This window comes from Zea mays, chromosome 9 (assembly GCF_902167145.1).
Source record: "Zea mays cultivar B73 chromosome 9, Zm-B73-REFERENCE-NAM-5.0, whole genome shotgun sequence".
Classification (NCBI taxonomy): domain Eukaryota; kingdom Viridiplantae; phylum Streptophyta; class Magnoliopsida; order Poales; family Poaceae; genus Zea; species Zea mays.
In genome coordinates, this window is record NC_050104.1 from 158,789,195 (window position 1) to 158,929,900 (window position 140,706).

Sequence of the window (140,706 nt, forward strand, 5' to 3'; positions counted from 1 at the left end):
ATATTTCTTCTCTTTTCTCAAATTCTAAATTTCCTTTAGAACTTAAATTCCACTTTTGGGATTTTTAATATATTTCTTGTCACATTTTTTTTATGTTGTCACAAAATGCACACAACATGAAAACCCAGCATGATGCATGTTTTGGTAGCATATATCTTAACAGTTATTTGTTTTTAAATATGGTGTTCACATGTGATGGTACATAAAGGTCAAACTCACATAAGGAGAAATTGTTCCTCTACTGACATTATCCTAGCAATTTACAAAGTGGGTGTCACAATCCCCTTCTTACCCTCCCGCCTTGCTGAGCGTCCGCTTCGCCGTCCCGTGGCCGGACAGTCCAGCCACTTGGAGAGACTACACCACCGCCTGCGTGAGGAGCAGGAGCGTCGACGACAGGAGCAGCAGAGCTCTTCCTTCTCGCTCCAGCAGGAGATAGAGTCTGTGAGGAGCTGCTCCCCTGTGCTTCCTCTGGAGCCGCCCCCTGCACCACCACTAGGCGCCCCAGCTTCTGGAGTAGCTGCTGGAGGAGACCCAGACGACGGAGATGGCGACGACAGCTCGAGCCACGACACCGACTTCTCTGCTAACCTTGAGCCGGAAGGATGGGTTGCTCGACCCATCACTCGCGACGCTGCTCGCGGGTGTCACTTCCACGATGCGCTCGACACCCTGCTACGTCGGGTATTTAACCGGCATACTTGGTCCGTCGAGTATCGCTGTGTGGTCTACCAGCACAGTCGCGGGGTCTACCCGGACCGCTGGGAGGCAACCTGCTTGGTGCGCTGCCCGGAGAACAGTCTCCAGGGTGCGGAGGCCTGTTCAGAGCACTATTCTATCTCTGAGCGGGACTCAGCTGAGGCAGCCATGCAAGATGCTGCACGGCGTGCGCTTTCGCACTACTGCTCGATTTTCGGTGGGGCAGCTGACGGTCTTGACCTGAAGTATTACCCCCGCCGTCCATCTGGCAGCACAGGAGGCGTGATTGTCTCACCTGTCGGTGAGGGCAATCCTAGGTTGAGCAGCACAGTCAACCTAGCCGCCGTGCTAAACACGGAGCTGGACCATGCATTAGACGAGCTGAGTAGGGCTCGTGCTGAGATCGCCCTGCTGCGGGCTGAGCGCGCGGAACGTCGTCACCTGGACGGTAGTTCCCCCGCTCCCGTCGGGACTCAGCACCCGTACCGCTCACCTCAGCGTGGACACCAGTCTTATGGCAATCCCGCCTGTAAGACCAAGATAACTCTAGAACCATAGATCGTTAGAGTTGGATCTTGTAATTAATACGAAATATATACGTAGAAGCTACAGTCTTAGCGTTAGTCTCGGTCTTAGCTAGTCTTAGTTAGACATGGTAGTTTGCTATATCTTGTGCATTTATGTTTGTCATGATGAACTATGTTTGGTTTGGATCTTTGTAATGACTGTCACCAGAGTGTGGGTATCCCCTGCATTTTGGTTTGCCTATTATATTAATAGAGTTAGTTATATAGTTGGGAAACCTTTTATTCCACTCTCCTCTTTATCTGAGAAGCTGTGTGGTCTGTGTTGGAGATCAGTGAAGATGCTCATCTGTTCAGTGCTGTTGAGGAATTCTATTCTCTTTCCTTATGCTGCAAGATTTGCCAGATCAGTTCTGATGTGTGGTTGCATTCTGCAGATGTCAGAGAACAGGCGCAGAGGAGGAAGGCGTGCTCAGCAGGAGCGAGCCGCTCAACAGGATGAGGTGCCCCAGCAGCAGCACCTGCCGCCCCCGCCCCCGATGTCGATCGAGCAGATGTTTCTGATGCAGACTCAAGCAGTTCAAGCCATCGGTCAGACTTTGGCCGCCATTCAGCAGCAGCAGCAGCAACAGCAGCAGGCCCCACCTCAGCCTCAGATGCCTCAGATGCCTAGAGACAAGCGTGCTGAATTCATGAGAGGTCATCCACCAACGTTCGCTCATTCTTCTGACCCCATGGATGCTGAAGACTGGCTGCGCACTGTGGAGCGGGAGTTGCATACCGCTCAGTGCGATGACAGGGAGAAAGTCCTGTACGGTCCCCGTCTGTTGAGAGGGGCAGCCCAATCATGGTGGGAGTCTTACCTCGCCACCCATGCCCACCCTGACGCCATCACCTGGGAAGAGTTCAGAAGTAGCTTTCGTCAGTACCATGTCCCTGCAGGTCTGATGACAGTGAAGAAGGAGGAGTTCCTGGCCCTCAAGCAAGGGCCATTGTCTGTCAGTGAGTACCGGGACAAGTTTCTGCAATTGTCTCGCTATGCTCCTGAAGATGTCAACACCGACGCCAAGCGACAGTACCGTTTCCTGAGAGGCTTGGTTGACCCTCTGCAGTACCAACTGATGAATCACACCTTCCCGACATTCCAGCACCTGATTGACAGAGCAATCATGACAGAAAGAAAGCGTAAGGAGATGGAAGATCGTAAGCGCAAGATTAGTGGAACCCAGCCTGGAAGCAGCAATCGTCCTCGTTTCTCAGGCAATCAACCTCAGCAGTTCAGGCAGAACCAGCGTCCACCTCATCAGCATCAGCAGTTTCAAAGGCAGTATCCTCAGCACCAGTACCAGAACCGTCAGAGCAATCAGTCAGGAGGTCAGTTTCCGAGGCAGAATCAGCAGGCACCTCGTCTTCCTGCCCCAGCAAGCCAGCAGAACAGTCAGGCAGCACTAGCTCAGGTTGGAAACAGGGCGTGTTTCCACTGTGGAGAGCAAGGCCACTGGGTGATGCAATGTCCGAAGAAGGCAACCCAGCAGCAGTCAGGCCCCAATGCCCCAGCAAAGCAGAATGTGCCCCAGCCCGGAGTAGGCAATCGCTCTCAGCCGCGCTATAATCATGGGAGACTGAACCACTTGGAGGCTGAAGCAGTTCAGGAGACCCCCGGCATGATAGTAGGTATGTTCCCAGTCGACTCCCATATTGCAGAAGTGTTATTTGATACTGGAGCAACACATTCTTTCATTGCTGCATCATGGGTAGAAGCACATAGTCTTCCAATTACTACCATGTCAACCCCCATTCAAATTGACTCAGCCGGTGGTAGAATTCGTGCCGATAGCATTTGTTTGAATATAAGTGTGGAAATAAGGGGGATAGCGTTTCCCGCCAACCTTATAGTAATGGGTACTCAGGGAATAGATGTCATCCTAGGGATGAATTGGCTAGATAAGTATCAGGCAGTTATCAGTTGTGATAAAAGGACAATCAAGTTGGTGTCCCCACTAGGAGAGGAAGTGGTGACCGAGTTAGTCCCGCCTGAGCCAAAGAAAGGAAGTTGTTATCAGATAGCTGTTGATAGCAGTGAAGCAGACCCAATTGAGAGGATCAAGGTTGTGTCCGAGTTCCCAGATGTGTTTCCAAAGGACTTACCGGGTATGCCACCAGAGCGGAAAGTTGAGTTTGCTATAGAGCTTCTTCCTGGAACCGCCCCTATCTTCAAGAGAGCTTACAGAATATCTGGACCAGAGTTGGTTGAACTTAAGGAGCAGATTGATGAGTTGTCAGAGAAAGGTTACATTCGGCCAAGCACCTCGCCTTGGGCCGCCCCTGTCCTGTTTGTGGAGAAGAAAGATGGCACCAAGAGGATGTGTATCGATTATCGAGCTTTGAATGAGGTCGCGATCAAGAACAAGTATCCCTTGCCCAGAATAGAAGATCTGTTCGACCAGTTGAGAGGAGCCAGTGTGTTCTCCAAGATTGATCTGAGGTCAGGTTATCATCAGCTCAGGATCCGACCTTCGAACATTTCGAAGACGGCATTCATTACCAAGTATGGGTTGTATGAGTTCACAGTAATGTCTTTTGGTTTGACCAATGCGCCAGCGTTCTTCATGAACTTGATGAATAGTGTATTCATGGATTACCTTGATAAGTTTGTGGTGGTATTCATTGATGACATTCTGGTTTATTCTCAAAGCGAAGAAGAGCATGCAAATCATTTGAGGATGGTATTGCAGAGATTGCGAGAGCACCAGTTGTATGCAAAGTTGAGCAAGTGTGAGTTCTGGATCAATGAAGTCCTGTTCTTGGGTCACATAATCAACAAAGAAGGATTGGCTATGGATCCGAAGAAAGTGGCAGACATTCTGAACTAGAAAGCGCCAACAGATGCTAGAGGAATCAAGAGCTTCATTGGAATGGCCGGATATTATCGGCGATTCATTGAAGGGTTTTCGAAGATTGCGAAACCAATGACAGCATTGCTAGGCAACAAAGTTGAGTTCAAGTGGACCCAGAAGTGTCAAGAGGCCTTTGAAGCGCTGAAAGAGAAGTTGACTACAGCGCCTGTCCTAGTCTTGCCCGATGTGCACAAGCCCTTCTCGGTGTATTGTGATGCTTGTTACACAGGTTTGGGATGCGTGTTGATGCAAGAGGGAAGAGTTGTGGCTTACTCGTCCCGACAGCTGAAGGTTCATGAGAAGAATTACCCAATCCATGATCTAGAGTTGGCAGCAGTGGTTCATGCACTGAAGACATGGAGGCACTATTTGTATGGACAGAAATGCGATGTTTACACAGACCACAAGAGTCTGAAGTACATATTCACTTAGTCAGAGTTGAACATGAGACAACGAAGATGGTTAGAGTTGATCAAAGACTATGAGTTGGAGATTCATTACCATCCAGGCAAAGCAAACGTAGTGGCAGATGCTTTGAGCAGAAAGAGTCAAGTCAATCTAATGGTCGCTCGTCCGATGCCTTATGAGTTGGCCAAGGAGTTCGACAGGTTGAGTCTCGGATTTCTGAACAATTCGCGAGGAGTCACAGTTGAGTTGGAACCTACCTTAGAGCGCGAAATCAAAGAAGCGCAGAAGAATGATGAGAAAATCAGTGAGATCCGGCGACTGATTCTAGATGGCAAAGGCAAAGATTTTCGAGAAGATACAACAGGCGTGATATGGTTCAAAGACCGCTTGTGTGTTCCCAATGTCCAGTCCATTCGGGAGTTGATTCTTAAGGAAGCTCATGAGACAGCCTATTCGATTCACCCTGGCAGTGAGAAGATGTATCAGGATCTGAAGAAGAAATTCTGGTGGTACGGAATGAAGAGGGAAATCGCAGAGCATGTAGCTGTGTGCGATAGTTGTCGAAGAATTAAGGCAGAACACCAGAGACCTGCTGGATTGTTGCAACCGTTGCAGATCCCTCAGTGGAAATGGGATGAAATCGGTATGGATTTCATAGTCGGATTGCCTCGCACTCGAGCCGACTACGATTCCATTTGGGTAGTGGTGGACCGCTTGACCAAGTCAGCCCACTTCATACCTGTCAAGACCAACTACAGCAGTGCAGTGTTGGCAGAATTGTATATGTCTCGGATCGTTTGTCTTCATGGTGTGCCAAAGAAGATAGTGTCAGACAAAGGAACGCAGTTCACCTCTCATTTCTGGCAGCAGTTGCATGAAGCTTTGGGCACGCATCTGAATTTCAGTTCAGCTTATCATCCGCAGACAGATGACCAGACCGAAAGGACCAATCAAATTCTTGAAGACATGTTGAGAGCCTGTGCGTTGCAAGATCAGTCCGGATGGGATAAGAGATTGCCTTATGCAGAGTTTTCCTATAACAACAGTTACCAGGCCAGTTTGAAGATGTCACCATTTCAGGCGCTCTATGGAAGGAGTTGCAGAACTCCGTTGCAATGGGATCAGCCTGGAGAAAAGCAAGTGTTTGGGCCAGACATTTTGCTTGAAGCCGAAGAGAACATCAAGATGGTCCGAGAGAATCTGAAGATAGCGCAATCGAGGCAGCGAAGCTATGCAGACACAAGAAGAAGAGAGCTAAGTTTCGAAGTCGGAGACTTTGTCTATCTGAAAGTGTCACCGATCAGAGGAGTCAGAAGATTCGGAGTGAAAGGCAAGCTAGCACCCCGCTACATTGGTCCGTATCAGATTCTTGCAAGACGTGGAGAAGTGGCCTATCAGCTCAGCCTACCAGAGAATCTGTCCGCAGTGCATGATGTTTTTCATGTGTCTCAGTTGAAGAAGTGCTTGCGTGTGCCAGAAGAGCAGTTGCCAGTGGAAGGTCTTGAAGTCCAGGAGGACTTGACCTACGTTGAGAAGCCAGTGCAAATCCTTGAGGTTGCAGACAGAGTCACCCGAAGGAAGACCATTAGAATGTGCAAAGTCAAATGGAATCATCACTCAGAGGAAGAAGCAACCTGGGAGCGTGAAGATGATCTGATGGCTAAATACCCTGAGCTCTTTGCTAGCCAACCCTGAATCTCGAGGGCGAGATTCTTTTAAGGGGGATAGGTTTGTAACGCCCTGAATTTGGGGGTAGAATTTTTTCTTCTTTTCTCTCACCAAATTCGGGCGTTCCTCTCTTTTCTCTTTCCTCATTTGCTCCTTCTTCCCAATTTCAAACCAGTATAGCGGCAGGTGTCCGTGTCATGTATAAACCAAAACCTAAGTGTCATGGGTGTTGCATCATGCCGAAGCACATTTCTTTGTCTGATGTTGAGTGTTCGTCTCGTTCCGGATTTCGGTTCGTGATTTAATTCCGTTTAGTGGTCGCGCTCGTCGTGGGTTTTTGATCCGCGAAGTGGCCCGGCCCAGCCCAACCTAGTCCAGCCCAGCCCAACTGGCCCGGCCCGCCCCGGCCTGCGCGCCCCTGGCGCCCAAACCCCCCCCATGCGCCCCCCTCCTCTCTCTCTCTCTCATTTGGATCTCCCGCGCAACAACCTCTCCTCTCCCTCTTCCACCTCTCTCTCCCTGTGGTGCCCTAGGATTTGGAGACGGCGATCACCGGATTTTGGACCCCGAGGTGAGCTCCCCTCCCCTCCCCTTCTCCTCTCTCTCTCTCTCTCCCTCTCCCTCCTCTTCTTCCCCCCGCGCGCGCCCTCCCTCTCCCCCTGCCCGCGCGCGACCCCCGCTCGGCCCCTCGGCGCGGCGGCGCGGCCCCCCCGCCCGGCCTCCCTCCCCGGCGGCGTGCGGCCCCGCCCCGGCCCCCGGCGGCGCTCGGCCTCGCCCCCTGCCCGCCCCGGCCCCGGCGGCGTTCGGCCCCCGCTCAGCCCTCCCCGGCGCGGCGGCGCCCGTCCCCGGCCTCCCCTCGCGCGGCCCCGCCCGGTCTCCCTCCCCGTGGCGGCGCTCGGCCCCGCCCGGTCTCCCTCCCCGGCGGCGCTCGGCCTCCCCGCTCGGCCCCTCCCCCTCCCTCCCCGGCGGCGCTCGGCCCCGCCCCTTCCTCCCCGGCGGCGCTCGGCCCCCGCCCCGGCCTCCCCGGCGGCGCTCGGCCCCCGCCCGGCCTCCCCTCGCGGCGGCGCCCGCGCCCTCCCGCGGCGCGGCGAGCCCCGCTCGCCCGCGCGCCCCCGCCCCCGCCCCCGCCCCCGGCTCGGCCGCCCGTTCCCCGTCCCGGCCTCGCCCGTATCTTCGCTCGCCCGCGCTCGCGATGATTATTTGTTAATTAGCGTGTTGCGTCGCGCGCTTCGCCGCGCGACGGATTTGTTTAAATTCAGATTCTAACTTGTGTTGCGTCGTGCGCTTCGTCGCGCGGCGATCCATTTTTGTTTCAGGTTGTTTAAGGTGTAACGCCGCGTGTGTATTCACGCGACGTTCCACTTTGGACTCAGTTTAGTCGACGTATGCCGTCGTGCGCTTCGTCGCGCGACGCTTAACGTCTCCTCGTAACTAAGGCGAAGTGTCTCGTTGCGTGCTCGGTCGCGCGACGAGTCGTTAACTTCTTAATTTGTTTTAGAGAGCTTTGTCGCGCGTCTCGCCGCACGACCATCCTTTTATTTATCTCCACCTGCTTATAACAATTAGACATGAAACATGACTTTACTTTACGCTAAACATAGTGTCTACATTAAATTTCCTTCCATTAAGCGAGTGGCTAATTTATAATCATGTAACGTGATCGTTTCTCGACTGTCTTTTCCTCTTTCTCTCTTAACCGTACTCGCGAGCCGCGTGGAACGTCTGTTTACTTATTGCATTCTATTGTATGGTGTACTGTTCTTTTGTATTAAATGTGTGGATGTATGTATGTTTGCGCTCGCATAGAGAACGATCCGGTTGAAGAGCCCGAGGAACCCGCAGGAGAAGCCCCTGAGCAGCAGTCGTTTGGTGGAGGCAAGTGTCCCTTGACCTATCTATGTCCTATTCATTATTTAATTCACCTCCCGCTTTACACATTTATGCCTAAGGATTGACTAGCTTTTGTGATCCATGTCCTTGTTCACCTATTTGGGTTGGATTATTACTGTTTAGCTTTATGCTATTGCTTAACTCTAATCAATGAACATGATGAGATTATCTATGATACGCTGTTTTCCCTTCTCTTATTATGATGTTGTACTTGTGGTCATCAAGGGGGCTCGAGCGGTTTCTCGAGTGCCTCTCCGTAAGGACCTGTTCTATGGATGACCGCCCGGGAAAACAGTGCAACCATGAGGGTGGAATGGGGTGCCCTTAGCTGAATAATTAGAGGATCCGGGGTGTAGTTCGCTTAGCCGTCGTGCCGTCAATGGGGCTCGGTGTATGCGGCTCGCTCTGCCAAGTTTGGGTTCGCCCCTTGGGGAGGAGTGCGGTGCATTTAGGAAACCTAACGGGCGGCTACAGCCCCGGGGAATCTTTGTAAAGGCTACGTAGTGATGCCCTGCTAGGCCACCTAGGTAGTGGTCAATGGGGAGTAGCTCTCTCCGGGCAGAATGGGAATCACGGCTTGTGGGTAAAGTGCACAACCTCTGCAGAGTGTTTGAAAACTGATATATCAGCCGTGCTCACGGTTATGAGCGGCCAAGGGAGCTCCAGTGATTAGTGGTACTTGATCAGAGATACTTTGGTACAGGTGGTTATGAGATTGATGGTTTTGATTATGACTATGGTGCTGGTAAGTGGTACTCTTTCCGTTTGGAAAGGAGTACGTTTGGGTTAATAACTTGGGTTAATGCTAAAACTTGGCTTTCTACTAGTAAGTAATAATCTGACCAACTAAAAGCAACTGCTTGACTTATCCCCACATACAGCTAGTCCACTACAGCCAAACAGGATGCTTGCTGAGTATGTTGATGTGTACTCACCCTTGCTCTACACACCAAACCCCCCCATCCCCAGGTTGTCAGCATTGCAACCACTGCTCAGGCGAAGATGAAGCTGTGGAAGGAGACTTCCAGGAGTTTCAAGACTACGACGAGTTCTAGGTGTGGGTTAGCGGCAACCCCCAGTCGGCTGCCTGTGAAGGCCGCGTTTATCTACGTTTCTTTTCCGCACTTTGATTTATTGTAAGAACTATATGGACGTCTCAGACGTATGATGTAATCGACTATTTCCCTTATTAATACTATTTTGAGCACTGTGTGATGATGTCCATGTTATGTAACTGCTGTGTACGTGAATAACTGATCCTGGCACGTACATGGTTCACATTCGGTTTGCCTTCTAAAACCGGGTGTGACAGATAGTGACAGGGGCGACGACAAGAAGGGGAGAAGAAAGGAGAAGAAGAGGTACTACAAGAAGAAGGGCGGCGATGCCCATGTTTGTCGGGAGTGGGATTCCGACGAAAGCTCTAGCGACTCCTCCGACGACGAGGACGCCGCCAACATCGCCGTCACCAAGGGACTCCTCTTCCCCAACGTCGGCCACAAGTGCCTCATGGCAAAGGACGGCAAGAAGAAGGTTAAATCTAAATCCTCCACTAAATATGAATCCTCTAGTGATGATAATGCTAGTGATGAGGAAGATAACTTGCGCTCTCTTTTTGCCAATCTCAACATGCAACAAAAGGAAAAACTAAATGAATTAATTAGTGCCATCCATGAGAAGGATGATCTCTTGGACTCCCAAGAGGACTTCCTTATTAAAGAAAATAAGAAGCATGTTAAGGTTAAAAATGCTTATGCTCTAGAAATTGAGAAATGTCAAAAATTATCTAGTGAGCTAAGCACTTGCCATGAAACAATAGACAACCTTAGAAATGAAAATGCTAATTTGTTAGCTAAGGTTGATTCTCATGTTTCCAATGTTTCAATTCCCAACCCTAGAGATAATAATGATGATTTGCTTGCTAGGATTGAAGAATTGAACATTTCTCTTGCTAGTCTTAGATTAGAAAATGAAAATTTGATTGCTAAGGCTAAAGATTTTGATGTTTGCAAAGTTACAATTTCCAATCTTAGAGATAAAAATGATATTCTACATGCTAAGATTGTTGAACTTAATTCTTGCAAACCATCTACATCTACCATTGAGCATGTCACTATTTGTACTAGATGTAGAGATGTTGATATCAATGCTATTCATGATCATATGGCTTTAATTAAACAACAAAATGATCATAAAGCAATATTAGATGCTAAAATTGCCGAGCATAACTTAGAAAATGAAAATTTTAAATTTGCTAGAAGTATGCTCTATAATGGGAGACGCCCTGGCATCAAGGATGGCATTGGCTTCCAAAGAGGAGACAATGTCAAACTTAATGCCCCTCCTAAAAGATTGTCTAATTTTGTAAAGGGCAAGGCTCCCATGCCTCAGGATAACGAGGGTTACATTTTGTACCCTGCCGATTATCCCGAGAGCAAAATTAGGAGAATTCACTCTAGGAAGTCTCACTCTGGCCCAAATCATGCTTTTATGTATAAGAGTGAGACATCTAGCTCTAGGCAACCAACCCGTGCTAAGTTGCCTAAGAAGAAAACTCCTAGTGCATCAAATGATCATGACATTTCATTTAAGACTTTTGATGCATCTTATGTTTTGACTAACAAATCCGGCAAAATAGTTGCCAAGTATGTTGGGGGCAAGCACAAGGGATCAAAGACTTGTGTTTGGGTACCCAAAGTTCTTGTGTCTAATGCCAAAGGACCCAAAACCATTTGGGTACCTAAAGTCAAGAACTAAATTTGTTTTGTAGGTTTATGCATCCGGGGGCTCAAGTTGGATCATCGACAGTGGGTGCACAAACCACATGACAGGGGAGAAGAAAATGTTCTCCTCCTATGAGAAAAACCAAGATCCCCAACGAGCTATCACATTCGGGGATGGAAATCAAGGTTTGGTCAAAGGTCTTGGTAAAATTGCTATATCTCCTGACCATTCTATTTCCAATGTTTTTCTTGTAGATTCATTAGATTACAATTTGCTTTCTGTATCTCAATTATGCAAAATGGGCTACAACTGTCTGTTTACTGATATTGGTGTCACTGTCTTTAGAAGAAGTGATGATTCAATAGCATTTAAGGGAGTGTTAGAGGGTCAGCTATACTTGGTAGATTTTGATAGAGCTGAACTCGACACTTGCTTAATTGCTAAGACTAACATGGGCTGGCTCTGGCATCGCCGATTAGCACATGTTGGGATGAAGAATCTTCACAAGCTTCTGAAGGGAGAACACATTTTAGGACTAACAAATGTTCATTTTGAGAAAGACAGGATTTGTAGCGCATGTCAGGCAGGAAAGCAAGTTGGAGCCCATCATCCACACAAGAACATCATGACGACCGACAGGCCGCTTGAGCTACTCCACATGGATCTATTCGGCCCGATTGCTTACATAAGCATCGGCGAGAGTAAGTACTGTCTAGTTATTGTGGATGATTATTCTCGCTTCACTTGGGTATTCTTTTTACAGGAAAAATCTCAAACCCAAGAGACCTTAAAGGGATTCTTGAGACGGACTCAAAATGAGTTCGGCTTAAGGATCAAGAAAATTAGAAGCGACAACGGGACAGAGTTCAAGAATTCTCAAATTGAAGGCTTCCTTGAGGAGGAGGGCATCAAGCATGAGTTGTCTTCTCCCTACACGCCACAACAAAATGGTGTAGTGGAGAGGAAGAATCGAACTCTATTGGACATGGCAAGAACCATGCTTGATGAGTACAAGACTTCGGATCGGTTTTGGGCCGAGGCGGTTAACACCGCTTGCTACGCCATCAACCGGTTATATCTTCACCGAATCCTCAAGAAGACATCATATGAACTTCTAACCGGTAAAAAGCCCAACATTTCATATTTTAGAGTCTTTGGTAGCAAATGCTTTATTCTTGTCAAAAGAGGTAGAAAATCTAAATTTGCTCCTAAGACTGTAGAAGGCTTTTTACTAGGATATGACTCAAACACAAGGGCATATAGAGTCTTTAACAAGTCCACTGGACAAGTTGAAGTCTCTTGTGACGTTGTGTTTGATGAGACTAACGACTCTCAAGTAGAGCAAGTTGATCTTGATGAGATAGGTGAAGAACAGGCTCCGTGCATCGCTCTAAGGAACATGTCCATTGGGTATGTGTGTCCTAAGGAATCCAAAGAGCCTCCAAAAGCACAAGATCAACCGTCCTCCTCCATGCAAGCATCTCCACCAACTCAAAATGAGGAAGAGGCCCAAATTGATGAAGAAGAAGATCAATCAAATGAGCCACCTCAAGATGACGGCATAGATCAAGGGGGAGATGCAAATGATCAAGACAAGGAGGATGAAGAACAAAGGCCGCCACACCCAAGAGTCCACCAAGCAATTCAACGAGATCACCCCGTCGACACCATCCTCGGCGACATTCATAAGGGGGTAACTACTAGATCTCGTGTTGCACATTTTTGTGAGCATTACTCGTTTGTTTCCTCTATTGAGCCACACAAGGTAGAGGAAGCACTTCAAGATTCGGATTGGGTGGTGGCGATGCAAGAGGAGCTCAACAACTTCACTAGGAATGAGGTATGGCATTTAGTTCCACGTCCTAACCAAAATGTTGTAGGAACCAAATGGGTCTTCCGCAACAAGCAAGATGAGCATGGTGTGGTGACAAGGAACAAAGCCCGACTTGTGGCCAAGGGATACTCCCAAGTCGAAGGTTTGGATTTCGGTGAAACCTATGCACCCGTAGCTAGGCTTGAGTCAATTCGTATATTATTAGCCTATGCTACTTACCATGGCTTTAAGCTTTATCAAATGGACGTGAAAAGTGCCTTCCTCAATGGACCAATCAAGGAAGAGGTCTATGTTGAGCAACCTCCCGACTTTGAAGACAGTGAGTATCCTAACCATGTCTATAAGCTCTCTAAGGCGCTTTATGGGCTCAAGCAAGCCCCAAGAGCATGGTATGAATGCCTTAGAGATTTCCTTATTGCTAATGGCTTCAAAGTCGGAAAGGCCGATCCTACGCTCTTGACTAAAACTCTTGAAAAAGATTTGTTTGTATGCCAAATTTATGTTGATGATATTATATTTGGGTCTACTAACGAATCTACATGTGAAGAGTTTAGTAGGATCATGACACAAAAGTTCGAGATGTCTATGATGGGGGAGTTAAAGTATTTCTTAGGATTTCAAGTGAAGCAACTCCAAGAAGGCACCTTCCTAAGCCAAACGAAGTACACTCAAGATATTCTAAGCAAGTTTGGAATGAAGGATGCCAAACCCATCAAGACACCCATGGGAACTAATGGGCATCTCGACCTCGACACGGGAGGTAAGTCCGTGGATCAAAAGGTATACCGGTCGATGATAGGTTCTTTACTCTATTTATGTGCATCTCGACCGGATATTATGCTTTCCGTATGCATGTGTGCAAGATTTCAATCCGACCCTAAGGAATCCCACCTTACGGCCGTAAAACGAATCTTGAGATATTTGGCTTATACTCCTAAGTTTGGGCTTTGGTACCCTCGGGGATCCACATTTGATTTGATTGGTTATTCGGATGTCGATTGGGCGGGGTGCAAAATCAATAGGAAGAGCACATCGGGGACTTGCCAGTTCTTGGGAAGATCCTTGGTGTCTTGGGCTTCAAAGAAGCAAAATTCGGTCGCTCTTTCCACTGCCGAAGCCGAGTACATTGCCGCAGGTCATTGTTGCGCGCAATTGCTTTGGATGAGGCAAACCCTGCGGGACTACGGTTACAAATTAACCAAAGTCCCTTTGCTATGTGATAATGAGAGTGCAATCAAAATGGCTGACAATCCCGTCGAGCATAGCCGCACTAAACACATAGCCATCCGGTATCATTTTCTTAGGGATCACCAACAAAAGGGAGATATCGAGATTTCTTACATTAACACTAAAGATCAATTAGCCGATATCTTTACCAAGCCTCTTGATGAACAAACTTTTACCAAACTTAGGCATGAGCTCAATATTCTTGATTCACGCAACTTCTTTTGCTAGATTGCACACATAGCTCATTTATATACTTTTGATCATATCTCTTTTATATGCTATGACTAATGTGTTTTCAAGTCTATTTCAAACCAAGTCATAGGTATATTGAAAGGGAATTGGAGTCTTCGGCGAAGACAAAGGCTTCCACTCCGTAACTCATCCTTCGCCGTCGCTCCAAGCCACTCTCCATCTTTGGGGGAGAGAGCAAAAGGACTTCATCTTTGGTATAATCTTAACTCATTTGTTTATGACCAAAGGGGAAGAAATTACTTTGAGGGCTCTAATGATTCCGTTTTTGGCGATTCATGCCAAAGGAGGAGAGAGTAAGAGCCCAAAGCAAAAGGACCGCACCACCACCTTTTTCAAAAACTTCGTGTTTTCAAAGAATTTTATCAATTGTATCCTATTGTGTTCAAAAGAGGGAGAAAGTAGTATTTCAAAAATGATATATCAAAACCCTCTTGAACACTAAGAGGAGGATCTCATTTAGGGGGAGTTTTGTTTAGTCAAAAGAGAAGTATTTGAAACAGGGGGAGAAAATTTCAAATCTTGAAAATGCTTTGCAAAATCTCATTCATCTACCTTTGACTGTTTGCAAAAGAACTTTGAAAAGGATTTACAAAAGAATTTGCAAAAACAAAACATGTGGTGCAAGCGTGGTACAAAATGCTTAAAAACAAAGAAACAATCCATGCATATCTTGTAAGTATTTATATTGGCTCAATTCCAAGCAACCTTTGCACTTACATTATGCAAACTAGTTCAATTATGCACTTCTATATTTGCTTTGGTTTGTGTTGGCATCAATCACCAAAAAGGGGGAGATTGAAAGGGAATTAGGCTTACACCTAGTTCCTAAATAATTTTGGTGGTTGAATTGCCCAACACAAATAATTGGACTAACTAGTTTGCTCTAGTGTATAAGTTATACAGGTGCTAAAGGTTCACACTTAGCCAATAAAAAGACCAAGAGTTGGATTCAACAAAGGAACAAAAAGGGTCAACCGAAGGCACCTCTGGTCTAGCGCACCGGACCGTACGGTGTGCCACCGGACAGTGTCCGGTGCACCACCGGACATGTCCGGTGCACCAGAGGACTCCAACTCAAACTCGCCACCTTCGGGAATTTCCAGAGGCGACTCCGCTATAATTCACCGGACTGTCCGGTGTACACCGGACAGTGTCCGGTGCTCCAAGGGAGGTCGGCCTCAGGAACTCGCCAGCTTCGGGAAACTCCAACGGCTAGTCCGCTATAATTCACCGGACATGTCCGGTGTGCACCGGACTGTCCGGTGCAACTCCGGAGCAACGGCTATCTCCGCGCCAACGGCTACCTGCGGCGCATTAATTGCGCTGCGCGCGCGCAGAAGTCAGGCGCGCCCATACTGGCGCACCGGACAAGGAACAGTGCATGTCCGGTGTGCACCAGACATCCAGGCGGGCCCACAAGTCAGAAGCTTCAACGGTCAGAATCCAACGGCAGTGATGACGTGGCGGGGGCACCGGACATGTTCGGTGTGCACCGGACTGTCCGGTGCGCCATCGAGCAGACAGCCTCCCAACGGCCACTTTTGGTGGTTGGGGCTATAAATACCCCAACCACCCCACCATTCATTGCATCCAAGTTTTCCACTTCCCAACTACTACAAGAGCTCTAGCATTCAATTCTAGACACACCAAAGAGATCAAATCCTCTCCAAATTCCACACAACGCCATAGTGACTAGAGAGAGTGATTTGCTTGTGTTCTTTCGAGCTCTTGCGCTTGGATTGCTTTCTTCTTTCTTGATTCTTTCATTGCGATCAAACTCACTTGTAATTGAGGCAAGAGACACCAAACTTGTGGTGGTCCTTGTGGGAACTTTGTGTTCCAAGTGATTGAGAAGAGAAAGCTCACTCGATCCGAGGGATCGTTTGAGAGAGGGAAGGGTTGAAAGAGACCCGGCCTTTGTGGCCTCCTCAACGGGAAGTAGGTTTGCAAGAACCGAACCTCGGTAAAACAAATCCGCGTGTCACACTCTTCATTTTCTTGCGATTTGTTTTGCGCCCTCTCTCGCGGACTCGTTTCTTTGTTACTAACGCTAACCCGGCTTGTAGTCGTGTTTATATTTGTAAATTTCAGTTTCGCCCTATTCACCCCCCCTCTAGGCGACTATCAGTTTTGTTGAAGTCTCTAGCGACGTTGTATTTGATGAGACTAATGGCTCTCCAAAAGAGCAAGTTGTTGATCTTGATGACGTAGATGAAGAAGACGTTCCAACGGTCGCAATACGCACCATGGCGATTGGCGATGTGCGACCACAGGAACAAAAGGAGCAAGATCAACCCTCTTCCTCAACAATGGTGCATCCCCAAACTCAAGACGATGAACATGTTCATCAAGAAGAGGCGTGTGATCAAGGGGAGCACAAGATGATCATGCTTTGGAGGAAGAAGCACCTCAAGCCCCTCCAACTCAAGTTCGAGCGACGATTCAAAGGAATCATCCCGTCGACCAAATATTGGGTGATATAAGCAAGGGAGTAACTACTCGCTCTAGATTAGTTAATTTTTGTGAGCATTACTCTTTTGTCTCTTCTATTGAGCCTTTCAGGGTAGAAGAGGTCTTGCTAGATTCGGACTGGGTGTTGGCCATGCAGGAGGAGCTCAACAATTTCAAAAGAAATGAAGTTTGGACATTGGTGCCACGTCCCAAGCAAAACGTTGTGGGAACCAAGTGGGTGTTCCGCAACAAACAGGACGAGCACGGGGTGGTGACAAGGAACAAGGCACGACTTGTGGCAAAAGGTTATGCCCAAGTCACAGGTTTGGACTTTGAGGAGACTTTTGCTCTTGTGGCTAGGCTAGAGTCAATTCGCATATTGTTAACCTATGCCGCTCACCATTCTTTCAGGTTGTTCCAAATGGATGTGAAGAGCGCTTTCCTAAACAGACCAATCAAGGAGGAGGTGTACGTAGAGCAACCCCCTAGCTTTGAGGATGAACGGTACCCCGACCACGTGTGTAAGCTCTCTAAGGCGCTCTATGGACTTAAGCAAGCCCCAAGAGCATGGTATGAATGCCTTAGAGACTTTCTAATTGCTAATGCTTTCAAGGTTGGGAAAGCCGATCCAACTTTATTCACTAAAACGTGTGATGGCGATTTATTTGTGTGCCAAATTTATGTTGATGACATAATATTTGGTTCTACTAACCAAAAGTCTTGTGAAGAGTTTAGCAGGGTGATGACTCAAAAGTTTGAAATGTTGATGATGGGCGAGTTGAACTACTTCCTTGGGTTCCAAGTGAAGCAACTCAAGGACGACACTTTCATCTCCCAAATGAAGTACACGCAAGACTTGATCAAGCGGTTTGGGATGAAAGACGCCAAGCCCGCAAAGACTCCAATGGAAACTGATGGACACGTCGACCTCAACAAAGGAGGTAAGTCCGTTGATCAAAAAGCATACCAGTCTATGATAGGTTCCTTGCTTTACTTATGTGCTAGTAGACCGGATATTATGCTTAGTGTATGCATGTGTGCTAGATTTCAATCCGATTCAAGGGAGTGTCACTTAGTGGCCGTGAAGCGAATTCTTAGATATTTAGTCGCTACGCCTTGCTTCGGGATCTGGTATCCAAAGAGGTCTACCTTTGACTTAATTGGATATTCAGACTCCGATTATGCTGGATGTAAGGTTGATAGGAAGAGTATATCAGGGACGTGCCAATTCTTAGGAAGGTCCCTGGTGTCTTAGAGTTCTAAGAAACAAACTTCCGTTGCCCTATCCACCGCTGAGGCCGAGTATGTTGCCGCAGGACAGTGTTGCGCGCAACTACTTTGGATGAGGCAAACCCTCCGGGACTTTGGCTACAATCTGAGCACAGTCCCACTCCTATGTGATAATGAGAGTGCTATCCGCATGGCGGATAATCCTGTTGAACACAGCCGCACAAAGCACATAGACATCCTGCATCACTTTTTGAGAGACCACCAGCAAAAGGGAGATATCGAAGTGGTTTATGTTAGCACCGAGAACCAGCTAGCCGATATCTTTACCAAGCCTTTAGATGAGAAGACCTTTTGCAGGCTGCGTAGTGAGCTAAATGTCTTAGATTCGCGGAACTTGGATTGATCTGTAGCATACATGTGTCTTATGCCTTTGATCATGTTCTTTTATGCATATTATTGTTTATTTATTTATGGTGTTCAAGTTGTACAAGCACTCCCCGGACCTCAAAAGTCCATGTGTGAGTGATGCACATATTTAGGGGGAGATGTGCTACAACTTGACCCTTTGAGACTAACCGTGTGCTTGAGTTTACTTGATTTAGTCCCAAAGGTGGATTGAAAGGAAAATGTGAACTTGGACCATGAAAGACTTCCACTGCACTCCGATGAGAGGGTAACTTACTCCAAGTTCATCTCAATACCCTGATTGCCTTTTTGATCTTGATTGAAGATTTTTGGTGAGGCAATGGGGTTCAAGGGACAAGATTGATCCTGTTTTGGTGCTTGATGCCAAGGGGGGAGAAAATAAGGCCAAAGCAAGAAATGGATCAGCTACCACTTGAATTTTGAAAAAGTAGAGTTATAGATTTTGTTTTGTCAAAATACTCTAAGTGTCTTTTTTTTGTCAAAAGTTGGTCTCTTGCGAGGAGAATGTTTGATTATGAGAAATAGGGGGAGTTTTTGAATCTTTGATCAATTTCTATTGGAATACCTCTCTCTATGCCTCAACAAGTGAATTTGACTTAGAGATAGGAAATTGAGTTTGATTTACAAAAACAAACCAAGTGGTGGCAAAGAATGATCCAAATATGCCAAATTTGAATCAAAACAAATTCTTGTTCTCATTTGCATTGATGTTGCACTTCTATATGTTGCTTTTTGTTGTGTTGGCATAAATCACCAAAAAGGGAGAGATTGAAAGGGAAATGTGCCCTTGGGCCATTTCTAAGTATTCTGGTGATTAAGTGTCCAACACAAATGGTTATGTGTTAAACTATGCCAAATGGTGGACAAAGTGCAAATCAATACAAAGGTATGATTCTAGACTTAGTACATTAGTTTTAGTGTACTAACATATTTGTCTAAGTGCTAGAATCAGGAGAAAACAATTTAGAAAAGAGCTGGCAGTATGCAGCTAAAGACAACTTTGGTCTGGGTGCACCGGACAGTGTCCGGTGCGCTAGGACCAGTCTCGGTGAACAGTCCGCTCTCGGGATTCGATGGTGGTGTACGGCTATAAATCACCAGACTGTACGGTGGTGCACCGGACTGTCCGGTGAGCCATCCACGGCGAAGTCGTCGCTCTCGGGAAGCAATCAACGGCGTACGACTATAATTCACCGGACTGTCCGGTGGTGCACCGGACTGTCCGGTGAGCCAACGGTCGGCCGCGCAATCCGGGCGTGACGCGTGGCCGGGCCAACGGTCTGGAGGGGCACCGGACTGTCCGGTGTGCACCGGACAGTGTCCGGTGCGCCAACGGCTCCAAATCACCAACGGTCGGCTGCGCCAGAACATGAAAGAAATCTGCACCGGACAGTGTCCGGTGGTGCACCGGACTGTCCGGTGCACCAGTCGACAGAAGGCAAGATTTGCCTTCCTGGATTGCTCTCAACGACTCTTAGCTGCCTTGGGGCTATAAAAGGGACCCCTAGGCGCATGAAGGAGTACACCAAGCATACTTTGAGCATTCTTGATCATTCACACTTCGTCTTTACGCACTCGTTTGACATTCTTAGTGATTTGAGCTCAGTTCTAGTGAGAACTTTGTGATATTCATTTGAGCTCAAGTCTTGGCTGTGTGTGTGCGTATTCCTGTGAACTTGTGTGTGTTGCTCATCCCATCCTTACTTATGTGTTCATTTGTGATCATCTTTTGTAAGGGCGAGAGACTCCAAGTTGTGGAGATTCCTCGCAAACGGGGTATAGTGAAAGGAAGAGAAACACCATGGTATTCAAGTGGATCTTTGGATCACTTGAGAGGGGTTGATCGCAACCCTCGTCCGTGGGACGCCACAACGTGGAGTAGGCAAGTGTTGAACTTGACCGAACCACGGGATAAACCACCAGTGTCTCTCTGTGTTGATATCTTTGTGGTTATTATGTTTCGCAAGAACTCCTCTCTAGCCACTTGGCTTTATTGCTTTAACACTTTATCAAGTTTGTGGCTTTAAGTTTTAAGTTTTTACATGATCACCTATTCACCCCCTCTAGGTGCTCTCACATAGTCACCCATAAACTGGTGACATCAATACAAAGTAACTTATTGAGTCCTTTTTAGTACTTGTTAAATATATTTTATTGTGTCGTGTTCCAACCATTTATTCGGAATCTATCTTTAGCACAACTGACAGGATCATCGAGAAGCAACTGCAAAGGTTGAACTGTGAAATATTGGAGGCACTCACCTACACCATGGGCTAGGAGTCCGCAAAATCAAGGCTTCAACATAAATAATAGTTCTATAATACTATTAAAATTGGATATCTAGTAGTTATTATAACAATCAATGGTGTTTATATGGAGCTAGTTGTATTTTTTCTTGTACAAGATTTCTCAAAGGTGAGTTTTACATAGACAATTTTTAATAAGATAACCATTATATAACTTATATTTATTTTTGGTATTTCCATCTATGGTTATGTGCTATGATATGTGGATGTGACGTGTATATGTAATCTAATGTATGTGATTATATGAATTTAAAGCTTAAATTTCAAATATTGATATTTTTAATTGATAAAGTGGTATGTTAATTATAGTATTTGTATCAGTACTAGACTATTGGACCTAAGGGTATATACAACCCCATTTAATTTAGAAAATACAATAGATGAGCTTGTCTTCATATAACTCTACATATGTAATATTATTTCTTAACTGTATGTATAATTCAAAAACTCAAGATTGCATCATACAGTCTTTTAACTGTTTCTTGTACTTGGAAAACTGATCCAGAGCCAATAGGCATGCTCTAATGACGTGTTGCCCTGTCTTTGAATCGGTTTTCCAAGTAAAAGAGACACGAGACACCTAGGACATGTATACCATATATATTATGTTGTGGCTCTCTAAGTACTAAATACACCTAAGAAATTCGATTATACAAACCAATATATCTAAACTTTGTATCTTATTCACTTGAAATATTCAAGGCATAGCTTATTTACGCGTATCTTAGATTTAAAGAACCATGACAGAGATGTTTATTCACTAAGATATGTCCCTTGTTACCCCTTTAAATACTCCTTAAGAGATTGCATGATACAATCTTAAGACACTAGATCATAAATGTCATTAAGAGATAATAGATATAGAAAATTGTGTTGAGACATGCTATTTGTGAAGAGTCTGCCGAGCAAGTTTTTTGATTTTTTCCTTACTCGTTTAGAAAACCCTCAATTAATAGGTCGTTCGTGCTCTAAAGGGCGAGTGTGTGTCTCACCTGAATTGAAGTCAGGACATACTGGAAGGACTAAACTGTTGTATCCAGCCATGCCGTCTAGTCCTATTTGAGATCGTACCAGTGACGTGCCGTCCGTTTGGTCTTGTATAGAATTGAGCATCAAATCAAATCAAATATGTAGGGTCGGAGGGACACGCATACGACACGCACACAGATGCCCCGCATGGTCGCGTTTCGGCAATTCGGCAAAACGGCGCCACGCCGGACAAGCGCCGAAGTGCGATCGAGGCTGCGCGGCACTCCGCTGATCCGCTCCGCTCCGCTCCAACACCCCTACGCGGACACGCGTGTTGTCATCAAAAATGAAAAAACAAAACCACGCGCGCCACGTGGCCGTGGCTGGCGGCCCCTCGCCGCAGCCCGGCACGCCGCCCGCCCGCGCTAGCCGGCCATCAACCGCATCTGAAAGGAGGAGTCCACCTGACGCCGCCCGCCTCCTCGTCACCCCGTTTCGCTTCGCCTTCCTTCCCCTCTCTCCCTTTATTCCTATCGGCGCTCGGCCACCTTCCCGCACCAACCCACTCGCCCCCGCATTCCCGGGTGCCTCGCTTCGCTTTGCGCGCGATTCGATCCAGGCTTCTTTGGTTGGAGGCATGGCCTCGTCGCCCGCGAGCAGCTACGACTGCTCCTTCAAGGTCCTGCTTATCGGGGATTCGGCCGTCGGCAAGAGCAGCCTCCTCGTCAGCTTCGTCTCCGCCGCTCACATCGACGACGACATCGCGCCAACCATAGGTACGTGCGCATCCGCTTCTCCTATATCCCGGTGGATCTCGCCGCTGTGTGACTTCTATGCGAACTACCAAGTGTGGCGGCTTCCTTACACGACGGCAATAGATTTTTGCTTTTTGTCGTGAGCGGAGTACTGGAGTTTACTACTGGGCCACGTTGCTGTTAGTAATAATACAGTAACGTAATTGCGTTCGTTGTCAGGTGCTCTTGCAATTTTGGGGACGGGGCCACGGGGGTGATCCACCACACACTGAAACTTCCGTTTGTGGAAGTAGACTTGTGTGCCCAGGCTTTGCCCACTAGCAGAAACTAAGGCTAAGATAATTCTCTGGTTGTGTGTATGTGTTTCCAATGATATCATTGGAGGTGGAGGCAACTCTTCGTCCTGACACAACCTGAAGGTCAAGGAACAAGCGCCGATAGATGAATTGGAAGTGTGGTCCGGGTGTAATTTTATTAAGTTGGATGTACCGATCAGTTGAAACTAAAAGCTCGCTAACCAGGATTCGAACTTATGACCTCTAGGTCTGATATCATATTAAGTTGCATGTACTTACCAGTTCAACCAAAAACTTTAAGTTGATAGGAAGAGATGAACAATTCACTTATGCCCCGATTGGATCATTGGAATTGAATTCCATTGGAATTGAATTCCATTGTAATAATTGTAATTTAGTCATATATGAATTAAACTAATTCGGTTTTATGCAAAATATATTAGTATACTATTATTAGCAAGATGCCGGAGATATTTGTGTCCTACATTTTTACTATAGAGGAGTGAGTCGAAGATCGTCTTGTAAGTTACAGAGTAGAAACAAATTCTAGTAATACATAAAATCATTTTCCATTTTCCATCCTTCACCCCATGAATTTGAGATAAGCTTATATCAGAACTTTGAAAAGTTGGAATGTCAAATTCCAAGCTAAATAGATTACTTTATTATGTGAATTCCAATTCCTCTAAAACGAAGGGATCAAAACACCCCATTATTATATTCTAATAGGAATTAGCAACCATGCACACAGCCTGCTCCTTTATTGGAGGCTTGCAATCAGGAAATTCGGGAGAATTCTAGGGCCGAAGTTTAGGGAAGCTGGGGATTGCACCATCTTCTCACTCTACTGATTTGTGGTAGACAGGTGGTACCAAATTTCTCTGTGCACTCGTTATTGATCAAAGCCTGAAACGCGGCACTAAGCACTCAAGTTACCCATCGGCAGCAGATGAGAAAAATAAAACTCACTGTTTCTAAGTTCCCAAAAGCAAGCATTGTGGACAGCACGAGAATACATGTTTGATTCCTTTTTTTTAACTTCAGCAAAAACTTTGCAATGCTTTTGTAATTTATAATCTGTAAACCTCTTATAACTTCACTCTGCATAGAGGTTTGTCACTTAAGTTTTTTTTCTTCTCTCGGCATGATGTGATCGATGTTGATTGTAGCATTTTACCGTTGAGTAACTTTGCTGTAAGGTTGCCTGAAGGCCTTGTTCTGTGAGGCAGGCGCGCCCAAAACTCAATACTTGAACTGTTGTTGCCTTCTGAGTTCTGAAATATATAAGCGGGGAAAACCTTCTTTCTAAAAAAATCTAACAGCTCTTAACCTTCCCCAAAAAAGATTATAATCTTTTAATGCATATTTGATAGGTTGGCTTTCTTCTGTCCTAATTTTTTTATCCTGTAAAAACAAGTTGTGGCTACTCCTTAATCATCTAGTAAATAATGATGCTCTTTATAATGTATAGCTCAAACTACCATGTTATAAGAGTCTCTTCTTTTTTGATAAGGTCATCCTCATAGCAGTCCTTTATCCTTTTCTTCTCAAAGAGGCACTTGAATTCTGGCATTGTTATTGTATAAGTTGTTTATCAACCAAATACATACTTTTCTGAATTTAACTTTTTTACTCCTTTTTGTAGGGGTGGATTTTAAAATCAATTTTCTCAGTGTGGGTGGGAAGAAACTAAAACTGACAATATGGGACACTGGTAAGTTTTTTCCCCTGTTTCTGATAATGGCCCTAACACTGTTAGTTGCTGCCTTGGCAGCAGGGGCAACTGTTTCACTGTTCGAGTGCTCTATGAATTTTTTTTTTGCACTATTTTGCAGCCGGTCAAGAGAGGTTCAGGACAATTACCAGCTCTTACTACAGGGGTGCTCATGGGATTATTTTAGGTAACTTGATCTCTTTCAAGATACATATATGACAGTTCATTATGGATTAAGAAGCTTCAACCATTTATCATTTTGTTTACTTTAGAGTTTAAATTTTTTATGCTCATTTTATGGTATTGCCTGTTGAGCTCAGGTTGGGCCATAAAATGTTAGTCAGATACTCAGATTTAACTTTTTGAGTTGTGTTCAGGCTCCACTCCGGTGGAATTTTTATGGTCATCTGAGCTATTCTTTGATATACACGTAACTGATGAGGCTTCTAAATTTCAAGATGATCCCTCAAAGCATGTTGCAGTCCAGGATCTTGCTGTGCCACATCTTAGTGGCTTTGTACCATAAGTTTATTTGTTTTAAACACCTCAATTTACTTGATCCCTGTTGTCTAAACTTCTAAAGGTTACCCACTGTATGGGTGCATCCTTTCCAGTACAGTGATAGCTTAATAATGATACACACTCTGATTAGCTATAATTTGTAAACAAGACCATAAAAAACTTGTAAACATCCCATTTCTAATGTTGATTCATATAAAGTATTTCTTTAATGGAGTATTGTACACTTTCTTATGCTTTTGCCAGATTATTAAATTTATATCACTTCTTGGGTGGCGACTCATTTCGATAATGTATCACCTAAGCATTTGGTACTTTTTTTTTTTTTTGCAAGTGGTAGTCTGGGGTTTACAGTCGGTATCTGCATGTCATTTCCTAAGCTTCTCACTTGAATTAAGTAGATTAGCTTTGGCATAGCTACCTGGTCAAATTTACAGATCTTCTGTCTGCCCCTCACTTTCATTTCTCTAATTTTTGGTAAACTAAACTCATGTATTCCATTATTAAGGATAATGGAAATGGGTTTGAGCTTTGTCTCGGGGGGAAAATAACCTAACATTTCTGGTTGTATTTGGAACTGAATATGTGGTTAACTTTTGAGAATAATGCTGAAATGCCAGTTATGAATAGTATCAACAAAATTTCAAGGAAGCATTTTAGTGTGTATGATCCTATAATCATCATTCGTTTCTGTGATTCAGAAAATGTTGCAGGGTGACTTAAAAGAATATTAACTTGGTAATGTCTTGTTCTAATAGTTTATGACGTTACAAAGAGGGAGAGTTTCACAAATTTGGCTGATGTGTGGACCAAGGAAATAGAGTTACACTCAACAAATAAGGAATGCATCAAAATGCTTGTTGGAAATAAAGTGGACAAGGTATACTATTTCTTTCCCAAGTAAAATCCTTTCACTTGAACGTTGTTTCATTTATGTATTTAAATGCTTCTCTACCAAAGTGTTTCATTGTTCTGACTTTATGTTTGATCATTTTTATTACTATCTGATGCATGAATCACTTGAGTGTTGAGCCATTTGTTGACTGCTGTAACACATTGTTGGCATTTTTAGATTGGTTTTCAAGAATAAATAAACAAGATAAAAAACTGCATGTAGCTCTGTCGGATTGATGATTTTTTATCTTGTATAGGATGAGGACAGAATGGTGACAAAAGAAGAAGGTCTTGCATTTGCACAAGAACGTGGATGTCTCTTTGTCGAGAGTAGTGCTAAAACAAGAGAAAACGTGGAAAAATGTTTTGAAGAGCTTGCATTAAAGGTACTGCATAAACCAGAACAATACTTAATATCAAAAGCTTATCTCTTTACCCTTCATACCATTCAAATCTACCTTCCAATAGCTCCAGAAAATTAGATTTTGTGAAGTTACTAATCAATTATGTGCAATAGCATGCTAAAGCTAAAGCTTACCGTTTTTAATGTATCTAGATCATAAACATATGTTTTGGCAAGCATCTTTCTGGCTTATAAGATACTGACATGCTACCTATTTATCCTATTGTTAAGTCAGGGAAAAAAAGGAAATACTCCAATTAACTGTGCATTACTTATGTCAGCACTGGGCAGCACTGTTGCACCAACACGGACCATACTTAAGGAACCTGCCAGTTGATTTGGCTAGATGTCGTATAATTGTTTATTGTGGGTGCCAGTGCCAGTGTGAAAACCTTCCACATGATTGCTGGTGCTTTGCCTATGTCTTCAGCTACACAGAATGCCATTTGCATATTAAAAAAAGTGGGTTATGCTGTACAGACACATGGGTGCGTGAGCTATAGCTTTGAAGCAGGGAGATGCACCGCTTTCTGCCGAAAGCATTGTTTGAGAGAACCCACAGATTTGTTGCATTGGTCACCAGATTCTTTTGTGCCATACAACAGGAAAACAGCTCCAATACGTGAAAAGGATATGCTAGGAAACTCATTAAGCTCCTCAACATATCGTCTTCTCGTCAGAAACCATTAGTTTATTCAATTTTATTTACAATCTTATTAGCAGCTTAAATGTCAGATTAGAATTTGTTCAAAACGTATTTGCACATCATTTACTTGGTGGTGGAAATAGTCTCTTACTTTTTTGTTATACAACAAATTTTCTTCCCTACTTTAGGCAAAATGTAAATGCCTTCTGCTGGTGTACAGATTCTCCAGGTTCCCAGTCTATTGGAGGAAGGTTCTTCGGTTGTTAAGAGGAACACTCTGACTCTGAAACAAAAGCAGGAGAATGCAAACCGAAGTGGAGGATGCTGTCAGTAGGTCGGCCAGTTCTTGTTGCAAGCCACTCGAGGTATCATATATTTAGGTCCTTGTAAGTTGTATTGGGATGTAGATGAGTTGTATCTAAATGCACAGCGGCAGAGCCAATGCAAGTGATGGGAGAACTAACCACTTGAGGTTTTGGTGTGAATTGATCTGTACAGAAGAAAAACCTTCTCTTGTTTTTCCTGTTTCTTGATGTGGTAATTTGCGCAAGTGATGGGAGAACTAACCACTTGAGGTTTTGGTGTGAATTGATCTCTACAGAAGAAAAATCTTCTCTCTTTTTTTCTGTTTCTTGATGTGGTAATTTGGTTTGTTGCTTGTAACGGATCCTGTCAGCTGATCACTTCATTGATTGTATATGTGGAAGTGTGGTACATAGTTCATGGCTTATAAAGCCCCACTGTCATGTGAAGTATATGTCAATATGTACATAGTTCATGGCTTGTAGAGTCCCGCTGTCATGTGAAGTATATGTCAATCTGGCTGATCCATATTCAGAATGTACAGTTGGTCTGAGTTCGAGTTTTTAACATGTTCAGTCCGTGCGAGCTGTACCATTGTATGTGTCTACGTGGTGAACTCGTGATTGAAACTGAAGCATTGGTTAGAACAATATTTTTTTCGTGCCTTAGCATAGTCTATTGTAGATATTTTTTATTTAGAGCTAGTTTGACAACTATGTTTTAAGTAATTTTCATTTTTCAAGATAAATTAGTTTATTTTTTCTGGAAAAATTAAGTTGCCAAACTTGCCCTTAGGTTTGACATCACATTGCTCTGTCCCTCCACTTGAAAAGAGGATTTCTTTCTAGGATCACTTGGTTACATGATTCAGGATAGAGATCCTCGACTCAAGCTCAGCAATTTTATCTTTGCTATCGATCATTCAGATTTAGTTCTCGTACCATTTTTTTGAAAAGAACGGTAAGAGTCTCAGATTTAGTTCTCGCACCATTTTTTTTTAAAGAACGGTAAGAGCTCTTACCGCCGAAATTTTTATTAGAAGATATAAACTCAGTAAAATACAGCTACCAGAGCTCGAGACAACTGACCACTCCAAAGAAAAAACACACAGAATTGTCTGGATGCTAACAGTCACAGCTAACAAGATCATCACGTTTGCTCTGGCCAACTCCAGAGTACACTTATTTTGGGAGGGAGGACCGTCCACGATAGAATGCATCAATAGATTATCTGTAGGTTAAACTAGTTTAAATTTGACTAAGTTTATAGTAAATAATCGTCGTGTTATGACACCGAAATATAAACATTATTAAATGATGAAAAAAATTATGGATGAGTCCAGAAGGGCCTGACATCTGGCAGCCCTGACTGAGTCTCATGGGAAACGTGTCTCTACCCTTCCGTGTTGAGAACAACTCTCCATTGTCTTGAATGTTGCAGGTGTCTGGCTTCTCAACATCTTATCATGCGGCTGTTTGGTTCAGCTTCCCGGCGGCTTCTGGCCGCCAGAAGCAGAAGCTGGAGCCAAACGCGCCGCTTCTCGCGCCGCTTCTCCACCACGCGCTTCCGCTGGAAGCCGTCCGCGCACTTAACGCCTGAAGCGCCCGTCACTTGGCTTCGGTTTGAAGCCGCGCCCACTTCCCTAGGGTTGTAGCCCACGCGACGCTCCCCCGCAGCCGCCAAGCCATCGCGCCGCCGCCGCGAACCCATCGCGCCGCCGGCGTTCCGTCTCCTCCACGCATCGTGGTACGTACGGCGAACCTCCGCCGCGCCGGTGTGATTTATCCTACGACGCGTCTCATTTTCATCTTCCGTAGGGTCCGCGCTCCGAGGACGCAGCCTCATCCCCGTCGCGAAAGAAGCTCTCCCCCCGTCGTCGTCGTCGCAGGTACGACCTCTCTCCTCGGTCCGTGTACCATCTCATTCACCACCGCCGCAACCGTCGATCATTGACAGTAAACTGTTGCAAGGGTGTAGGGTTCCTAAACCGGCGCCGTGGGTCCGTCGTGAAGCTTCCTCTGCTCCACCCTTTGCGTCGTCATCTGCACAGGTACGGTGGTGCTCGACTCGATCCAAACCCTCGCCTCCCCCTTCCGGTAGTGTAGCTAGGGTTCGTCGTACCCTTTAATTGAGTACACGGCCGCCTAATCTGCAGTTAATTCATTGGACGTAATAGGGTATCGATGGTTGCAGTAGCTAATTGTATGTCCATTGTTGCCTGCAGTTTGCCCTTATCAACTCGCTGTCTTCGTCTTAGGTTCCAATTAGCAGTGCAACCAAGGTACTCTCATACACATTAGTACTTGTTCCGGGACTAGTTCTTTGTTTGTTTCGCCCAATACAGTTTACGAAAATCATGTTTATGTGATGTTCAGATCTCGGGGTGTTACCTGTTTGTCTCTCTGTTGCATCACAGAATCTCCACTCCAACGAAGGTGATGTTCACATTTAATTATTTTCCCCTTCTTGTCATTAGCATTGTGTATGTTAAGCAGTAATTGTTCATATGTTCACGTTTTTTGTTTACTCCATTCAAACTGTGTTTGTAGTGTCAAAAGTACAGAAGTTAGTAGTAAATGTTTGGTATAGCCTCCTTTGTTACCAGCCTAGGCACTGGAAAAGTAAGCCAAATTTGTGTACATAGTCCCCATGTCTGCTATACTAACGACCTAATAAATCCACATCAGATGGATTCAGCTGACTCCATAGCCGACAAGGCAATTGGAAGGATGCAAGAGATTTCGGACAAGATATTTTCCGTAGCGAGGGAAACAATCCGTCCTGGGCGCGGATTGACCTCATTTGATGCTACCAAACTACGTGTAGCTTTGGAGGAGATAGCTTGCATGCTGGAGCAAGACTCTCTGGTGTTGCAAGAGCATTTGGACATCGTGAACAACTTTAACATCCCGGTTGACAGCAGCTATGAACCTTCTACCTTGTCGTCACCACCCCCCTCTGACGACGACCTGACTCCACATTGGGACTTTGCTGAGCATTTTCAAAACTTCTGGGGAGTAGAATATGACTCCGATCAGATGCCTTCGTTTAGTGACAACGATGTTTAAGGTAGAAGGGAGTGAACCTTGGAGTTAGGTGTTTCAATAACATGGTTGAGTCCCTTAGCTTTTGTGCACTAAGTGCGTAGGGAAACAGGGAATCAGTTAGTTCTTTTGGTTAATGGGCTCGTGTACATGTGTTCCCTATCATTTTGTCTCCAGTACCAGTTTAATTATGGTTCTCGTTGTGTAATTATGCAAATTGGTATCTTAGTACTTATGGTATTATGTGAACATAATATGGCCAGTATATTCTTCATCTTTGTTGTTGTTTTTAATCCGAAAACACTACGGATGTTCAACACTATACACTTCTTATGCACTAGATGGACAAGTCCGGCAAAGTTATTGCAAAGTGGGATAGTAGAGCAACAAAAATTTACACAGAAATTTGTGTAGAAGAGGTAAATGCTCGGAACAGGCCACAACAATTCCTAAATGCCGAAGGGTATGCTAACCTCATAAGGAAGTTTAAGGAACGCACTGGGCGCACTTACACCAGGGATCAAATGAAGAATAGGTGGGATTCGTTGAAGAGAATGTTCACCCAGTGGAAAACTCTGAATGATAGGGCTACAGGTCTTGGTCGAGACCCTCATACTGGTTCAATCAGTGCCCCAGATGAGTGGTGGGCCAAGCAAAATGAAGTAAGTTCATCTTTGTTTTCGTAGAGTAACATTAGTATTGGCCATCTAAAAGTAGGACTACGAATTGGTGCAGGCAATGCCAGGCTGTATTATGTTCAAAACAGCCCCCCTAGAGAATGAGGACGAGCTAAAGGTTATGTTTGGACCAATTGTGTGCACAAATGAAAGAACCCTGGTGCCCGGCGTCGAGGATGCTAATTCTTCTTCTGATGATCATTTGGAATACACTTTAGGTGGGGGTGAAAACAGCACACCTGACCCCTGCACAAATGCTACTGGCAAGCGTAAGTTGCGACATGATTCCCCTAAACCAAAGAAGAAAAAAGATTCGAGGGAAGAGTACATGAAAAGACTTGTGGCGGCTTTTGAGTCCCGCTCAGTTACCACAAACAAGTCTATTACCTCTTCTGACAATGACCCGGTTCGCTTAGAGATTAAAAAGCAGCTGATGCAAGTGAAGGAAGATGGATCCCCTGAAGGGAGCGAAATACATTTGTTTGCCACGCATCTTCTGATTCATAAGAAGTATAGAGATGTTTTTGCAAACTTGGAGACAAAGGAAGGAAGAATCGCTTGGCTTCGCAATGCTTACGAGTTAGAAACTAAAAAGAGCAATTAGCTGGTGGACGTCGGACAACTGAGTCGTACATGTTTACTATTATCGTTGGTTGTGTTTGTCATCGGACACCTTCAGCCGTATATGTTGAGTATGTTAGTTGTGTATGCTTAATGAGTCCTGTCGTGTCAGTTTTCGTTAGTATCATTTTCGCTTTGAAACAGTTTTCCACAAATTCGAGTTGAACATGTATGACAATAATCAGAGTTGTAACTTTGTTACCTATGTGAATCTGTGAACAATTTCGTATGACTGTAAACTGTTCGGCTTCTTTAATATGTGTTTATAAACTGTGCTTACATATGTAATTGTGGCTCTTGGTTGTCTGCATGCAGATGTGTGACCGTTTTGAACACACATCTGATGATGACAAAAATGCGAACACATCTGATGATGAAATGGATGCACACACATCTAATGACGAAACAGATGCAGAATTGCTTGTTGCTCTTTATGCTGTTGATATTTGGGGCGGTCATTTCAGTCGGGCTCCTAGAAGAACAGTGGTCGAATCTGGTATTCAATGGGTACAAAGAACGTTGGAGATTAGTAACGACTGTTATGACATGTTTCGGATGCGAATAACTGTTTTTCGACGATTGCATGACACATTGGTACAAAATTATGGGCTGCTGCCAAGTAGGGGTGTCAGTACTATGGAAGCTCTTGGCATATTCTTGTGGGCATGCGGGGGACCACAATCGTTTAGGCAGATCAGAAATAAATTTGGTCACTCATTGGAAACAATTAGCCGCAAGTATAGTGATGTCCTTAATGCACTTTATAAGATGTCATCTGACACAATCAAGCCAAAAGACCCAAATTTTGTCGAGATTCATCATCGTTTGCGAGAGGCGAGGTTTTGGCCACACTTCAAGGATTGCATTGGCGCAATAGATGGTAGTCACTTCCCAGCGGCAGTGCCGGCTTCGGAACAAGCGAAATATATTGGCCGACACGGTTACACGTCGCAGAATGTAATGGCGGTATGTGACTTCGATATGAGGTTCACATTTGTGGTGACAGGATGGCCAGGTTCCGTACATGACACAAGAGTACTACATGATACTTTAATTACTTATGCGGACAGGTTCCCCCATCCACCGGAAGGTATAAAAATATTTTGTTCATTAGTATAGTACAGTAATATTTTATGGCATATGTCCGTAACTTTTGTATTTTGATTGTATGCAGCTAAATACTATCTTGTCGATTCGGGTTATCCAAATAGAAAGGGGTACCTTGCACCTTATAAGGGTCAGAAGTACCACGTTACGGAATGGCAAAATGCGAGGCAACCTATTGGGAGTAAAGAAGTTTTCAACTATGCGCACTCATCGCTGCGAAATGTTATTGAGCGATCATTTGGGGTGCTAAAAATGAAGTGGAGAATTCTATTAAGTCTCCCTTCATTTTCGCTTGAGAAACAATCGAAGATAATTATTGCATGTATGACACTGCATAACTTCATTAGAGATAGTGCTCTACACGATAGAGATTTTGATGACGTAGGACCTAATAGCCTAAGTCATGTTCTACCTTCAGGTGAGAGTAGTACTAGCACATCTGATGAGTTAGACATGAGTGAATTTCGAGATGCAATTGCAAATGCATTAGTGTCGTAGTTAACTTAGTGCAGTTGTAACGGTACTTATGATGTAATCAACTCCACTAATTAGTTTGTAATTAACTTTATCTGCGTTATGGGTTTCATTTTATCGTTTGTTTCTAAGAGAATCTGCAATTTGAGAATCTGTATCCAAACACGTAGATTCTGACGAACAGCTTTTCTGCACAGCTGCCGAACCAAACACCTAAATTCTAACCACCAGCTTTTCCCAACAGCCAGCTTTTCCCCACAGCCAGCTTTTCAGAAAAGCTGGCCAGAAAAAAGCCGAACCAAACACGCCCCATAGACACCTTGTTGGAAGGCATCAATGAGAAATATTGATGATATAGAGAATGATGTTCCTAACCTAACAAAAGCATTGCACGGAAGCACATAGGGCTTGTTTGGTTCAGCTTTTTTCTGACCAGCTTTTCTGAAAATCTGGCTGTGGGGAGAATCTGGCTGTGGGGAAAATCTGAGTATCATTACGATTACGTGTGGAGGAAGATAAAGTTGTTCATAGGGCTCAGGATCTAGAAAGTGACGGATTCCTACTATTACAACGACTCAACCGATTATGTGTTTACGTTGATTTTGGATGTTTTTTGCTCTAACGAATTTTATAGAAGCTGACTGAAAAGCTGAACGTTTGGCAGTTCGCAGCAGCTTTTGGTGGCCAGAAGCTGCCAGAAGCCGAAACAAACAGGGCCATAGAGACTCACCAGACTATTGCTGAACAACGTAGAGGTTGTACTCTGTGTTGGGCCGAGAGTATATGCCCTCGAAGTTGATCACGAACTGCCAGCAAAGCTCTTCTCAAGACTAGATAAAGGCCTCGAGAAATTACGTGAACAATGACCATACATAGCCAATCAAGGCTACATGAGAAGTCAGTAGGGTAGACATGTATGCTAAGTGCGGCGACATGAGGGACATTGTCATGCCATCGGAAGGGATCCCCCGGCGGCCGCGCGCTCGCGGCTTCCTCCTGTGAGTTGATTCTCAGCTTGGTCCCCCTCTTCTTCGTCGACTTCGCACCCGTGGTTCTCGCTCCTCCCCCCTCTCCTCGCTTGGTCTTCTTCGTGCTGGGGGATGGATTTGTCTCGTCTGGACTTTCGGCCGGGGGTGCTTTTTGAAGCTGATGTTTGGCGCCGGTTTTCCTCTCCTGTTTGCCCCGGATGCCCGCGCTCCCCATCGGCATTCTGGCTTGTTGTCTCGTTTGGAAGATGCATCTTCAGGCTTGATCCTGTCTCGGTTGGTCACATCCTTCAAGCTGCTTTTGGTGGTTCTGCCAGGGGATTCATGGTGGTCCCGCTTGCCGATCGGGTTTTCCGTTTCTCGGTTTCCTCCAGGGATGTTGGGTTCCACATCTACAACTCCAGATGCATCGCTCGTTCTGAATTCAAAGCTTTCTTCAACTTGTGGAACTCGGGGGGACCAAATTGGAACTTTGAGCTCAAGCTTTTCCTTCAGGAGGAGAATGCCAACTGGTGGTTTGTCTCGGGCAGGAAAAAAATCCCATTCGCTGATGTGGTTAGGCGCCCGCCTTTGACTGGTGCAAACGCTGTTCCAGTTCGTCGACTTCGTCGTTCTTCCTGTTCAGCTGGAAAATTGATTGCTCCGAGGACTTCTGTTTTCAGGCTGGCTCCAACAAGGCCCCCTAAAGGGTTCTCTACCCTAAATATAGAGGACCAAACAGTCCTCTACGCTCTCCAGCAACGTCCTCTAAACGGTTCTTTAAATTTAGAGAAAGCTGCTGGATTCTTTATATATAGAGTTTCTCTAAATGATCCTCTATTCATTTGATTACTTTAAATAACCGGTTTAGCAAAATTAAAATATGTACAATATATTTGAGAGTATGATAAATACGTATGTACAAAAATAAAATTTAAAAATATCTTTAATATGGGTATTTAAGTATAGAGGACGTGATTTAGAGGACGTTGTTGGAGAGAAATGAGATATAGAGGATGAAATCTTTTAGAGGAGACTGTAAAGGACAGATTTAGAGGGTGAATATAGAGGACGTTGCTGGAGACAGCCTCAATAGATTGGGTTTCCCCTTCGGAGCTCGGGGTCCGAGGTCTCCTGCCAACTCTTCGACCTCGGGGGCCTCGTCGCGTGATCTTCATCGTGAGTCTGCCCCTGCGGCGTGTTCTCCCAAGCCTAACGGGTGCAGGAATGGGCGCGGATGTCGGGGCTGTGATGATTGCTCCCTTTCAAATTCAAAGTCAATTTCAAATTCTTCTGTTGGGCGACATTGGCCTCGTAGGTTGCAGTGGCGGCCCATTCTGCGTAACGGGCCCCTCAGGCCTGTGCTTGGGCCTGGAAGGACGGACTTGTCGGGCTCGGCTACTTCAGCCTTGTTCTGCCTTTTTTGTAAAGCCAGGGGGCATTTGGAATTGTTCTGCAAACGTAAAAAATCAGAATTTGGTTTCCCTCTCTCCTCGTTCCCTTCCTTCGAAAGTATCTGCCCTTTGGAAGGGTCACTCCGTCCCTTGGACTTCGGGTCCTGGTTCCGCTCATCCTCCAGGCCTCTGACGGGTGGGACTCCACCTTCATTTGCCTCCTTCGGTGAATTCGCCAAAGCGGTTTCATTATTAAAAAAATCCGAACAGGCGCCAGAGACATCCTTGGAGCTCGCGTTGGGTGTCACTTCAACAAAACCCCAACCTGCTTCTCCACCCTTTGCTCTCCGGCGATCGTCTGAGAATCTGTCAATGGCGTACCGGCGTGTGGACCCGGGACCGTTCCTCCCTCCAGGATTCAGCGCCGCGGTGGTCCAACATCGTGGGATTATGGTCAGGTCAGTTTCACAGCGTTTGCCGCCTTTTCATGAGGACTGGGCGATTATAAATATCCATCCTTTACCGGAGCACGAGGTCTTGTTCCCTGCGGTTAGGGATGTGGTCAGGGAATACCTTGTGGAGCATCAGAGGGTTGGTGTCCGTGCCATTCAGCGCTCACATTTGGGACAAGTGTTGGTGCAATTCCGTAGTGTGCTGGAGCGGGATAACTTGGTTCTTCTTGGTCCCCAGCAGTATTTGGACGCTACATTCACCACGGTCCGCCACAATGATGCCTGGAACCACCGTGCCCTTCTCTTCAACCATGAATGTTGGCTTATGCTTCTGGGCTTTCCCTTGGATTATCGTTCTTCGGAGTATCTGCAGGCCGCCATTGGGGCATTTGGGAGGCTGATTCTGTGGGAGGAGGACCGAAGCAATATCTCTAGAACCCTACTCCGTGTTCGGGTCACTTCACTTGAGGAGGTTCCTCAATTTATTGTTTTTTCGGAGGCTGAGGGTTTTGCTGGGGATTCCTGGACGGTGCAATGTGAAATTATCCAGCAGCTTATGCTTGGCGGTCAGGCTCAGGATGAGGACCCCATCCCCCCGCCACCTGAGGATGGTCATTAGCTCCCACTGGCCTTCTTCGGGCTGGGCCAACCTTTGCCCCCGGCTGGGCTCGACCTTAACTTTCCTCCGGAGCCTGTGGGTGGAGTGTTGCCGGCTCAGCAGGACGACTTGGGGCAGGGAGAGTGGGATCAGTGGATTGTGAATGAACAGCCCGCTCAGCAAGACCCTCAACCCCCCTTGCCAGATGAGCAACTAATTCAGCAGGAAGAGCTGCAACACAGCAATCAGCATTCTGGCTTGTCGTCTGACAGCTCCACTGGTGCTGCTCAGCTTGCACCCCCCGCGAATGGTCATCATGCAGTAAATGGTCATGCTCTGATTGGGAACGGAATGGAAATCAATGCTGGCCCCTTCAATGGGCCGCAGGAGGTTGATGGACCACCACCTCAGGTGGATCAGGCCCAGGATTTGGAGGTTGTGCCCCCTCAGGTCCAGGTTGATGTGCCTAACAACATTCACCATCAGAATCTGGAGATGAATCTCATGCTACACCAGGACTGGCAGCCTGACCCCGTCTTTCAGTTGATTGAGGAGAGAAATAGAGCTGTCCAGTTCTCTAGGCTCTAGGCAAAATTCTTTGCTCCGGCTGGACCGACTGATCACTCGGTGGGTGTCCCTGAGAAGTGGGCACCTTTCTTCATTTCGAATCTTCTTCAGCCGGAATCCTTCAACTGGTTAAAGACTTTTCTTCTGTCAGGAATCCCCTTAAAGTTGCAGGAGCAAGGTGTGAATTCCATCCCCTTTGTGGTTCCTAAGGATTGCCCAGTTGACCCCTCCCTGGGGGATGTCACCTCTGGGGCCTCCAAGGATTCCACTGGTTCTGGTGGGCTGACTCCAATCATTGTGGAGACAGGACTCAGAAGAAGCAAAAGACTGAAGGAATCGCGTGACGGGTTCAGGCATGGGGCATGTCCAAAAAGGAAATGCCTCATGTGCCAGCATAACTTCGATGGCCCACCCCCGCTATCCTCCAAGGTGCTGCGGAATCTGGGAACCAGGCTTTGCAACCTGTCTGAGGAGGACCTGTCTGAGCAGAGGCTGAAGCAGAAAAAATCATCTGTGGGACCTGTTGGGCCGCGGAAGGTTGACAGGAAGGATCTGACAGATGAGAAAACTGATGATTCTTCTGATGAGGATCAACAAGATAATCACTAGGTGGATGCTGGCGGATCTGGGCTTGTGTGTGAGCCCCATTAACTTTTGGATGTACTTGATCCTTCTTTTGGTTCTTGCAGGACTTTTGGACTATGGGGTGGCACCGGGGTGTGCCTGTTTTAATACTCTGTTAATTTGTGGCCTGTGGACTAACTTGGATTTTATCCACTCGTGTGGACATGTCCCAAAAACTTCTGGTGTTATCAATGAGTAATCCGAATTCTGTTAACTTCATGGAGTGGTCTGTGCTGAGCCATAACGTTAGAGGAATTAACTCTACCGCCAAATGGAACGCTATTCGTTGTTCTATTAAAGAGGCGAGTTGTGAGGTTGTTTGTTTGCAGGAAACAAAGAGGGAATTCTTTGATTTGGCATTTCTTAAAAACTTTTGCCCTGCTGCTTTTGACTCTTTTGCTTTTGTCCCCTCGATGGGGAACTCGGGCGGATCTGCTATCATTTGGAAGAGCTCTAGGCTTACAGGAAATGTTATCTTTCAAAATAATTATGCCCAATCGGTGGAATTCACTTCAAACTTGTCGGCCTGCTCCTGGATTATCACCAATGTTTATGCTCCTTGCACCCCTCATGGGAAAATTGATTTTCTCAACTGGCTGCATAATATTTCTATGCCCCCTGACAAACTTTGGCTTCTAGTTGGTGATTTCAATTTAATCCGTCGGCCGGAGAACAGAAATAGAATTGGGGGGGATATTAACCTTATGCTCAAGTTCAATGAAGCGATAAGCAACTTAGATTTGATTGAAATCCCTCTTCACGGACTCACGTACACCTGGTCGAACAGACAGCAGGAACCACTGCTTCAGAGGCTTGATTGGTTTTTCATCTCGCAAGAATGGTCGACTGTCTTCCCAGACTCCTTTGCCAAGACATTGCCGCGGGACATCTCTGACCATGTTCCTTGCTTGGTTTCATTTAAGTCCAAAATTCCTAAACCTACGATATTTCGGTTTGAGAATTTCTGGCTTGAATTGGATGGTTTCATGAACCTTTTTCAAGCTACTTGGAATGGGATCCCTAGCATTCCCGACAAGGCCAAGAATCTGACTGCCAAGTTCAAAATTGTTAGGAAAGTTCTGAAAGAGTGGCAGAGATCGCTGCCGAAAATAGATATAACGGTGAAGAACATTAAGTTGCTAATTGAGCTTATTGACATCATGGAAGAGCACCGGGATCTTTCTGTTGAGGAATGGAACTTCAGGGAAATCCTGCAACAAAAGGTGGCTGAGTTGCTTAATATTCAAAAAATTTATTGGAAGCAGCGTGCGGCTATTCGGTGGGTTACTGAGGGAGACATTTGCTCTCGCTTCTTTCACGCCCATGCCACCATTAAACACAGGAAAAATTCAATCTCTGCTTTGACTGATGACAATGGGACCATATTCTTTGAACATGAACATAAGTCTAATCTTCTCTGGGAGGCTTTCAAATGCAGACTGGGGTCGTCCGACTTTTCTGATATTGGGTTTGACCTATCAGGAATTTTAACTTCCAATGAGCAATTACAGGGGCTAGATCAGCCATTTTCTAAGCTGGAAATTGATAGCATCATAAAGCTCCTACCTTCAGATAAATCCCCAGGGCCAGATGGTTTTAATACAAACTTCATCAAAAAGTGCTGGCATGTCATTGCCCCCGATTTCTATGATCTGTGTGACAAATTCTTTCATGACCAGGCTTGCCTCAGAAGTATCAACGGATCATTCATTGTCTTGATTCCTAAGATTGAGAGTCCTATGAAGGTGGGGGATTACAGGCCAATTTCTCTTCTAAACAATAGTATGAAAATCTTAACGAAGCTACTGGCAAATCGTCTGCAACCGTTCATGCCCCGGCTAGTTCACAAGAATCAGTATGGTTTCATCAAGGGGAGGTCCATTCAAGACTGCTTGGCATGGGCCTTGGAATATATTCACCTTTGTCACTCCTCAAAAAAAGAGATCATTGTACTCAAGCTTGATTTCGAGAAAGCCTTTGACATGATTGAGCATGAGTTGATTATCCAGGTTCTTATCCACAAAGGTTTCAGCCCTAAGTGGATCAACTGGATCTGGAGCATTCTTCACTCTGGCACTTCCTCAGTGTTACTTAATGGAGTTCCTGGTAAGCCTTTTCATTGCAGGAGAGGGGTGAGGCAGGGCGACCCTCTTTCACCCCTGTTGTTTGTCCTGGCAGCCGACCTTCTTCAAAGCATCATCAATAAAGCTAGGATGCAGAATCTTCTCAAGCTACCATTGCCTGACATTGGTGAACAGGATTTCCCGATTATTCAATATGCAGACGACACTCTTCTGATTTTGGAAGCATGCCCTAAGCAACTTTTTTTCCTAAAGGCAATCCTCAACTCTTTTGCCTCTTCTACTGGTCTGAAGGTTAACTACAACAAGTCAAATATGTTCCCTATTAACGTGTCTCCGGATAAAATGGTGATCCTATCCAGTACCTTCAATTGTAAGATTGGCGAGATGCCATTCACCTATCTTGGCTTGCCTTTGGGCCTGGTGAGACCTAGAAAGGAACACTACTTACCTCTTATTCAAAGGATTCAGAGGAGGCTGTCTTGCTCTTCAAATTTTTTGTCCCAGGCTGGGCGCCTGGAATTGGTTAATTCGGTCTTCTCAGCCTTACCAATGTTCTTCATGTGCACGCTCAAGATTCCTAAAACCATCATTAAGGAAATTGATATTTTCAGAAAGCACTGCCTGTGGAGAGGAAATGACATCAACTCCAAGAGGCCACCTTTGATTGCTTGGAATTCGGTCACTCAAAGGAAAGTGAATGGTGGCCTGGGTGTTCTTCGATTAGAAACGCAGAACGAGACTCTTCTAATTAAATTTTTGCATAAATTTTTCAACCACAGCGACTTACCTTGGGTCCATCTGATCTGGAACAATTACTACCTTACTCGAGGTCTCCCTGGTAATAGAAGCGTTGGATCTTTCTGGTGGAAGAGCATTGTAAAGCTTCTGCCAAACTTCAAAGGACTGGCTACCCCCGTCATTGGCAATGGCAGATCAATTTCATTCTGGGATGATCAGTGGAGTCAGGGCATCCCGAGGCATATTTTCCCAGAGCTCTTCTCCTTTGCCAAGAACTCAAAAATGACTATCAAAGAGGTCAAGGATCAAGAGCAGTTTCATGATCTTTTTCATTTACCTGTCTCTGATCAAGCGTTTGGTCAATTTCTGGTACTCAAGGGGTCTTGGGAGCAAATTATTCTTAATAATGTTCATGACCGCTGGAAGTATATTTGAGGATCGGACAAATTCTCGTCCCAAAAAGCTTACAGATCTTTCATGGGCCAGATGCAGACTCATCCTATCTACAAACTAGTTTGGAAAAGTAAGTGTCAGCCTAAGCATAGAGTCTTCTATTGGCTGTGGCTTAAGAACAGGCTAAACACCAGAAATATGTTGAGAAGGAGAAACATGGAGCTAGATTCCTATTCTTGCGAAAACTGCCTTTGGCAAAGAGAGGAGACCCTTTATCATCTTTTCCTCAGATGCAACTTCGCGAAAGCCTGCTGGAACTCAATTGGCATTGCCCCACCCAGAATTTCCAACCCTGAAGAGGCATCTGTGAACCTCAAACACCAGCTCAACGTTCCCTTCTCTATGGAGATCATTATTCTTATGACTTGGAGCATCTGGAAAAGCCGAAACGAGTGGCTGTTTTCAAACAGAGATCCCTCCGTGCTCCGCTGTACTCAGGAATTTAGTAGAGAATTGCGACTAATCATTCACAGAGCACGGGGAGAATTCGACACCTCAATCCCGAACTGGCTAAATTTGTGGCAAATATAGAAATAGCTCTTCCTTTTTCTTTCTTTTTCTCTTCTTTTTATTGATTGTAAAAGGACCAGGGCCTAATCTTTAATTTTCGCTTTCTAATAAAATGCGCAGTAGGGGTTTCCCCCCTCTTGATCCTTCAAAAAAATCAAGGCTACATGAAACTGGTTCGCCATTATCGCTTCGTTGTTGTCCGTTGCAAGGATAGTAGTGGCGTAGATATAGAGAAACATTATTTGTTAGGCTAGTTTGGAAACATCGTTTCTCTAAAGAATTTCTATTTTTTCAAAAAAAAGTTTTATTTTTTCTTAGAAAAATAGGAATCACTTGAAAATAGTGTTCTTAAACTAGCCTTTAGCGTGTTTACTTCTCGTCACACTTGGTTAAGTTGGCTTCGTCCCAGGGTTTTCGAGAGAGTCGCAGTCGTAGCAGGGACGGAGCCAAGGGGGGCGAGCACCGGACAGGGGCCTTGCCAGTGCTCTCCCTAGTCCTCCCGTATTGTCCATATATTTATACACATACAATATGAAAGTTGAAATTTTATTTGTTCAAATCAAATTTCCCTATCCAAGTAAAAATTTCTCATATTTTTTAAGCAGCAAATTCGTCGTTAATAATAAAATCGATAAATTTTAGCCCAAAGCTGTCACACGATGAATTGATGATTCACCTTGAGTATACAACCATCTAAAGCCAAATACATTACGATCACTTACTGATTTGATAAAAAGCCTTGTCAAATTGTGTAAAAATTCCATGTATCAAATAGTTTACATATTGTTAAGGTTAATGGTCACCCTTCCAGTCTCAACTGCAACTACTAAGAGAGCTTTTTAGCTACAAAACTTATCAAAACACATCTACAAAATAAAATGAGAAATGATTTTATGTGAAGTTATTTGATCATCTATATTAATATATAATTGATAGCTATGATCAATTTGAAGCTTTTAATTTGGCCGATCATTGTAGAAGCTAATTATTTTGATCTCTGCCGGAGTTAATTAATATATAATTATATGGTACAAGTATTTTTTAATTAATCTATTACCTATGCTATACATAAATTAGTATACATATGTGTATATATCTCGCGATATTTTTTCACCTTATAGTATTAGATGAATTGGCCTGTCACTCCTATGCCGTAATCCTGGCTCTGCCCCTGTGAGTCGTAGCAGCATCCTTCCACTTGTATGCCGTAATCCTGGCTCCGCCTCTGTGAGTCGTAGCAACATCCTTCCACTTGTCACTTTCTTTGCATCATAACATGTAAAATTAAATTTTTTGCAGCCTTTCTGAATTCAGAAACTACACTAGCAGCCGCAGCCGCAGCCGCAGAAAAAAGACAGAAGCGGAGTGTATTTATTACTGCTTCTCTCTCACGCGCAGGAGCGGCTGCAAACGGGCTCGGCCCAACTGAATGTTTACAGAGTTTACTCATCAACTCTGATGGGCTTGGGCCTGGAGTCCGGACTGCTTTTCTTTTTCCTTCAAAATGTTAAGGCCTTCCCTGGCTGAAGCTTCCTGAGCAAGTTTTCGTTGCTTCCGCATGTGACGGGAAACAGATCAAGTGGAAACGTGAACGCCGCCTGCGGGCCGTCACGCACCCGGAAGATACTCCTTGCTGCTAACGGTAACAACAACCAAAAAAAAATCTGCTTCAAAAAGAACAGCGGCAGATGATTTCATTCCCATTTCAAATCTTAGAACCTACTAGTATGGTTTTAATTCGAACCAAATAAATATAAAGACCGGGCGGTCTCATGTGAAACCGCTGTTTCGCGTTCGTGCTACTATCCAACTCCAACAACGGTCGAATCGAAACTCGCGCCAAGCCGTGACTTCAAAATTTGAAACTCCCTCCTCCTCCTCCTCCGGTCCACGCGCTCGCTTCCCTCTAATTTGAAATGCAAATCCACCCCACCCACCCAACAACGGAACGGAAGTACGGAACCGTGTGATCCCGCAACATTCTACTTGCCCTACCCGCCCCGGCCCATCTCGCCCGTGCATCTGCGCACCGACGGCCGGGTCCCTGCTCTTCCTTTCGATCCATTTAAATATATACGCTCCCCATCCCTTCCCATCGCCCCCACACCGTCTCCTCCACAACACGCTCCTCACCTCGCGGCGACTCTTGCCAGGGCACTCCTCCGCGAAAGCCGCATCCGCTCCAAGGTACTACGAGCGTCGCCTCCCCTCTTCTCCCCACCCCCAACTCCTTCGGTTTCTCGTATTCTCCGCGACTCCGCGAAACGTGCCTCTGTGAATCGTGGATTTGTACTGGTTCCTGTTCGATCCGGTAGGTGGTTTGCTGAAAATCTTGGAATCTTTCTGTAGGGGAGTTGATCGAGAAGCGTTGGTGGACATGGGTCAGATCCAGTACTCCGAGAAGTACTTCGACGACACCTACGAGTACAGGTAAGGACGAAACCCTCGCCGCCACGATCTGCACCTTTCCCCGTCTCTTCGGTCTGCTTTGGGTGGCAAAACCCTAAACCCCTTTTTGTCCGCGTAGGCACGTCGTCCTCCCGCCCGAGGTCGCCAAGCTCCTCCCCAAGAACCGCCTCCTGTCCGAGGTAAACGCCTGCAGTTCCACCTGCATTTATGTTGATTGCGTTCTTGCCCTGTTGGTTTGGTTATCTGATGCCTGGATGAATTTTTTGGTGTGGGGATTTTTCCCCTTCTCTTCTTTGCAGAACGAGTGGCGCGCGATCGGAGTGCAGCAGAGCCGCGGGTGGGTGCACTACGCGATCCACCGCCCGGAGCCGCACATCATGCTGTTCCGCCGCCCGATCAACTACCAGCAGCAGCAGGAGGCGGCTGCCGCGCAGATGCTGGCCAAGTGAGCCCCCGGTGGCCAGGGCGGCGACCAGGAACGTTTAAAACCCTAACCCCCTTTCCATCTCTAAAAGGGGCGTCGCTGTTCTGTTGATCAATTCCTCTATGCTGTTAGTTGGAAACTTCGGGTGTAGTTGGTGGATTTGCTGGTGTGTGCCTTGTGTTCGTGGAAATTCCTGTGAAGGAACTGCCATGTGTTAGGCTGTTACCATGCCCATTTTCTTAATACTATGTGTTGACTGTGATCAAGATGGCACTCATGCAGGGATGATATTTAATCTGTTTGACGTGATCTTTGTAATGGTGTGATCTGGTTAGTAGCACTGATATCATGTTTAATCTGTTATGTGTGATGGTCAGTATGGTCATGGTGATTTTGCATGATGAGAATTGTTACCTAGTGATCTAAGTTTATGTCAAGTGAACATGCTGTTAGTTGGAAACATGGGATCTAGTTGGTCGACTTTTTGGTGGGTGCCTTATGTTCGTGGAAATTCTGTGAAGGAACTGCCATGTGTTAGGCTTTGTTACATTGCCATTTTCTTAACACTATTCGTTACTGTGTGATCAAGATGTCACCTGTATCGATGATATTTAATCTGTGCATGTGATATTTGTAATGGTGTGATCTGGTTAGTTTCGCTGATATCATGTTTAATCTGTTCTATGAGATGACCAGTATGTTTATGGTGATTCTGCATGATGAATAGATTACGAGGTGAGAATTGTGACCTAGTGATCTTAGTTTATCTCAAGAGAATGCAATTCAAACATGTTAATCTAGAAACCAGCTAGTGAAATTAGCCTGTAATATTGGCTATATGATACATATGCATATATATCTTAGACTTTCTCCAGCTCACTCTATCACACTTACTATTTTAAATTCTCTATGCAAACACTACATTGTAAAACCGTACTTTGCACGACCGTTTATACGGCCTGCTGAAGATAACTTTATGATGTGTAGTTTTTGGTAGCACCTAGTATGATAAGGCCTAGTTTAGTCTCATTTGGTCCCTAAATAGATTAAAAGAGACTAAATCATATTAATTTCATCTTTTACCCTTCAATTATTCTAGTTACACTAATGATGGGAGAATGTTAAGGGCATTTTAGTCTTTTATAAGTCATTTAATGCGTTTGGAATACATAAGCTCCTGTAACCAAACAGTATTGAGACTAAACTTTAGTCTCTCAGCTAAATTTTAGTCGCTGGATTAAAGAAACCAAACATGTCCTAAATGGAGGGTTTTTTTGTTTCTTTTTTCTTGTTGCTTTTTACTTTTGTCTCAAGTGTATATATCGTTTGTTGAGAAAGTTTGACCAAATGTGTAGAAAATATAATGGTTATATAATGCATACTTAGCATAATTATATTGATAATGGAATGTGTTTTTATAATAAACAACATTTGAGATTTACTATTTTTGGTGTTTAGAGAAGTACATATCTCAGATACTTACAATACGTCTTTTAGGCTATCTCCAACAGCCTATCTATCACACTTCTTATTTCACTCCATATTTTAAACTCCACTATGTAAACATACATTACAAAACAATGTTTTTCACGTCTGTTTGCATGGTCTACTCGAGTTAGACTCAAGATCTTGTCAATATGTCTTTTGAGATCATACCGAAGGAAACCTACATTAAGCTCTTTTGGTGCTACCCTAGCACTCTTGGGGCACAACGTCTTGAAAAGACATGCCTAGTTTTGGCCAAATTTGAAAGGCCAAACCCTAGAGCCCTTCAAGGTTCTCTCGACATCTGGGTCCACCAGCAGGGGACCAAGCCCTAGTTTATCCAGGTTTGTTGGGTCCTACAAGAAAAGCCTTTAGAAGGACATTCCTTAGGACACTAGGCGATATGTCTTTGTTGCCACTTGCCACAAGTGTCGCTAGTCAAGACAACAATGTAGTACATTGTAGATAACATAACTCTATTGTTTATCATATGAAATACGATGGACGATATTGTGGTCAAAGCCTAAGACCTTCGTGCGATGTGTTTCTTATCGCTATATTTATGCCTGAACGTAGGACTGGACAAAATACTTGTGGCTCATCGACCTGCTCAACTCATGGCCACACAAAAGCAATACCTACATATATGATATATAGATAGAAATCGATCGTTCGAGTACCTAACTAGTTTTATTTAAAAAGTGACATTTCAAGTATGCCTTTTGCCCTTAGGTTATATCCAGAAGATCTTCTATCTCACCCTTTATTTTAAACTTCACTCTACAAACAATAGTTCCACGTCTCCTATTTTACTCTGTCTACGGGAGACAAGGCAGTCTCAGTTCTGATCACGAGGACTTCATTAGGGACTCAAACTCAACAAGACAACGCGATGTTGGTTGTCTCCTGCCAGAGTTGACAGCTGCCTAGAGTCTGCTATCCAGTTAGAGCTTTCTTATCAGGCGTGTATATATTAGGACTAGTTAGTTGTCTGTGCATTGCTATGATTTTTATATATCATATAATTAGACTTTATTCAAATAAGATATTTATTTAAACTTGGTTATATTTTTTTCGTTTTCAAATTATTGGTATATGTGTATATATTTACTGTACCTTTCGTTTACATAACACAAATAAGCATGAGTTACTGTGACAGGAGCCAAACGTTTTATGCTAAGCGAGTAGGGTTTAAATCCACACACCTTTTTTTAGGATGCTATCCATTTGGATGATCAGTTATTCATTGCTCCTTATTTCTCCCGTCATAGTACTAGGCTCTGGCGGTTTATTTAAGGGGTGTTTGGTTGCTCCTGCTAAAGTTTAGCCCGGGTCACATCAAGCGTTTGACTTTTAAATAGGAGTATGAAATATAGACCCAACCAACTGGACTAGATTTGTCTCGTCTTTTAATCTTCGGCTGACAAATTAGTTTTATAATCCGACTACATTTAATACCCGAAACGGAGGTTCAAACATTCGATGAGACATGGGCTAAATTTTAGCGGGGTGTAACAAACACCCCTTTAGTCGTAGTTCTCAATGAACTGATTGACGTTCTTCTGTGTCGTCAGGTGTTTGCTGCGGTACTTTGGTTGGTAGAATGAGCCAATCACCGAACGCAATTGTTCGTTCGAGCAGCAGCATCGTCTGCGTTTACGCTGATCTAACGTGCTGAGGTCATTGGTTTCACTATATATGACCGAGCAGATTCATCACGGAGTGGTGGATTCTAATACCAAGAAGTGACAAAAGGAAGTCCGGATGATGCACAGGGAGAGCCAAATTTATGCTGCCAAATTAAAAGAAAGAGAGAGAGTTTATATTGTCAAAAACTAATAAAAAAAAGATGCACCAGCCGGGAATCGAACCCGGGTCTGTACCGTGGCAGGGTACTATTCTACCACTAGACCACTGGTGCCGCTCATGCAATTTGTCTCTTGTAAACAGACATGAATGTTTGTATATGAAGTCTTATATATGAGACCACTTAGCAGCTGGAGTACGTGTTTATATGTGTAAATGGGGCAAGTGAGCTTCCCTGCAACACTATATTGTGCTCCTCCAACCTCAATCGTTGTAGCTAGCTAGAGGCACGTGTCGAGAACTGAACACGTGAACCCAATCTGGTCAATGAACATGAATGGTTGTTGCCCAGGGTCCTCGCGGCGCCGCTCTTTGAGTGACGGGCAATGACGTTGCTGTTGGTCCGGAGATCCTGACAGCCTCTAGCCTAGCCCTCTACGAAAGGCCACACAGCGGACTGCAGGAAACGGGCCGACAAGCAGCAACGGGCTACCATCAGGTGAAGACGACCCTGATCACGGACGGCTGCCTTCTTGCATTGCATTCATCAGAACGGACGGCAAGGGGACAGCGGGTGTTCCAAATGACGTCAGCCATCGGCTACCAACCTCAGCAATGGCGAAAATCAAAGAAGAAACACGATGTTTGTGCGTAGCAGGAGGCAACACGTTTGGCAATTACTGTCTTTCCGCGCGCCTGATGCGCGTACACTTGTTTTTCTTTAACATTTTGGCCTAGGCCTTATTAACTCTTCCCCCCCTGCATAAATTTATAATAAAATGGAAGTTCTCTGCTTTCAAAAGAAGAAGAAAAAAAAGAATACAGACCATTAGGCAAGGAGGACCACTACTCCCTGTGATTCTGACACACAGCGCAAGGTAAAAACTGCTATGAGAGCAAAACTGAAGTAGACGAAAGAGAAAGAACGAACGAACGAACATGAGATGTAGAACAAGATTAGCAAATGAATCTACAGCTCGTCTCTAGACTTGCGGCGCTTCTTCTTCCGTGGCTTACGGAGAACTTGGTCCAAGGGTGGGTCTCCAGGCCTGCGGAAAACTTGATCGCCGATCCTCAACTCGTAGGCCTCAGCCTGACTCAGGACAAACTCCTTCAGCTGAAACCAGGGGAGGGGGGAGGAAAAGAGAGAAGAATTACAAACATTTCAGCAGACTGGAATGGCAGGCTACACAAGTGCCATCAGCTCTAGGCAAACACCTCGAATCCCAAGTTCTGAACCACATGTGGACTGGACCCTCATCTCATAGAACAATGACGAAGTGTGATATCTACCATTCAGGGTCTGGTCTGGGTTGCAAGGACTAACCTCTAGAATGTCTCGCCCTCTCTCCATGGTGAACATGAGCGTTACGAAATTAACCGCCGTGAATCTGGCGTCCACCGATCCCGTCCGCAGCACATTGCTCCACCTCCTCGCGATCCCCACCACATGCTCCTGAAATTTTTTTTTTTTAAAAAAAAACCGGAATTTTAAACGACACGGTGAAAACGAGGCGGCGATCGAGGTCGAGGGATCCTCACCCGTGAGCGGGTGGTGCCGGGGCGGAGCTTCACGAAGCCGAACGACGGGCCGGTTTGCCCGCGGAGGAGCTCGGCCTGGAGGGCGGCCGGATCCATCCGTGAAAGGTCAGGCGGCGGGCCGTCGCCACGGCCCGGGCCCCGCGACGAGGGAACGCGATATTGGCGCCACTCGTCGTCCTCCTCCTCGTCTATCACGTCGCGCAGGTCGTCCGGGATGGGCGCCCGCTTCGCCCCCAGGGCCACCCCCGCGGCCGCGCACAGGAGGACGGTGGCGAAGAGCGCCACTCGGCACGCCATTCTTGCCATGTGAGTGAGGAGACGGTTTGCTTGCCCTGGGCACCCCCAACGAACCAAGCGTGGCTAACCAAACCAGAAACCTTCCGGGCTAGTATGGAAACTCGAATCCACTTCGGGATTAAAGGGGATTAGAGAATAAATTAGTTCATTTCTATCTCAATCACCTCTAATCTCAAAGAGGATTTGAGGTTCACAAAGTAGCCACGTGGCTTCTGATCCCCGAGTTGCATGGAAGACATGTTGGTCTGCATTGCATGCGTTACTATTATTAGTTATGTATTACCAAGGCCAACCCTTAATGCGCCAGTACTTTTCAATTAAACAAGAGGACTAATCCTCACAATGCAAACAATGACGAAGCACTAATCTCCACACGGTTGAAGAGATTCTCCAGGTTCAGTTCATGCATCAGCAGAATGCATCCCCTCAGTATCTTAAATCGCGCATTAGCTATGCACTAGCTTAAAAAGGTCTACGCCAACATCATCTGAATTACTGTATTGAGGAACTTGCTTCTGCAGTTCTGCTAATGATTGCACAAATATTGAAACCTTCAGCCAATTCAAACGCACGAACCTACACTACACTCATGATTCGAAGACATAGTTATGCTGGAAATCCAATTGGTGAAATTGCAGTTTATTTACATGGCACTCAGACTGCACGCGGATGTTCATGGGGTGTTTAATTGCAGTTGCTGCAGTAAACATCGTGTGCAGATTACAGGTATAGTAGGTGCCAACTTGACTATGGGTCTGGTTTGCCCATTATCTCCTCATCACCCGAGTCGTCTTCATCTTCACTCAGCTCTTCGTCACTGGACTGCTCTTCTGGGGTGACACCAGCATCCCCTGGTTTGGCGTATTTTTCACAGTACTCTAAAGAAAGACGTGAAAGGAAAACTGAGCTTTCAAGTACTGAGGATGAGAGCGCAATTCAATATAGATAGCATAAAAAAAAAAGGAACCGATGAAGTGAGTGCAATTCAATAATCACCAAAATGGTTATTTTTCATCTGACCAACGACTGGGTGGAACAAAATATTCTAGTAGAGGAACCACTGGAAACAATCAAGCTCTTAATAGCTAAACACATCGCGCAAAGTGGCAGCCTGGCAGATTGATTATTTCTCTACTTAAATTCCTTTAGAAGATGAATTCATATTTTAAACATTTTTTCAGGACTCCAGGATATCAAGGCCTTCCATGACTGAAATCAAACAAACCCATTGCACAGTCCCCTTATCCTATCAAGAATAAAACAGCACATCCTGTGTCATCCCAATCTGATACAGGGACTTGGTCATCTAGAAAACTGAACAATTTTATGGACTTCCAGATCTGAAACTCACTCAAACAACATGGTAACTTAAAACCTCTAAGCAGTACCTAACAAAACCTTAGGCAACCAAACTTCTATAGTCAATAATATACATTAGAACCTAAGAGGTAAAATTACTTAGGTATGCTGAAATAATCGTTGCAACTCCAAGTGTCTCCATATATCCTTCTTTATTGATAGGAATATAGATTTAGGTGACAAAAAGCTAACAGCTTTAATTGGATCTTATATATTTGCATCATCTATTCCAGATTTCTCGCTAACCAAAAATGAGAGTGGAAAGATATAGAGAGCGTTTTTTTTCAAATGTCTCTCCAAACGATGATTTAGAGGCTGAGATTTAGAAAGACTCTTGGAGATGCTCATTCTTGGAAGATTTTTTTATTTCTTACCTAAAACCAGTATTAAAGTATTCTTTAAGATATTTTTATTACTTAAAAACGTTTTACCATCAAAATGAATGTAGTGGGACAAATTAAATTGATCAGTCCATGCATATCAAGGAGGTGAATTATCCCACATTCTACTAGTTCACAAAGGAGTGTGAACTGCAAAGTACATATTATCCCAACTTTCAATGCCATTGTTAAATGTTTCAATACTTCTCCAAGCAAGTTTAGAACAAGGCAGTAATAAACATATACTAGTGCACATAATATATTACCTTTCACTTTTTGTTCGTAAGCAGGGCGATCACGCATCATCAACGCAGCTGCATCTCCATTTAATGGATCAGAAGGATTAGGATATAACAGAAGTTGTGGAAGGAAGACCTCGAACACATTGACAAGATCTGCAAAATATCACACATAGGTTCAAAGTTAACCCTGTTATAACAGAGTACAAAACATGGAGCGCTAATTGTATACAGATAAGGCGCGGAGATCCTAATAATGAGATGTAAAGATCAATCTTACCAAACATTGGGCTCCATGTCTGGTTGATGACATCCAAACAGACTGAACCAGACCTGCAGTTTGCATTCAGCCAGAAGTGGTTAGAAGCTAGATTGTTGTCGTGGTTGAATTTGACAAGGTAACAGTTCATTGAGTTCAAAACTACTCACATTTCGTCGACATTTGGGTGATATATCTTATTGATGAAACCGATCGATGGGGATTTGTAAGGATATGCGTCTGGCAATTCTACTCTAATCTTCCATACACCTCCTTGATAAATGCCTATTGAATTCAGCAAAGTATCCTTCAGATAGTGCAGCCAGTCCTCCTAAATCACTAGTGCAGGACAAGGCTGAAGCTTTAACTGCAACATTCAGATATTAAAGACAGCATATGCAGCAAAAGCAGCTCAACAACAAGTTAAATCTGGGATCTGATCAAATCTATTCTTAAGCTACAGCAGTGGAAGCTAAATGCCACAATGACCATGAAAAAATTCTGAACTTTCTGAAGACTTGCACTTCGGTCTATATAGATCATAAACCAGGAGCTACAGAATCATCGGCCATAGAAACAAAACCTAAATCGTCCTTTTGCGTTAATAATCCGTACTTTCGTTAGGCCCACGAAATTCAACAAAGAACTCCTGCATCCCATCGTTCACCATCTCCACCTTGTAGTCGCTCATCATCCTGCAGGCATCAACAGCCAGTAGAAACGCAGATCAAGGAATCCCCATCGAAATCCCATAGAAAAATCACCGAAACACGCCACAAAATCCTCACAGCTTCATGAGGTCCATCTCCCGGCGCTTGCTTGGAGAAGACATCTTGGGGAAACAAACAATAATTCGCCGCTCCACGCTCCTCCCTTTCCGCCTCTTGGGATGCGCTGGAGATAGGAAGAGGAAAAGGAAGAGATTAAGCAGCCGGTGTTGCTACCTCCTCTCTCTATTATTGATTTTATTTTTATTGCGATGGGCACACGGTTGAAACTTTGAGAGGGTGGCATGAGTGAGTAAATCACGAAGGAAAGACGCGAGTCCGAGAAAGTATAACAAGGTGATATAGATAGTATAGATAAGACGTTGAGTCCGAGAAAGTATAATAAGGTGACATAGATAATATAGATAAGACACTGAGTCCGAAAAAGTATAATAAGGTGACATAGATAGTATAGATAGATTGTAACAAATTATACCTTAGATTTATAATGATGCGAAAGAAAAAATGGTAAGAGCAAAACAGATTGCTCACTATTAGTTAGCTAAAAGTAGGCTACTTACAGACTATAAGACATTTCATAAAAGTAAGAGATTAAGCAAGTATTAAATATATGAGTAAGTAAAGCACGAAAGAAAGGCAGAGTCTGAGAAAGTATAATAAGTTGACGTAGGCGACGTAAATAGACTGTAATAAAATATATGATAGATTTATAATGTTGCGAAAGAAAAAGAAATGGTAAGAAAAAAAAGCGGATCGCTCACTAGTCAGCTGAAAGTGGGCTACTTATAAATTGCAAGACATTTTATAAAAGTAAAAGATTAAACAGGTATTGAATATATAGCCTGTATTATGGAAGGGTTAGGGAATCTCCAGTGAAGCGTGTATTTAGATATGCAAATCATTGTTTTGTATTGTAAATTATACTGTTTACGGAGCGAAGTTTGAAATAAAAAGTGTAATTAAGGAGTGTGATAGGGAGACCGATGGAGATAGTATAATTATATGAGTAGGCTTTTAGTTGGCTATATATGACATGACAACGTCATAAAGCTTATTATGGACAACATTATTAAACTTACTCTTACAGACGAGCTTTCGTACTAGGGAAATACTAGGGCCGACTATGAAAGATAGGCCCAGGATTTCTCCGGACTAAGTAGACAAGGACAATATTTCTATAATAAGATAGAATCTAGATGGTAAAGAAGACAATATATATCTAATATGTATCTAGCGTGTACTCTTATCTGGTACGTTATCAGATAACTTTTCTATAATTATCCCCTTCTTTGGACTATAAAAGAATGGACGAGGAGTTCTAAGAGAACAATTCATTAGATCATAAGGAATAGCTACTAGCACACGTGACGTAGGGTATTATCTTAGTTTACTTTCAGTTCTCGATCTTGCATGCCCTCCTATTTAATCATTGTAGAATAATCATCCACGGTTGGTGCATTATTGCCGTTTTCGACTTCTGAGCTGGTCGTCTATACTGACGCTGATTGGACCGGCATGTGTCGCACCTCTAGCTATGTCATGTTCTTATGCGCCATTCTCGTCTCCTGGTCCTTGAGACGGCAATCCGTCGTCTTCTACTCCTATGCGAAGATCGACCTCCACCTCATCTGCAAGCGTGTCGCTGTCGACGATGTCTGTGTTCTCCGCGTCCCGACCGCTTTGCAGTTCGCCAACATCTTTATCAAGAGGCTCCCATCACAGTGTGCTATAAATTTCGGTACAATATTACTACAATGTGTATTGCAATGGGCCTTGACCCATGTAACTGGATATATATTAACATATCTTCTACCTAATAAGGATTAGGATTTCATTCTTCCAATATTGTCGAGCAAACATATGCGAGTACGGAGTACCTGATACCTAATGGTATTTACATTTTGTAGGTTTTCTTATGCAGGTAAATGCATCACGCGTGAAGAAATGTAGTTGTTTCCATGAAGTGATGCATCTTTATTATTTTTGTCGTCATCGTCTATGATGAGCAATGTTCGGCGTATGATTTGCAAAATTCTGTGCTCGTGCATTACTGTGGCAACTAATGTCGTCTTCTACTCCTATGCGAAGGTCGACCTCTACCTCGTCTGCAAGCGTGTCGCTGTCGGCGATGTCTATGCTCTCCGCGTCCCGACCACTTTGCAGTTCGCCAACATCTTTATCAAGTGGCTTCCATCACAGTGTGCTATAAATTTCGGTACAATATTACTACAATGTGTATTGTAATGGGTCTTGACCCATGTAACTGGATATATATTAACATATCTTCTACCTAATAAGGATTATAATTTCATTCTTCCAACATTATCGAGCAAACATATGAAGTACCAGATACCCCTGATGGTGTTTACATTTTGTAGGTTTTCTTATGTAGGTAAATGCATCACGCATGAAGAAATCTAGTTGTTTCCATGAAGTGATGCATCTTTATTATTTTTGTCGTCATCGCCTATGATGAGCAATGTTCGGCGTATGATTTGCAAAATTCTGTACTCGTGCATTACTGTGGCAACTAATGTCAGAGATATACGATATAGTATCACTCTGTAATGAGTCTATTCATGATAGAATGTGGTTCTTCAAAATTGTTGATATTTAATGCTTTGCTGCCATGTTTTCGAAAACTGAAGAAAGTAAGAAGTATAGTTGAATTCACGTTGGATCAAAATGGTGCGTTGCATAGGATCGGAGAGAACTGTAGGGGTTTAAATCTCTTGCTGGTCAAAACTGATTTAATCTCCTTAATTCTGCTCTGATTCCTATATAACCGAACAAGGTCTAATGTAATCAGTGGCGGAGATCCTATGGTCAGTAGGGCCTAGGTCCTACTCTTGAGCCGAATAGCCTATAAAGGTCTATATACCGACCAATATAGTTAGTTGTGATTGCTATCGAAAGAGCTATATTTTGGTGTCTAAAGGTTCTGTCGGTACCTTAAAACAGGGGTACCTCTTGTTACAAGGTGAAGGCGCTGCGCCGGTGGAGAAGTCTCTGGTTGTGCGGAGAACAGTTCTCCACGCGCCACATCAGCCGCCCTGGGGTCACCACGTGGTCAAGGAAAAGGACGTGCTCCAGGATACACGCAGTGGGTCCGGACCTACTGCAAGGAAAGCACCGGACCCCCGTACGTGACGGGCGGACCTCCAAGATGGGTCTCGGACCCTTCTGAGTGGGGTCCGGACTAATCACCGCCGGGTCCCGGGATTCTGGGACCCGGAATACCCGAGCCCTGCCCTAGAAGGGGTCCGGGGACGACATGTGTCCAGACCCAGTTTGGTGCGAACCTGTCCACGCAACGTTCCTATTCCCTGGTCAGGCAGAGACCTGGTACAGTCAAGCGACCTACTATGACGTGAGCGTGCGGGATGGACCTGACGTAAGGTCGCTGGGTCACGCTGCCCCTGCATTTATTGTGGAAAGGACGCGTCGTCTGACTACCCCACTGATAGGCGATGTACCCCTTCAGCATTTAATGTGCCCTGTCCACTCAACTGGTAGGCGGCGCCCAAGCCATCCTACAGGCGGCGTGTCTGGCTATTCCCGTTGGCCAACGGTACACCTACATCGTGGCATGTGCCGCACCCATCATGATTCGCGCGTTACCGAGTGCGCTGCAACAAGATATCAATACAGAACGCACTACGGATATCATGACGCACATAGATTACACGGTCTGGGCAAGCAGTAGTTCCATCCTTCCATTTGTCTCTGCGCCCACGTGTCGGGGCTCAGAACCCTTGTACATGCCCCCCTTGAACTATAAAAGGGAAGGCATGCAGCGAGACTGACTTAGACCCAAGGGATTCAAGACAACTCAAACTCTCAAGCAATACATCACACAGTGGAGTAGGTTATTACGCTCCGGCGGCCCGAACCACTCTAAATCCTTGTGTGTTCTTCTCATTTTCCAACTAACAAGCAAAACGCTTAAGCCCCTCCTCATCTTAGGATTTAAGGCGGGTGCACTCCGCCACCCGGCCGAAGATTTCCTCTCCGACAGGTTCATACATCGTTTTTAATGTTATATTCGGCCATATACTTAGAAATATCTTGGCTCCGCCACTTAATGTAATTCAGCTCCGGCGTCGTGTTTTTTTTAATCTCTTCTCAGTGTGCAAACAATTTGAATTAAACAGGCGCGTGCAGGATGTTACGGGCTTGCGGCTGTATTCCTCCCAACCGTCCGTAGCTTCATACCAAATGTGGTCGCCCTGCTCCAACAGACCCACGTATCCGTCTCCCCATCATGCCGATATAGTTTGCTCGCGCGCCATCACAACGAAAGTATCCATCGCGGCAACTGAGTCGCCAAGCGCTGGTGGACCCGCTGAGGCCTTGTTCGTTTCTACCGGATTTGTGGATTGGAACGATTGCTAACCGGATTGTTTCTCTAATTTATATAAACTTTGATTAGGTGAAATAATTCCGGGTGCAATCCGATAGAAACGAACAAGCCCTGAACCACTCGACCACGTGTGTTTCCAACTCCGGCCAGGATACCAAGCCCACCTACACGGCGATGACACAGACCTCCATGTAGAGATGGCAATGAGGACCTGATTCTCGATTTTTCATAAGAAATTCTTTCATTAGAGGATGTGAATGTAGAAGCTTCTTCCTCAGTGGATATGTAAACATGAAAAAATTATCCCCCAACGGGTAAACGGGAACGAGGAACGGGGAAAACATTCTTCATCCTCGCAGGGACCCATTAAACTTACACATAATGATTTCTTATATCTGACAATGTATATAAGTAACAATATTTTACATTAATAATATATGAAGTACGTCTAGTTATAATTTAAACGGACATGGATCTCCGATGAGGATTTATCCAGCTACAGCACCAGTTTCAAGTATAGATATGCAGTATCCAGCTACGGTCAGTTTGCTGAAGCTGAAGCATCACAACAGGTAGGATTCACTTCTATCATAAAACTCACTAGAGCCATCAGGATTTGAAGGCAAGAGGTCATTTTAACCCAAATACCGCTGCTCAAGAAAAAACTGTCTATATTTACCTGTGAAGTGTTCAACAAAGAGCCAAATGAATTCGGTACAATTGGTCAGGTGAAGAATATGCAAGGGCAGATGCCAACTAACATGCAGGAAATGTCAATATACAGCATCCAGATAGAACCATAGGACCCCCACAGTCCAGAAGTCTCAGCTCCTTCCGTTTGGCAGACATTTTTTTTGGAGGAAAGATCAAAATAAATGTTTCTTTCTTGGCAAAGGAGAACAGCAACAGAAGTTGCTTATGTACTGTTAAGGCTCAACTTTGGTTTCATTTTTGCAATCTAGTGCAAATCTAACAGTGCACTGAATTATTACAAATAATATCTATCCATGAAACCAGGACTCGTCATTAAAATCATATAGTAGCATGCTCCTAACCATTCCATGCCTAACACTACAATATTCATATTTGAGAGCTAGCACTTGTTTCCCTGTCGAGAAACACATTCACTGGCTTGGTAGCAACTCAGGTATTAAGAACCTAGGCAAATCCAAGTTGGAATGCACATCAGGTAAAATTCAAAACATAAGTGTTCACATTATAGTATCTTCTCTAACTTAAATTGACAATGTCATATAACATATAGGCCATTCTTCTTGGAAAGCACAGAAGAAACACTTAAAATAGAAGAATGCAAGCTTGTCATGGCAATGGACACAACACGTCATTTAATGATTGAACAGCTATGAACTTCATCAGGCACCCAGAAGCAACAGGTTCGGATTTATCTTCATCTGTACAACTACGCAATACAAAGTTGCAAACAACATCACAAATTATTTAAAAATAAGAGAATGCAACCCTTGAGAGCATAAAGATGATGGGATGAATGTAACGGAAACATTTTTATATACAAGCGGTTGAGTAATCAAAATAGACTAACCTTATGTTGTACACTAGTGCAATCATGTTAATCCAAGTAGATAAATATGGAATACTATGCTGAAACAAAATAAAAGAAATAAAAAGTAATAGCTTCCCATTACAGCTCTAAGTCTCAGATTCGATACAGTGGCAATCATAACTACCACAACTACCTTCCGCAAATGTACACTGATATTTTGAGAAACTCAAGTTTCTAAGCTAAAGATTTTAGCATTTTCCTCAACGAAGAAACAGACAATCCCACTATAAGTTGTCAGAACAGTTGCGCGATGGATCTCCTAGCAAATAAATAAATAAACATCTACAGTAGCAAGCACAAACTTCAATCCTATGAAATAGTCTATAACGATTCAACTTGACTAAACAAACATAATCGTTATATGCAAATGCATGTGCAGTCGATGATTCATACTTGATCCATTACCAAGTCTATTTCAGTGTAAAAACATGCTGGATTGAGAATCCAGATGGAAGAATTATGCACAGCACAAGGGCCTCATCTATGAGATTTTTCTGAGCATGATGATAGGAGATAGCAACCCACATGAAAGAAACCTGGCCATGCCATGTATAGGCTACGAGTACTAACGAAGAGCATGTAGCAGTGGTCGCACACTTTGCACCCTAATGACAGCCCAAATATGAACAGCAAAAAAATGTCAGATACAAGCAAATATAGGAAACAAATATTTGACATAAAGCAGAAGGGCAGGGGCAGACCCACGGGAGGGTCCAGGTGGGCAGTGGCACACCCTAAGCCAGGTCCACCAAGACCCCAACCGAACTCCAATCGCTTCAGCCTTCACTTCACGCCTGCCTGCGACGCCAACGAGGGGACGAGTGCCGGCCCGCGAGGCCAATCGCCGCCGCCCCATAGGGTCTGGCCTTTGGCACTCGCGCCACGCGCCGTCGCCCCTAGGCCCTAGCACCACGCCGTCCCTGCCTCGCAGCCCTGCGTATCGCCGCCGCCGCCGCCGCTCTGTGTTCGTGGCCCTAGCACCAGCACTGGAGCCCCGCCCACTGGCCAGCCGCCACGGCACCACGCGCCAGGCTTCCACGCCTCGCCATCGCCCAGCCACTAGCGCTCAGGTAATCAGCTCTCAGTCTCTCAATCTCACAGCAATCCCTAATCCTAAATTTCCAAGGTTTATATTCTGTTTTGTAAACTCTATCTTGCGCACAACACATTAGATATGAAAGGAAGATCTGTGTCAATATTTTACAAAGTTGGTGCTTTTAATGTGAACTGAATCAAGTCTGTAGTACTTTTCACTACGTCTCAATTTTAGTCAGGAAAACAAAAAAAGAAAGGAGAGATAAAATTCCTAAATCATTATTCTAGTAATAATATGGAGAATGATTGGTAAATCTATCTACCAGCTTTGAGTACAAATATGCAGTGATTAACCTGTGATGCGATGTGCAATATAGATAAATATTTTATTGTTGATTGTTGATTATTGTCTTGGATATTTTTCTACAAGTCGATGAAGAAAACATAATTGAAATTTTCATGAAGTTGTGGAAGCGCCATATAAGTAGTATTGTATTTTTATTTCTATTTTATAACATGTTCGAACTATTTGTATTCTAATATATGCAAACTTTGTACTTAATTGTTAAATGTTAGACTTTATATCTATTTACCGAAATGTTTAATGAATTTACTATAAAAACAATATATAGATTATACTGAATTATATACGGCACACCCTATATAGAAAATCTAGGTCCGCCACTGCAGAAGGGGCTCAATGGGACACCCATATGCAGCTTCTTGCCTATATGTATAGATTAGTAGACTGTAGTAAGTGGTCCTTGATGTCTGGTCATTCCTAGGCTAAATGCTAATCATGTAATCATATTTAACAGCAGTTGAGAATTCTTTAGCTTGTAAGTTTCCTCAACGACTGATAAACATGCATATGATTATGAACTATGAAGGGTAACATATTGATTTAGAAGAGCGTATTTTTTGAATAAGATTGAAGAATTGAGAACTCTCGGAACAAATGGTGCAAATATTATTATCAACAAAAATAATTACATTGTGATACTAATCTGCACAGGTGTGTCCAGATTCCATCTATAAGAAACATTTTAAAAAGAAATGAGCAGCAAATCTGCAACTAACAGTGAAGCTTCTTTGAGTCTAAGTTGGGATCAAACAGTCACCTACAAGAAAGGATATGACGGGCAACTTACGAGGATGCCAATCCTTAGAAACCAAGTAGATTCCAAAGAAAAGTTGCTTCTGCTGCTGCCATCTTTAAAAAAACGCATGGCATGGGCTAACGCTCTACTTGAGCCACTTATATGAAACCGAAAAGTCCTCGCGCAAACAAGCGCGAACTTCTCCTCCTCCCCCTGTTCGCAGTTCTGGAGCTTCTCATCGGTGTCAGATAGAACCGAAGCATCCCGTTGTCCAGGTTCCCAGGAGATGTGTAATGCACGCTCCTGCTTCTGCCAATCTTGCTGTTCTTGAGCCAATCGGTCCGGAAACTGTGCACATCCACATTGCTTGCAGCCTGTGAGCTTCGGATTGAGCCTTGGCTTGCTCTGCCCGGCACATGTCCGTTGCGGCCGGGTTGAGTTTCGCCGCCCATGTCTGCTGCCTCCGCATTTTTACCCCTCCGGACTTCCCTCCTCGATTCCGAGAGGGAGCGCTCGAGGACATGCTCCCCTTTCCTCACGAACTCCTTGAGAGGACTGGTTATGCTCCGATCCCACACCCTGCTCCACCTGCTGGACCTCCGTCTCCCAGCACCAGAGACGGCCATCTCCGTCCCAGTGTCACAAGACCTCCTTCCGCTGAGACGGCGCTCATCGGCATCGCCCCCTGCATCAGTCGAGTGCCCGCCATTCGTGCTCTCAGCAGCCGCGGCGCGGGTCTCCCCGACCGCCTCCTCCGCGTTGCTCCTCGTCGCCCCATCCGGGGGCTCCCGCTCCTCTAAGCAGGCGAAGGAGCACGCGAACGCCCTGCCCACCATGGACCCGTCCCACGAATGGCGGGGCGGCTGCAAGGGCAGGGAGCCTCTGCTCGGGCCCCGGGACGCCGTCCACTCGCACGAGCGGCGGAAGCTGGGCTTCCGCTCCGCATGCGCGCCGCCGGAACCGTGGGGCGAGAGATCCACCGCCACCCCGCGCGGCGGGATCGAGGGCTCCCTGGCAGAGGCCGCCGCGTTCCTCCCCCACCGCAGCGCTCCCCTCGGCAGACGACGAATCGACTGGAGCCACGACCCGGGCCCCCTGCGCTTGCCACCTCGACCAGGACCTCCTCCTGCGGAAACGGACTGAGACTCCGCCGACTGGGTGCCCCCCTCGGACGGACGCGCGGCGCCTCCGCCGGTCGAGTCGTCGAGCTGGAAGAGCAGCATGAGCGTCTTGCGCAGCCTGCCCCGGTCCGCGGCGCCGGAGGAGCCCTCGGCGGCGACCTCGACGATCTCGGCCTCGGGCGGGTCCCGCACGGAGGAGAGGCGCTCCATGAGGCAGGAGGAGCAGATGCCCGTGAGGAGCTGGGACGGGTGCCTCCCACACCGAGGCGGCTCCGGCGTCTTGTCCGTGTCCCCCTCGGCCTGCGACGCCTGCTCGTCCTCGTCCATCGGGTCGGGTGGAACTGTTGCGGAAGCTGGCTATCGCAGGCCGCCCGCCGCAGAGCAGCAAGCAGCCAGCCAGAAGGGGAGTGAATGGAGTCAGACGGGGGCAGGCTGGTACGACATGGCCAGAAAATCGCGCGCGCGACGCGATAAAAAAGAAAGAAAGAACCCTAGCGAGCCACCCGAAAAGCGACTTTTGGGTCGGGGAGCGGAGCGGAGCGCGTGGGGTGGGGCAACGTTTAGGAAAGGTGCGTGGCCTTTCTGCAAGGGGCCGCTCCGGCGCGGATGGGAATCTGGCTTTGTCCCGGGCTGGGGGCGCAAGGCTACCGTATCGCCATTGCAGTCTCTAGTCTTTGAGCTCACATGGTTCTAATTCTAAGGCTGTCCGCGGATTTGACGTGTTTGGATTGCAGCATCATATAGCTCAGAGTCAAATTATCTGTCATGGCTTGGAGACGAGAAGGATGAGGTCATCCGATATTTTTTCGAGAAACCAGCTCGACCGTCAACTTACGCTTGCGGAGATGGCTACAAAAGATAGCTTGGCGACGGTTTCACCTCGTGACACAAACCAAACAGAACATCCAGATTCAGACTTAGGTTCGGATGATTCCAGATGAGTCCATTCGTCAATCCAAACGTATCGTACATTATTTAGAAGTTTGAAGTAGATTATGAGATAAATGATATGATAGGATAGCTGCCAGAGACAGCGGTAGCGTATTTGGAAACAATCGATCAATTAAAGGAATGTGTAGTCCCATGCACATTGCGCAAGAGTTCTTTAGATAGGTAGATCCCTGGAAGCACGAATTTCTCTTTGCCACAGATCCAGAAAGCAACAAAGAACTTGTCACCAAGCTTGAAGATTGGGCAGGGTGGTTCTGGGACTCTATATATGTAAGCTAGTTCTTGGTACAGGACTATATGAATTTTCATTGTTTCCAGAATGCGTATGACAAGCATATGGGCCGTGAGTTCTGGAACGGGATTGAGACATTGCGACGCATTGAGCACCTGAATCTGGTCAGGTTTCATGGGTACCTGGAGTTTGGTGGCGAGCAGCTAATTATTGTGGGGTATGTTTCCAATGGGGATCTTTGGGAGCACCTGGGCTGTAAGAATGCATGGTTCTGTCTGTCATATTTCTCTTAGGATTGATTTGATGGATAAGAAATTGAAAGAGATCCATGGGAGAGGAATCTCATTCCTGTCAAATTTGAATAGAAAGGTGTCCACTAAACCAGCCCTTGCATTAGAAGTGCAAAGGCCTGTAGCCTTGTACCAACTGTATCTTACATTCTTACATGAGGATAGCTATATGCAGGTATAAAATGGTAAAATATTGGACTTCTCACTGAGATTGGAAATTGCAATTGATGTGGCTCATGCCTATATTCAGGTAAATATTCTCTCGTCTGCATTTTGTTGCTAGTTTTTCATATTAACTGTTCCTTCTGTTCCGGGGTGTAATTTTTCAGGGATAGTCTTTGTCATTCTAGTATTTACCGGTTAATCCGGAAAATATATTTCAAATTTGCATAGTTCAACTATTCGTTTTCTTTGTCTCTGTAATGATATAACAAAAATCATAGTTAAATTAAGTTATCATATGCTATGCTTGTGTGCTTTTGCCCTAATTGATAGAGATGATACAACTGAAACCAGCATTAGATATCCCCGGAACAGCTGTGGGAAGAATGATCAACACCTAACAAAAATGTTCAAGATCTATAAGTTTGTCCTAATCGCAGGGAACTATTTTACATGCCATCAATCTGTAGGGAATTATTGCGTATTTATGATAGATCCTCCATTAACATATATAGTAAATGGCACCCTTTCCACAAATTTGCGACAAGCTTTTACCCAGGACACTTATAATTAGTAGAAACTATCTAAGCTAAATTTCAGGTATCTATTGGATGTAAGATTCTATGCTACACATCTTGAAGAAATTTTGGATACTGCTGCAGAATTGCTTGGACATTGTAGGGCTTGATCTTCAGATAGTAGACTGAAGATTTACATCTTCCGTTCAGATAGCTTTACTTTCCTATAGAGAAACGTGACTGTCAAGAAATCATCTGTCAAACATCTAGCACCTGGATCATTAGCGACTAATGCTGTCTCTTCTGTTTCATCCATGTAGACCATCCCGTAACCCACAGGGACATCAAATCCTCTTCTAATGAACACCTGTCGAGCTATAAGGTTGCTGGCTTCGGATTTGCCAAACTAGCTCAGCTGACGCTAGTCATATCTCTCAATCAAGTCAAGGGAACAGCAGGCTATCTCGATCCAGAATATCTATCTCAGAACATACCAGCTCAATGAGATCAATCTAGCGGTCGAGAAGTTGTACGAGCTGGCCCTGCAGTGCTTAGCTCCAACGAAGAGGAACCGGCAGAGCATGAAGCGGCGCGCAGAGATTCTGTGGAGCATACGTAGAGATTACAGGGAGTTGGTTGTTCTACCCACCTCTGCCATGAACTGAAGCGGATCGTCTGGAGCAATCAAGCGAAAGGAAGATCTAAATTTTTATGTTTGCCTCTCTTGATTTGATTCGCTTCAAAGATTGGTGGTGGAAATCAACCGATTGATTGGATTCTTTCAGTTACCGCAGGTGGTGGGGAACGGGACTGATCGCCTTCCTTCGGCATGTTCGGTTTCACCTTAATATATGTGGATTAAATTAGATTTGGTGAGTTTAAATTTATACCAAGTCAAAATCTATACGAACATTTTCCAATTCAATCCAATCCATGTGATGTAGGGATAATCGAACAAAGCTTAGATGTTGTGTGTCTATTGGCTAGAAACCAGAAGAGTCCCTTGCAGATCTTGCTATGCTTGTGTGGAAATGTTGCTGAGCAAACATATGCGAGTACCAGATATCTAATGGTGTGTGTATCCTGTAGGTTTTCTTATGCAGGTAAACGCATCACGCATGAAGAAATCTAGTTGTTTCCATGAAGTATGCATCTTTATTGTTATTTTTTGTTGTTGTTGCCTATGATGAGCAATATTCAGCGTCTAATAGACAACATTCAGAACCTGTATCTGTCCTCTTTCGGTGTTTCTTTCCTGGCGTTCAATTTGGGCCGGAAAGGTCACGAAAGCTAGCCAGCCCCATGTACATGAGGGTTCGTCCCCTATATGCTAGATCTTTAATCGTGTTTTGAGCTCTCATAGCCCCTACACGAGGATCCCCTAGGTCAGTCTATCTCGCGCGCACACAACTAGGAGAACTAGCGAGTGACTTCTTTTAACCTAAACCTAAAATTCGCTCTTACTGGATTTGAACTCAGAACCTAAAGAATACTACACAGACCACCGTCATCTAGATAGACCAATCTAGATACACCATAGGACCCCCACAGTTGGGAAGTTTCATCTCTTTCTTTCGTTTGACAGTCATTTTTGTGGAGGAAAGATTCATATCTATATCTGTTTCTTCCTTGGAAAAGGAGAACAGCAACAGAATGCACTGGTAAAGCTCAACTTCGGTCTCGCTTTTGCAATCTAGTGCAAAACTAACAGTTGCACTGAAGACTGAACTATTACAAATAATATCTATCTATGGAAACAAGACTTGTCATTAAAATCATATAGCACACTCCTAACTATTTCATTCGTAATGCTACAGTATTTATATTTGAGAGATAGTACTTGTTTCCCTGTCAAGGAACACATTCACTGGCTTGGTACTAATTCAGGTATTAAGAACCTAGGCAAATCCAAGTTGGAATGCACATCAGGTAAAATTCAAAGCATAAGTTTAGTATCCTCTGTAACTTCCAAATTGACAACGTCACATAATATGTAGTTCACTTCATTCTTTTTGGAAAGCACAGAAGAAACACTTAAAATAGAAGAAAGCAAGCTTGTCGTGACAATGGACACAACAAATTAGTTAATGATTGGACATCTCTAAACTTCATCAGGCACCCAGAAGCAACGGAATGTGATTTATCTTCTCTGTACAACCCATAGTTATTAAGGCAGTAAAGCGACATAAGACGCTTGAAACCTTTTTTACCTTTTAGGCGGTAAAGCGTAAGGCGAGGCGACACCTTAATAAGATTATAAAATCAAAATTTAGTATATCACTTAGACCAAATAGCATAGAAATTGAAAAAGAAAATGAAAGAAAAAGTAAAAAGAGAGATGATCAGATGGATATGTGTCCATTTCAAGGCCCATCCAGCCCACTCAAAGCATTGCCAGGACACCACTCTCCATATCTATACCCTAATGCTCATGCACACACAGCTGGCCGGAGGACGCGCGCCCGCGCCGCCAGGGACCGGGAGAGAGGGCGGAGCCGCGCCGCTATGTAAGGGCGGACTGACGGGTGGAGCAGGAGGGCCGCGTGCCCACGCCAAAGCGGAAGGGAGAGGAGGGTCGCCGCCGCCGATAGGAAAGCTGCTGCCGCCGCCGCCGCCACCACCAAAGGTCCGCAGTCCACCCCTCCATCTGTATCCCCTCTCCAACCCTACCCAAAGCCAAGGCGTCTACTATCCAACGCCTTACGGACGCCTTGCGCCCCAAAGGCCAGGGGCAAAGACAGGGAGGAGCTCTAATGCTCCTCTAGTTCTACATGAGACACTAATTTTTTTAGCTAATCACCATGTAAACAATACAAAATACCTCTCTAGCAGCCCTCTATTCGGATTTGTCCCCCCTAAACTTAAATCCTGGCTTCGCCCCTGCCAAAGGCGACGCTCTAGCCTAAGGCGGACACCTTATGCCGATGACTAAGGCAATCCGGACGCCCTTGCCTGCAGCCTTGCCTTACCGCTTTAGTGAGGCTTTAGCGTTACTATAGCGACGCCTTAATAACTATGACCATAACCACGCAATACAAAGTTGCAAACAACATCACAAATTATTTAAAGATTAGAGATTGCAACCCTTGAGAGTATAAAGATGATGAGATGAATGTAACTGAAACCATTTTTATATACAAGCGGTTGAGTAATCAAAATAGACTACCCTTATGTTACCAAAATAGACTAATCTTATGCTGTACTCTAGTGCAACCATGTTAATCCAAGTAGATAAATATGGAATGCTATGCTGAAACAAAATAAAAGAAATAAAAAAATAAGCTTCCCATTTACAGCTCTCAGATTCGATACAGCGCTGATCATAATCACCACAACTACCTTCCGCAAATGTACACTGATATTTTGAGAAACTCAAGTTTCTAACTAAAGATTTTAGCATTTTCCTCAACAAAGAAACAGGCAATCCCACTATAAGTTGTCAGAACAGTTGTGCGATGGATCTCCTAGCAAATAAATAAATAGAACATCTACAGTAGCAAGCACAAACTTCACTGCTATCCTAATTCTGTAGTATCAAGCAAGCTTTTACCTCTGAGGTTTGCACCTCCTCCTATGCCGGGTGAAATCTGAAACAAACTTAAACATTTTGCTGCATCCAGGCGTCATGCATTTGTAAGGCTTGGCCCCAGCATGGACCTTGAAATGCTCAGCCCGGTCCCATGACCACTTGAAAGCCATATTACAACCATCCCATGGGCACTTGTAAGGCATATCATCGTTGTGTGCGCTCTCGTGGCGCCTCAGGTAACTGTGGGATCTGAAATGCTTGCTGCATGAGTTGACTGTGCACATGTTCTTCTTGTGGGCAGCAAGCTCAGCTTTTGTCTTGAATGTCATGTGGCAGTAATCAATTTTACATTCAAATATATTTCTCTTCATCTTTGTAACCTTGCTTGCAGCTGAATTATCCATAAGGTCTTTCTTTATGTCGGCAAGTTTAACATCTATGGACCCGGCTGTTGACAAGACACTTTCACAACAATCAGTTCTCAACAGTGCCTCCTCTTTCTCGCATAGAACACCATCTTCCAAGTCAATATTTTCCGTCTTCACTTCCTGCAGCTCTGGCTTCCTCTTACCTGTCCGCCTAGCATAACAAATAACATCTGTTCTCCCTGATTTACCAATGCTTCTAGTCACTACGTCCAATACACGTAAAACACTGGGTGCAACAGATTTATCCTTGGGCACTCCTCCCTTAACGGTTGGTCCTCTGGCTCTAACAGGACCATTGGCTGTAGAATTCACAGAAGCACCTTCTTCTGCAGCATCACATCGAGAAGGCCGCACTGTACTGGCAACGGTGTCCATCGCATTTCCAACCTGCGCATTGCCTATGTTCGGATCACAACTAGGCGGCAGTGGCTCATCTAAAGCAGCAGTATCATCTGTATTGCAAGAAGCTCTGCCAGCATCTTCTGGTTCAGCAGCAGCTTCACTGGCAATATAATCCTCCCCTGCAGATTCCAGTTCAGTGGTTTCATGAACGACAGAACCTATATCACTAACTTCCACCACGGTGGTTATAGCCCCTGGGTCAGTACTAGGTTTGCCTATAACTTCTGGCATAATGCTCGTAACCCCTGGCACATCAGCCAATTCATTAGCAAGGGATGCACCCTTGAAAACTCCTAATTCAGTGGTTGGCCCATTCGCAAAAGAATTCCCTGCTGTAACCTCCTCCAGCTTGGAGGCACCACCCAGTGGAGAAGCTATACATTGAACTCCCTGTTCACTAGCAGCATCGTTGACAACAAAAGCACCAGCTTTCGCTGCAGGACCAGCAGCAGCTTCGCTAGCAGGAGTACCACCTTCTGGTTTCGCCACAGCTCCACTGACCTCAGAAGCACATTTCACAACTTGCAGCCCGACAGAAGATTTATCCACAGGAGGTACATGATCAATCTTGCATTTTTTAACTGAAATCGTCCATAGGACACCGAAAGGAACAATAAGTTATATTCCATTAACAATTGTCACCCGCAAAGGCAGATGACATTTTGAACGGAAATACAGTGCGAACCTTCGGGAGCAGGCGGTCGCTGGTGTAGGCCGACGCGCTCATCGGCTCTGACATCGGATTCCGGCACCCGGCCGGCAATGTGCCCCTTGTGCTTGACGGCGTCCTGGCCCTCCTGCGATTGAAGGGGACACCCCCGGTGTTACAACCCCCGCCCCGAAGAAGTAAAAGCGCCCCCTTCACGGCGACGGCGCGACGCGGGCGAATAATGCAGTGATAGATGAGGGGGAAGGAGAAGGGGTTCGAGTTACCTGCGGGGCCGGGCGGCTGAGCTCGCAGAAGGCGCAGCAGTCGTCGTCGTCGTCGGTGTGGAGCCAGGACGCGGCGGGCGGCCGCGGCGGCGAGGAGGGGGCGGCGGTGGTGGCGGAGAGGAGGCGCGCGGCGTAGCGGCGGATGCGCATGGCGCTGGTCGGTCGCGGGGTGGGGGGCGAAGCGAAGACGGCGGAGACGGTGGTCGGTGGTGTAGGGTGTGGGCAGGCGCACGGGGGACGCGGACGCGGTGCCGAGGGGTTGGGGAATTTCGGCCGGGAGCTCTCTCGCCCTCCTGGGTCCTGGCTGCTGGCCCTGTGCTGTGTTGTGCCCGCTCCCGTGGCCCTGGGGAAGAAATTTCTGGTGGCGAGGTGCGTGGCTTCCGCGTCCACCCTTTTGTGCTCTCTAATCTACTGGAAAATATATAATAGACTTGTTTGAGCGCAAAATTGTTGCGCTGGTTGGAAAGAAAATTTTCATTTCAGGGTGAGTTTGGTAACCATTTTTTCAAATGATTTTATTTTTTTAAGGGTTAGTTTATGAACTCTATTTTTTAAAACGATTCTTATTTTCTAAAAAAATAAAGTGGACTAAATAGGTGTTTAAATGAACTAGAGCTAATAATTAGTTAGCTAAAAATTACTAATAGAATTAGCCGTAAACAAATAGCTAGTTAACTATTAACTAATTTACTAAAATAACAAATAGTTGAACTATTAGATATGGTGTTTGTATGTCTTCAACTAATTTTAGTCACTAATTATTAGCTCTAGTGCATTTAGACACCACCTAATTTCTCTTAGGCACCGGTTATTTCGTTGGAATTGAATTTTATTCTAATAACCATAATTTATATATGAACTAATTAAGTTAATATATTTGTATATTCAATTTGTTTGTATAACATTCTAAATCATATGAGAGTGATAGTTATACACTACACTTATACTATAGAAAACAAGTAGAAAAGTGTGCTATTAGTTGTACATTAGAAAAATAGCATGTAAATCTATAGAATCAATTTCTACCTCTTACCCCATAAAATTTGAGATAGGCTTATATATAAACTTTGAAAAGTTGTGAAATGTCACATTTAAAAAAAATATCCTACTACATTAGTTAGATTCGAATTCCTCAAAATTTAAGGAAACAAACATCCTTAGAAAAATAAAAATACCTTGAAAAAATAGAGTTCCCAAACTAGCCCTAGGGATATTATTTCATTTTCTACTAGAAGAAGTTATTAGGCTACTGTTTGGCTCGAAGATGAGTGTGGGAATCTAAAATGTGATTAGTTGTCAACACTAAATTTATGATTTAGGGGTGTTTAAATATACTAGAACTAATAGTTAGTTGGCTAAAATTATTAGTGGAATTGGGTAGCTAATAAATAACTACCTAAATATTAACTAATTTACTAAAAATAGTCAATAGTTGAACTATTAGCTAAGGTGTTTTGATGTGTCAACTAATTTTAGCTGCTAAATATTAGCTATCTAATGCATTCAAATACCTCTTTATTCGGTTATTCCTGCTACGAGGATTAGTGGAGATTAGGAGGGATTGTGACTCGCTAGATATTTTAACATACTCAACCCTTTCTAATTCATATGAATTAAAATTAAAACAAACATGCCCTGTAAGAAATTAAAAACCCTATTTGTTTTGGTTAAGTCCGGACTCCGAAAGCGCTTTCCTTTTCGAGGCATCGTTTGGCTGGAAGTGTGACCAACGTAGACAGTAAAAGACATACCGTGTTTTATGATAGTATCGAACACACAAGAAGGACGACACAAAAGTTAAGTTAACTTATGACACAAAAGCTAAGTTATATATTATAAAAAAATACTTGTCTAAGATAAAACTCAAAGGTAATCACAATCTTCACAGCTTTGCAAATGCAAGAGAAATGACAAATTCCATTCTTTTACGGATCAAAATATCACCATAAATTGTTCGAAATCTCGATAAATGATTACCAAAGGCGTGTTTATTTGGTGCCCTGACCTGGAAGTGACGGTAAGGCATTAGAAATCGGACGCCTGAAATCGCTACATGGTCCGACAGGTTTCTCGTTCCTTAAACCAAACAAGCTCCAAATGAAAGGATAGTACTTACACTTTCAGAATGCATTATCCATGAATGAATATGTGAGACAATATCTATTTGAACTCTGACTTTAAAGTCTTTAGTATGAATTCTGACTTTAAAGTCTTTAGAGGCGGGGAAAAAGACATAGTCGTCTAATTTGGAACATTCACATACACTTGTTTAGAACAAAATGAAGCCAAAACTTAGCCAATTTAGTAATAGACTTCAAACAATCATTAAATATTTGGGCGGCTCTGCATATTGTAGCACTTGTGAAAATGACATATTTATTCACACATTGCTAATGTGCCAAATTAACGAAGGAAAACGATAGCATTATTTGACGCAGAGGAAAATAGAAGCAATGCTTTTGAAATAGTATCTCGCCTTGGTTTTCATATTGCGCTTCTCATATTTTTCGTAGAATCAAAATCAATATACCCAACAATATTCAGTCAGGATAACAGTGTAGGACAAACAGGAACTTGACCACATTGCCTTGAGCAAAAGGAAGAAAAAAAAGACATATGTCCGTGTATATTTAGGCAGCTGGGAGCAAGCTAAGGCGACAAGAATATTTAGGGTTTAGAGTGTCCAAGACATCTGTCCGCGTCTTTGGGAAGCCATTGACGTCGTGGCTCCAGATCGGAGAGCCACTGTCGATGCGCCTCCAGATCGAGGAACTACCGCCGTCGTGCAACCGGATCAAGGAGCCGCCGTCGTTGCACCTTCGAATCGAGAAACCGTCGCCGTCGGCGCCGTCGGGGACCTACCGATGCCGAGCCACCGGATCAGGGAGCGACTGTCGTTGTGCCTCCGGATCGGAGAGCCGCCGCCATCGCGCCTTCGAGTCGGGAAGCCGACGCGCGCAGCGCCTCCGGATTTGAGATCAGCCATCGATCGCGCGATTAGAGGCCGCCGCCGCTTCTCGCTCTCGTGAAACTGCCGTCGTCGTGTGCGCCTAGGTGGGCGACTGTCGCTCGTGCATCGTGGCGGGGGCGTCAAAAAATGAACCCTGGTGGCCTGGAGCTCTTTTATAGACGTCCGGGATCTGGTGCGGTTGAACTGAATGGCAGCATTAGGCCAGGGCTTCTCCTAGCTATTGGAAGCCCAAGGCTCGTAAACTATACACACACAACAATATAATCAATTGCTAGTTAATTTCATACTAATTTAACATTAGAAAAGAGTAATAATACTCATAATTTCATATATCATATCAATTAAACGCCAAATTAACATAGTTCGTCATTTATTAATTCATCCAATATAAGTGTAGGCTTTGTTTTGTTGATAAATATTAGCTCATTCGAGCTAACGAGTTGGCTCAAGTTTGTGTCAAGCTTGCTCGTTAACGAACCGAGCTAAGATGTTAGCTCAGCTCGTAACAAAATTGAAATGAGCCCGCCGTGATAAAATTGAAATGAGCTAGCCGAGCCGAGCTGATCACTCGAGTGAGTTCACGAGCTACAAGTATTTTGTCTAGCCGTACCTTACCCACCTTCCTTCGAGTGTTGTTGTTGCTTATAGGAGTCGCGATGATCACCGAGGTCTTCGTCGTCGTTTACAACATGCCCTCCACAACAGACCGAGAAATTTGCTTTTTAGTCACTTTTCATTGTCGCTAGCTGTCGGGGACCATAATTAGGGGTACCCTCAAGACTCCTAATTCTCAGCTGGTAACCCCCATCAGCATAAAGCTGCAAAGGCCTGATGGGTGCGATTAAGTCAGGGATCAGTCCATTCGAGCGACTCGATCACGCCTCGCCCAAGCCTAGCCTCGGACAAGGGCAGCCGACCCCCGAGGGATTTCCGTCTCGCCCGAGGCCCCCCTCCAACGGCGGACACATCTTCGGCTCGCCCGAGGCCTTGCCTTCGCTAAGAAGCAACCCTGACTAAATCGCCGCACCGACCGACCGAATCGTAGGAGCATTTAACGCAAAGGTGGCCTGACACCTTTATCCTGACACACGCCCCCGGCAGAGCCGAAGTGACCGCCGTCACTTCGCCGCTCCACTGACCGGCCTGACAAAAGGACAGCGCCGCCTGCGCCACTCCGACTGCAGTGCCACTTGACAGAGTGAGACTGACAGACAGTCAGGCCCTGCCAAAGGCACCATAGGAAGCTCCGCTCCGCCCGACCCAGGGCTCGGACTCGGGCTAAGTCCCGGAAGACGGCGAACTCCGCTCCGCCCGACCCCAGGGCTCGGACTCGGGCTAAGTCCCAGAAGACGGCGAACTCCGCTCCGCCCGACCCAGGGCTCGGACTCGGGCTAAGTCCCGGAAGACGGCGAACTCCGCTCCGCCCGACCCCAGGGCTCAGACTCGGGCTCAGCCCCAGAAGACGACGAACTCCGCTCCGCCCGACCCCAGGGCTCAGACTCGGGCTCAGCCCCAGAAGACGACGAACTCCATTCCGCCCGACCCAGGGCTTGGACTCGGGCTAAGTCCCGGAAGACGGCGAACTCCGCTCCGCCCGACCCCAAGGCTCGGACTCGGGCGCAGCCCCAGAAGACGACGAACTCCGCTTCGCCCGACCCTAGGGCTCGGACTCCGCCCTGGCCTCTGCCGAACGACCTCCGCCTCGCCCGACCCAAGGGCTCGGACTCGGCCTCGGCCACGGAAGACAGACTCGACCTCGGCTTCGGAGGAGCCTCCACGACGCCCAACCTAGGGCGCAGGCCAGCCACGTCAACAGGAAGCGCCATCATCACCCTACCCCGAGCTGACTCGGGCCGCAGAGAACAAGACCGGTGTCCCATCTGGCTAGCTCCGCCAGATAGACAATGATGGCGCCCCGCAAGCTCTGTGACGACGGCGGCTCTCAGCTCTCTTACGGAAGCAGGAGGACGTCAGCAAGGACTCAACCGCTCCGACAGTTGTCCCTCCCCCAGGCTCCGTCGCTCCTCCGACGGCCACGACATCACACCAGCTGGGTGCCAAGATCTCTCCGGCTGCCACATCGGCATGTACTTAGGGCGCTAGCTCTCCCCCGCTAGACACGTAGCACTCTGCTACACCCCCATTGTACACCTGGATCCTCTCCTTACGCCTATAAAAGGAAGGACCAGGGCCCTCTTAGAGAGGGTTGGCCGCGCGGGGACGAGGACGAGACAGGCGCTCGCGTGAGGCCGCTCGCTTCCCTCTCCTGCGTGGACGCTTGTAACCCCCTACTGCAAGCGCACCCGACCTGGGCGCGGGACGAACACGAAGGCCGCGGGATTTCCACCTCTCTCACGCCCATCTCCGGCCACCTCGCTTCCCCCCTTCGCGCTCGCCCACGCGCTCGACCCATCTGGGCTGGGGCATGCGGCACATTCACTCGTCGGCTCAGGGACCCCCCGGTCTCGAAACGCCGACAGTTGGCGCGCCAGGTAGGGGCCTGCTGCGTGTTGACGAATAGCTTCCCGTCAAGCTCCAGATGGGCAGTCTCCAGCAACCTCTCCGGCCCGGGACGGTGCTCCGTTTCGGGAGTCTTGAGTTCATGTCCTTCGACGGCAGCTACGACATGATACTCCTTCCACCGCCGCGCGACAACGACAATGGCGGCCGACAGCCCGCCCGCCGGCGGCGGAATCGACGACGTCTTCCCCGCGTGGTGGAAGAACAACATTCGAGCTCGCCCCGTCCTCTCCCCCGCCAAAGGAGGAGGAGGCGGGGCAACCAAGGCCAAGCGGGAGGCCGCGCCTCGTCGGCTGTCGAGCGAGTCGACATCCCCGGCGCCCCAACGGGGGGCGCGTCGGGCGTCGACCTCGCGTTTGAGACGAAGGCGAGCGCCGTCTCCCCGCGACACGCCAATCCCGAGCAAGCGGACGACGCCAGCGCGCTCGCGGAGAGCTTGCAGGACGTCGCCCTCGTACCTGAGACGACGGTGCAATCAGTCCCCGACGTGACTATGTCGCTGCTCGTCGACCAAAAGGTACCGACCGATTCCCATCCTACGTCATTTCGACTCAGCCTCAACCCGCCTAGCGACCTTGCTTTGGCGGGCGCTCTCGTAGAGGCGAGTGCAACCCCTCTGGGGTTTCGCATGCGGTCGCCTTGGGACCGGCTGACGGACGTCTCGACCTACGGGCCCTCTGGGTCCGAGGAAGATGACGACCCCAACATCTGTTGGGATTTCTCTGGATTTGGCAACCCCGGTGCCATGCAGGACTTCATGACCGCATGTGACTACTGCCTCTCCGACTGTTCCGGCGGTAGCCGCAGCCTCGACGACGAGGACTGCGGCCCAAGCCGTGAATGTTTCCACGTCGAGCTAGGGGATCTCTCCGAAGGCAACCATCTCGGCATGCCGGAGGACGGTGATCTCCCTAGGACGGTGCCTCGCGCTGACATCCCGCGGGAGCTAGCTGTGGTCCCCGTTCCGGCGGGGGGTCACGACCCACAGCTCGAGCAGGTCCGCGGGGCGCAGGCCAGGCTCGACGGGGGAGCAGGAGCGCTTGAGCCGATCCGCCGGGACGTCGGGCAGGCATGGGCGAGCCAACCCCCGGCCGGAGAAATACGTCACCTGCCCCAGGGTTTCCAGCACCGCGTCGCCAACGACGTCAGGGTCAGGCCGCCACCCGCATCCAGTGGGGTCGGTCAGAACCTGGCTGCAGCAGCGATGCTTCTCCGCGCGATGCCGGAGCCATCAACCACCAAGGGTCGGCGAATCCAGGGAGAGCTCAAGAATCTCCTGGAAGGCGCTGCGGTCCGACGGGCCGAGAGCTCTGCCTCCCGAATGCAAGGATACCCCTCGGAACCTCATGCCGCGACTTCCCGATTCATGCGGAAGCCTCGGTCTACACCGGGCGCACGCGCAACACCGCTCCTGCGGCCCCGGGCCACCTCGGCAACGAGCACCATCATCGCGACCGTTGGGCCCACCTCGACAAGAGGGTGCGCCGAGGTTACCACCCCAGGCGTGGGGGACGTTACGACAGCGGGGAGGATCGGAGTCCCTCGCCCGAACCACCCGGTCCGCAGGCCTTCAGTCGGGCCATCCGACGGGCACCATTCCCGACCCGGTTCCGACCCCCGACTACTATCACAAAGTACTCGCGGGAAACGAGACCGGAACTGTGGCTCGCGGACTACCGCCTGGCCTGCCAACTGGGTGGAACGGCCGACGACAACCTCATCATCCGCAACCTCCCCCTGTTCCTCTCCGACACCGCTCGCGCCTGGTTGGAGCACCTGCCTCCGGGGCAGATCTCCAACTGGGATGACTTGGTCCAAGCCTTCGCCGGCAATTTCCAGGGCATGTACGTGCGCCCCGGGAATTCCTGGGACCTCCGAAGCTGCCGGCAGCAGCCGGGAGAGTCTCTCCGGGACTACATCCGGCGATTCTCGAAGCAGCGCACCTTGCTGCCCAACATCACCGACTCGGATGTCATCGGCGCGTTCCTTGCCGACACCACCTGCCGTGACCTGGTGAGTAAGTTGGGTCGCAAGACCCCCACCAGGGCGAGCGAGCTGATGGACATCGCCACCAAGTTCGCCTCTGGCCAGGAGGCGGTCGAGGCCATCTTCCGAAAGGACAAGCAGCCCCAGGGCCGCCCATCGGAAGATGCTCCCGAGGCGTCTACTCCGCGCGGCGCCAAGAAGAAAGGCAAGAAGAAGTCGCAAGCGAAACGCGACGCCGCTGACGCGGACCTTGTCGCCGCCGCCGAGTACAAGAACCCTCGGAAGCCCCCCGGAGGTGCCAACCTCTTCGACAAGATGCTCAAGGAGTCGTGCCCATATCATCAGGGGCCCGTCAAGCACACCCTTGAGGAGTGCGTCATGCTTCGGCGCCACTTCCATAGGGCCGGGCCACCCGCGGAGGGTGGCAGGGCCCGCGACGACGACAAGAAGGAAGATCACCAAGCAGGAGAGTTCCTCGAGGTCCGCGACTGCTTCATGATCTACGGTGGGCATGCGGCGAATGCCTCGGCTCGGCATCGCAAGCAATCGCGTCGGGAGGTCTGCTCGGTGAAGGTGGCGGCGCGAGTCTACCTAGACTGGTCCGACAAGCCCATCACCTTCGACCAAGCTGACCACCCCGACCACGTGCCGAGCCCGGGGAAATACCCGCTCGTCGTCGACCCCATCGTCGGCGACGTCAGGCTCACCAAGGTCCTGATGGACGGGGGCAGCTGCCTCAACATCATCTACGGTTCTACGCCGAGACCCTCAGGCTCCTGCGCGTCGATCTGTCCTCCGTCCGAGCAGGCGCTGCGCCCTTCCACGGGATCATTCCCGGGAAGCGCGTCCAGCCCCTCGGACGACTCGACCTTCCCGTCTGCTTCGGAACGCCCTCCAACTTCCGAAGGGAGACTTTGACGTTCGAGGTGGTCGGGTTCCGAGGAACCTACCGCGCGGTACTGGGGAGGCCATGCTACGCGAAGTTCATGGCTGTCCCCAACTACACCTACCTGAAGCTCAAGATGCCGGGCCCCAACGGGGTCGTCACCGTCGGCCCCACGTACAAACACGCGTTCGAATGCGACGTGGAGTGCGTGGAGTACGCCGAGGCCCTCATCGCCGACCTGGAAAGCCTCTCCAAAGAGGTGCCAGACGTGAAGCGTCATACCGGCAACTTTGAGCCAGTGGAGACGGTTAAGGCCGTCCCCCTCGACCCCAGTAGCGACGCCTCCAAGCAGATCCGGATCGGTTCCGGGCTCGACCCCAAATAGGAAGCAGTGCTCGTCGACTTTCTCCGCGCGAACGCCGACGTCTTCGCGTGGAGTCCCTCGGACATGCCCGGCATACCGAGGGATGTCGCCGAGCACTCGCTGGATATTCGGGCCGGAGCCCGACCCGTCAAGCAGCCTCTGCGCCGATTCGACGAAGAGAAGCGCAGAGCGATTGGCGAGGAGATCCACAAGCTAACGGCAGCAGGGTTCATCAAAGAGGTATTCCATCCCGAATGGCTGGCCAACCCTGTGCTTGTGAGAAAGAAAGGGGGGAAATGGCGGATGTGTGTAGACTACACTGGTCTCAACAAAGCATGTCCGAAGGTTCCCTACCCTCTGCCTCGCATCGATCAAATCGTGGATTCCACTGCTGGGTGCGAAACCCTGTCTTTCCTCGACGCCTACTCAGGGTATCACCAAATCAGGATGAAAGAGTCCGACCAGCTCGCGACTTCTTTCATCACGCCCTTCGGCATGTACTGCTATGTCACCATGTCGTTCGGTTTGAGGAATGCGGGCGCGACATATCAGCGGTGCATGAACCGTGTGTTCGGCGAACACATCGGTCGCACGGTCGAGGCCTACGTCGATGACATCGTAGTCAAGACGAGGAAAGCTTCCGACCTCCTCTCCGACCTTGAAGTGACATTCCGATGTCTCAAAGCGAAAGGCGTCAAGCTCAATCCCGAGAAGTGTGTCTTCGGGGTGCCCCGGGGCATGCTCTTGGGGTTCATCGTCTCCGAGCGGGGCATTGAAGCCAACCCGGAGAAGATCGCAGTCATCACCAGCATGGGGCCCATCAAGGACTTAAAAGGCGTACAGAGGGTGATGGGATGTCTCGTGGCCCTGAGCCGCTTCATCTCACGCCTCGACGAAAGAGGCCTGCCTCTGTACCGCCTCTTAAGGAAGGCCGAATGCTTCGCTTGGACCCCTGAGGCCGAGGAAGCTCTCGGGAACCTGAAGGCGCTCCTCACAAAGGCGCCTATCTTGGTGCCTCCAACTGACGGAGAAGCCCTCTTGATCTACGTCGCCGCGACCACTCAGGTGGTTAGCACTGCGATTGTGGTCGAGAGGCAAGAGGAGGGGCATGCATTGCCCGTTCAGAGGTCGGTTTACTTTGTCAGCGAGGTACTGTCCGAGACCAAGATCCGCTACCCACAAGTTCAGAAGTTGTTGTATGCAGTGATCCTGACGAGGCGGAAGTTGCGACACTACTTCGAGTCTCATCCGGTAACTGTGGTGTCATCCTTCCCCCTAGGGGAAATCATCCAGTGCCGAGAGGCCTCGGGCAGGATTGCAAAGTGGGCGGTGGAAATCATGGGCGAGACAATCTCGTTCGCCCCTCGGAAGGCCATCAAGTCCCAGGTCTTGGCGGACTTCGTAGCTGAATGGGTCGACACCCAGCTACCGACGGCTCCGATCCAACCGAAGCTCTGGATCATGTTTTTCGACGGATCGCTGATGAAGACGGGAGCCGGCGCGGGCCTACTCTTCATCTCGCCCCTCGGGAAACACCTACGCTATGTGCTACGCCTCCATTTCCCGGTGTCCAACAATGTGGTTGAGTACGAGGCTCTGGTCAACGGATTGCGGATCGCCATCGAGCTAGGGGTCAGACGCCTCGACGCCCGCGGTGACTCGCAGCTCGTCATCGACCAAGTCATGAAGAACTCCCACTGCCGCGACCCGAAGATGGAGGCCTACTGCGATGAGGTTCGGCGCCTGGAAGACAAGTTCTACGGGCTCGAGCTTAACCACATTGCTCGGCGCTACAACGAGACTGCGGACGAGCTGGCAAAAATAGCCTCAGGGCGAACAACGGTTCCCCTGGACGTCTTCTCCCGGGATCTGCACCAACCCTCCGTCAAGATCGACGACACGCCCAAGCCTGAGGCGCCCTCGGTCCAGCCCGAGGTAACCTCGGCCTCCGTGGGCGAGGCACTGTGCATCGAGGAGGAGCGGAGCGGGGCCACGCCTGATCGAAATTGGCAGACCCCGTACCTGCAATATCTCCGCCAAGGAGAGCTACCCCTCGACCGAGCCGAGGCTCGGCGGGTAGCGCGACGCGCCAAGTCGTTCGTCTTGCTGGGCGATGAGTAGGAGCTCTACCACCGCAGCCCCTCGGGCATCCTCCAGCGATGCATCTCTGTCGCCGAAGGTCAGGAACTTCTGCAAGAGATACACTCGGGGGCTTGCGGCCATCACGCAGCGCCTCGAGCCCTTGTCGGGAATGCTTTCCGTCAAGGCTTCTACTGGCCAACGGTGGTGGCTGACGCCACTAGAATTGTCCGCACCTGCGAAGGGTGTCAATTCTATGCGAAGCAGACCCATCTGCCCGCTCAGGCTCTGCAGACGATACCCATCACCTGGCCCTTTGTCGTGTGGGGTCTGGACCTTGTCGGCCCCTTGTAGAAGGCGCCCGGGGGCTACACGCACCTGCTGGTCGCCATCGACAAATTCTCCAAGTGGGTCGAGTTCCGACCTCTGAACAGCATCAGGTCCGAGCAGGCGGTGGCGTTCTTCACCAACATCATCCATCGCTTCGGGGTCCCGAACTCCATCATCACCGACAACGGTACCCAGTTCACCGGCAGAAAATTCTTGGATTTTTGCGAGGATCACCACATCCGGGTGGACTGGGCCGCCGTGGCTCATCCCATGTCGAATGGGCAAGTAGAGCGTGCCAACGGCATGATTCTACAAGGGCTCAAGCCTCGGATTTACAACGACCTCAACAAGTTCGGCAAGCGATGGATGAAGGAACTCCCCTCGGTGGTCTGGAGCCTGAGGACAACGCCGAGCCGAGCCACGGGTTTCACGCCGTTCTTCCTGGTCTACGGGGCCGAGGCCGTCTTGCCCACTGACCTGGAGTACGGTTCCCCGAGGACGAGGGCCTACAACGATCAAAGCAACCAAGCTAGCCGAGAAGACTCGCTGGACCAGCTGGAAGAGGCTCGGGACAAGGCCTTACTACACTCGGCGCGATACCAGCAGTCCCTGCGACGCTACCACGCCCGAGGGGTCCGACCCCGAGACCTCCAGGTGGGCGACCTGGTGCTTCGGCTGCGGCAAGATGCCCGAGGGAGGCACAAGCTCACGCCCCCCTGGGAGGGGCCATTCGTCATCGCCAAAGTTCTGAAGCCCGGAACGTACAAGCTGGCCAACAGTCAAGGCGAGGTCTACGGCAACGCTTGGAATATCCAACAGCTACGTCGCTTCTACCCTTAAGATATTTTCAAGTTGTTCATATACCTCGCACCCACGCAAAGTTTAGTCATCAAGGAAGGGTCGGCCTCGCCTCGGCAAAGCCCGACCCTCCCTCGGGGGCTAAAAGGGGGGGGAACCCCCTATGCGTTGAAATTTTCCTCGAAAAAAGATCTCTTCTGCCAGAATATCTTTCGTGCTTTTTGACTGCTTCGAAGAGTGGATCCTGAAAACAACGGAGTACACGTAAGCAGCCAAGGCTGACCGAGCCGAGGGACTCCTACGCCTCCGGGATACGGATACCTCACTCTTCACCTTCTGCGATAAAGTAACTCGCGTTCGGATAAAGCGATTCCGCAGACCGAACAAGTCTTCATGTTCGAAAGCTCTTCTGCCGAAGCGATCCTTCGAGCCTTCTCGACTGAGTCGGTGATAGGGCCTCATGGACGGGTGAAAGTGCACGTAAGCGGCAAGGCCGACCGAGCCGAGGGACTCCCACGCCTCTGGGATACGGATACCTCACTCATCACCTTCCGCGAGAAGCAACTCTCGCTCGCACAAACATCCCTGTTACCGACGAAAAAGTCCAGATACTCGAAACGAGAGGAAAGGAGACGCAGCTTTACAACACAGCGAGGGTGTGTATTCTGGCCTCGGCGGCCTCAGAAGGCACACGCTACAAGACACTCTGATCCTGCAGGCTTGGGTCTTCACGCTGGAAAGGGGCTGTAGCACCCTCGGCATCGACGACACCTTCAGCGAGGTCCGACCCAGCCTCGGACGGCGACGCGGTCCAGGGACTTCTCCGGGAATCCGGCCCGAGCAGGCAGCTCGGCCGGTTACCTCTGGGGCCTCGGCCAACCATCTTCCAAGGGCGCCAGCCCGACCCGAGGCCTCGGCTGATCAACTCCGGCGTCGGTCCCGCTGACGGACAACCCGGCTAGGCTCCGGCCAACCAGGTTTCATTTTCGAGCCAACTCCGCCTCTGTTCATGCTGATATCGCTACCCCTGGCCTCGGCTCGTCGAAGAGCGGCCAAGGGGTCTCTTTAACTAAGCTAGAGGAGCCTCAGACAACAAGGCCGATCGAGCCGAGGGACTCCTACGCCTCCGGGATACGAATACCTCACTCGTCACCTTGACACGGGGCGACTCATGCTTGGTGAAGCGGTTCAGATAATCAACAGGCGAGACTTAGTGCTCGGAAATGAGGAAAAAACACGGCTCCGTGCCAAAATTACATACATGTTCAGGCCTCGACAGCCACGATGAACAAAAACACTGGCATCCAAAGTGCCATCACAAACGGAACTCTGGTTCCGTCCCCCGCGGGCATGAGCGACCTCGAGCCTGCGGGGCGACGAGCGTCGGGGGACCTGCCAGCGACCTCTGCAGCAGCAGCCATGGTCCCGGGTGGACGCGGCCACCAGAGGGCTCTCGTTCGCGGTCCCGCTTAAGGGACGCGAACCAGCTATTAAAGCCAAAGAGCGGGCCGCTCCCAAGCGCACCGGCAGATCCTCGCTGCCGTCCTCGCCGCGAATGCGAGGGAGAGGGCGGAATGTTGCATCCTAGCTGGGCAGCAACAGTTCGCCTTCCCCGGCATGGCTGGAGGACGTCTCTGCCGCAGGGCGGGAGGGCGATTGCCACCACCAGAAGCTGGAAGAAGAGGTGGCCCGCCGACCCGCGCAGGAGGTAGAGCCCCGGCTCGCCTCGCTCCCCGCCCCAGCGAGGATGACGAACACCCCCGATGCTGAGGGCGGGATCACAGCCCGGCTTGCCTCTCCCCATCCAGGAGCTGGAGGTCACCGTCTTGGGTGACCACCAGCGGAGGGGAGCAACCGGGCTGTGTGATGAAAATCCTTGAAGCCGAACGATGGCTGAAAGGTACCAACTCCCACGGAGTTGCGTTCCTCCAACGATGAGGCAAAAAGACGGCGGGTATCCCCCATCCGGGGGCCTGGAAGGTGGAAAGACGCGATGCATAAGGGAGCGAGAAGACATGGTCGCCTTCCGAAAGGGGTCGCCCTCCTTTTAAAGGCAACTCTCCCACCGTGCGCCCCCAACCGTCGTGGGTTGAGTCTTCTCCAACACGCCCCAAGGCCTTCCCCTGCGGCGCGGGGGCAGGGTCCCGCATGTCATGCAAACCGGCTCAGAGCAGAAGAAGCCAAACCGCCGCGCGTGGTGCACACAACCGCCCAGCGGTTACAAATGACCCCTCACTTTCTGCCCAGACCAACGGGCGAAAGAGGCGGGCAGCCATGCAGGCGGCATGCAACCGTGCCAAGTGGACGCGCTTCTCCGACTCCCAACACGCCAGCATGGAGGCCCAGGCCCACGTGTCACGCAACCGGCGCGCCGGATGCTGCATGCAAGCAACCGCACCGCCACTTGCGCCACCACCGCACCTCCTCGATTGCGGAACCAATACCGCGACTCGAGGCGACCCAGCGCACGACTCAGCAGCGCCAGCCTGACGCGGCGGTCAATGCGGCCAAAAGTGGGCCGGCAGTAATGACGGTGGCAGGCGGGCGGGAGCAGCGGTCACGTCGTCAGCCAAGCTCACGTCCCATCCGGGGCAGCAAGAGAGCCCCCTCTCACGGCGTGAAGACAACGCGCCCGTGATCCGTTCCTCGAACGGCTCGCGCACGCGCAACGGCCGCCCCGCCAACCACTCGCCCCGTCGCATTAACTCCGCGGCAGGACAGGCGGCGCTTCTGGCAGGAGAAGCGGGCGACGCTTCGCCCTCGCCGTAATAACCGCGCCAAAAAAGGTACGCCGCGTCGATCGATTTCATATCCTTTTCCTTTTCTCCTTTTTCTCTATCTCTTGCAACAGGGACCGGGAAAGGGGGATACCCCGAAAAGGATCCTTCCCCGTGAAGGAACCAGGCTCCGAGCCTCCTTACTGATCAGGGGTTCGAAGGCTGGCCCCCCGAGGGGTTCAACAGCCGCCTCAGATCGCGTGGGCCCTACACCCACTACTGATCAGAGGTTTGAAGGCCGGCCCCCCGAAGGGTTCCACGGCCGCCTCAGGCTACTCGGGCTCCGCGCTCATTACTGATCAGGGGTTCGAAGGCTGGCCCCCGAAGGGTTCACAGCCGCCTCAGACGCCGAGCGAGGGATGACCAGGGGTACGTTCGATACATAACCAAGGCTCGGGCTGCGCTCCCAAGGTACCCTAGGACATTTCCGAGACCAGCGGGAGCGATCTTGTAACGGAATCCCATCGGAGGGAGGCATCGAGCCCTCGGACCCCGTTGCCAGGGGACCGGGTCCGGCAGATCACCCGCAGGTACTTTTGGGCGTGCCTCTGGGCCCCTAGCCGACCCCTAACGAACGGGGCACGGACGTCCACTCGGATTACCCGCTTGCAGCTCACCGGAGACACCATGTTCAGCGCCCATCGAGGGTAACATGGCGCTTTCCCCCCTCCTCCTTACGGAAAGGCGACGCATGGGCGTATGTAAAAAAGCCGAGTCTGTCCCTGATCGCCCTCTCGCCCTGTGCAGAGGCTCGGGGGCTGCTCTCGCAAACCCGGCTCCGGTCGAACCGTTGACAGCGTCAACATACCAGCCCGAGAACTTGGGCCCCGACCGTACACCCAGGCTACGGCCAGTTCGCATGAGGGAACAACCAGACCAGCCGAAGCATTACGCAAGGTATTAAGACCTCGAAGGAGTGAAACCACTCCTCCGAGGCCTCGGGGGCTACACCCGGCGGGTGCGCTCGCGCGCACCCACCGGAACAAAATGCAACCGAGAAAGGCTGGTCCCCTTGCAAAAAAGTGCGACGAAAGCCTCCAAGCGAGTGCTAGCACTCCCTTCGAGGCTCGGGGGCTACTATCGGGGACCATAATTAGGGGTACCCTCAAGACTCCTAATTCTCAGCTGGTAACCCCCATCAGCATAAAGCTGCAAAGGCCTGATGGGTGCGATTAAGTCAGGGATCAGTCCATTCGAGCGACTCGATCACGCCTCGCCCGAGCCTAGCCTCGGACAAGGGCAGCCGACCCCCGAGGGATTTCCGTCTCGCCCGAGGCCCCCCTCCAACGGCGGACACATCTCCGGCTCGCCCGAGGCCTTGCCTTCGCTAAGAAGCAACCCTGACTAAATCGCCGCACCGACCGACCAAATTGCAGGAGCATTTAACGCAAAGGTGGCCTGACACCTTTATCCTGACACACGCCCCCGGCAGAGCCGAAGTGACCGCCGTCACTTCGCCGCTCCACTGACCGGCCTGACAAAAGGACAGCGTCGTCTGCGGCACTCCGACTGCAGTGCCACTTGACAGAGTGAGACTGACAGGCAGTCAAGCCCTGCCAAAGGCACCATAGGAAGCTCCGCTCCGCCCGACCCAGGGCTCAGACTCGGGCTAAGTCCCGGAAGACGGCGAACTCCGCTCCGCCCAACCCCAGGGCTCGGACTCGGGCTAAGTCCCAGAAGACGGCGAACTCCGCTCCGCCCGACCCAGGGCTTGGACTCGGGCTAAGTCCCGGAAGACGGCGAACTCCGCTCCGCCCGACCCCAGGGCTCGGACTCGGGCTCAGCCCCAGAAGACGACGAACTCCGCTCCGCCCGACCCCAGGGCTCGGACTCGGGCTCAGCCCCAGAAGACGACGAACTCCGTTCCGCCCGACCCAGGGCTCGGACTCGGGCTAAGTCCCGGAAGACGGCGAACTCCGCTCCGCCCGACCCCAAGGCTCGGACTCGGGCTCAGCCCCAGAAGACGACGAACTCCGCTTCGCCCGACCCCAGGGCTCGGACTCCGCCCTGGCCTCTGCCGAACGACCTCCGCCTCGCCCGACCCAGGGGCTCGGACTCGGCCTCGGCCACGGAAGACAGACTCGACCTCAGCTTTGGAGGAGCCTCCACGACGCCCAACCTAGGGCGCAGGCCAGCCACGTCAACAGGAAGCGCCATCATCACCCTACCCCGAGCTGACTCGGGCCGCAGAGAACAAGACCGGTGTCCCATCTGGCTAGCTCCGCCAGATAGACAATGATGGCGCCCCGCAAGCTCTGTGACAACGGCGGCTCTCAGCTCTCTTACGGAAGCAGGAGGACGTCAGCAAGGACTCAACCGCTCCGACAGCTGTCCCTCCGCCAGGCTCCGTCGCTCCTCCGACGGCCACGACATCACACCAGCTGGGTGCCAAGATCTCTCCGGCTGCCACATCGGCATGTACTTAGGGCGCTAGCTCTCCCCCGCTAGACACGTAGCACTCTGCTACACCCCCATTGTACACCTGGATCCTCTCCTTACGCCTATTAAAGGAAGGACCAGGGCCCTCTTAGAGAGGGTTGGCCGCGCGGGGACGAGGACGAGACAGGCGCTCGCGTGAGGCCGCTCGCTTCCCTCTCCTGCGTGGACGCTTGTAACCCCCTACTGCAAGCGCACCCGACCTGGGCGCGGGACGAACACGAAGGCCGCGGGATTTCCACCTCTCTCACGCCCATCTCCGGCCACCTCGCTTCCCCCCTTCGCGCTCGCCCACGCGCTCGACCCATCTGGGCTGGGGCACGCGGCACATTCACTCGTCGGCTCAGGGACCCCCCCGGTCTTGAAACGCCGACACTAGCTAAAAATACTCGGCATTCGTCGCACTCACTTTATTATCCCGCTTAAGCAGCGTGTAGTAGATAAAATATCTAAGTGTGGAGTTATTAACATGTTTTACATTTTTTCATGGATCTAATAATTAGAAATAACTGCATGAGAAGCCCTACCATTAGGGATGACAATGAGAAATTCCTCGTCGGAGAATGCCTCCCCGTCCCCTCCTCGCAGGGACAAAAGCACTATCAGGCGACCCGGCGATCCGTCGCAGACCGCCACCACTGTTCACCTCGCGGAGCCAAACTCAAGGTATTGCTCATCACGAGAAGGTTCTAGGGTTCGTTGTTGTTTGGTCCCAAATAGGTGGTGATCATCATAGAGGTGTTGCCCCACATTTAGGATAACCACTTTATTTGACCCTACATCATCTAAAGGTGCCAAGTAACGCCAGGCGGTTCATTATAATGTTTGGTGACAAAAAGGCACCAACAACCCTAATAGGGAAATTCTCCGCAGGGATTCGATGATCGGGTTCTTATTGCCATCTCTTCCTAACTAGGGTTGGCAATGGGGCGGGTTCGGGTCGGGTGCACTGTTCGCGGACCCGCACCTGAAACCCGAATTACAGACCCGACCCGAACCCGAAATGTGCTACGGGTGAAAACACGGACCCGAACCCGAACCCGTGGAGGCCCGCAACCCGTCGGGGACCCAAAAAAGAGGTGCAGGTTTCCCTATTCTGTACACTGCTGGTACAAAATCCCAAGGAGTTTTTGCCTTTGCAATTTCTCCCTTTGCATCCATGTTGGGCTGGGCCTGGCTAGTTTCAATGAGTTCAGTTGCTTGTGTTAGTGGGCTGACTCGGTTTAATAGGGGTTTCGGGTCCCCGCAAAAAAACCACGGTTGAAAATGTAGAACTGCCTCGAAACCGAATTAAATCGGGCCCCGAACCCGTGGACACGCGGGTAAAAATTTAAACCCGCCCCGAACACCGCCGGGTCTAAAACCGCAGGGACCCGACCCGAACCCGCCCCATTGCCAACCCTATTCCTAACATCCTCCTTGGGAGCTCCACTGTACTCTGCATGATTTCCTAGGTCCGAAGCATATCCAAAATCACCAACCTGGTGTGGCCATGAATCAGTCAGCTGTCTCTTACAGAAGAAAGAGAACCGGAGAAGGCAACACAACTCCAAACTTACAGAACTAGCAGCGTAACTATAGCAATAACTCTTCTTCTTCTATCCGATTAATTAGGTTACGTTTCTACATTGACCAACATGTGCTATCTCTGTTATTGAATATTTGTTAGTTTATTTTTAAACTAAAATGTGATAAATAAATAAATAAATAAATAAATAAATAAATAAATAAAAGAACGGCGAGAGTATATCAACGGGCTGTCACATGCATGCTACCTTCTGAATTGTTTCTAGCGGAGACCGATCGAAAATCGCACACATCCCAAGCTCAAGTCCAAAACATGATCTCTCTCTCTGATCTCTTGTGATACATTTCCGGCACTACGAGTAAGTAGTTCTCAGCTCTTTTAAGAGAGATGGTTCAGGTAAGCATAAGCCACGCTCTGCAGGTCCTCGCAGTCTCGGTACCCTGACAACGACCTCCACCCGCTCTCCTCCGCCCCGAACGACGAGGAGTCGGCCGCTGCCTCGAAGTCGAAGGTGTTCCCCTGCCGGCCGTCGTCGTCCTTGTCGTCCGCGCCGGCGTGCTCGAACGCGTGGCACGGCGACTGCTGCAAGTAGTCCGACTCCGACCTCAGCAGCGCGGTCAGGGACTCGTGCCCGACATTGCCGTACGTGGCCGGCGCGACGCTTCCATTGCTGCTGCACCCTAGCTGCCCCGCGGCGGCGGTGCCCACGTAGCCCTTGGCGTCGTCGACGTCGTGCACGCGCTGCTGCCCCTGCGCCGTGACCGTGAGCGACGCCAGCTGCGTCTGCAGGGCCATCACCTGGATCCATCGGAATCGGGGTGCACGGCGGCACGGGTCATCAGCAAATTAAACCCCGTCACGAGAGACAAAGCGGAGACGGCGGCGGCGGCAGCCGCCAGGCACTTCGTGCACGCAGCCGTAGTGCACCTGCTGCTGGAGCGCGAAGATGTGGGCGACGCAGCCGTAGGTGGGGTCGCGCAGCCTCGCCTGCGCCTCGTAGGAGATGGTGGCGGCGGCCTCCGGGCGGTCGGCGAGCGGCAGGTGCGCGAGCAGCTTGGACGCGTTGCTGGCGCCGAACACCTTGTGGATGGCGGCGAAGTGCGCCGCGCCCTGCTCGTCGCAGAAGTAGGGCGCGAAGACGCAGCCGCGCGCGCACCTGCGCCGCAGGAACTTGCACGCTCCGCACGGTGACCCGAACCCCGTCATCTCCATCTGCAAGACTGCAAGCACAGCTGTTCTGTACTGCACTGTGCTGCACGTGATAGCTCGCTCAGCTCGAGCTGGATCGATCGGTGGCGACGATCACTTCGTGTTCTTGCCCTGCTGACTGCGGCTGTGGTGCGGTGGAGGATGGGGGCGGGGCGGCAATGCTTATAAGGAGGAGAAGGAGACGGCAGCAGGGCTGGGGGATTAGGGCCAAAGGATTAAACAAACCAGGCGTGTCTGCCCGGTGGACAACCAGCTCCATTATTTTGAGCTTCCAATCGCCCTCGCTCCTTACCGCTAAGTTTTTTTTTGGTGACACCCTCCCTGCACCGCATGGGGCACCCTACTACAATAAGCCTAGCAGGAGTACTATTTCCTTATCTCTCTCTCTCTCTCTTTTTGTTTTGGGAGACTAAGGACCTATTTGATACACTGTGCTAAAGTCTAGCATTTCATTTTATGACCTTTTAGCACTTTAGTACCCAATACCAGTTTAGTTTCTTAAGTATGCTAAAGTTTAGCATTATACTTTTAGTACTTAAGATCCAAACATGAATGTTAAAAGTGAAGTGAAAAACTTTAACATCCAATAACAGTTTAACTCCTCAAGGTATGTTAAACTTTAGCACCATAAAGTTTAGCACATGGTATCCAGTGATAGGAAAGAACTAGTTCTTGTGTCAGCATCTCCCCTTTGGTTTGATTATCAGTAAACTATATATATATATTCCTTTTGTTTTTTTATGTAGGCATGTAAGTCCAGCCACCGAGAAAAACAAATCAAGCAATGGTCTGCCAATTCGTAGCTTAAATTATGTGTTTATAATAGAACTGAATTTGTTATAGCTTAAGATGTACTGTTTTCTTCTTTCTATAGTATATAGCAGTTGCACCTTTGAAGGACTGAGGAACATGGCAGCAGAATTTCTGAAACTCTGCTGCCTCTGCTTCACAAAACGCCCAAAAGGACGGTTAGTACTGACGCATGTAGTTTTATCGTAATCAGGCCTTTTGCTTTCCACTAGCCACTGAGGATGGTAATGAGTTCTAAATTTTACACAATAACATTTAAATGCCAAATCGAATTAGGACCAGACTCTATTCTTATTTATTTTTGAATTAAATTTAATTAAGGGCCCTCAATCTAAATTGCCATTGTGCTTGTGTTTCAGATTTAAACTTGTCAGCGTCATCAGGTGATGAACACACCTTCGGCAACCGCTAAGACGCGTTCAAGGACCATAGTTGCATAGTATTTTTCAAATGTCGACTTGTATTTGCCTGTTGCTAGCCTTAATGTAACTGTGCAATGCGTAGTGAAATTTTATACGTCAAAATCTGATGGACAAAGAAAATGATAGATTGATTTGCAATGTTACCGGGGTGTAATTTTGGTCTAGCTTACGAGTCAGTCGAGCTGACTTAAGTTGTCTAACGAACCGAATTGAGCAAGTATTCTAACTCTTATTGTAACGAGTCGATTCGAGCCATCTTTTTGTAGTACGGAGCCACCCCACCCCCCTAGTTACGTAGTACCCAGCGGTGCATGTGTGTATATGTTGGCCCCACGACGACCACAACGCAGCTCTTTCTCTCATTGTTTCTTTAATCCTGCAGGCTTGTTCATCCTATGGGAACAGCTAGCGTTAATCTGTCGAGCATTGGAAACTGGATCAGAGACAACTCTGACTTGTTTTATTGCTATTTGTTCACATTCGAAAAGCTTGCGAGGTGGTCTTTCAAGAAGAAGAAGAAAAAACTTGTGAGGTACTGTAGTAAGTAGCAACTAGGACTCTAGGAGTATTATTCCATCTCGTTGTTCTGCAGCTAGCAGACTTTTGTAGCGCACGACATGATCCTTCTGTAGTCAGAAAGCAAAATACAACGGATTCTGTACTTACAATCTGCACTAGATAGTTGTACTGAATTTGGAGCGGGAACTGAATGGAAGATCGCATCGAGCACGATCGCTCTGAACAGCGGCCAAACTATGCTCATCTTCCTGTCACTTCAGCTTATCCTGTCGTGCTACTGCTGCTACTGGCTTTTTTTCTTTCTTTCTTTTCTTTCAACACATCTCGCGAGGCTACATATGAAAAACGGCGGCTTTCTCCTCACTTATCTGCAAGGGAAGTGGAACTAAAAAAACTATGCAAGCCGCCGGATGGAAAAGAGGTTTGGCATGGCGTGCAGTGCAGATGAGGAGCAGGGAATGGACATGTTCCAAGTATTCCTGGGAGGTGAGCCGATGGGCCGTGGTCAGTGGTGGGTCTTGTTGTCTGTTCTGTTCCACAAGTCCCGTGGAGTGCAGTCAACAAACAACTAGAGGTGGTGGCGTGGTGCTCTCGTCTCATCCATTCACCCTCCCGGCAGGCACACACATGGAAAAACTCGTACCAAATAGCAATAGCTGACTAAGCCTTGTGTTTCCGTGTATGGGTTATGTTAATTGTGTGTGCTTTCAGATGCTACAACACTGTCTAGCTACTGCACTAGTTTTGGTTTGCTTCACACACATATATAAAGCCCGCCAGCATCGTCCGTAGTTAAGTTGTTTTGGATACTAGTGAATATACGCGGTATATAAATACCTGTAGGTTGCTCGTGTCTTACTACAGTTTCTATATCTATAATTTCTACCTTTTTTAAAACCCAAATAAATATGTATCCTAGTGGTTAGAAAATAGGGAAAATGAGTCTAGAAGATAGAAGGTTAGGGTTCGAACCTCACGCTTTTTTTGTATTTTTCTGGTGGTACGCACGAAGGGGGACATGAACCCACTTAAATATGTAGAGATCTATCTTCTATAGAACATAAACAAATATGCAATTCAGTGGTTAGGAGCTAAGTCTAGGAGATAGAGGGTTAAGGTTTTGAGCCTTAAGTGTGGAAGGGAGACGCGAGAATAAATTCTCACTTAAATAGACACATATAGCTTGGTTTACGTCAAACATATATATAGCCACTACTATAGTTTTTGTCTTTAGAGGCGGTTAGGATGCCTCTATAAAGGTGGCTGTCTCTAGTCTTTTCTCTCCATAAATCAGCAATTTCTAGAGGCAGGTGTCAAGTAACTGGATTCGTAGAGGCAACTAGGAAAAATAGCCGCAGCTACAAATTTAATTTCAGATGAGTTACGAGGCTGTTTGGTTCGTTGCTTGTCAATAACTGTTAAAAATATGGCAAGATTCCTTTGGGCAAACATGGCAGAAAATGTGTAGCAATTTTTGGGCATCCAACCAAACATGCCCTACCTCTACAAGTAAGTTTTTCGGACAGTGATGACTTTTCCTGATCGAATCAGTTGCGGCCCAGTGCAAAAGATAATCAAATCGAAAAGATTAACCACTGCCAGCCCAGTTCAAGAAACCAACCAACCAATCGCAATCACATACATGACCGCCGCTCACTAGTCACACCTTCGTTCGGGCCGCTCACTAGTCACACCTTCGTTCGGGCCGCGCCCCGCAAAATGGAATCTGAATATCCGATACATGTAAAAGCGCAGCCGGCAGCTCGATGCGCATCGACGACTGCTTCGCACTAGTGGGCCTATTCGTCTCCTGACACCCGCCTGAGGCCGGCGCGCAACCATCTAAAGAAAGAGCGAGCAGCCTCCTACTAGTTCGTCTTCGCCTTGTGAGCCTTCTTCTTGCCCTGCCGCTTCGGGATGGAGTTCTTCATGCCCAGGAAGACGAGGAGAGCTCCAACCAGCGCCACGTCCTGCCAAGTTAGCGTCGGCTGATCAGATACTACCACAACAGCATGGCATGGCCATGGCATGGAACCATTTCTGAACGGCGAACCCCATAGTTACCTGGGTGAACTTCGCAAACAGCCGCGCGAATTCTTCCTTCTCCGTGTCGTAGTTGTAGAAGTCGTGAACGATAGGAGTGATCAGAGCGAGGTACAGCAGCTGCGAAAATGAAGTGACTTCATTAGCTAGTAGCTCGGGTAGCGACACGGAGACAAACCAAAAGATCGTATCTGTCGAGATTCACAATAAAAAAAGAACAGTAGATAGATGTCTGTCACCGGAGGCCCATAAGTGACTCCATATAGCATACTATTAGCAATGTGGCCGCAGGAAAGTGACGATGCTTAGCAGACAATGGGCGCTAAATAGAGCAACACAAGGCAATCTGAAAACTATGGCTGACATTTTCAACCCAACGGGAAATAAAACAGCACATGACTACACAGCAATGGTTTTTGCATGACAATGTTTACTAGACAAGGAGGTAATACTCCCATCGTGAGCACATGGAGCAATGAACACCATGAGCCCTGGGAATGTACCATGTGGCGCTATATGCACAGCATTCATTTACAATCAGGGTCATAGAATGAATGTCGAGGTGATTATTTACTTACAATAAGATAGGTGAAAGATCAAAGGAAATAAATAACAGCAGCGCAAGCATCGTACATACCAGGAGATAAGCACCGAGGGAGCTGCTCAAAATAAAAAGGAGACTTCCAAGTCCCTTAAGAGCAATTGTAGCAGCAATCACATGCTTCAACTGGATAAACCAAAAGGAATGATGTAAGCAACATCAATCAATGACCCACAGAATTTACCACAAATCATGTCATGAGGGAAAAAAAAAGCAAATTCTCACCTCAATGTGCGGCACAGCTACTCCCAGATGTGCAGAGATATTTTTTACAAACACATTGAACTTGGGCTGAAGGGCCTTAGCTGCTGGCCCACCATCAGCGCCAAATTCATTAAACCTGCGTCCAGAACCAAGTACAATTGAATGAATGGGCATAATATACAAGGCGGAATGAAGTGCCAAGACTACTGACATATGGCCAAGAGGCAAGAGGAAATAATTGAAGCTAGCTTGACTCCTTTTGTGCATTGGTAGCACACGCAGAGAAAGATTCTAGAGGATGCTTACAATTAGATTACTTGTGAGATGTGCTTTGGGCGAGCAAGCTGGCCATGGACATCTCAATTGAAACTAAGACTAAGGGTGAACCTAATATATATAATGATATGAACAAAAACAGTACCTTGCATAGGACCTGATGTCGCTACCAATTAAAACCCTGAACTAGTACCTACTTTGAATGGATGTTCTCTGCTCTATAAATCATTCCTACTAGGCACTAACTACTACTTAAACCCTGTCAGATGTAAAATTAAGTGGACAACATTGTAGTGATAGGACTTGACTATGAACCGATCACATCTTATCAAGTCTTTAGTTTCACAAACCGAAAATGCCAACCAGTTGCTCTATGACTGATTGACTGTTCACACAACAGTTCATACTCAATGCAGATCGCAAGTTAGATACAAGTCGCAGAGCATTCTCATGTTATATACTCCACATGGAGGCTACGAAGAGCCCAAGTGCAGATACAATTACAGAAAATACAGGACACTGGTTTCAACCGATGCAAACGATTCAGATGAGTCCTTAATCAATGGGCATACCCCACACACAAAAGAAAAGGAAAGAAAAATACATGAATCTCTAGAATGGCAGCGTTTGTGTGAGCTTCATCAGTCTGCAGCCGCCGTTACAAGTGTCCTTGAGACATTACGAGATTCAATAACCGTTTGTTAGGGGCAAACTACAAACAAGCTCCTCTCAAACTACGACCCTTGTAACCGTTTGTGTTAGCTTCATCAGTTAGCAGTTTTTCACACACCTCGGCAGTTCAGCTTATGTCAATACTTCCCTTATTGGTAGTTATCCTGCCGCACCTACGAGTTTGGCAGTATCTCACTACAAGATGAGGTGACAAAACGCCACATGTCCAAAATCTCCTGAGGCTTCAGGACCACAAGTTAAAGAATGAGCTAATTTCAATTTTGCCAATGCAAGTCTATCGGGGCAGTGGTTGCGACATGTATTATCGGTACACTAGAACACCGCATTCCAACAAACTACGAGGTAGATCAGAGTACAGGTGGCAAGAAGAGAAACTTGAAAATGAGTACGTGCGGACATTGTCCTACTTGAGCAGCTCCCTCCAAATCTGCAAGACCACTGTAACCGCAATTCTAACTACCCACGTTCCCAGACAATGAAGTACTCCGACCTCCACGACATGGATGCATACATCCGTCATTCAACTGCGCAGATGCGGATCCAAAGGCCCAAAACCAAAATTGCGCTGTTTACGTGTACCAGGCCGGGGGATAAAAAACATGAGCAGATCCAACCACGTCGCACTCCCCCCAGACCTCACAAACCAAACAATCCACCGCGAGATCCACGCGCGCTAGGGAGCTCGGAGCCCATGTTCTCCCTCGGGCTCCGCGGAAGCCGCGCCGGATCTACCGAAAACCGGGCTCGGAACGACGCGGCCAGCAATGAGCAAGGCAAGGGGAGGAAATGGGAGGGAGGAGGCGCGTACTCCTGGTAGGCGGAGAGGAGGAAAGCGGCGACGAAGAGCACCCGCCCGACGAAGGACACGAACCCCATCTATTCTCGGCAGCGGCGGCGAGGCTCTGCTACTACGGGGGGGGGGGGGGGGGGGGGGGGGGGGGGGGGTGCAGGCGCCGCGATGGGATGGGGACCTGGCCGTGGCGGCTTGTGAGGTCTCTCGGATCCTGTGGGATCGAGACGGCCGAGAGGGACTTGTCCGGGACGAGCCCCACGCTGTACTTATAACGACGCGGTGGTGTGCTGGGACGGACGATCCCCCTTGCCTCCCTCGACATTGCGTCCGTTTCCCCCTCTTGCTCTTTTGGAGTGGGCACACAGAATGGTGTTTGGAAAGGTTACAAGTTGGGTTTTTTTGGGTATGTCAGGGTCCTTTGAACTTCCCTTTTTTTCCTTATCATGTTTTTTCTCTCTTAAATACACAGAAGAGATTTAGGAAGAAGAAGAAGAAATCGGCCGAGGAGAGAAAGACCGTCCTCCCAGTATTTCATATAAGAGACCAAAAAAGTGATCCCGGTCGAGAAAATCCTCGAACCCTGGCGGCCTGGCCCCATCACTAACTGACCGGCGTCAACTATCCACTCTGCAACGGCCCAACCGAAGGGTGACGCACAGGACATCGCAACCTGAGAGCGGATGGGGCACAGCTGGAGGATTTTTTTTAACTAAGCCTAAAAATTCGCTCCCGATAGAAATCGAACCCAGGACTTGGAGGTGCTACTCGGAAGTCCTTGACCGCTAAGCTAGAGGCCCTTTCGCAAGGAGACAAAGAAAGTAATAAGAACTTTTACGAATACTCTGGAGATGATCTTAATGCTCATTTGATGACTAGGGATTTGGAGGATATCGTGAAGGATGATTTGGTGACTAGTGTTTTAGATGGGATCTTAAATAGAAAGGGGATTTTTTTCCCCATGTATCTGCTCTATTTACTTAGTCACCAAACCAGCTCTGAGCAAGGAAACATCTTACTATTCAAAATTGAATAGTAAGAGGTTTTCTTTTTATGGATCTCCTCTAAATCCCTGGTCACCAAACTATCGCTTACTTCAATTACCTTGTTTTGGTAAAAAAAAATAGTACATAAGTCGTTTGGTCACTTTGCTTGCTCGCCTGGATCCCCGTGCAAGAAAGAATTTCCTTGCTTCTGTAGAGCAAATTTCGCTTGCCTAGGGGTGGCAACTGGCAAGGCTACCATCAAGCTGAGTCTATTTTCTCAATTGTTTTCTTGGTTTTAACTCTTTCTCCATCACCAGGCTTTTTCAAAGAAACCATTACCTCATTGACGTCGTACCCAGGGTCTTGAACGCTGCAAGGGAGAAAGAAACTAACAGTCAGAACTACCACCGGTACTTGAGGAATTTACAAGTGAATTGCCAGGCTTTCTCCGGTTGTCGTTTGCCTTTGGCCATATCGATCTTGGTGGCCGAGAGCTACTAGGTCTGTTCTCGCAAATGAATCCAGATCGCGCCTGTGTGTCCACCACAGCCCCGACTGCCCATCTTCTCTCCACGTCCGTCCAGTCCAGTCCACACCCCAAGAGTCCAACCAACACCAAGACGGAGTGCCCATCTTCTCTCCACTCCCCGAAACGGCAATGCAATCACGCGCGGTTGGTCCCGGGCGTCGGCACGACCCGGGGAAATTTTTGAATCTGGAAGCGCGTACTGTAGAGGAAAATGTTTTTTAAGGCAGTGCCCTGCCCGCGTCGTGGGGTCGATTGGATCAGGGACCACCACACCACAGTCGTGGCCGTAAATGTGCTGCTATTTGGGGGGTGTTTGGTTGCTCTTGCTAAAGTTTAGCTCGGTTCACAACGTTTGACTTTTAAATAGGAGTATAAAATATAGACCCAATCAACTGGACTAGATTCGTCTCGTCTTTTAATCTTCGGCTGATAAATTAGTTTTATAATCCGACTACATTTAATACCCGGAACGGAGGTTCAAACATTCGATGAGACAGGGGCTAAAATTTAGCCGGGTGTAACCAAACACCCCCTTACTGCTGCGACATCTCTTCCAGCTGGGCTAGGATGGTTCATGACTTATTTTTTTTTATTATTTACTGCTGCGACATCTCTTCCACGCATTTTTTCTATTTTTCTATTTCCATATATTAAAGGCAGGAGCAAATGCCGCTTATCGATAGTCCACGTCGGCAGAAAAAGTTTAGAGCCTTGGATGTGATTTGAACAGCTCAGACAACAGCTTCACTCGACCTTTCTCGAAGCATCTCCGCTGTAAAAAGTGTCATTGTACAACAAAGATCCATTAGCTTCACTCGACATCTCCGCCACGCAACGGCTGAACGGCGGCACACACCACGCTCCTCCCCTCGCGGTCGCGGTCGCCTCCGGCTTCCGCCCGCCGCGTGCCATCGTATCGGCCAACTAGAGAGCCGCCCGCCGCCGCGGTGCTTTTTTTTCCCATCCAAAAAGAAATAACTGACGCGTGAAAAGCACAGGAAATAGCCAGCACCACCGCTGCCACTTCACGAAGGATTGGAAAATCCACACGAGTATCAGCTTAATTGCCCACATAACGGAAGCCGAAACGGTAAAATAAAAAAACAAGTGTAGGCACTAGGCAATCAGACAACGGAATCGGGCTGAGGTGTGAATCAAAGTACCATCGACTGTCCTTGTGGAGTTAACAACAGAGTACGATGACAGCCATAATCAAGAACAAAAGATGTCCACGCTTCGTACAAGGATCGTCTATTACCGATTGATGACATGAATAACACGAGCTCCGAAAGCGTTTCACAGCCTCGCGATCACGGCTTCGACCTCGGCAGGGGTGTAGAGGTGGTACTTGGGAGCAACCTTGGCAATATCGACGTTGTTTGGGGTCACCTGTTGGAAATAAGGTCACATATTTGATGAATGGTTCCGACAGAACTGGAGTATGGAGTGGTCTGGCATGCCCCTACCTTCTCCTCCATAACCTGCTTCAGAATAGAAAGGGCTATGGTCTCCGCCTCCTCAAGGGCCAGCTCCTGCAATTAACGAGTCAGTTAAGGCATTACTCTCGATTTTCTTTCACACAAGTAGAGCCAACTCCCCCCCACCCCCACCCCCAGATGTGCTCTGAACATTGCAGTTACGCAGACTTGTACATGTTTTCGACAGGCCATAAAGGGGGCTGTTATCATCCTGTTTAACATCGTTTGTGGAATAGTGAAGCAAAATCTCCCAATTTCATAGCATATTTAAAGATTCTAAGCAGCACTGCAACTGATATAAAGGTCCAGTTCATATTGACTTGTCTGAGCTTTGATGTAACTAGGGTTCGTGAGTAGGTAGCATGTCTCTTTGGAATTGTACAGGTACTGGTTGATTAGCTTAGCATTTATCTTATATTGTACCTTGTTGTACTGCTCCTGCAAGGAGCTATCAGCTCCTTCAGAGCCAGATCCAATTGCCTTCGCGTTGCATTGCCAAAAAGTACCAGATGGGTCGGTGTAGTACCTGTAGCACACAAAAGGCAAACCATGAACTCTTAGAGGTACAGAGGCTGTGTAATTTGATCATGACAACAGGATTTCTCTAGAATGGTAAAATAAAGATGCCGTGATTGCAGAATGAGCTGAACAGTGAACACGTACACCCAATAAATTTAAGGGCAACATGATAGAAGCAAAAGCAATCACAATGCATGGTAGTACAATGATTCTAAAGCCAGCAGTTAGAGAAAACCCAGTTCAGTTAGCTAAATGGATCAATACTTACAGGCTAGGTCCATTCTCATCATGTCCAGCAATTAGAAGAGAGACTCCAAATGGCCGTGACTGCACAAATAAATAAGTACATGAGGACTCTAACTCTATATGAAATTAAGTGGTTACAACTTCAAAACCCATCTATGAGTTATTTTGATGGAACATAGAAGTAGATGTGTAATACAGGAAACTGGGTGTATAAATGCTAAGGTTGTCTCCAGCAACGTCCCCTAAATTTCATCCCCTAAAAGAATATTCTCTGTCCTTTACAGCACTCTCTAAAAGATTATGTACTCTATATCTTCTTCATCTCCAGCAATATCCCCTAAATTTCATCCTCTATATCAACAGTGCTACTAGATTTGACATTCTATATTATTTTTTACCGCTTGTCAGCACGTGCACAGAAATCAGCACAGTGCATAGAGCACCGCCGTACATCCTCTATACATAGCGCATGCATGCCATCCTCTAAATTTTAGAGGACCTTTTAGAGTCCCTTGTTGGAGGGATAGAGGATCTGACAAACCTCTATATTTAGAGGACAGGAGCTTTTACAGGACCCTGCTGGAGCCAGCCTAAGATAACTAGTGGGTTGGCAACATCAAACTGTAGTTGGTAAATGGGAATGTTTTTCAACCTTTTGTAACTGAACCATATCAAAGTAACCATGGGTCCATCTTCCCCGTTAGGCCCTTGTGGTAATATAATGCTCACAGATGAAAAAGCCAAATGCAAGCAGTGAAGGTAGACTAACTATTTGCCATTGTTTATAAAGTTCGGTAGTATATGTTATCTCTTCTCAAAGTATTCATTATGGGAATACTAACTAGAGCCCCTAAATGAGATGCTAGGTTCTGTTTCCTCTACAGTAAAGAAAAATGATATAAACAGGTAACCATCAAAGCACATTTATAATGCGGCAAAACCAATATATATGTGTAACCCTTGAAGAAGCGAAAATGGGGTAGTCTACATCTATCTAATTAACATTGTTTCTTTCGTCCTGGAGGTGGTAAAATAACATAAATGAGGCTCACCATTGACTCTTCGTCACCTTCGCCAAAGCGCAGAGCTAAGTCACAAATAGCTTGTGTTGAAGATTCTACGGTCATTGGCTCCCCGTATGAGAACCTATGATTCTGATTGTAAACATGGCAAGTCAGATTAATGGGACAAGCTTCCTAACATGTAAATATGTATATAACCCAAGAAAGTACCTGAGTTTCAACACGAGCATGCTCGACTAGTGTTCTAGCATCAGCAATAAGCCCACTCATGGCACAGCCTATGTGCTCATCAATTTCCATGATTTTTTCCACACTGCTTGGTTCCTATGACATTAAAGAGCAAAGAAACATTGAATTCAATGTTTAACAATTTAAATATGAAACATAATATAACATGAAAACCAGAGACCAAGTGGAGCTGCTATATCCTCTGATGAAACTATTCTTGCTATCAAGCCACAAAATTGCATGAAGGCAAGAGTTTAAAGCATTAAGATTCCATCAGCTCAGTTGGATGACAACATATTGCGAAAAAATTGCATAGAATGCGGAGCTAAACCAAAAAAGGTAACAACTGTGTGAAAAAGGGGATATCTAAAGAATAAAGATAAACCTGTATAAGAAGTCATGAGAATTCAATGGTAGACCAAATAAGAGGATAATCATACAAACATAAGTTTTACCAGCAAGCAATGTTCCAAATTTAATATCCTGATGTTTGTAGCCATATGATTAAGCACTACGACCAGTTAAGAAGAAAAGGTGACTCAGCAAGTACCAGCAGTGGCGAGGTCACACGTTTCTCAACAGCAAGGACAACACCATCCTTTGTTTTCAACCCGATCGCAGTGGATCCCAACTGTAATAGCAAAAGAAACAGCAACATAAGCACCACTTTTCATCACAAAAAAACACATAAACCCAGCAACTAAAAATCTTGGCATTTTAGTCCAGGTTTTTGTTGTTGAGCTATTCTCTACTCAATGCAAATGACACGCAATAACCTGCCTGTCAGGGGGTAAAACATAAAAAACATGGCATCAGATATCAGCTGATTGACAGTGTTAATCTAACAAGACAGGGACTAGAAGACCTTACACGATAGCAAACTTCAGTTAGTAAGAACAAGTGAGATACTCCAGACTTCATCAGCATATAACACCCTCAATTCATAAATCCCAGCAATTCTGTTAGTCCTAAGAAACCCACCTAGACCCTTTCAAATTGCACTCAATCGCCATATCTAGTCCCGTCGTCCAAAAAAACACAACAGCTGATGACACACAACAAGCCCGCACAGTACTCAGCATATTGGCAACCTCGCTGCTCAGATTAGATTCAGCTACAACCAATGTTGAACTAAACAGTGTTTGAACAGTAAAGCGCGCACAGCTATTCGGTTTAGGCCATAAATGGACCATGTAAACGGTCTTGCCATATAAGAAATATTCTCTTTGTCCCAAAATACTTGTCATTCTAGGATATTTTAGACAGGTTAAGAGAGTGAAATGACTGCTGATGCCCCTATGCCCTATTTAGGGGTTGTTCGATTTTTCAAGTGCTGCAGAGGAAGCTGATTTAATGTACATGGGCCTCACTGGCTATCTAAGTGCTACAGTGACATGTTCTGTTAGAATGCCAAGCTTTTGGGGACACAGGTACTATCGACTAAGTCCATCATTTGTCATGTGGGAACTATCTATAAGGTTGTGGTCAGCAGACCGTTCATATGGCCGTGCACTGTTCTATAATGTAGGCAGCACTATTTATAGAATGAAGCTTGAAAGTGGAGATGAGATAGGAGGTGGCAATTGGCATAGGAGAGCTGCTGGAGTTTAGTTGCTAGAATACTTAATTTTACATTTTTATTATAGATACTCGCTAAACATCGGGCGAGCTACTGTTTAGCGTTTAGGCTAACACTCGCTACGACACCAAACAGAGACGCAAGAGAAATCTCACCTTGATGGCCTCGATGGCGTACTCGACCTGGAACAGCCGCCCCTCCGGCGAGAAGGTGTTAACCCCGCGGTCGTACTCCGTCCTGCAAGAACCCAACCCCAGAAAAATCCCAGCCGCATCAGACACCAGACGCGCTGCCAGCTGGTCGAATCGAGCCATCGAGGGTAGGGTTTAGAGAAACGAGAAAACAGAAACCAGAGGGATCGGGTACCTCGTGAGAAACATTCTGGCGGTGGATGCGGGATGGAGCAAAAACTCGGCGTCGGCGCCTCCCCTCGGCGGCTTCTGATCTGACTTCTGAGCTTCTTGCGAACGAAGTTGAAAGAGAAGACGAGATGACGGCGCGTCGTGAACTTACAGGCGGGTCCTACGAGTCAGGCAGACGATCCCTGGCGCGGGGAGGAGTTGGGCCGTGACAGAACACAGAAAGCGCGGATGGGCCGAGCAGGTGGACTGCGGATCATGCCGTCCGAGATCCTCGTATCTCTACTACTTTTACATGTTGGGACTCTAGGCGTCCACACCTTAATTCTGCCATCGCGCGCTACGCGCCCGTATTCCCCGCGCCCCGCCCCGCAGTCCCGCAATTCCTCCCCGCCGTCAATGGAAGGTCGCGCCGCTCCCGCAGTCCGCGCCGCTCCCGCAGTCCGCGCCATCAATGCCTCGTCCGCAGTCCGCAGTCCCGCAATTCCTCCCCGTAGTTCTGCCGCTGCCGCTGACGCACCTCGCCCCGCATCGCTCCCGTGGCCGCACCCCGCCCGCATCCCGCCCGCAAGCACCTTGGACGCCAGCGATGAAGCGGCGGAGGGCATGGGCGTCAGAGGCGAAGGAGAGGTGGGCGGCGCGGACGTCCGGTGGCGTGAATGTCGCCCCTTCCCCGCAACTGTCACCAGCGCGGTCCAAGCCCGGATCCACACCTTGGTTCTGCCGCTGAGCGCGGTCCAAGCCCGGATCCATGGCGTCGCCCTCCCCCCCCCCCCCCCCCCCGCCAATCTTGCAGTCGCGGCCCCTTCAACACCGGAGACGTCACCCTTCCCACCTTCCCCACCGGATCTGCGGTGCTCGCTTCTTCAGCGGCTATTCGGGGAGGCCATGCCCCCCCTCGGTCGCACCCCCTCTCCCCCCCTCGCCGCCATCACCGAGCAACATCGGTCCAAGGAGCTAGCGTCTTCCTCAGTGAGGTCGATCTCGATGATCTTGACCTTGGTAGCGAGGCCACGGAGGAAGGCAGATGCGGCCGAGGGGGAGGTCGAGATCCGGCGCCTGGAGGAGGCCATCCACGGTGCCATGGTGTGTGGCATGCAAATGTAGCGAGGCGGGCGGTGTGGGTCATTCTCTCTGTCTCGACCTCGCCAGTTACATCAGGTACGTCGCCGGCGGGGGATGGATGGTTGGTGTCATTATTTGTCGCTCCTTCCTTCTGTCTAATTTCCTCAATACTGCTCGATATCGCATCACCAACCGGCAGCAGGTGTTCGACCTCGGCAAGTACAACGAGACGTGCCACAACATTGTCCCCAAGTACATCTCTGAGTGGGAGGCCATGGTCACACGTACGAGGAGGAGGATTGACTTCAAGAACGACTACAAGACCATGGACCTCAACTTCATGGAGAGCGTCTGGTACTTGGTGGGTGTTTGCAAAGCTCTGGGAGAAGGACCTCATCTATAAGGGCATCAAGGTTGCATCTCTAACCTTTACAATCTCGATACTTGCGAATCAAATGTCATGCAGTACTTCTACGCGTAGCTGCCCATGGAGGCTCTAGAGCTGCGCTGCTGGATGAAATGAATCCTTGTGATTTGGTTGGTGCCGCCTAGCCGCTGGCCATTGCGCGTGGAGGTGGTGGACTGGACGAGGAGGAGGTTGGAAGGATTCGGGGAGCGGTGGATGGTGGGGCGATGTAATCAAGAATTGGAATGGGCTGGAAACGACGACGAAGGAAGAAGTCTTCTCTTCTTTGTTAATCTATACTACTTCTTAAGACTCCATGTAGACGTTCACAGAAGTAATATATTGGCATCTAAAGAGAATGTTAGTGTGCTACGGTTACAAGAAAATGAAGAACAGACCAGTGTGAGGCGGCGACAGTACGAGGCACGCCACCCAGCCCACAGAGAGGTAAATATTATTTCACTATTATTTTATTCCTTAGTTTTGCTGTGATTTCACTACTATTTTATTCTATACTACTTGTTGCAGGCATCATAAGGTCATATGCTAGCAACTTTAATATAGATTTATTTACTCTCCTAGAAGAAAAGGCCAAGATGTTTGAGATTTCAGTGCTTCATTTAACTTTCAGCTTGTGTTGTCTTAGCTTACAATGGCATTAACCCACTACTCTCCTGAATTGTCATGTGATATGTATCATGTATTCATGAAAATTGCATTTTATGCTACAAGCACTTGTGGTTTTGCTAACTATATCTAGTTATGCAATCCACAGTCCTTTGTAACAGTACATGATTATGCCAAACAAGACATTATTTGAATGATATGTTCAAACTATTCAAATGTTTTCTCTTTGTAACAGTTTGTGATATTGGAATGATATGTTCAATCCACAATCCTTTGTCTGGGATGGATTTCTTTGTCTTCACTCTTGAGTATAGTGTATTTCTGACTATCATTTATCAATTTTGTTGACTTTTATGCTCATAACTTGAGAAACTTTTATTATAAGTGTACACTGTGTTTTATTTTTTTAATGTTGTTTGACTGATTACTGCAAGGAATCTTGTGTAGGTATTGAATATGCTTGCTTGATGGATTGAAGATCCAAACTCGAATACCTTCTAACTTCATAAGTTCATATCCCACGAGTCTGATTACTTGTGGCTTGCTGAAGATGGCATGAAGATGCAGGTGATTATTGATTGTTCTGTGGCTTATTTCCTTTTTATTTAGTTAACTTCCTATTAGGCAGCTACTGCACCAGCAAACCTGTCAACATAGAGAGAGGCTTCTTCTGTAAACCTACTAATCCAGGACTCGTGAGAACAAGAAAGCAAGGATGCCATGGATACAAAATTTGTGTGGCAACAATATTAGACATTGTACACTTTTCTTTTCAAATTATAACCATTCTCTTCTTTTTAAATCAGCGTGAGGCGGCGACAGTACGAGGCACGCCACCCAGCCCGCGGAGAGGTAAATATTATTTCGCTACTATTTTATTACTTAGTTTTGCTGTGGAAATATCCAACTCTGCGTTCGTCCGAAATATCGACAGCACCATTTGTGGGCACCTGGATACTAGGCAAAGTTATATAGATCCTTCACAGGCATGGGCTAGGAAGGGCATCAGTTTGGTTGGAATAAATAAATACTGGTACCACCTATAAACGAACGGGGATAACATTTTCTTAGTTTAAAGTTCAACATATTTTTCTTTGTTACCTGATGTAAGTGCATTTGTTCATTGATTGGAAACAGAAAAATACAATGTGTTACTTCTTCAGTCACACACTAAAATTGTTATTATGCAAAGCTGGAAACTGGTAGCTTTAAATATGGAACCAATTCCATTCCTTCTGGCGATGAAAAAGCGAGCTTTTCTTTCATTTGTTCTCTTGTTATTATTTCTCCTGTCATTACTTTCGTCACCAGATTTTTGGTTTTAGATTCGTAGCTTTCGCAGCTCAGTACTCAGTATTTCTTCCCATTTCGGCAATTGAAACCTTATCAGACTAGATCTGTGATGGCTTTCCTTATCACTGTACAGGGTCATCTGCACACCAACAGGGTCTGCGACAATGTGTGGACCTTCATTCTAACAGATGCAACCTTCAAGAGCGTTGGATTCAAGAAACACTGAGCAAGGTGAATTTGTTGTCCCCTCTGAGCTTTGTTTGTGTGAATCTAAACAATCGGCCATGCAATTGACTAGAGTACCATGACTGCCAACATTTTATCCGTATTGAATATGGAATATGGTTTTGCTCGTATTGAATATGGAATATGGCTGCCAACATTCTATCCGTATTTTTAGATATATAACAACAACTATACATTTGAATAGTATGTCTAGAGCATGTATATTTGAGTGACCAATGAGCATTGAATTTTACTGCATATGATGGAAGAAATGTACTATTGTTACTGATAAGGTCAAAATGCTGCAGTACTATTGTTACTGATATCTACCAATGTGTTTATTACATGCTACTTGTAGTAGTAACAACAAAGAGTCAAAGACTCTGAAGCTTTGGTGCCTGGCGGTAAGACTTCTGAAAGAAATGTGGAAGAGGTGGATTTTTTTGGCATATTACACGTTGAATAGCATTTTATTCCATATGCGGTGCGAAGATATTTCTTGCATGTTGCTGCTATGTTCTTGTGTAAAATTCGACATATGCATGTTCCAATCCCCTTAATGTGTTCATGACATGTGGGTCCATGATCAACATGTCAGTGACACATTTTGGGATTGCAAATTTTGCAATGGCAAATAACTAACCTCTTTTTGCACAAAGGTAACTCCATGTACCATGTGTATTTCAGAAAATATGGTTTAAGTGATGATACAGTGGATTTCGTTGGACATGCACTTGCTCTTCATAGAGATGATCGTTATCTCGATGAACCGACACTTGATACAGTGTGAAAGGGAAATAGGCTTACACCTTTTCCTAAATTGATTTTGGTGGTTGAATTGCCCAACACAAATAATTGGACTAACTAGTTTGCTCTAGTCTATAAGTTCTACAGGTGCCAAAGGTTCACAACAAGCCAATAAAAAGACCAAAGATGGGTTCAAATAAAGAGAGCCAAAGACATCCCAAATGGCACCCTTGTCTGGCGCACCGGACTGTCCGGTGTGCCACCGGACAGTGTCCGGTGCACCAGGGCACTCGAAGCTGAACTTGCCACATTCGGGAAAATGGGAGGCCACTCCGCTATAATTCATCGGACTGTCCGGTGTCACACCGTACTATCCGGTGTGCCAGCGGAGCAACGACTACTTCGTGCGCAACGGTCGACTGCAACGCATTTAAAGTGCGCCTGCGCGCGTACAGGACTGAGCACGCGCAGTTGGCGCACCAGACAGTCTACATGACCTGTCCGGTGCACCACCGGACAGCCCAGAGGCCCCACAAGTCAGAGCTCCAACGGTCAAACCCCAACGGTTGACTGACGTGGCTGGCGCACCGGATAGTGTCCGGTGCGCCATGCGACAGCAGACTTCCAACGGCCACATTTTGGTGGTTGAGGCTATAAATACCCCAACCACCCCACATTCAATGGCATCCAAGTTTTCCACCTTCAACACATTACAAGAGCTATAGCATTCAATTCTAGACACAACCAAAGAGATCAAATCCTCTCCCAAGTCCGTAATCACTCCAAATCAAATAGTGACTAGAGAGAGCGACATTTGTGTTCTTTTGAGCTCTTGCGCTTGGATTGCTTCTTTTCTTTCTCATTCTTTCTTGTGATCAAACTCAATTGTAACCAAGGCAAGAGACACCAATTGTGTGGTGGTCCTTGCGAGAACTTTGTGTTCCGTTTGATTGAGAAGAGAAGCTCACTCGGTCTAAGTGACTGTTTGAGAGAGGGAAAGGGTTGAAAGAGACTCGGTCTTTGTGACCACCTCAACGGGGAGTAGGTTTGAAAGAACCGAACCTCGGTAAAACAAATCATCGTGTCTCGATCTTTATTTGCTCACGATTTGTTTTGCGCCCTCTCTCTCGGACTCGTTTATATTTCTAACGGTAACCCGGCTTGTAGTTGTGCTTAAGTTTATAAATTTCAGATTCGCCCTATTCACCCCCCCTCTAGGCGACTTTCAATTGGTATCAAAGCCCGGTGCTTCATTAGAGCCTAACCGCTCGAAGTGATGTCGGGAGCATCCGCCAAGAGGGAGTTCGGGACCGGCGAGAAGCCTGCTACAAGCCATGGGAAGGCTCTATCCGGGGAGTCCGCCAACAAGGTGAAGGGATCCCCTTCACACAACAAGTCGGGGCAGAGCGGTGACAAGAAGAAGAAGATGAGGAAGGTGGTCTACTACGAGACCGACTCTTCGTCGCCATCCACCTCCGGCTCCGACACACCGTCCGTAACTTCTAAGCGCCATGAGCGCAAGAAGTTTAGTAAGATTCCCCTACGCTATCCTCGCATTTTCAAACGTACTCCATTACTTTCCGTCCCATTAGGCAAACCACCTATGTTTGATGGTGAAGATTATAATATGTGGAGTGATAAAATGAGGCATCATCTAACCTCACTCCACACTAGCATTTGAGATGTTGTTGAGATTGGAGTACAGGTACCATCACCGGGGGATGAAGACTATGATTCGGGCGAGGTCACCCAAATCCGGCACTTTATCTCTCAAGCCACCACTATACTCCTCGCATCTCTAAGTCGAGAGGAGTATAACAAGGTGCAAGGGTTAAAGAGCGCCAAGGAAATTTGGGACGTACTCAAGACCGCGCACGAAGGAGATGAGGTGACCAAAATCACCAAGCGGGAGACGATCGAGGGGGAGCTCGGTCGGTTCCGACTCAAGCAAGGCGAGGACCCTCAAACCATGTACAACTGCTTGAAGACCTTGGTGAACCAAGTGCACAACCTCGGGAGCACCAAATGGGATGACATGAGATGGTCAAGGTTATTCTAAGATCCCTCGTTTTTCTTAATCCTACGCAAGTTCAATTAATTCGAGGTAATCCTAGATATACACTAATGTCTCCCGAGGAGGTAATAGGAAACTTTGTGAGCTTTGAGTTGATGATCAAAGGCTCAAAAAAATCATCGAGCTAGATGGCCCCTCCACGTCCGAAGCACAACCGGTCGCATTCAAGGCAACAGAGGAGAAAAAGGAGGAGTCTACATCAAGTAGACAACCCATCGATGCATCTAAGCTCGACAACGAGGAAATGATGCTCATCAACAAGAGCTTCCGCCAAATCCTCAAGCAAATGAGGGGGAAAGATTACAAGCCCCGCTCCAAGAAAGTTTGCTACAAGTGTGGTAAGCCTGGTCACTTTATTGCAAAATGTCCACTATCTAGTGACAGTGACAGGGATAACGACAAGAAGGGCAAGAGGAGAGAAAAGAAGAGGTACTACAACAAGAAGGGCTGCGATGACCATGTGTGTCGCGAGTGGGACTCCGACGAGAGCTCCTCCGATGACTCCTCCGACGACGAGAACGCCGCCAACATCGCCGTCACCAAGGGCCTCCTCTTCCCCAAAGTCGACCACAAGTGCCTCATGGCCAAGGACGGCAAAAGGAAGAAGGTAAAATCAAAATCCTCCACTAAATATGCAACCTCTAGTGATGAGGATATATGTAGTGATGAGGAGGATAATTTACGTACCCTTTTTGCCAACCTAAACATGCAACAAAAGGAAAAATTAAATGAATTAATTAGTGCTATTCATGAGAAGGAGAACCTCTTGGACTCTCAAGAGGACTTCTTAATTAAAGAAAACAAGAAGCATGTTAAGGTTAAAAATGCTTACGCTCTAGAAGTAGAAAAATGTGAAAAACTATCTAGTGAGATAAGCACTTGCCATGACATTATTGCCAACCTTAGAAATGACAATGCTAGTTTAATTGCTAAGGTTGATTCAAATGTTTGTGATATTTCAATTCACAATCTTAGAGATGATAATGTTAATCTACTTGCTAAGATTGAAGAATTGAATGTCTCTCTTGCTAGCCTTAGAAATGACAATGAAAAATTAATTGCTAAGGCTAAAGAATTAGATGTTTGCAATGCTTCCATTTCCGATCTTAGAGATAAGAATGATATTTTACGTGCTAAGATTGCTGAACTTAATTCTTGCAAACCATCTACATCTACCATTGAGAATGTTTCCATTTGCACTAGATGTAGAGACATTAATGTTGATGCTATTCATGATCACCTAGCTTTAATTAAGAAACAAAATGATCACATAGCTCAACTTAATGCAAAAATTAATGAGCATGACTTGGAAAATGAAAATTTTAAATTTGCTAGAAGCATGCTCTATAGTGGGAGACGCCCTGGCATCAAGGATGGCATTGGCTTCCAAAAGGGGGACAATGTCAAACTTAGTGCCCCTCCTAAAAGATTGTCTAACTTTGTAAAGGGCAAGGCTCCCATGCCTCAGGATAACGAGTGTTACATTTTGTACCCTGCCGGTTATCCCGAGAGCAAAATTAGGAGAATTCACTCTAGGAAGTCTCATTCTCGCCCTAATCATGCTTTTATGTATAAGGGTGAGACATCTAGCTCTAGGAAATCAACCTGTGCTAAATTGCCTAGAAAGAAAACTCCTATTGCATCAAATGATTCCAACATTGCATTTAAGACTTTTGATGCATCCTATGTTTTAACTAACAAATCCGGCAAGGTAGTTGCCAAGTATGTTGGGGGCAAGCACAAGGGGTCAAGGACTTGTGTTTGGGTACCCAAAGTTCTTGTATCTAATGTCAAAGGACCCAAAACCGTTTGGGTACCTAAAATCAAGAACTAAATTTGTTTTGTAGGTTTATGCATCCGAGGGCTCAAGTTGGATCATCGATAGCGGGTGCACAAACCATATGACAGGGGAGAATAAGATGTTCTCCTCCTACGAGAAAAACCAAGATCCCCAACGAGCTATCACATTCGGGGATGGAAATCAAGGTTTGGTCAAAGGATTGGGTAAAATTGCTATATCTCCTGACCACTCCATTTCCAATGTTTTTCTTGTAGATTCTTTAGATTACAACTTGCTTTCATTTTCGCAATTATGTAAAATGGGTTACAACTGTCTTTTCACGAATGTAGGTGTAACTGTCTTTAGAAGAAGTGATGATTCAATAGCATTTAAGGGAGTGTTAGAGGGTCAGCTATACTTAGTAGATTTTGATAGAGCTGAACTCGACACTTGCTTAATTGCTAAGACAAACATGGGCTGGCTCTGGCATCACCGACTAGCACATATTGGGATGAAGAATCTTCACAAACTTCTAAAGGGAGAACACATTTTGGGACTAACAAATGTTCATTTTGAAAAAGACAGGATTTGTAGCGCATGTCAGGCAGGGAAGCAAGTTGGTGCTCATCATCCACACAAGAACATCATGACGACTGACAGGCCACTCGAGCTCCTACACATGGACCTATTCGCTCCGATAGCTTACATAAGCATCGGCGGGAGTAAGTACTGTCTAGTTATTGTGGATGACTATTCTCGCTTCACTTGGATGTTCTTTTTGCAGGAAAAATCTCATACCCAAGAAACCCTAAAGGGATTCTTGAGACGGGCTCAAAATGAGTTCGGCTTAAGGATCAAAAGGATTAGAAGCGACAACGGAACGGAGTTCAAGAACTCACAAATTGAAGGCTTCCTCGAGGAGGAGGGCATCAAGCATGAGTTCTCTTCTCCCTACACGCCACAACAAAATGGTGTAGTGGAGAGGAAGAATCGAACTCTATTGGACATGGCAAGAACCATGCTTGATGAGTACAAGACTTCGGATCGGTTTTGGGCCGAGGCGGTCAACACCGCCTGCTATGCCATCAACCGGTTATATCTACACCGAATCCTCAAGAAGACATCTTACGAACTCCTCACCGGTAAAAAGCCCAATGTTTCATATTTTAGAGTCTTTGGTAGCAAATGCTTTATTCTTGTTAAAAGAGGTGGAAAATCCAAATTTGCTCCTAAGGCTGTAGAAGGCTTTTTACTAGGATATGATTCAAACACAAGGGCATATAGAGTCTTTAACAAGTCCTCTGGACTAGCTGAAGTTTCTTGTGACATTGTGTTTGATGAGACTAACGGCTCTCAAGTAGAGCAAGTTGATCTTGATGAACTAGATGATGAAGAGGCTCTGTGCGTCGCGCTAAGGAACATGTCCATTGGGGATGTGTGTCCTAAGGAATCCGAAGAGCCACCACATGCACAAGATCAGCCATCTTCCTCAATGCAAGCATCTCCACCAACTCAAGATGAGGATGAGGCTCAAAATGATGAAGAAGTAGATCAAGAAGTTGAGCCACCTCAAGAGGAGAGCAGTGATCAAGGGGGAGATGCCCATGACCAAGATGAGGAAGAAGAACAAGCTCCAAGACCGCCACACCCAAGAGTCCACCAAGCAATCCAACGAGATCACCCCGTGAACACCGTCCTCGTCGATATTCAAAAGGGGGTAACTACTCGATCTCGTGTTGCTCATTTTTGTGAACATTATTCGTTTGTTTCCTCTATTGAGCCACACAGGGTAGAGGAAGCACTACAAGATTCAGATTGGGTGGTGGCGATGCAAGAGGAGCTCAACAACTTCACTAGGAATGAGGTATGACACTTAGTTTCACGTCCTAACCAAAATGTTGTAGGAACCAAGTGGGTTTTCTGTAACAAGCAAGATGAGCATGGTGTGGTGACAAGGAACAAAGCTCGACTTGTAGCCAAGGGGTATTCACAAGTCGAAGGTTTGGATTTCGGTGAAACCTATGCACCCGTAGCTAGGCTAGAATCAATTCGCATTTTACTTGCCTATGCTACTTACCATGGCTTCAAGCTTTATCAAATGGACGTGAAAAGTGCCTTCCTCAATGGACCAATCAAGGAAGAGGTCTATGTTGAGCAACCTCCTGGCTTTGAAGATATTGAGTATCCTAACCATGTGTATAAGCTCTCTAAGACGCTTTATGGGCTCAAGCAAGCCCCAACAGCATGGTATGAATGCCTAAGAGATTTTCTTGTCACTAATGGCTTCAAAGTCGGAAAGGCCGATCCTACTTTATTTACTAAAACTCTTGACAATGATTTGTTTGTATGTCAAATTTATGTTGATGATATTATATTTGGGTCTACTAACGAATCTACATGTGAGGAATTTAGTAGAGTCATGACACAGAAATTCGAGATGTCAATGATGGGGGAGCTGAAGTACTTTTTGGGATTTCAAGTGAAGCAACTCCAAGAGGGCACCTTCATTAGCCAAACGAAGTATATTCAAGACATTCTAAACAAGTTTGGGATGAAGGATGCCAAGCCCATCAAGACACCCATGGGAACCAATGGGCATCTCGACCTCGACACGGGAGGTAAATCCATAGATCAAAAGGTATATCGGTCGATGATAGGATCTTTACTCTATTTATGTGCTTCTCGACCGGACATTATGCTTTCCGTATGCATGTGTGCAAGATTCCAAGCCGACCCTAAGGAAGCTCACCTTACGGCCGTAAAACGAATCTTGAGATATTTAGTTTATACTCCTAAGTTTGGGCTTTGGTACCCTCGGGGATCCACATTTGATTAATTGGTTATTTGGATGCCGATTGGGCGGGGTGTACAATTAATAGAAAGAGCACATCGGGGACTTGCCAGTTCTTGGGAAGATCCTTGGTGTCTTGGGCTTCAAAGAAGCAAAATTCCGTCGCTCTTTCTACCGCCGAAGCCGAGTATATTGCTGCAGGCCATTGTTGCGCGCAATTGCTTTGTATGAGGCAAACCCTTAGGGACTATGTTAACAAATTAACCAAAGTTCCTATTCTATGTGATATTAAGAGTGCAATCCGCATGGCGGATAATCCCGTTGAGCATAGCCGCACTAAACACATAGCCATTCGGTGTCATTTTTTAAGGGATCACCAACAAAAGGGGGATATCGAGATTGCTTATATCAACACTAAAGAACAATTGGCCGATATCTTTACCAAGCCACTAGATGAACAAACCTTTATCAAATTTAGGCATGAGCTAAATATTCTTGATTCTAGGAATTTCTTTTGATGTTTTGCACACATAGCTCATTATTATACCTTTGATCATATCTCTTTCATGTGCTATGACTAATGTGTTTTCAAGTATATTTCAAACCAAGTCATAGGTGTATTGAAAGAGAATTGGAGTCTTCGGCGAAGACAAAGGCTTCCACTCCACTCCATCAATTACTCACCCTTCGCCGTCGCTCCGAGCAACTCTCCAACTTTGGTATAATCTTCACTCATATTTTGTTTGCCAAAGGAGGATAAAGTAGTTAAAAGGGCTTATATTTCACTCAAGTATCCATTTTTGGCGATTCATGCCAAAGGGGGAGAAAGTATTAGCCCAAAGCAGAAGGACCACACCACCGCCAATTTTTCAAAATTCGAGTTAAGAAAAAGTTCTTGAAATAATGAATTTTTCAATTGATATCTTATTGTATTCAAAGGGGGAGAAAGTAGTATTTTCAAAATTGGTATCTTAAAACCCTCTTGAACACTAAGAGGAGGATTTTATTGAGGGGAGTTTTGTTTAGTCAAAGCAAAAGCATTTGAAACAGGAGGAGAAAACTTAAAAATCTTGAAAATGCTTCTCAAAATCTTAGTCATTTACCTTTGACTGTTTGCAAAAGAACTTTGAAAAGAATTTACAAAAGAATTTGCAAAAACAAAACATGTGGTGCAAGCGTGGTCTAAAATGTTAAGAATATAAAGAAACAATCCATGCATACCTTATGAAAATATTTATTGGTTCAATTCTAAGCAACCTCTGCACTTACATTCTGCAAACTAGTTCAATTATGCACTTCTATATTTGCTTTGGTTTGTGTTGACATCAATCACCAAAAAGGGGGAGATTGAAAGGGAAATAGGCTTACACCTTTTCCTAAATTGATTTTGGTGGTTGAATTGCCCAACACAAATAATTGGACTAACTAGTTTGCTCTAGTCTATAAGTTCTACAGGTGCCAAAGTTTCACAACAAGCCAATAAAAAGACCAAAGATGGGTTCAAATAAAGAGAGCTAAAGACATCCCAAATGGCACCCTGGTTTGGCGCACCGGACTGTCCGGTGCACCAGGGCACTCGAAGCTGAACTTGCCACCTTCGGGAAAATGGGAGGCCGTTCCGCTATAATTCATCGGACTGTCCGGTGAAGCACCGGACTGTCCGGTGTGCCAGCGAAGCAACGGCTACTTCACGCGCAACGGTCGACTGCAACACATTTAATGTGCGCCTGCGCGCGCAGAGGACAGAGCACGCGCAGTTGGCGCACCGGACAGTCTACAGGACCTGTCTGGTGCACCACCGGACAGCCCAGAGGCCCCACAAGTCAGAGCTCCAACGGTCGAACCCCAACGGCTGGCTGACGTGGCTAGCGCACCGGACTGTCCGGTGCGCCATGCGACAGCAGACTTCCATCGGCCACATTTTGGTGGTTGAGGCTATAAATACCCCAACCACCCCACATTCAATGGCATCCAAGTTTTCCACCTTCAACACATTACAAGAGCTATAGCATTCAATTCTAGACACAACCAAAGAGATCAAATCCTCTCCCAAGTCCGTATTCACTCCAAATAAAATAGTGACTAGAGAGCGACCTTTGTGTTCTTTTGAACTCTTGTGCTTGGATTGCTTCTTTTCTTTCTCATTCTTTCTTGTGATCAAACTCAATTGTAACCAAGGCAAGAGACACCAATTGTGTGGTGGTCCTTACGGGAACTTTGTGTTCCGTTTGATTGAGAAGAGAAGCTCACTCGGTCTAAGTGACCGTTTGAGAGAAGGAAAGGGTTGAAAGAGATCCGGTCTTTGTGACCACCTCAACGGGAAGTAGGTTTGAAAGAACCAAACCTCGGTAAAACAAATCATCGTGTCTCGATCTTTATTTGCTCACGATTTGTTTTGCACCCTCTCTCTCGGACTCGTTTATATTTCTAACGCTAACCCGGCTTGTAGTTGTGCTTAAGTTTATAAATTTCAGATTCGCCCTATTCACCCCCCTCTAGGCGACTTTCACAGTGAAAAGGATGAAAGTAAGTCTTGGCCAAAGCTGCTCCCTAGCTGTTGCTATGGATAAACTTGTGTGGTTCCTAATGCTTGGACTATATTTCCTTTATATAGTGCAGTTATATTTACCTATTGTGTGCCTTTACCTATATGCAGACTCTCTTGCACGCTTTCAAGGAGGATCACCTTATATCTATCCACTATATGGGCTGGGTGAGCTACCACAGGTATGTCAAAATCGAATTTGTTAATGTAATACTTCTCGAGTAGGCACATGTTCCTTGTTGATGATCAGTGCTTGTTTTGGGCTACAGGGTTTTGCACGACCGAGTGTTGTTTATGGTGGTACTTACATGTTAAACAAGCCAGATTGCAAGGTCTTATTTTTCACCTCGCTAATCCGGACACCACCAAAATAGTATCATACCCATCTGATTTTGGCAATCCTTCAATAGAGTCCATCGTTAAATCTTGACATGCTCCTTGAGGAGTGGGTAAAGGTTGCAGCAACCTTGGAATGTGAATTCTCTCAGCCTTAGCCCGTTGACAGGTACTGCACTACCTGACAAAATTAGCCACATCCTCTTTCAAACCTGTCCAACAGAACACTTTCTTGACTCTCTGGTAAGTAGATTCAATGCCAGAGTGTCCCATATCACATTGTCATGCATTGTTACTATTACTTTGGTTTTTAATGTAGAATTATCAGCCAACCAAATCTGAGCTCCATTTCTGATGATGCCTTGATACAAAGAATACCCTTGCTCATTAGGACTTTGCAAAGCCAGCTGAGCTAATAACTGCTGTGTTATAGCATCTGTGACATAAGAATTGAGAACTTCTTGAACCCACTGAGGCTTGACCTCCGTTATTGTGTGCACAACCATAGCATGCCCAATCCTTGACAAGGCATCATCTGCTAAGTTCTCTTTTCCCTTTCTGTATAGAATCTTGAACTGCAGTACCAAAAGCTTAGCCATAGCTTTCTTCTGCAATTCAGAATGCAAACTCTGAAAATGCTCTCATTTTTTTTCCTGTGCTGCCTCATTTTCCCTACTACTCTATATGAATGTATTGTAGGCGTCCACAGTGCACCACCGTTCTGCCCCGCGTCCGTCCTCCCCCGCGCGGTGCACCTTCGTCGATGCCCCGCCATCAGCGCCACCAAATCCTCTCGGTCGACGCCGCGCCATCAACGCCACCAAATCCTCGCAGTGATCCCGTAGCGCGATCCCAGGAAAGTCTCCGCCGACGCCCCGCCATCATCGCCCCCTGCGCCGTGCTCATGTCCCCTCCCTCCTCGCCATGCTCCCCGACCCACCATCCCCTTCCATCGGCGCCCGAGGGGATCACGGATCACCCCGGTTCTCCATCGATCTGGGCACGGGACCGCCCACGCCATCCCCGCCATGCTCCCCGCCATCCCCTTCCATCGGCGCCCGATGGCCTCCGAGATGGTCGCCCTCTCCTGACCCATCAAATACCGCTCTCGCACCCTGCCTACCCATCAACAATCCGGCCTAGACCTAGCAACCCTGCACCCACTGGACCAGGCGAGGATGGAACCCCCACACTAAATGGATATTGTTTTTTTGGACGTATGGTTTTATGTTTACAAAACCCGCTGTTTCATTTCACAATGATTTCCTTTCAACTTAAGCTACCAAAACAAACCAAGAAATTACTTTCACATAGAGGTTTGGATGATTAGAATATACACTTTTATTACATATACGTGAGCATTTCCCCCTACGGAAATCCCTGTATGAAGCAGTACAAAACTGATTTAGCATTAGGGAAACGATATTGTACCATAGCATTCCCGTGTGTTGGACACTACTGGCTAAACATAATTTCTATCCAAATCAGTATATGGCTATATGTTGCGATACAACAGCTGACAAACTGTTGTAGTTTTTGTCAGTTCTCACCATCTTTTCTTTTCCCCAAAGAATCGTAAAGGACTTCAGGCAAGTGTTTCTCACCATCTTTTCTTTTCCCACATAGAATATGTATGAGAGCTGTGTATCTTAGGTATACTAATATGTCAGCATAACCTCGCAGCAGGAATTCTGGTATGCTTCAAAGTTTTTTTTTGAATAATATGTGTTTTGTTTTTATGTAATCTTTGTGCTCTAATATACTGCTCCGATTGATATGTTGGCCTGCTAAAGCTATAATTTTCAGTTTACTTGCATGGAACTCATTATTTTTATATTGGCTCTATTTTATTTGAACTTATAGTAGCACATCTGTCCATTATTGATATTTTTTTCTTAATACATGATTAATCTAGCTCCTGTTATTCTATTCACTATATTGAATTAGTTTTGACCAAAAACCCTAGTAAGCTGGAATCACATTGTTTTGTAGATGTTTTTCTTCACTATAAATGCTTAAAATTAACCTGATAAATTCATCTACGGGCTCTTTCAAATGGCAAGCCCACTGTTGTTGAGTTTTATGCAAACTGGTGTGAAGTCTGCAGGGAACTAGCTCTAGATATCCACAAAGTTGAACAACAATACAAGTCTGCAGGGAACTAGACTCTGAGAACCCTATTGTTGATGTGGAGAGCATTGTAGCCAAGGCCATAAGAGATGGCGCAATTGATGCCACCATAGATCATGCAAATGGCTGGATGGTATGGAGCACTTAGACAACACTAAAGTGACGAGCACAAAGATGGCCTCACGTCCTGCAAACATGTACTGTCAAGAAAGCGAACAGGAGGAAGAACTGGCTAAGCACATGGCTGAGGTGGGTGACGACTTCTATATCTGCCTTTTGAGCAACCACTTGCAATTATGGACTTGTTCGAACGCCTGGTTAAACCCTGCCTCTAGCTACTCGAGTCATGCAAACACTGGACTTTGAAATTCATCCACTGTAATGTTATGTTGATCAGTGTTTTTCTTTAAATTCAATACTTTGAATTTTAATCTCCCTGAATTGTTAAACCATGAAATTTACCCACCATGCAAACGACTTTGTTTATTTCATGCATTCTCTGCTCCCACTTGGGGCTTTTCTGAAATGTTGTATTCTGTGTTCGATTTTTGTGTCTTTATTTAATAAAACTAGGCTCTCGGGCCTTTTAAATAACTTGACGCCCAGCTGAAGCACAGGTGACTCGTCGATACTCTGGGTATCCTCTGACCCTAGACTTTGGTTCGAGCCTAGAACAACATCCTCGTGCGTAGACTCTACCGCACGCAGACGCGGCCAATTATTTTAAGTTCCTGTTGAAAAGCCTAAGCCTACAGCTGCTCATCTTAACTTTGCACACTTTTTCGAGAAGAGCCACCGACTCCACGTTCTTTCGATTTAGATTCTTCTAAGGCCGACCGACACGACAGACGGCGGTGCTTATTGACCCACACACCCACATCAGAAACCAGTGCTCCAGCATGATCGTTGCGCTATGGATGTGATGGTACAGTAGTCTCCTTGCAGCACATAGTATCATGGCTGAATTGATGCGTCGTACGCCGTCGCAATGCACGGGCACACACCTAGTATCTCAGATGTCAATAAGTACCCGATAATTGTAACTCGTGGGGAATTATGCTATTATGGCTATTTTGGGAGTCTAAATACCGAGAATGACTAGAGGGACTAAAATCATTTCTTATTCAAAATATTTCCCCTTCGATTTTGTGGCTCCCAAACTAGCCTTTAGAGTACGGGTATGGGACAAAGTGAGACAAAATCTCCGATTGTTGGGTAAACGAGTATGGATTTGGAAAGCAATAATCTGAAATCGATTACCCATGGGTATTTCATACGTGTATACTTGTCATGTTTGTATGGATGAGTAGAGGCCAACTGGCCACCAAGCCCAGCACGACAGCACACCAGGTCCTAGCCCAACAAGACAACTAGCGGACTAGAAAAAGACAAAACCCTAGAATAACCAGCCATACACTACGCCCTGCCCAGCCGGCCAACCACCGCACGCCTGGACAATTGTGCTGGCATTGCACAATAGCGACTTCACCAGCGACGAGGAGCACCACCGACTACTAGGAGTCTAGGACAACGGTGACGACCATGGATTATGAGGCCCAACGAACTCGCATGGTGACCAATGAAGGTGAGCAGACTCCATTTCTCTATTTCTTCTATTGGTCCAAAAGTGTTGATTTCTTTTCTGATGGATGGATGAATGGGTCATGGTTCATGGATGAGTACTTGTTGATGTGGTGATGTCTGGAATCTGGATAGAGAGAACACTAAGCACCTATTGAACATCCTAAGACGCTGAGACCTCGCATTCGCGCATTTGATTCACTATGTTAGAGATTTGAGCCCTTTTCTGAGTTTTAACTCTGATGTGTTGCTTTCTTGTGCTCGCTCTCGTCTTGTGTGTGTTAGTGTTGCGATTATCGCTTTTGTGTGCGTTGCTATTCCCACCTTACTCTTGTGATTTCATTGTGATCAATCTTGTAAGGGTGAGAGGCTCCAACTTGTGGAAATTCCTCATAGAGGGATAAACTTGAGATAAAGATAATTGTGGTATTCAAGTATATCATTGGAACACTTGAAAGGGGTTGAGTGCAACCCTCGTTCGTTGGGACGCCACAACGTGGACTAGGCAAGTGTTCCACTTGTCCGAACCACGAGATAAAAATCGATGTGTCATCTGTTGTTATTATTGTGTGATTATCTCTACTTATACTCACTAAAATTGCTCTAAGTTTAATACTCATCTTGTGAAGAGCAATTAAGTGAAAATGTTATCTCCTAGTCACAACACCTTGGTTTGACTTCACTGACATTTCATAAATCAAGTTTGTGTTGTTTAGTCTTGATTTTTACAAGATCACCTATTCACCCCCTCTAGGTGCTCTCAATTTCACTAATGACAATGCTAAAGTAGACACTTGCATGATTACTACGACTAATATGGGTTGGCTCTAGCATCACTAACTTGCCCATGTTAGGATGAAGAATCTTCACAAGCTTATAAAGGGGAAACACATTTTAGAAGTAATCAATATTCATTTTGAGAAAAACATGATTTGTAGTGCATATCAAGTAGGCAGGCAGGTTGGAGTTCATCATCCATGCAAGAACATTATGACGACCGAGAGGCCACTTGAGCTACTCCACTCAGAGATAATGATCTCCCTCCTCGACTCCCCGGCTTCTAACCGAGACAAGGGGCGGCCGATGCTGATGAGGCCTATCCCTCGAGGCGTCCCGAGGTCCCGGACATGGAGCGCACTACGCTCTTCCTCGACGATGAGGCGAGCAGTGGCGTCGTTAGCGTTGGGAGGGATCCTTCGAGTGGAGAGGCCCACACATTTCGTTGTCGGATGAAGACGATGAACCAGTGTTCATCCCTGACGACGGGGAAGAGCATGAGATGTGGGCTGAGTTCAGCGCATGGCTCGGGTAAGGTGTAGAAGAGTGGAAAACTTGGATTCTTAGTTGCCGTTGAATGTGGGGTGGTTGGGGTATTTATAGCCCCAACCACCAAAAATGGTCGTTGGAAGTGTGCTGTCGCATGGCGCACCGGACAGTCCGGTGCGCCACCGGACACTGTCCGGTGCGCCAGCCACGTCAGCGGACCGTTGGGGTTCGACCGTTGGAGCTCTAACTTGTGGGGCCTCTGGGCTGTCCGGTGGTGCACCAGACAGGTCCTATAGACTGTCCGATGCGCCTTCTGGCGCTGCTCTATCCTCTGCGCGTGCAGGCGCACATTTAATGCGTTGCAGTCGACCGTTGCTTCGCGAAGTAGTTGTTGCTCCACTGGCACACCGGACAGTCCGGTGAATTATAGCGGAGCGCCCTCTGATTTTCCCGAAGGTGAAGAGTTCAGCCTCGAGTGCCCTGGTGCACTGGACAGTCCGGTGCGCCAGACCAGGGTGCCTTTGGGTTGACTTTTGCTCTCTTTGTTTGAACCCTTTCTTGGCCCTTTTATTGGCTTATTGTGAACCTTTGGCACCTGTAGAACTTATAGACTAGAGCAAACTAGTTAGTCCAATTATTTGTGTTGGGCAATTCAACAACCAAAATCAATTAGGAAATAGGTGTAAGCCTAATTTCCTTTCAATCTCCCCCTTTTTGGTGATTGATGCCAACACAAACCAAAGCAAATATGGAAGTGCATAATTGAACTAGTTTGCATAATGTAAGTGCAAAGGTTACTTTGAATTGAGCCAATAGAAATTCTCATAAGATATGAATGGATTGTTTCTTTATTTTTGATATTTTGGACCACGCTTGCACCACATGTTTTGTTTTTGCAAATTATTTTGTAAATCCTTTTCAAAGTCCTTTTGCAAATATTCAAAGGTAAATGAATAAGATTTTGAGAAGCATTTTTAAGATTTGAAGTTTTTTCTTTGACTAAACCAAAACTCCCCCTTGATAAAATCCTCCTCTTAGTGTTCAAGATGGTTTTAAGATATCAATTTTGAAAATATTACTTTCTCCCCCTTTTGAACACAATAAAATACCAATTTGAAAATCATTAGTTTTAAAATTAGGTGGTGGTGCGGTCCTTTTGCTTTGGGCTAATACTTTCTCCCCCTTTGGCATGAATCGCCAAAAACAGATACTTTGAGTGAAACATAAGCCCTTTGTACTACTTTCTCCCCCTTTTGGCAAACAATACATGAGTGAAGATTATACCAAAGTTGGCGAGATGCTCGGAGCGACGGCGAAGGATGAGTTTGACGGAGTGGAAGCCTTTGTCTTCGCCGAAGACTCCAATTCCCTTTCGATACACCTATGACTTGGTTTGAAATATACTTGAAAAGACATTAGTCATAGCATATAAAAGAGACATGATCAAAGGTATATTCATGTGCTATGTATGCAAGACATCAAAAGAAGTCCCTAGAATCAAGAATATTTAGCTCATGCCTAGGTTTGTTAAAAGTTTGTTCGTCTAGTGGCTTGGTAAAGATATCGGCTAATTGTTCCTTAGTGTTAATATATGCAATCTCGATATCCCCCTTTTGTTGGTGATCCCTTAGAAAATGATACCGAATGACTATGTGTTTAGTGCGGCTATGCTCAACGGGATTATCCGCCATGCGGATTGCACTCTCATTTGTAACCATAGTCCCTAAGGGTTTGCCTCATCCAAAGCAATTGCGCGCAACAATGACCTGCAGCAATATACTCGGCTTCGGTGGTAGAAAGAGCTACAGAATTTTGCTTCTTTGAAGCCCAAGACACCAAGGATCTTCCCAAGAACTGGCAAGTCCCCGATGTGCTCTTTCTATTAATCTTACACCCCGCCCAATCGGCATCCGAATAACCAATCAAATCAAATGTGGACCCCCTAGGATACCAAAGCCCAAACTTAGGAGTATGAACTAAATATCTCAAGATTCGTTTTACGGCCGTAAGGTGAGCTTCCTTAGGGTCGGCTTGGAATCTTGCACACATGCATACGGAAAGCATGATATCCGGTCGAGATGCACATAAATAGAGTAAAGAACCTATCATCGACCGGTAATACCTTTTGATCGACGGATTTACCTCCCGTGTCGAGGTCGAGATGCCCATTGGTTCCCATGGGTGTCTTGATGGGTTTGGCATCCTTCATTCCAAACTTGTTTAGAATGTATTGAATATACTTTGTTTGGCTAATGAAGGTGCCCTCTTGGAATTGCTTTACTTGAAATCCCAAGAAGTACTTCAACTCCCCCACCATTGACATCTCGAATTTATGTGTCACGATCCTACTAAATTCCTCACATGTAGATTCGTTAGTAGACCCAAATATAATATCATCAACATAAATTTGGCATACAAACAAATCATTGTCAAGAGTTTTAGTGAATAGAGTAGGATCGACCTTTCCGACTTTGAAGCCATTTGTGATAAGAAAATCTCTTAGGCATTCATACCATGCTCTTGGGGCTTGTTTGAGCCCATGAAGCGCCTTAGAGTGTTTATATACATAGTTAGGATACTCACTATCTTCAAAGCCGGGAGGTTGCTCAACATAGACCTCCTCCTTGATTGGTCCATTGAGGAAGGCACTTTTCACGTCCATTTAGTAAAGCTTAAAGCCATGGTAAGTAGCATAGGCAAGTAATATGCGAATTGATTCAAGCCTAGCTACGGGTGCATAGGTTTCACCGAAATCCAAACCTTCGACTTGTGAGTATCCCTTGGCCACAAGTCGGGCTATGTTCCTTGTCACCACACCATGCTCATCTTGCTTGTTGCGGAACACCCACTTGGTTCCTACAACATTTTGATTAGGACGTGGAACCAAATGCCACACCTCGTACCTAGTGAAATTGTTGAGTTCCTCTTGCATCGCCACCACCCAATCCGAATCTTGAAGTGCTTCATCTACCCTGTGTGACTTAATAGAGGAAACAAAGGAGTAATGCTCACAAAAATGTGCAACACGAGATCTAGTGGTTACCCCCTTATGAATGTCGACGAGGATGGTGTCGACGGGGTGATCTCGTTGGATTGCTTGGTGGACTCTTGGGTGTGGCGGTCTTGGTTCTTCATCCTCCTTGTCTTGATCATTTGCATCTCCCCCTTGATTATTGTCATCATCTTGAGGTGGCTCATCCTTTTGATCTTCTCCTTCATCAACTTGAGCCTCATCCTCATTTTGAGTTGGTGGAGATGCTTGCGTGGAGGAGGATGGTTGATCGTGTGCATTTGGAGGCTCTTCGGATTCCTTAGGACACACATCCCAATGGACATGTTCCTTAGCGCGACGCACGGAGCCTATTCATCACATATCTCATCAAGATCAACTTGCTCTACTTGAGAGTCGTTAGTCTCATCTAACACAACGTCACAAAAAACTTCAACTAGTCCTGAGGACTTGTTAAAGACTCTATATGCCCTTGTGTTTGAATCATATCCTTGTAAAAAGCCTTCTACAGTCTTAGGAGCAAATTTAGATTTTCTACCTCTTTTAACAAGAATAAAGCATTTGCTACCAGAGACTCTAAAATATGAAATATTGGGCTTTTTACCGGTTAGGAGTTCGTATGATGTCTTCTTGAGGATTCGGTGTAGATACAACCGGTTGATGGCGTAGCAGGCGGTGTTGACCGCCTCGGCCCAAAACCGATCTGAAGTCTTGTGCTCATCAAGCATGGTTCTTGCCATGTCCAATAGAGTTCGATTCTTCATCTCCACTACACCATTTTGTTGTGGCATGTAGGGAGAAGAGAACTCATGCTTGATGCCCTCCTCCTCAAGAAAGCCTTCAATTTGAGAGTTCTTGAACTCCGTCCCATTGTCGCTTCTAATTTTCTTGATCCTTAAGTCGAACTCGTTTTGAGCCCGTCTCAAGAATCCCTTTAAGGTCTCTTGGGTATGAGATTTTTCTTGCAAAAAGAACACCCAAGTGAAGCGAGAATAATCATCCACAATAACTAGATGGTACTTACTCCCGCCGAGGCTTATGTAAGCAATCGGGCCGAATAGATCCATGTGTAGGAGCTCGAGCGGCCTGTTAGTCGTCATGATGTTCTTGTGTGGATGATGAACTCCAACTTGCTTCCCTGCCTGACATGCACTACAAATCCTGTCTTTCTCAAAATGAACATTTGTTAGTCCCAAAATGTGTTCTCCCTTTAGAAGCTTATGAAGATTCTTCATTCCAACATGTGCTAGTCGGCGATGCTAGAGCCAGCCCATGTTAGTCTTAGCAATTAAGCAAGTGTCGAGTTCAGCTCTATCAAAATCTACTAAGTATAGCTGACCCTCTAACACTCCCTTAAAAGCTATTGAATCATCACTTCTTCTAAAGACAGTAACACCTACATATGTGAAGAGACAGTTGTAGCCGTCTTATATAATTGAGAAACGGAAAGCAAATTGTAATCTAAAGAATCTACAAGAAAAACATTGGAAATAGAATGGTCAGGAGATATAGCAATTTTACCCAATCCTTTGACCAAACCTTGGTTTCCATCCCCGAATGTAATAGCTCGCTGGAGATCTTGTTTTTTCTCATAGGAGGAGAACATCTTCTTCTCCCCTGTCATGTGGTTTGTGCACCCGCTATCGATGATCCAACTTGAGCCCCCGGATGCATAAACCTACAAAACAAGTTTAGTTCTTGGTTTTAGGTACCCAAATGGTTTTGGGTCCTTTGACATTAGACACAAGAACTTTGGGTACCCAAACACAAGTCTTTGATCCCTTGTGTTTGCCCCCAACATACTTGGCAACTACCTTGCCGGATTTGTTAGTTAAAACATAAGATGCATCAAAAATTTTAAATGACATGTTAGAATCATTTGATGCATTAGGAGTTTTCTTTTTAGGCAATTTTGCACGGGTTGATTGCCTAGAGGTAGATGTCTCACCTTTATACATAAAAGCATGATTAGGGCCAGAGTGAGACTTCCTATAATGAATTCTCCTAATTTTGCTCTCGGGATAACCGACAGGGTACAAAATGTAACCCTCGTTATCCTGAGGCATGGGAGCCTTGCCCTTAACAAAGTTTGACAATCTTTTAGGAGGGGCATTAAGTTTGACATTGTCTCCCTTTTGGAAGCCAATGCTATCCTTGATGTCGGGGCGTCTCCCATTATAGAGCATGCTTCTAGCAAATTTAAATTTCTCATTTTCTAAGTCATGCTCGGTAATTTTAGCATCTAATTTTGCTATATGATCATTTTGTTGTTTAATTAAAGCCATATGATCATGAATAGCATCAATGTTAACATCTCTACATCTAGTGCAAATAGTAACATGCTCAGTGGTAGATGTAGAGGGTTTGCATGAATTAAGTTCAACGATCTTAGCACGTAAAATATCACTGTTATCTCTAAGATCGGAAATTGTAACATTGCAAACATCTAGTTCTTTAGCCTTAGCAATCAATTGTTCATTTTCACTTCTAAGGCTAGCAAGAGAATCATTCAATTTTTCAATCTTAGCAAGCAAATTGGCATTGTCATTTCTAAGATTGGAAATCGAATCATCACAAACATTAGAATCAACCTTAGCAATAAGTTTAGCATTTTCATTTCTAAGGTTGGTAATAGTATCATGGCAAGTGCTTAGCTCACTAGACAAATTTTCACATTTTTCTACTTCTAGAGCATAAGCATTTTCACCTTAACATGCTTCTTATTTTCTTTAATTAGGAAGTCCTCTTGAGAGTCCAAGAGATCATCCTTCTCATGAATAGCACTAATTAATTCATTCAACTTTTCTTTTGTTGCATGTTAAGGTTGGCAAAAAGAATGCGCAAAATATCCTCCTCATTACTACAATTATCCTCATCACTAGAGGTTTCATATTTAGTGGAGGACTTTGATTTTACCTTCTTCCTTTTGTCGTCCTTTGCCATGAGACACTTGTGGCCGATGTTGGGGAAGAGAAGACCCTTGGTGACGACGATGTTTGCGGCGTCCTCGTCGGAGGAGGAGTCGGTGGAGCTCTCTTCGGAGTCCCATTCCCGACAAACATGGGCATCGCCGCCCTTCTTCTTGTAGTACCTCTTCTTCTCCTTTCTTCTCCCCTTCTTGTCGTCGCCCCTGTCACTATCACTAGATAATGGACATTTAGCAATGAAGTGATCGGGCTTACCACATTTGTAGCATACTTTCTTGGAGCGGGGCTTGTAATCCTTCCCCCTTCTTTGCTTGAGGATTTGGCGGAAGCTCTTGATGATGAGCGCCATCTCCTCGTTGTCGAGCTTGGAGGCGTCAATGGGTGTTCTACTAGATGTAGATTCCTCCTTCTTTTCTTTCGTCGCCTTGAATGCGACTGGTTGTGCTTCGGACGTGGAGGGGACATCAAGCTCGTTGATTTTCTTTGAGCCTTTGATCATTAGCTCAAACCTCACAAAATTCCCTACCACTTCCTCGGGAGTCATTAGTGTATATCTAGGATTACCACGAATTAATTGAACTTGAGTAGGGTTAAGGAAAACAAGTGATCTAAGAATAACCTTAACCATTTCGTGGTCATCCCATTTTTTGCTCCCGAGGTTGCGCACTTGGTTCACCAAGGTTTGGAGTCAGTTGTACATGTCTTGTGGCTCCTCCCCTTGGCGAAGTCGGAAGCGACCGAGCTCCCCCTCGATCGTCTCCCATTTGGTGATCTTGGTCACCTCATCTCCTTCGTGTGCAGTCTTTAGCACGTCCCAAATCTCCTTTGCGCTCTTCAACCCTTGCACCTTATTATACTCCTCTCGACTTAGAGAGGCGAGGAGTATAGTGGTGGCTTGGGAGTTGAAGTGCACAATTTGGGCTACTTCGTCCTCATCATAGTCTTCATCCCCTACGTATGGTACCTGTACACCAAACTCAACAACATCCCATATACTTTTATGGAGTGAGGTTAGGTGATACCGCATCATATCACTCCACCTAGCATAATCTTCACCATCAAACGTTGGCGGTTTGCCCAATGGGACGGAAAGTAATGGCGTATGTTTAGGAATGCGAGGGTAGCGTAGGGGGATCTTACTAAACTTCTTGCGCTCATGGCGCTTAGAAGTTACGGATGGCGTGTCGGAGCCGGAGGTGGATGGCGACGAGGAGTCGGTCTCGTAGTAGACCACCTTCCTCATCTTCTTCTTCTTGTCACCGCTCCGACGTGACTTGTGTGAAGAGGATTCCTTTTCCTTCCCCTTCCCTTTGTTGTAGGACTCTCCCGATGGAGCCTTCCCGTGGCTTGTAATGGGTTTCTCGCCGGTCCCCATCTCTTTCTTGGCGTGATCTCCCGACATCACTTCGAGCGGTTAGGCTCTAATGAAGCACCGGGCTCCGATACCAATTGAAAGTCGCCTAGAGGGGGGTGAATAGGGCGAATTTGAAATTTACAAACTTAAGCACAAACTACAAGCCGGGTTAGCGTTAGAAATGGAAACGAGTCCGAGAGAGAGGGCGCAAAACAAATCGTGAGCGAATAAAGAGCGAGACACGATGATTTGTTTTACCGAGGTTCGGTTCTTGCAAACCTACTCCCCGTTGAGGTGGTCACAAAGACCGGGTCTCTTTCAACCCTTTCCCTCTCTCAAACGGTCACTTAGACCGAGTGAGCTTCTCTTCTCAATCAAACGGAACACGAAGTTCCCGCAAGGACCACCACACAATTTGTGTCTCTTGCCTTGGTTACAATTGAGTTTGATCACAAGAATGAAGGAAGAAAAGAAGCAATCCAAGCGCAAGAGCTCAAATGAACACAACAAATCTCTCTCACTAATCACTAAAGCTTTGTATGGAGTTGGGAGAGGATTTGATCTCTTTTGTGTGTCTTGTATTGAATGCTAGCTCTTGTAAGGTGTAGAAGAGTGGAAAACTTGGATTCTTAGATGCCATTTAATGTGGGGTGGTTGGGGTATTTATAGCCCCAACCACCAAAAATGGTCGTTGGAAGTGTGCTGTCGCATGGCGCACCGGACACTGTCTGGTGCGCCAGCCACGTCAGCGGACCGTTGGGGTTCGACCGTTGGAGCTCTGACTTGTGGGGCCTCTGGGCTGTCCGCTGGTGCACCGGACAGGTCCTGTAGACTGTCTGGTGCGCCTTCTGGCGCTGCTCTGTCCTCTGCGCGCGCAGGCGCGCATTTAATGCGTTGCACTCGACCGTTGCTTCGCGAAGTAGCCGTTGCTCCGCTGGCACACCGGACAGTCCGGTGTGCACCAGACACTGTCCGGTGACTCACAGGATAGTCCGGTGAATTATAGCGGAGCACCCTCTGATTTTCCCGAAGGTGAAGGGTTCAGCCTCGAGTGCCCTGGTGCACCGGACAGTCCGGTGCGCCAGACCAGGGTGCCTTTGGGTTGACTTTTGCTCTCTTTGTTTGAACCCTTTCTTGGCCCTTTTATTGGCTTATTGTGAACCTTTGGCACCTGTAGAACTTATAGACTAGAGCAAACTAGTTAGTCCAATTATTTGTGTTGGGCAATTCAACCACCAAAATCAATTAGGAAATAGGTGTAAGCCTAATTCCCTTTCAGTTTCCCTTTCATCGGCCTAATTCCGAATGCAATTGGGCCTCAAGTTTCCAACCATGCTCGTGCCGAATCTGCTAGGTATAGGGGGAGATTGCGGATTAAGAAGTCATCATGATCCGCTCCTCTCGCATGGCATGCTAGTAGATAATCCCCTAGCCAAAGGTTGGGGTTCGATTCTCCTCAATATTTCGCGACATTGGTGGGCGCCTTGTACCGTTGTGGCACCCATGCTCGAAGGATACGACAACTGAAGGCCCGAGAACCAATATAATGGTGGCGGGCTCAGGCTTCGATTCCCATCAGGGTCAAAACAACCTCCGTGGTGTCAATTGTATTGATGGGAGTCACCCGACCCGTCATATCTCTCCTTCCTAGTCCTGTGACCTGGCACGTTCTGCGTGCTTCGACCTAGCCTTTGGAGCCGGCGAGGTGGGACCCGTCCGCGCTTTCTTCGAGCCCGAGGGGTCGTCGTGGCGTGGCATCATTTGTCGTTGGCGTAGACACGGTGTATCAGTTAGTCTCTGGTTCACAATGCTGAGACATGGAGCTCTCGGCTTGTTGTTACACAACAAGACCGAGAAGGTCCTAAATTTCTTGGTGGGCCTTCCGCTCGCTTGGAGTTTCTGCCTTGTGGAGCTTGTCCAGAAGCCACGACAACTGTGACATTTTGGCTTTCCCAAGGGAAACACGGTGTTGCGCTCTTGCCATAGACTAGGCGACAGAGGGTGTTTATCATCATGGCGTGTTGTCGCCCAGTCACTTGGTGTGTTGCGCCGTCAGCCCCGTCCTCCCCCGTGGGCTTTCTCGTCTTTTTTGCCGCGGGGTGCTGGTCGCTCCATGAGAGGCTTTGATCGACAGTGGCCCTTGGGGAAGCGGGTTGAGCTGAGGCGGGGCAGACATCGCAGTACGCACCATGATACTGGGCGAGGCCTCATCTAGGCTCCCCGCATGGGGGAGATGATCTCCCGTGGTGTTGGCTGCGAGACATCCCTGACTAGGGTTGCAGTTGGCCTCGCTAGGCGGGGACGTGAGTCTGTCTTCTGACCTAGATAGAAGGATGTCGAGGAATGAGTCTCAAACGTGGTCCGGTACCCCCACAACCTCGACACGATTGGGTCATGGCGATCCTTGCGGTCCACAGTTCCTCTGAGGTGGTTCGAGACGAAGGTCACCGAGACTTCCGACTACGTCGGGCAAGTCGTGTGCCAAGGGAGATGGGGCTTCCAAGGCCCTCACCATCTCTCCTTCTTCGTTGACGACAAAGTCCAGACTCCCGAAGCGAATGGTCGTCCCGGGAGTCTAGGCCACATCGCTATCGTTGCTAGCCATCCAGAGTTTTAGAAATATCGTCGCGGAATGCGCAAGCCCTACCTGGTGCACCAATTATTGGTGTTTCAAACCTCGCTCTGACAAGTAAATTCATTGTGCATGTTCCGGGCTCCAGAGGGTGTGCGTGGTTGGTGTAAGATCTATACTGGTTCGGGCAGAACGTCCCTACTTCCAGTAATCGACGACTTACGGTACCACATCATTGATGATCAAAACTCGTAGTAGGGGTAACAAGCGAGCGAGAAAGGGAGGAGAGGCTCCTAAGTGTCTTTATCGGGGGTGGAAGGGGAGCTTAGAAGCTACAGAGTGGAGTGCTAGCTAAGTCTTGGTTTGGCGGCGGGGCTCCAGCCTCCTGGTCCTCGTCGGTGTTCCTTCTATTCATCCGAGGTTCGTCCTTGTGGGTGCTCACCTAATTCAATTGTCCAAGTGCTCACCTCAGGTGAGAAGACTGTTGAACCTCAAAATGTTGTTGGAGTTAGAGAGTAGGAGTTGCTGAACGATATGCTCCGCGCGCACTTCGTCGTCACTCTTCAGCCACTAGTCAAGCACTCAATTCCAGCACTTATGCACACATGTTTTTAAGAGAGCAGGCCTTTGAAACTTGTGTCATCCTAAGTAGTCAACTACTTGAGTGAGAGGATTGCTGAACCTCGTGCATCGGCTGAGACCGCTTCATCTTTTTTCTGGTCGCTCCACTCCGTTGACGATTATTACGTTCGTGCACTATATTGACCGAAACGACTATTTAAGTCGACAATGTGTCTGATTTTGGCTATGATTTTTTCAATGGTTTTCATTCCATTTTTCTCTACTATGTTCTTAGTAAAACATGTTCACCCATGCTTCTTTATATTATCACTTTTATATTTTTAGATTAGAATGCAACTGAAAAGACTGATTATATTTCGCAAACACTACCTTAAATCCCTGCTACCAAAGAAATCATGGCACCATATGCTTTCAAGATCCAAAGTTTCGTACTTGCTCTTGGCTTATCTAGTTAATCTGCGTCGTCTCAATAGAATAACATCGGATAACGACGGAACTTTGTAGGAGGCGGCGTCTTGTGACACAAAACCGGTGCGGACGCGCGGTCTTTTCGAAAAGCAAGGCGGTTGTACTAGTATATATGCGGTTTGCCGGCCGAGCAGCGTACCAACGACAGCAGCAACCGCCTGTGTGCTGTGTGCACTGGGAGCCTGGGACGCGTTCCCCTCCCACCCACGTGCCGACGACCACGCCTCCGTGCCGGGTAAACCGCCTACAAACCACACCGCGCGCATAGGCCCCCACGGGATTCTCACGCCAACACAGGCAATCCAGTTCCGTCCCCTCCCATCCCCTCCTCACAACACCCCCCACAGCCCCCAAATGCTCCTCCACGCCTCCGCTTCCCGTCGCCGGCTCCCAAAACCCTAGCGCCCACGCCGCCTCGATGTCGCCTCCGCCGGCGGTGGCGACGGGCGGTTCCGGAGAACCCACGGTGCCGGCGTGGCTCCGCGGCCTCCCGCGCGCCCCGGAGTACCGCCCCACGGAGTCGGAGTTCGCCGACCCCATCGCCTTCCTCTCCCGCGTGGAGCGCGAGGCCGCCGCCTACGGCATCTGCAAGGTCATCCCGCCCTACCCGCGCCCCTCCCGCCGCTTCGTCTTCGCGCACCTCAATCGCTCCCTCGTCTCCTCCTCTGAAGCCGCCAACCCCACCACTGCCTCCGGCTCCTCCGCCACTGCCCCCTCGCTGCCGGAATCCGCCGCTGTGTTCACGACCCGTCACCAGGAGCTTGGCACGCCGCGGCGTGGGCGACCGCCTCCGCAGGTGCTCAAGCAGGTGTGGCAGAGCGGCGAGCGGTACACGCTCGACCAGTTTGAGGCCAAGTCCCGCGCCTTCTCCAAGATCCACCTCGCTGGGCTTCGCGAGCCTACTCCACTAGAGGTGGAATCCCTTTTCTGGAAGGCGTCCGCTGACAGGCCTATCTATATCGAGTATGCGAATGACGTTCCGGGGTCTGGCTTTGCCGCCCCAAAACAGTCCCAGCGGCACAAGAAACGGAGACGAGAGAGCGATCAGGTGGAAGAGGGGGAGAAAGGCTCTGGGTGGCGGCTCTCAGGAAGCCCATGGAACCTCCAGGCGATTGCGCGGGCTCCTGGTTCGCTTACGCGATTCATGCCAGATGATGTGCCTGGGGTTACCTCGCCAATGGTGTACATCGGGATGCTCTTTAGTTGGTTTGCATGGCATGTAGAAGATCATGAATTGCACAGTCTCAACTTCCTTCACACCGGTGCACCCAAGACATGGTATGCAGTCCCTGGGGACCGAGCCTCAGAGCTCGAGGAAGTTATTCGTGTACATGGATATGGAGGAAACCCTGACCGCCTTGGTATTTGTCCTTTCTCATGCTCGCCGTCTGAATGTTTCGGTTGTGGTCTAGCAGGTTCCATAAATTTGTATTGTTAATCCACGCAGCATCGCTGGCAGTGCTTGGGGAGAAGACAACATTGATGTCTCCAGATGTTCTTGTAGCCCGTGGTGTGCCCTGCTGTAGGTACAAGCTCTGAAATGGCCAGCGTTTCCATTGGGTCAAATGTTCATGATATTATTCAGACATCAGATTCTTATGAATTCTTTGCTGATATGTACTGTTTCAGGTTAGTACAGTATCCTGGAGAGTTTGTGGTGACATTCCCAAGGGCATACCACATTGGGTTTAGTCATGGTTAGTTATGCCATTGAACTAATGATGCCTTTTTGGCACAGCTTTATTGAATTGATTGTGATGTGCTATTTGTTAACTATGTTTATTCCAGCTTTGCTAGATTTTCACCTTCATGGTATGAGCAGTATAAACAAAATAATAATGGTTTCATGGACAATCCTTAAACGGATCAGTGCTCCCCTCATCAGTTATATAACAAACTGAGGGTGCTCGAGATCTTATGTATATTACTAACGATCATTTTGATGATACTGGATTTCTCTTTACTTAGTTTACTAAAGCTAGATTGCTTGTTTTTCCTGTTGATAGAACAGTTCCCATGTGCAATTAAGGATAGTCTGAAGTTATATAACAAACTGAGGGTGCTCGAGATAATATATAGTACTAACGATCAATTTGATGATTCTGAACTGCTCTTCACTGAAGCTAGATTTCTTGTTTTCCCTGTTGACATAATAGTTCCCATGTGCAATTAAGGCTAGTCTGAAAAACCGCTTTAATGTTTCAATAACTATTAATGGCTGACCGTACCCGTGTTGCCTTCATAATTTTTCCTAATAGTCTCCTTTCGCTTGACGGCTTTTTTATGTACAAGACTAAACAAGCTATACAGACAAAAAAATTATTTTGGTCAACTAGAAGAAAGGAGATATGTTGCTCCTTGGAACAACTTAAAACACTGACTATCTACATGTTTGCAGAAGCATGGTGTTCAGGACATGCATTACTTAATTTATTTTTTGGCCCGTCCATTTGACTAACAGTTCTTATTGTCTGGACTACAATGTAGGATTTAATTGTGGTGAAGCTGCCAACTTTGCAACTCCACAATGGTTAAAATTTGCTAAAGAGGCTGCCGTACGAAGGGCTGTGATGAATTATCTTCCGATGCTCTCTCATCAGCAGCTTCTGTACTTGCTAGCAGTTTCTTTTATAACCAGGTAAGCTTTTAGGCAATAGTACTTGCTAAAAAACAGCAAGTTCTTGACATGGTGACTGTTGCAGCTAGTTGCTAGGACTAGATCATTCGTTATGTCTGGCTTATATGCCTTGTTTTGTACATGTTGAAGGCATGGGGTGCTTGAATGTAGCTTACAATCTGCAGCCTTTAGTGAATCGCAGCATGAGCTGCTAGTCCCTGTAATATGATTCAATTTAAAGTATTAATGAGCTCCAGCAAACGCGTGCGCGTACACACACATATAAGATGGCCTGTGTAATTGTGTATTGAATAAGATTAGCTCTTACATTTGTTTTGGTTCAGAATGATTCTTTTGGGCATTTATCAGTCATTGCCTATGAATAAATATTTGGGCTTCCATTGTTTGTTAACATCAATAGAGAAACCAGGATTGAAGATATTATGTATGGGAAAAAAAGAGAATTAGGAAACAGTGAAGCCACTGAAATTGCTAGCTTCCTGGGACTAGAGTAGACCGATAAGTTGGTATTGCTAGAGTCCCTAGAAATCTGGCTATGATGCTTCTACAGAAATTTAAAAGATAGATTTTGATAATTTGATTGGAATTGTTGACTGTTTATTTCTATATATTTTTTGGATTCAAGTTCAGTTGCTAAAAGGCTAAATTTTTAATTGTAATTTATATTCTGGCAACAATCAAAATATCAGATATCAGTAACTTAATGATGTTTGAATATAGCACATCAGAAGTGAAATAGTGTGCTTCAAGATTGCACTCTTCTACGATGTTATTAGAAGATCCATAATTAGATTTGCTTTATATATCTGCAACTTATATGTTGCTGGATCATCAGTCTACTTGGCTTACATTTGCTTATGCTAGGAATTAAAATGAAAAAAATAATTCATGATGCAATAGAAAAACAATTCCTTAGTAGTGGAGTCCTAATGCCAATGATTCTGTGTTGATGCAATTTCAAGAGAAAATGTCTTGAAAGCTAGTGATATAGGGGTGTTTGGGACTGCTCTCGGTTCCAGCTTCAGTGTGCGCTGTAGTTTATAACATAAATTTAAATAGTTTTAAAAATATTTTTAATCTAAATAATAAACAAAATGACTTATCTAAATGCCCTCTAAAGGTCCACAACTCTAGCTTCAGGATTTTCTGAAGCACCTAAGGCCATGTTTAGCATGGCTCCAATTCCAAACTCTAGACTCTGGAGTTGAGTTTAGCCAGCCAAACACCCCAACTCCACATTTTTTTGGAGCAGCCCACCTCTATGGAGTTGGTGGAGCTCTAGTTCATTTTGAGGCTGGAGTTTGGAGCACCTCTTTTCTAGCTCCAAACCAATCCAATATGGATGTAGACATAGAGTTATATATTATTTACCCATCAATGCCATCCATTACACAGGAAAAATGTTGCGATTGTTTCCTGAGAACCCTATTCTTCTTACTCCTCTTGCACGCACCCCATCTCCTGCGTCCTCCGCCCCCAGCCGCCGGTCTTTGCTGTGTGCCCTGCCAGGGCGTGTGCCGCCCTCACTGTTGTCTGCCCGCACGCAACACACCCCATCTGCACGCTGCCCCTGCCGCCAGTATTCCTGCATGCATCGCCTAGGCGTGCGTCAGAGCCCCGCCGTCTGTCTTCGTCACGCCTGGGCTTAGGCGTGCACCAGTCCTTGCGCCCTGCACCCGACCGCACGGCTGCAGCGACTTGGACTGCGGGCTCTCTGCCCTCTGCAGTGGTAGCACATGACGGCTAGCCAAACACCTCCTTCCAGTCAGCTCCAACTCCACGTGGAGCCTGCTCCGCCTGGAGTTGTGGAGTGCAGCAGGAACAGGAATCTGTGGAGTTGGAGCCATGCCAAACAGGGCCTAAGACATGCTCCACCAATGCAAGCCCAGGAAATTCTGGCCTAGCTATGTTGGACAAAAGTTAGGGTTAGAACTTGACTAGTAATATGGTGATACTTCTTTGCTGTCTTTGCATGTATGACTTGATTTTTATCCAGCATTTGCTAGTTGCTGCTAAAACAACCTTTCTTTATTAAAATTCTTAAATTATTAAGAAACACCTATTATTCATCTTCTACAAATTTAACTTGACAATCTTGATATTTGATCTCTTGATTTATGCTTACCTAGCTTTTTAGTGATCTTGTTACAACCATTAGAGCACCATACCAATGCTTATTGTTTTCTGCACTTTGAATCTGGTAGTTCATTTTAATTTCAGAACCCCAAATGTATTGTCTGGAATTCGTTCTCGCTTGAGAGATCGGAAAAAAGAAGAAAGAGAACTGCTGGTGAAGCAGGAATTCTTGCAGGACATGATTAGTGAAAACAAGCTTTTGTGTTCTTTCCTGGAAAAGAAATCAATTCGTCATGTTGTGCTCTGGGAGCCTGACTTGTTACCATCTTCGACTGCTCTACATTCCTGTTCTTCTGGCTCAAAAGCTCCTGAGAAGAAGTCTGAGGATGGTTGCAGAATTGAATCTAGTGAACGTGGCACCAAAGATAACAGCTCTGATGGCAGTGCACATATGATTGGCGCACAAACTAAATTTATGTCCGGGAATAGCAAATCATCTGGAACTGCATCTGCTTCCATGGATGAGGTCAATGCTGATACTGATGATGAGGATGACCTACCTTTTGATTTGAGCATTGATTCTGGGTCATTGACCTGTGTTGCTTGTGGAATTCTTGGTTATCCATTCATGGCAATTCTGCAACCTTCAAGAGAAGTATTGGAAGGGATTTCCCTTGCTCACACGAGTAGATACAAGATGAGTTCTGAAAAAGATAATTGTTCAAACACAATTCCATGCTGTCCCACTGACAGTAAGTTTGGTATGCCTTTCCTAGCTTCCAATGTTTTATTTCATATGTGCGTGCGCGCCTGTGTGTGTGTGTGTGTTTCATAGAATAACCTATTCTATGATCACTGAGTTACCATGATTACTATACTAATTTATGAGATTATGGTAACTCTCTGCTAAGTGATTTACTATAACATATTGGTAAACACTAAACGTTAGCATGAGTTATAGTAGCACATGTATTGTAGATATATATTCACTTTATCTTAAATTAGTAAAGTATTATATATTCACTTTATCTCAAATTAGTCAAGTATTATTGTAAATCAAAGTGACAATATAATAAGTTATTCTGTGGCCAACCACATATTAGCCTGCATACACACAGACATTGGAGCTAAGGTAGACATTTCATTGATGCATGTCGTTTTATCATACAATTGTGATGGAAAATTTGAAAGGCAAATAGCCCCTAAACAGATCACCAGGAACTCACACACAAACAAACACAATGTGTGTGGTGGTTGGAATGACTAGGCCTTGGTGGCTGGAATGACTTAGCATTTTCGGATTTTCCGTCTGGCTTTATGCATTGCTGAGAGTTACATTTGTGGCTGTGATAGCCTCCTAACTAATGCAGAATGTTACCCAAATAAATGGTCTATGTTACTACTGTTACTCCATGCTGAAATTTAACTAAAGTTATGAATCTAGACACTAGCATGCACCTAGACAGGATTATTTCCAACAAATTTTATGAATGGATGCATTTTTTGTGTGGAGTTGTACGAGGTTTTCTATAAACCTCACCTTTTTCCTTCTTAATATAATGATACACAACTTTCTACGTGTTTGGATTTTTTTTTCATTGATGGATGCATTTTTTCTTGCTTCTTTTTTGTTTGACAAATAGCAATTTTGTGACTACTTTAAGCCCCAAACTTGGATTAGCTTTTTAATCCATGAATTACGAATTTGCCACTGAAATTGGCCCTATCCCTTCTGCTTGCCACTTTTGGAAACCAAGGGCAAAATCTATTTCAGAAGTTCTGAAGAAAAAATGATTGCAACATGGAAATGCTATTTTGATTTTGACCACAGCCTGTATGTCTGTCTCTTACCTTTATTGAACTCTCCCACTATTTGCAACCCAAGAACCCTAGATGGCTATATCCTCAAATCCCTTCATCCTTTCTCCATCGCAACAGAGAAGGTTTGCAGCAAGGAAGTGCTGTGGTGGCTTGGGTCCATCCGGTTTGCAGTGGCGCCGCTCCGTTGCCGGCTTGCCGCATCTTGAGCAGGGATGGGTGGAGCACTAGGGACAGATGAATGTGTAAGGGTGTAGGGGATGTGGTTAACTTGGGCTATTTTGTTGGTTGGGTGGCCACAGCTTGAACTTGTGCATCACAATGAAGCAGTAGGCAGTAGCAATAGGCGGAGGGTGATGACAGGTGTTGTCATTGCTTTTTTGACTTCAGGAACCTACAGATTATACTGCTGTCATGTTAGAAAAACATGTGCTGTTGTTCTGTGATATTCTTTATGTTTTAGGAAGGAACAGTGTGATGCTGAACGCCTGAACTTAAAATTAACTGAATGTGACCAGGGGTGCCACCATTGCATTTTACGGGAAAACCTCCAGCTGAATGTTGTTAGTCCAAACTATGTTGGGTCCACAGATTTTTAATGGCAAGTTTGCAATTGTACCTTTATAATGTCAGTTTCACATAACCCTTCATATTATTGGCAAATTTGCAAAAGGCCTTTTTGTCTAATTTAGAGAAAAGCTATGGTTGGGAGAGAGCCTTTTGTTTTAGGCAGCCTGAATCTAAACTATTTTTTTATTGAACATGCATGGTCATGATGGCTGGTTCATTGGCCATTATGAAGTGCTTGTGGATGAGAGTTTCTGGCTGCAATAAATGTATGCTGAAGAGTGATGTGATCTGCATGCATGTTTTTTGAACAATCAGAATAGGACATTTTCAGAAATGGTTTATTACCTTGCCATGTACATTCTAATTTTTTAACACACAAGAGTTGACTATCTTAACCTTGCTATTTGATTAAAACTGAATATTGTTCTGGAACCTTGACACATGCTTTTGCTTATGTATCAGGATGTTCATTTGTTCCCAGTAGACCTTCTTGGCCTGCGGAACAGCAATGTCTGGCTACTCCTTTGGGGCAAGCTAACATCAGTCATCAGAATGTAAATTCACATAAAGATGTTTGTTTAAGGGAGAATGAACCTAATGGGCCTGTGCCACAATGTAACAATATTTCACATTCTTGCAGAAGTGAAAATACTCTTCATTCATGTAGTGACAGGGGAAAATCCGAGAATAAGATTTCTGAGGACAGTCTTGGCCCAGAAGTAGGTGAACAAACAGGCAAATATGTCATCAATGCGCAAGCTGCAGAAAGTTCTGATGGTACTATTAACTGGAATACTTATTGTACATTTGCACGGCCCCGGATCTTTTGCCTGCAGCATGCCCTTGAGATTGAAAAGTTGCTTGAGGGCAAAGGCGGTGTCCATGGTCTCATTATTTGCCACTCAGGTAGTTTATAAATAAACTTCTATCTTCATGCTCTATTTGACTGCTGGTGGATGCTCTTATGAACCTGCGTACTTGATACAAAATAAGTAATTAGCTGGAGCCTTTTACTCACTGGACATGTTGGTCATGTTTATATGTAAACATTTTGTTTTTACAACTAACACATTCTATCTTTGGAACATACCTTTAGATATCAATAATATATTACATTTTTAATGGAAAACTATACTTTATGCATTAAACTGGATTGTGGAAACTAATATGCCCTTTTGGCTTTGCGGATGAGCCAACTTATCTTCTTTCTAGTGCAAATCAGCAAAAACCAACAGAGGAATTACAACTACCTTCTTTCTAGTGCAAATCAGCAAAAACCAACAGAGGAATTACAACAACGATGGAACAACATAAATTTTTGTCTTAATCTGTCTCAGTGTCGCTAATGTTAGGCAGCTAAACTCCATTCACTGTATTATAATCGGTAGATTACATATTTTCACTGTCAAATAATTATAGCTCTATCTTATATTCAAGCCTCAAAAGAAATATTGACCTATTAGCTTACCAATCACTGGGTTTACACTGTTAAGTGAAATATGTTGCTTGAAAAGCTAAAACAACATACAATTCGGGGTTGAGGGAATATCATTGTAGTTTAGAATTGCATCAGAGCATTAAGGTAACCTCATTTAATTCGTCTTTCAGAAAAAGGCCTCTTTCACAGATACATGTTGATAATCCCTAATTGAGCATACTCCTGAAATTAGCAACTGAACTCATTGTTCTAAATCACAATGTAAATCAAATATGCTTATCT

The 140,706-nt window shown here is 46.6% G+C and overlaps 10 protein-coding genes, 3 long non-coding RNA genes and 1 other non-coding gene across 17 annotated transcripts in view; 6 read left to right on the forward strand and 8 right to left on the reverse strand.

Annotated features, from left to right (window-relative positions):
* The window catches only part of LOC118473420 (uncharacterized), a 9,506-nt gene extending 9,243 nt beyond the window's left edge, over positions 1–263 (reverse strand). Inside the window, exon 1 of the long non-coding RNA XR_004852872.1 lies at positions 1–263. This exon is cut by the window's left edge and continues 953 nt beyond it. This is a non-coding gene — a long non-coding RNA (uncharacterized lncRNA).
* A 21,502-nt stretch (positions 264–21,765) lies between these two features.
* Positions 21,766–27,484, forward strand: LOC100284328 (ras-related protein Rab-18). 2 transcript variants are annotated; one of them, XM_020543698.3, is made up of 6 exons: positions 21,766–22,281; positions 24,202–24,270; positions 24,392–24,457; positions 25,548–25,669; positions 25,941–26,069; positions 26,921–27,484. In XM_020543698.3, the coding sequence occupies exons 1-6, from the start codon at positions 21,852–21,854 to the stop codon at positions 27,011–27,013; spliced, it is 909 nt and encodes a 302-aa protein (XP_020399287.1). In that variant the 5' UTR covers positions 21,766–21,851; the 3' UTR covers positions 27,014–27,484. The 2 variants fall into 2 exon arrangements, with proteins under 2 accessions (XP_020399287.1, NP_001150695.2); NM_001157223.2 differs by having other exon boundaries at positions 21,774–22,281; positions 26,953–27,460.
* Positions 27,485–29,414: 1,930 nt separating this feature from the next.
* On the forward strand, positions 29,415–31,456 carry LOC103639562 (L10-interacting MYB domain-containing protein-like). Its single transcript, XM_020543958.1, has 3 exons — positions 29,415–29,470; positions 30,421–30,741; positions 30,815–31,456. The coding sequence occupies exons 2-3, from the start codon at positions 30,421–30,423 to the stop codon at positions 31,358–31,360; spliced, it is 867 nt and encodes a 288-aa protein (XP_020399547.1). The 5' UTR covers positions 29,415–29,470; the 3' UTR covers positions 31,361–31,456.
* Positions 31,457–43,363: 11,907 nt separating this feature from the next.
* On the forward strand, positions 43,364–44,636 carry LOC100280869 (cyclin-dependent kinases regulatory subunit). Its single transcript, NM_001153789.1, has 4 exons — positions 43,364–43,530; positions 43,693–43,773; positions 43,871–43,931; positions 44,052–44,636. The coding sequence occupies exons 2-4, from the start codon at positions 43,721–43,723 to the stop codon at positions 44,199–44,201; spliced, it is 264 nt and encodes an 87-aa protein (NP_001147261.1). The 5' UTR covers positions 43,364–43,530; positions 43,693–43,720; the 3' UTR covers positions 44,202–44,636.
* A 2,875-nt stretch (positions 44,637–47,511) lies between these two features.
* On the reverse strand, positions 47,512–47,582 carry TRNAG-GCC (transfer RNA glycine (anticodon GCC)). The gene has a single exon. It is a non-coding gene; the product is annotated as a tRNA-Gly (tRNA).
* A 534-nt stretch (positions 47,583–48,116) lies between these two features.
* On the reverse strand, positions 48,117–49,256 carry LOC114574135 (uncharacterized). Its single transcript, NM_001369656.1, has 3 exons — positions 49,010–49,256; positions 48,795–48,923; positions 48,117–48,584 (listed from the first exon to the last, which is right to left on the reverse strand). The coding sequence occupies exons 1-3, from the start codon at positions 49,103–49,105 to the stop codon at positions 48,438–48,440; spliced, it is 372 nt and encodes a 123-aa protein (NP_001356585.1). The 5' UTR covers positions 49,106–49,256; the 3' UTR covers positions 48,117–48,437.
* Positions 49,257–49,901: 645 nt separating this feature from the next.
* On the reverse strand, positions 49,902–52,450 carry LOC100194405 (putative ubiquitin-conjugating enzyme family). Its single transcript, NM_001139434.1, has 6 exons — positions 52,332–52,450; positions 52,159–52,238; positions 51,714–51,828; positions 51,565–51,617; positions 51,312–51,440; positions 49,902–50,184 (listed from the first exon to the last, which is right to left on the reverse strand). Exons 1-6 carry the CDS (start codon positions 52,373–52,375, stop codon positions 50,054–50,056), a joined length of 552 nt encoding a protein of 183 aa, NP_001132906.1. The 5' UTR covers positions 52,376–52,450; the 3' UTR covers positions 49,902–50,053.
* Positions 52,451–58,635: 6,185 nt separating this feature from the next.
* On the forward strand, positions 58,636–64,764 carry LOC103639565 (uncharacterized). Its single transcript, XR_559516.2, has 3 exons — positions 58,636–59,286; positions 63,121–63,195; positions 63,946–64,764. It is a non-coding gene; the product is annotated as an uncharacterized lncRNA (long non-coding RNA).
* LOC100274824 (uncharacterized) lies at positions 60,204–61,969 on the reverse strand. The gene has a single exon (NM_001149093.2). The coding sequence runs from the start codon at positions 61,797–61,799 to the stop codon at positions 60,510–60,512; it is 1,290 nt and encodes a 429-aa protein (NP_001142565.2). The 5' UTR covers positions 61,800–61,969; the 3' UTR covers positions 60,204–60,509.
* Positions 64,765–66,012: 1,248 nt separating the features above from the next.
* On the forward strand, positions 66,013–69,397 carry LOC111590122 (uncharacterized). Of its 2 annotated transcripts, none has more exons than XR_004852873.1 (3): positions 66,013–66,251; positions 67,246–68,538; positions 68,639–69,397. It is a non-coding gene; the product is annotated as an uncharacterized lncRNA (long non-coding RNA). The 2 variants fall into 2 exon arrangements; XR_002749207.2 differs by having other exon boundaries at positions 68,663–69,397.
* Positions 69,398–87,970: 18,573 nt separating this feature from the next.
* LOC100101549 (RTCS-like 1) lies at positions 87,971–88,798 on the reverse strand. Its single transcript, NM_001112564.1, has 2 exons — positions 88,520–88,798; positions 87,971–88,390 (listed from the first exon to the last, which is right to left on the reverse strand). The coding sequence occupies exons 1-2, from the start codon at positions 88,796–88,798 to the stop codon at positions 87,971–87,973; spliced, it is 699 nt and encodes a 232-aa protein (NP_001106034.1).
* A 3,193-nt stretch (positions 88,799–91,991) lies between these two features.
* On the reverse strand, positions 91,992–95,399 carry LOC100282416 (nicotiana lesion-inducing like). The gene is made up of 5 exons (NM_001155327.2): positions 95,178–95,399; positions 93,422–93,536; positions 93,233–93,322; positions 92,617–92,715; positions 91,992–92,522 (listed from the first exon to the last, which is right to left on the reverse strand). Exons 1-5 carry the CDS (start codon positions 95,243–95,245, stop codon positions 92,421–92,423), a joined length of 474 nt encoding a protein of 157 aa, NP_001148799.2. The 5' UTR covers positions 95,246–95,399; the 3' UTR covers positions 91,992–92,420.
* Positions 95,400–97,864: 2,465 nt separating this feature from the next.
* LOC100282220 (proteasome subunit alpha type 5) lies at positions 97,865–102,332 on the reverse strand. Its single transcript, NM_001155132.1, is given in 9 exon segments — positions 97,865–98,063; positions 98,141–98,206; positions 98,576–98,678; positions 98,940–98,998; positions 99,970–100,071; positions 100,150–100,263; positions 100,718–100,798; positions 101,902–101,983; positions 102,113–102,332. Coding segments are annotated over 9 exon segments (714 nt in total). The 5' UTR covers positions 102,127–102,332; the 3' UTR covers positions 97,865–97,970.
* A 29,692-nt stretch (positions 102,333–132,024) lies between these two features.
* Positions 132,025–140,706, forward strand: part of LOC100381553 (uncharacterized) — an 11,439-nt gene continuing 2,757 nt past the window's right edge. The window contains exons 1-6 of one of the 2 annotated variants that reach the window (XM_008660550.4): positions 132,025–133,245; positions 133,332–133,410; positions 133,514–133,581; positions 134,372–134,522; positions 136,743–137,350; positions 139,449–139,892. In XM_008660550.4, coding sequence (XP_008658772.1) covers positions 132,303–133,245; positions 133,332–133,410; positions 133,514–133,581; positions 134,372–134,522; positions 136,743–137,350; positions 139,449–139,892 — 2,293 coding nt within the window. In that variant the 5' untranslated portion in view covers positions 132,025–132,302. Of the gene's footprint in view, positions 133,246–133,331; positions 133,411–133,513; positions 133,582–134,371; positions 134,523–136,742; positions 137,360–139,448; positions 139,893–140,706 lie in introns of both variants that reach the window. The other variant, NM_001361445.1, reaches the window with a different exon arrangement.

What these genes read in the sequence shown, in the direction of transcription:
- LOC100284328 (NM_001157223.2), top strand. Translation starts at nt 21,852, where the DNA reads ATGAAAAAACAAAACCACGCGCGCCACGTGGCCGTGGCTGGCGGCCCC. An exon ending in CGACATCGCGCCAACCATAG is followed by an intron (nt 22,282 to 24,201) that starts GTACGTGCGCAT and finishes TCCTTTTTGTAG; the next exon opens with GGGTGGATTTTAAAATCAAT. An exon ending in TGCTCATGGGATTATTTTAG is followed by an intron (nt 24,458 to 25,547) that starts GTAACTTGATCT and finishes TTGTTCTAATAG; the next exon opens with TTTATGACGTTACAAAGAGG.
- LOC103639562 (XM_020543958.1), top strand. Translation starts at nt 30,421, where the DNA reads ATGGACAAGTCCGGCAAAGTTATTGCAAAGTGGGATAGTAGAGCAACA. An exon ending in GGTGGGCCAAGCAAAATGAA is followed by an intron (nt 30,742 to 30,814) that starts GTAAGTTCATCT and finishes GAATTGGTGCAG; the next exon opens with GCAATGCCAGGCTGTATTAT.
- LOC100280869 (NM_001153789.1), top strand. Translation starts at nt 43,721, where the DNA reads ATGGGTCAGATCCAGTACTCCGAGAAGTACTTCGACGACACCTACGAG. An exon ending in GACGACACCTACGAGTACAG is followed by an intron (nt 43,774 to 43,870) that starts GTAAGGACGAAA and finishes TTGTCCGCGTAG; the next exon opens with GCACGTCGTCCTCCCGCCCG. An exon ending in AGAACCGCCTCCTGTCCGAG is followed by an intron (nt 43,932 to 44,051) that starts GTAAACGCCTGC and finishes TCTTCTTTGCAG; the next exon opens with AACGAGTGGCGCGCGATCGG.
- LOC114574135 (NM_001369656.1), bottom strand. Translation starts at nt 49,105, where the DNA reads ATGGATCCGGCCGCCCTCCAGGCCGAGCTCCTCCGCGGGCAAACCGGC. An exon ending in CCGGCACCACCCGCTCACGG is followed by an intron (nt 48,924 to 49,009) that starts GTGAGGATCCCT and finishes AAAAAATTTCAG; the next exon opens with GAGCATGTGGTGGGGATCGC. An exon ending in GAGGGCGAGACATTCTAGAG is followed by an intron (nt 48,585 to 48,794) that starts GTTAGTCCTTGC and finishes CCCTGGTTTCAG; the next exon opens with CTGAAGGAGTTTGTCCTGAG.
- LOC100194405 (NM_001139434.1), bottom strand. Translation starts at nt 52,375, where the DNA reads ATGTCTTCTCCAAGCAAGCGCCGGGAGATGGACCTCATGAAGCT. An exon ending in GAGATGGACCTCATGAAGCT is followed by an intron (nt 52,239 to 52,331) that starts GTGAGGATTTTG and finishes TGATGCCTGCAG; the next exon opens with GATGATGAGCGACTACAAGG. An exon ending in GACATGGAGCCCAATGTTTG is followed by an intron (nt 51,441 to 51,564) that starts GTAAGATTGATC and finishes GATATTTTGCAG; the next exon opens with ATCTTGTCAATGTGTTCGAG.
- LOC100274824 (NM_001149093.2), bottom strand. Translation starts at nt 61,799, where the DNA reads ATGGACGAGGACGAGCAGGCGTCGCAGGCCGAGGGGGACACGGACAAG.
- LOC100101549 (NM_001112564.1), bottom strand. Translation starts at nt 88,798, where the DNA reads ATGACGGGGTTCGGGTCACCGTGCGGAGCGTGCAAGTTCCTGCGGCGC. An exon ending in TCTTCGCGCTCCAGCAGCAG is followed by an intron (nt 88,391 to 88,519) that starts GTGCACTACGGC and finishes CGATGGATCCAG; the next exon opens with GTGATGGCCCTGCAGACGCA.
- LOC100282416 (NM_001155327.2), bottom strand. Translation starts at nt 95,245, where the DNA reads ATGGGGTTCGTGTCCTTCGTCGGGCGGGTGCTCTTCGTCGCCGCTTTC. An exon ending in CCCTCGGTGCTTATCTCCTG is followed by an intron (nt 92,716 to 93,232) that starts GTATGTACGATG and finishes TCATTTTCGCAG; the next exon opens with CTGCTGTACCTCGCTCTGAT. An exon ending in TGTTTGCGAAGTTCACCCAG is followed by an intron (nt 92,523 to 92,616) that starts GTAACTATGGGG and finishes CTAACTTGGCAG; the next exon opens with GACGTGGCGCTGGTTGGAGC.